General features: G+C 41.9%; 4 protein-coding genes across 6 annotated transcripts; 1 reads left to right on the forward strand and 3 right to left on the reverse strand.

Annotated features, from left to right (window-relative positions):
* Positions 1-7,703: 7,703 nt before the first annotated feature.
* On the forward strand, positions 7,704-19,589 carry EXOSC9 (exosome component 9). Its single transcript, XM_035113468.2, has 12 exons — positions 7,704-7,834; positions 9,060-9,154; positions 9,852-9,971; positions 10,095-10,197; positions 11,187-11,324; positions 11,994-12,076; positions 12,386-12,518; positions 14,557-14,645; positions 15,161-15,307; positions 16,165-16,355; positions 17,701-17,773; positions 19,111-19,589. Exons 1-12 carry the CDS (start codon positions 7,769-7,771, stop codon positions 19,181-19,183), a joined length of 1,311 nt encoding a protein of 436 aa, XP_034969359.2. The 5' UTR covers positions 7,704-7,768; the 3' UTR covers positions 19,184-19,589.
* Positions 19,570-27,932, reverse strand: CCNA2 (cyclin A2). The gene is made up of 8 exons (XM_035113470.2): positions 27,637-27,932; positions 26,621-26,876; positions 25,815-25,927; positions 24,652-24,875; positions 22,886-23,090; positions 22,226-22,339; positions 21,019-21,152; positions 19,570-20,727 (listed from the first exon to the last, which is right to left on the reverse strand). The coding sequence occupies exons 1-8, from the start codon at positions 27,799-27,801 to the stop codon at positions 20,676-20,678; spliced, it is 1,263 nt and encodes a 420-aa protein (XP_034969361.2). The 5' UTR covers positions 27,802-27,932; the 3' UTR covers positions 19,570-20,675.
* Positions 27,933-29,327: 1,395 nt separating this feature from the next.
* On the reverse strand, positions 29,328-55,261 carry BBS7 (Bardet-Biedl syndrome 7). Of its 3 annotated transcripts, XM_035113327.2 has the most exons (19): positions 55,101-55,261; positions 50,858-50,923; positions 49,615-49,677; positions 48,613-48,788; positions 45,637-45,823; positions 44,532-44,604; positions 44,045-44,161; positions 41,926-42,056; positions 40,180-40,264; positions 39,529-39,631; positions 38,502-38,694; positions 37,591-37,665; positions 36,830-36,895; positions 35,198-35,337; positions 34,183-34,347; positions 33,519-33,628; positions 33,323-33,426; positions 32,802-32,925; positions 29,329-32,042 (listed from the first exon to the last, which is right to left on the reverse strand). In XM_035113327.2, the coding sequence occupies exons 1-19, from the start codon at positions 55,134-55,136 to the stop codon at positions 31,906-31,908; spliced, it is 2,151 nt and encodes a 716-aa protein (XP_034969218.1). In that variant the 5' UTR covers positions 55,137-55,261; the 3' UTR covers positions 29,329-31,905. The 3 variants fall into 3 exon arrangements, with proteins under 3 accessions (XP_034969219.1, XP_060134557.1, XP_034969218.1); XM_035113328.2 differs by lacking the exons at positions 49,615-49,677; positions 50,858-50,923; positions 55,101-55,261 and adding an exon at positions 46,933-46,998 and having other exon boundaries at positions 29,328-32,042; positions 48,613-48,670; XM_060278574.1 differs by lacking the exons at positions 49,615-49,677; positions 50,858-50,923; positions 55,101-55,261 and having other exon boundaries at positions 29,328-32,042; positions 46,933-48,746.
* Positions 55,262-57,619: 2,358 nt separating this feature from the next.
* On the reverse strand, positions 57,620-119,674 carry TRPC3 (transient receptor potential cation channel subfamily C member 3). Its single transcript, XM_035113198.2, has 12 exons — positions 119,097-119,674; positions 100,825-101,596; positions 92,825-93,010; positions 82,230-82,394; positions 80,373-80,589; positions 77,911-78,144; positions 76,113-76,377; positions 74,886-75,081; positions 71,098-71,307; positions 69,166-69,249; positions 64,687-64,762; positions 57,620-59,421 (listed from the first exon to the last, which is right to left on the reverse strand). Exons 1-12 carry the CDS (start codon positions 119,351-119,353, stop codon positions 59,279-59,281), a joined length of 2,805 nt encoding a protein of 934 aa, XP_034969089.2. The 5' UTR covers positions 119,354-119,674; the 3' UTR covers positions 57,620-59,278.
* Between the last annotated feature and the right edge of the window lie 2,222 nt (positions 119,675-121,896).

Raw genomic sequence — 121,896 nt, forward strand, 5'->3', positions numbered from 1 at the left:
TCTGAGTTGATTGGCAGGATGATGGATTGGGATAAAACTAGAATGAGTTGGCTTTGCTTGTCATTGATTCTGGCTGTTCCTGCTGTTAGCTCCACCTACCACTGACATCCCTGCTTTCTGCCCCACCATTCCCAAGGGGCACCAAACACCACTGTCTACGGTAGAACTAAGGTACATATATATTGTACTCATATACGTTTAATGTTTCAGGTCATCAAAGTGCATCTGCAGACTTGGCTTCAGCTGTGTGTGCGTTTTCACCTGCGATATTCAGTTAACATGCAGAGGGCCTTCTTGGTAGTGGCGCCCGCCTTGTGGAACGCCCTCCCATCAGATGTTAAGGAAATAAACAACTACCTGACTTTAGAAAACAACTGAAGGCAGCCCTGTTTAGGGAAGCTTTTAAATGTTTGATGTATTTATCATGCTTTTAATATTCTATTGGGAGCCGCCCAGAGTGGTTGGGGAAACCCAGCCAGATGGGTGGGATATTATTATTACTATTATTATTATTATTATTATTATTATTATTATTATTATTATTACACTTCTTCAGGTGTGGCATTGTTTTTGCTCTCCCTGGAGCTAAACCTCTTGCTGGTGTTAATACTTGTTCCTTTTTAACTTAGTTTTTTTGGGGGGGGGAGGGGGAGTTTCTGAACAATTTTTATCACCTAGTAATTCTTAACAAATCTGCAGAGTCTGTGCTTAAGGAAGCTGTGCCTCTTAAGATCCTGCAGTGGAAGTAACACAGATAAGGCAAGGTGAGAAAGGGAATATGAAGCCTCTTGCATCCTACTTCCCTTCTTTTATATATTCCTTTATATATTCTCTGTTCCCCATGCTGACCAGCACAACCTACCATTCTCTCCTCCAAGTGGCACTCCAGCAAAACTAGCTCTTGCTGAGAGCTGTAAGTCAGGGAATGCACAAACACAATAGATGATACAAGTAAAAAATGGCTTCTTAACCAGAGCCCAAGGACAACAAAACATATCAGCTAAGCCTGCCTAAATGAAAACATGCTCAATTAATGAACAGTTTAATGGCTTGATCGTAAAACATGAACGGATAGTTTGATCAATAAAGACAACACAGTCTCAGCTGTGCCCCTTTTCCAAAAGGAAACACAGAACCTGGGTAAGCATGCCTGGGACCCCTGTAATCTTGCATCGCTCAGAGATTGGGCTGGCATGTAACAATATCAATTTCAAGGCAGGGTGCCATCCAGCCCCCTATTTTGAATACTGTACTGGGAACTTAAAACAGACCATGTAGGCCATCCCATTTCCCATTTGGAGACAGAATAGAATAGTGCTGAGGCAACTGTTATTAAGGAGTTTTCAAGAGACATTACCATTGAGCTAGGCAAGTTCTAAATCCTAACCTAATTTATTCAGCTTAAAAATCAATAGTGCAGTAGGTGCCAGTAACTCATTGGCTTTCCTGTGCAAACAGATCAGTCTTGCTGTATCAGGGTGATAAGCTGTATCTTAATTCAGTTCACTAAATAAATGGAAGCCATTTCACTTGTCTGATTATCTCTTTTTCCTTGAAAAAGCACCTGCTCATTCTGACTTTTAAATCAATATGTATGAAAGAGTTACAGTATATGAACACTTAGATTCAGCTTTAAACTGAAAGTTTTTCACAGTCATCAGCAACAGTTGGCAGTCATATGAACATTTTTCAATGACCACATTGAATATTTCTTCCCCCATTTCTGTTTTCCTGCAGGAGGCCATCCAGAAAAACTTACTGGTGTACAAGTTGTCTAGTGACAGGGCTGGTCTTCACAGATTAATGACACTACTTTTACTTAGTATTTTATTTGCATGTATCATGTTATGTCAGTCTGCATTGTGCATATATTTCCTGCAGCATGGAATGGTAAGTAACTAACCAGTATGGAAGATGTGATAATAAATAAGGAAACCAGAAGCAGAATAAAACAGATTTTTTTATTAGCTCAGAAAATCAAAGGTGCTGGAGCCAGGTGAAAATAGTATTTTCTTTAACTATTCCATTTACCCGATAAAACATTAATTTTGCCATGGATGTGCATCTGGTGGTTCATGAACAGTTATCATTTTCTTCTCAGTCATCTTGTGTAATACCTTGTTGTTTAGTCATTTAGTCATGTCCTACTCTTCGTGACCCCATGGACCAGAGCACACCAGGCACTCCTGTCTTCCACTGCCTCCCGCAGTTTGGTCAGACTCACGTTGGTAGCTTCAAGAACACTGTCCAACCATCTTGTCTTCTGTCGTCCCCTTCTCCTTGCCAGCAACTTAATTCCAACATCATTTGTCAGGTATTGTAACAAATCTCTTCATTGCATTTCTAGTTTCAAACATTTTCCTCCTGCATTCAAAACAATGAAGACAATAACAGCCATAAAATTGTTTGGTGGAAACTCCTGCTAGGTTCAATGAGATTTACTTTCAAATAAGTCACGAAGAGTCAGGCACGACTAAATGACTAAACAACAAGTATATTTAGGATTGCAGGCAATCCTTAATTTCTCGCTTAAAACTTGTTGGAACATTTAAGAGGATGCTATTTATACGCATCAAATCAAAAGGATACAGGTAGGATGGAAAAGTAGAAGCAGGAGATATAAATAGCAAGATTTATAGCACAATCCTATACATGTCTACTCAGAAGTAATTCCCAGTGTGTGAAATTGGGTAAGTGAAGATTGTAGCCTGAAAAATATAACACCTGCACTGTGAGCTAATGGATGAGGATTTACAACTAAGGCAGAATCCTATTCTGGTTTCCTTGGAAGAAAGTCCCATTATGGTACACAGGATTTCAATTTATAATGTCTCCAGGAGTGAAAATCAAATGGATAAGTTATCAGGCAGATAGTCCAACAGTGAGTCTTACTGAGAAAAGCCACATAGGATTGGACTACATACCGTGTTTCTCCGAAAATAAGACACCGTCTTATATTTATTTTTCTTCAAAAAAAACAAACCCCACACTATGGCTTATTTTCAGGGGATGTATTATTCCCCCCCCCCTCCTCCTGCCGCTGCTGGCATTGCTGCTGTGCCTATCACTATGTCTTATTTTCAGGATATGGCTTATATTCCTTGAATGCTTAAAAATCCTGCTACGGCTTATTTTATGACTACGTCTTAAAATAAGGGAAACAAGGTATATATCCTTTTGGTGGGGGTCTTGTCTTCTGAGCAGCCCAGAACCTACATACACACAGCCCAGGCCTGTGTCCTGGAGAGGTCACTTTGGTGCTGCTAATGCAGCAGTTTGACTTCAGCCCTGGAGGTGCACTCCACTGTCTCCCAAAACAGACAGGTGCCAACAAGCAGGGACAAGCATTATCTTTTAACTCTTTTGCCTTTCTTCTAATGCTTACACTTTCACATGCTACTTGTGTATATTTGGTTCAATAGGCATGGATCACCTCCTTTTGAATGTCCCAAGGAGCATTATCCAAGAAAGACATATGCTACATGCAAGAATTACATACACAGCTTCAAATGTCACATACAAGAGCAGATAGCCTCAAGCTCAACCATCTTTCTCTGCAAGGGCTAAATGAGCACCTGCATGCTACAGCAGGTGAGCACTATGCATATTTCAGTGCTCCTCACCAAATAACCCTAGGAATGTATTGGATCTTGTCATACTTTTGTACCACACTTCACTGCTACATGCATTTAGCAATCAGCTTCCCGTTGACACTTATAAAGGTAAGTGCTCCTGGAATTTCTGATCACAGCAGGCATTTCTTTGAAATGACTTGATAGATACTATCACACATCAAAAGGCGCAATCCCACATTCATTTCATAGAGGGATCCCTGGTGTGATTTTGTAGAAACACAGCAGCAAGAAATACAGCATTGAAATTGGCTCCTATCTAGGTAGTGTACACCCGCCAGCAATCAAAGACCTTTGTTAGCATCCATCACCTGTTCAGAAGGAACAGGCGGGCTGAATCCAGTGTTCCTGCCAGTGTTAACAGCCAAACATTAGCATAGTTTGCAATCCAGCGCCAGATACACACACACACCAGAATGTTGGAGATCCTGTGCATAGCACCCTTTTCTATATGCAGTTCCTTTCCTAATATTACATTTCAAATAGAGTATAACTATAGACCAGCCACCAATGCCACTTTCTTGGCCAAGGTGGTGCAAAGGGCAGTTGTAAAGCAACTGCAAGTGTTCCTGGATGAGACTAATTAACTAGATGCACTATAGTCTGGGTTCAGAGCTGAAGCAGCCTTGGTTGCCCTGGTAGATTACCTTTAGCATAAGAGACAGGGACAATGTGACCCTAGAGCAGGCATCCTCAAACTTCGACCCTCCAGATTTTTGGACTACAATTCCCATCTTCCCCGACCACTGGTCCTGTTAGCTAGGGATCATGGGAGATGTAGGCCAAAACATCTGGAGGGCCGAAGTTTGGGGATGCCTGGCCTAGAGGTTTTTTTATACAATTGACCATAGTATCCTCTTGAAGCAACTCAATGGGATAGTTTATTGGAGGCACTGTGTTCTCGTGGTTCTCTTCATGGTTCACAGAGTAGCACTGGGTGGGTGCAACTTGTGTTATGGACTTCCACAGGGAATTTCCCTCTTCCCAGTGCTATATGAAGCCATTGGGAGAAGTCATTAGTTCTTGAACAAGATATCACCAATAGGCTGATGATATACAGCTCTACTTCTCCATGACATCTAAAACAGGCTGTGAAAGCTGTTGATCCATGTATGAATGCAGTAGTGGACTGGATGAGAACCAATAAACTGTGCTTGAATCCTGGGAAGACAGAGGCTCTTTGGGTTTCCAAGCTTGGGAGATAGGCAAGTTATCTTTTCTTGCTGAAGGAACATGAGGGTCTGAAGGAACATGAGGGTTATTCCTAAATATGTATATCTTTGTCACTAGAGACCCAAGTGTCATGTCTGGCTAGGAGCGCCTTTTACCAGCTTGTCTAGTTCCCCAGCTACAGTCATTCCTGGACAAGGATAGCCTTACCACTGTAGTGCATCTGTTGGTGAACTATTATATTTTATGCAGGGATCTGCAGATACTCTTAACAGGCTACTGGAAGACTGTGAAAAGAAGCTGACATGTTTTTCCTTGGTATATCATATTCAGAGAGCAAAACAACCATTTGAAATGTTAAATTTGCTCATTACAAGGGTCATCACCCCAATATATTACAATGAATGTAGAATTACAGTAACTGTAATACTGACTGTCTTCTGCCAACCTATTCAAATTGTAAACCAATTTGGAATAAAGCATTGATATATACTACCCAAGTACTGCCTCCACATAAATAACCTTTAATTCAATGGAGTTTCTACAGGAACACCACTTATTGGACTGCTTCTTAGGTCTTACCTGCATTCTGTATAGCACTTAAACTATGAATTAGTTAAATGACTGTTAAACAATAAGCAATCCAGTAACTACAATATTTATTTATTTAGATTTACACCCTGCCTTTTAATCAAACTATTCTCAAGGATAGTTGATGGGCTTGACTCCATTAAAGCATATGCCATAGTAAATGTGTTGGTCTTTAAGGTGCCACAATACATCACTTGTTTTAATTGAGGCTACAATCTTATACACACTAACTTGAGTTAGTCCCATTGAACTCAGGCTTCTGAGTAGACCTGTATATGACTGCAATGATAAGCAACCCTGTAATACAAGCAAGCTGTTACAAAAATTAAGAACAGCAAGGGGGGTCTTTACTGTACAGTACAGTTTCTTTCCATTGCTAGAATTAGTTTCTACCTCTGAAAACCTATATTCTACCTACATTAAGAGACAATTGCTTCCAGATGTGGGCAATTAAGTTAGCATCCAATTATTGCTGCTCTGCCGCAAGATGAAAATACAATTAACTCTACTTTCAGACTTCTAAAACTCTGTAGCCAAGGGAGCAGTTCCCCTTTCCTCAGTTTCAGATGTGGAGAGTGTTTGTGTAGAGGCAGGGGAAGCATTAAATCAGGTGGGGAACTCCAATCTATGGGCCTAATTAGGTCCAGATCCTAATTTGACCTGAAAAGCATTCCCACCCCCCAAATCACACCCACTGAGGAACAGGGGGAGATGCACTTACCAATCACAAGAGCCCTGATGCACCACTGACCAGCTGATCACTGGTGGTTCAAAGCATTGTGCAGGGCTATTTGCAAGCCCTCCCTGTTGCTGTGAAGTCCTGACAATTCTTGGGACTTCAAAGTACAGTACCTACCAACAGCCATTATTCTGCTAACAAATTTGGCCTGCTGCCCAGATCCAATTCTCCACCACTGGCTTATATAATCTCTCCTCCCTCTGTGCCCACAGTACTAGTGATCAGAAATTACCCCAGGGATGGGGAAGAGAAAAACAGATATAAATGCAAGGGAAGGGTTAAAATGGTAGACTTGATTCCTAATTAGCAGAGATAGACCATAGCAAAGCAAATAGCTAGAGGTCATCACTCGCCAGACTGGCAGTAAAATAGGGAATTTAAAGTAGCGATTTCATTGAGTTTTCAGTAGGATTTTCTTAATTTTGAAGGGGAAAAACCTGAATAGGGAAAACATAAAAGATACTGTACTCACGACGTTGTTAAAATGCCCCATAAAAAGTGAGCACAGTGCTACCATAGTATCTAGGATGCCAACCATAGGCGTAGCCAAGGGAGGGTCAGCTGACCACACACACACACACACACACCGATCAAGAAAAAAAATATAAATACTTAAGTAACTGACCAATCACGTCAGTTCTGCCTCCCCCCTAACAAAAAACCTGGCAACGCCCTGATGCCAACAATGGCACTTCTCATATGCACCAAGTGCTTTTTCTCTGGGGGGATGCAGGGGTAGACATACCCCTAAACATTTTGTGAATCTTTGTACTTTTGTCCATGTACTGTATTTTTCCTGATTTGAACTATAAGATGGTGATTTTCTTGAGTCAAAATGAGAGTACCCCTAAACTTTTTTTCTAAAAAGCACTGCCTGCATCTCTGCCACACTCTTTAGAGTCCTTTCAGAGCCAGCTATTGAGATAACACAAACACCAGATGAATCTCAGTCAGGTCACTAGACGTTTAAGGGCTTTTGTTTAAGGAGATCGTGCTTTTTTTGTATCTTGACCGAATATTATCATTGCGGTTTGTTACTTTGTTTTCTTTTCCCCCTTGCTTTTTCTTTCCCTTCTTATATAAATAAATAAAACATCGGGCTCCAAAATATACCAATTTACGGGCTGGAACCTGCAGAGTAACTGGAAAGCTACAGCTCGAGCCATTTCTCTGCGTCCCTTTCTAGGCTGAATCCTAACCCTTAGTACCCCGACCCAGAAGCCAGTCCTATTGAGCTCAACGGGACTTACACCGAAGTGAGTATGTCTAGGATTACATTATAGCCCTGGCCCGAAGAACGAAGACTCTCAACGCGGCTCGCCGGCAGCAAACCCAGACAGCTCGCTTTAGGGCCGCTCGAGGTCGCCCTCACAAACAGAAACTCCTTCCCCCCCCCTCCCGTTCACGACACGCTCCTTCCATTTACGGCAAGGCTTGCCGACGTGCGTTGTGACGGCTCGCCGGCCTGCTGGGAGCTGTAGTCCCTAAGGCAAGGCCACGTTGCTAAGCAGCGGCTTGGCCGGCGACGCTTACGAAGCGGCGCGGTTTCTGCAGCCGTCGCATACCTGTGACGCCCGTTGTAAAGCGCGGCCGGAGATGCAAAGCGGCGCGCCCGGTTACGAAGGCCGCCGCTGCCATGAAAGAGACGCCGCTGTCCAACTGCGAGAAGCGGTTCCTGCTCCGGGCTATTGAGGAGCGGAAGGTGCGAGGTGGCGGGACGTGGGTGCTCCTACGCAGGACTGCGCGCGTTTATGTGCCGGGACTCGCGGGGGAAAGTGCGCCGCTGGCGGGGTGGGCGTGCCTTCCTTCCCGCGCGGTTCCCGGGAGCGTGTTGTTTAAAAGGTGGGAGGGAGAAGATGTTACTAGCTGTCATTAACTCGCGTGGTGAAAGAACGACTCTTGACCTCTGGCAGTGGATGAAGCTGTATTCCCCAGCCATTCTGGGTGGCTTACAGCTCATAAAAATGGTAACACATTAGACATAAAAAAATTCCTGATACAGGGCTGCCTTCAGAAGCCTTCTATAAGTCAGATACTGTAATTGTTTATTTCCTTGACATTTGATGGGAGGGCGTTCCACAGGGCAGGCGCCACTATTTAGAAGGCCCTCTGCCTGGTTCCCTGTAACTTCGCTTCTCGTAGTGAGGGAACCGCCAGAAGGCCCTTGGAGCTGGACCTCCATGTCTGGGCAGAAAGATGGGGGTGGAGACGCTCCTTCAGGTATACTGGGCCAAGGTCATTTAGGGCTTTAAAGATCAGCATCAACCCTTTGAATTGTGCTCGGAAACGCACTGGGAGCCAATATAGGTCTTTCAGGACCGGTGTTATATGGTCTCAGTGGTCACTCCCAGTCAGCAGTCTAGCTGCCGCAATCTGGATTAGTTGTACAGTACTTTCCGAGTCACCTTCAAAGGTAGCTCCATGTAGAGCGCATTGCAGTAGTCTAAGTGGGAGATAACTAGAGCAGTCTGCGGGCAGGTAGGGTCTCAGCCTGCATACCTGGTGGAGCTGATAAACAGCTGCCCTGGACACAGAATTGACCTGCACCTCCATGGACAACTGTGAGTCCAAAATGACTCCCAGGCTGCGCACCTGGTCCTTCAGGGGCACACTTACCCCATTCAGGATCAGGGAGTCCCCCACACCTGCCCACCTCCTGTCCCCCACAAACAGTACTTCTGTTGAATTGTACATTGCCTTGGCGTGTGGAGGGCCAAAGGGCAGTTTATAAATATTTTTAATATTTCTGGAAACCTTGCCCACCAAAAGGTGGCTACTCTAGTGTTAAAGACTGTTGGAATGTGTAAGGGAAATCTAAGCTGCATCCAGCAATTGTTGACTTTGTGCAACCACTTCTTTATTTCTGTGGCTTACCTTCCCAATCCCACACTTCACATCTGTAACACTGCTGTGCTCTTACTTTGCAGCGTCTGGATGGGCGACAATGCTATGACTACAGAAACCTCCGCATTTCCTTTGGCACTGACTATGGCTGCTGTATTGTGGAGCTCGGAAAAACCAGGTATTTCAAAATAAAGGAACACAAGTGAACCACCTCACTGCCACCATTTCTGTCATGGCAGTCTGTCCTCAGCTGGGAAGAATGCTGTGCCCCTTATTTGGGGACCTACTTACTATAGCAGGCAGGAGAAAGTTGTGAATAAAAAAAGCAGGAGAAATCCAGGTGGGAGAATCCACAGCTACTCTATTTCTTCCTTCATATTGAACTTTAGGAATAATGGGAAGGGCCATAGTTCAGTGGTAGAGCATCAGCTTTGTATACAAAAGGTCCCAAGTTCAATTTCCAATATCTCTTGCCTGCATAGCTGCCAAGTTATCCCTTTTTTAAAGGGATTTTCCATTATGCTGAATAGGCTTCCTCGCGAGAAAAGGGAAAACTTGGCAGCTATGCTTGCCTGGAACTCAAGATAGCTGCTGCAACTCAGTGTAGAAAATATTGAGCTAGATGGACCAATGGTTTGACTCAGTATAAGGCAATTTGCTGTGTTCCCAGTGTCAATTTGTGGGTTACAACTTAGCAACACATTTGTCTCAAGGCTTGCAGTTAACTTATCCAAGGTAAATTTCACCTTAAGTCCAGAGACTGGAATTTTAGAATGATTCATTGTTTGCTTTCCTGTCACATGTCAATAATTAGTAAGGTGTTAATTTTTTTCTTTCTAAAAGCTTGTCTTTGGGGGTGGCTTCTCTTTCTGCAGAGTTCTTGGGCAAGTGTCATGTGAACTTGTCGCCCCAAAGCCAAATCGTGCAACAGAGGGCATACTTTTCTTTAATCTTGAACTCTCTCCTATGGCATCACCTGCATTTGAGCCTGGAAGGTATGTGAGTGTTTTCCCTGCTCCCTGTAATGTCAACAAGCAAAGATAAAGTGGGGAGGGACCTGTTTTGAAATTGTTAGGAGCTAATGCTTTGTGTCTTTGTTGTTGTTGTTTTCATTCTAGACAATCTGAGCTGCTTTTAAAACTAAACCGACTGTTAGAAAGATGTCTAAGGAACTCCAAGTGTATAGATACTGAATCTCTCTGTGTTGTTGCGGGTGAAAAGGTGTGTGATTGAATGAATTCTGACATTTTAGTCAATTATTTTCCTTTTCTTTTTTGCATTATATTTTTTTGGATTGTGAACCCGTGGACACAGATTTTTGTTCTTTCTCTCTCTTGTTGCATGGTACCTAGTACCTATTAGGTGCTTTTATATGTATATATAATCTTAATTATTTGCCAGGAATGTCTTAATTTTTAGTAAACCAATGGTGGGCACTGAGTTAAATGAGACTTAAACCTACATAAGGTTATAACTCTGCTGATTATTTATAGAGATAATGTATGGTACATGGCAAAGGTATTTTAAATGTCTGCTGAACTGTAGAAGAGACCCCAGCATTTATCTGCTAAAGGTATTCAACAGCAAAATATTTATTTATTCTGTAAAAGTTTTTATATGCTATCCTGTCATAAAATATAAGGGTGGTATGCAGCGTTATAAACACCTTAAAAGTTCATTAAAAGCATTGCAAAAAGTATTGCTGGAGAATAGTTAATACTGGTTTGCTATTAATATTGGTTTGCTCTCTTTCTCCAGCAGTAATGGGGAACATGTGAACCTCTCATCATCCCTGGCCCTTGGCCACGCTGGCAGAGTTTGATGGGAGTTAGAATCCAACAACATCTTAGAGGGCCACAGGTTCCCGATTTCTGCTCTACAGTGACATACACCTATATTTTTAGATCCTTTGCAGTGTGTGTGATCACTGATGAGAATGTCATGTTCAATATTCCTGCAGATAATGCCTTCCCATGTTTTTAGTAGCCTCTTGGAAACCAGCAGAGCCTAGACGTGTGACCTTATATTCACATGAGTTTTGATTCTTTATTCAAATACGTTTTCTCTAGTTTTTAATGGGATTTCTAAGGAGGCACAAGGCAAATGTATGAACAAAATATGACAGCAAGACTTTTAGGGTTATATTTGCTGAACATTAAAAAACTGAGAAGCAAAGTGAAATGCATTGCTTGTTGTTTTTTTATTCTGAGGTCTGGCAAATTCGTGTGGACCTGCATTTGTTGAATCATAATGGAAACATTATTGATGCTGCAAGCATAGCAGCAATAGTGGCATTATGCCACTTCCGGAGGCCAGATGTGTCTGTGCAAGGAGAAGAAGTAACACTGGTAAGTTGCTTCAGTCTTTCATTCTTGACTTTCCCTTTAAGTAGAATCCTGATGGTCCATCAGTGTGAGTTACCTTTACAAAGGAAAGCAACATATTTGGAACTTCGTAAGCAAAAGGACATAGTACTCAAAATCAGTTAGCACAGAGTACAGCCTTGCACTGATAAGAACCTAAGAAATGCCTTGTTCAATCAGATCAGGGTCCAATGTTCTTTGCAATAATTCCTGCAGGCACTAGGTGGTCTACCAATAATTGGTTTGTGGGCTACTGTCTCACTTATATATTGTCTGACTTTGGATTTTGGATTGTGATAGCTGTATATTAAATTTGAAGTTGGGATAAGAGCAGGAAACATCTATTGATTTGCTTAGCGACAAAGAGTTGATCAGCTTCAGTTGAGACTCCTCACTAAGGCAAGTGGGGAGCCATGTATGTCACCCTAAGTTTTTTAGAGGATGGGCAAGATATTCAAATACAATAAAAGTATAAGTCATTTAACAGTATATCTATTAAGCTATGTTCTTCTCAACTCTGAGGGCTGGAAATGTCTCTTCTTACAGTATTGAAAGTCATGTAACCACTCAGTTTTATTCTGTAACTAGTCAGTAAGAATTCTCAGTTATGTATTTTTTGCTAAGTAAAATATTCCTTTGTATTGGATTATTTAGTATACCCCTGAGGAGCGGGATCCTGTCCCTCTGAGTATCCACCACATGCCTATCTGTGTAAGCTTTGCTTTCTTCCAGCAAGGGTAAGTTAATCTTGTTCCATGAGCTGAAAGCAACTTGCCAGCATTTCTAGAATTCAGGCGCATAACACCAAAGAGGTACCATGGGGTGGGTTCTTGAAAGTGAGATAGTATGCCGTCTTAATATGAGAAATAAGTTAGTTATTGCAGTGTAATATGACTGATTTTAACGAGTGTTTTATCAGCATAGGTTTTAATTCACAAACACATCTTAAACATATACCTAACATCCTGCACATTGTATTGTTTAAATTTTCATTGAACCTCTTTTTGGGATTAAACACTTACTGATAGTTTGTAAAATGATTGCAGGACCTACTTGTTAGTGGATCCCAATGAACAGGAGGAACGTGTAATGGATGGTCTTCTTGTGATTGCCATGAATAAGCACCGTGAGATTTGTACAATACAGTCCAGTGGTGGAATTATGCTGCTAAAAGATCAGGTAACACGGAAGTTTCTGAAATTTGAGTATTAAGCTGTGGATCACACTCCTTTATGCAGATAATTAATGTTTCACCATTCAGTAATCCATCTTCACATATGGTCTTGATTGCATTTTGAACTGGATAGGTACTTTTAATATTATTCTGCAGAGCATGTGTGAGACAGAGTGAGAAGGAAGAGCTTGCACATTTAGGTGCCTACATGGAGATAGAAAGCTTCAAGAGGCTGGGCTTGTTAATAGTCGATTGACTGTTTGAATGGAGAGACACTTCCCTGCACTGCAAATATTAGAAAGTATACAAATGAGACATTCGAACCAGGCTTGCAAAGCTTTTGCATAAAAAAACACTTTTAACCTAAGAATGGCTTGACCTCTTCAAGGACAAATAATTGCTTAGACCTAAACTTGCAATTCTATCAAAGTATCACCTAATTTGAATATTGCTAAAATCATACTTTTGCTAAAGTTTAATGGAAACTATCCCATGATGCAGTCTTCCAATAATTATTTGCTACATGACTTTGTACAGTACTATTAGCTCAAAATATTGGTTGTTTCTGCCGCCCTTTTTTTCTGAGTTGAAATAGAAGAGAGAAACCTGTAACTTCATAGAGTGAATGCTGCCGTTTATTCCTATACAGTATGTACTGTATTTTTCGCTCCATAAGACGCACCCTTTTCTCCTAAAAAGTAAGAGGAAATTCTGTGCGTCTTATGGAGCAAATGCATGGTCCCTGGAGCCGAATTGCCCAGGGGCGAAAAGCAGATCGTGCTTTTTTTTTTTTTTTAAGAAAGAGCTAAAGGCTAACAACAGGGAAAGAGAACCGCTCAGCAGCTGATTGCAAGAGATCTGGAGGGAGATAAGAGAAGCTAGCTCCCTTCCCTGCCAAGCTAGCTCCCTTCCCTGCCCCACCCCCTTGCCTAGGCCTCCATTGTTGTGTTTCCCCAGCGACATGTGACTGGCGGATTAGATTATCTGTCTGGAAACTGTAGAAATGGCTCCCTTTCCTTTCCTAAAGAAGCTGCAGAACTGTGAGTTGAACTCCATAAAAACAGATTTTTTTCCCCTTTGCAAGGTAAGCTGCACAACTTTGAGCTAATGTTCAAAAAAAAATGGAGCTTTCCCCCTTTGCAAAAGAAGCTGCACAATTGTGAGCTGATCCTCAAAAAAATGGAGCTTTCCTCCTTTGCAAAAAACCCCCTGCATAACTGAGCTGATCCCCCCCAAAATGGGGCTTTCCCCATTTGCAAAAGAAGCTGCACAACTTTGAGCTGATGCTCAAAAAAAATGGAGCTTTCCCCCTTAGCAAAAAAACCTGCACAACTCTGAGCTGCCCCCCCCAACAGGGTTTTCCCCATTTGCAAAAGAAGCTGCACAACTGTGAGCTGACCCCCCCCCCAAAAAAACCCAGGGCTTTCCCCCTTTCCTCCTCTAAAAAATTAGGTGCGTCTTTTGGTCAGGTGCGTCATGGCACGGCAAATACGGTAAACAGACAGCCTTTTAAATCCTTTAATTAAACTTCATTTAATCCATTTTAAAGGTTTCGTATTACTCAAAAACCCAGTAATTCCCAGAAGTCTTGGCAGGTGGGTAGATACCCCTGAACCATGGTTTAAGGCAGGGGTCAGCAAACTTTTTCAGCAGGGGGCCGGTCCACTGTCCCTCAGACCTTGTGGGGGGCCGGACTATATTTTGAAAAATAATAATGAATGAATTCCTATGCCCCACAAATAACCCAGAGATGCATTTTAAATAAGAAATACACATTCTACTCATGTGAAAACATGCTGATTCCTGGACCATCCGAGGGCCGGGTGATTGGGTACCCTGGTTTAAGGGCATGGTATCTTCAGTCTGCTCCCTTGCTATGAATTGACTATCCAGTTTCTGGCTTCTGAAGCATATTCATTATTTCATCTTTCCCTGCCCCAGATCTAAGAACTTGACCATCCCTCATATGGAGTGAACACATGCTCTGACAAAACCTGTTAGCTTATATTTGCTTATGTCATGATATTGATCTATTTACCACAGGTTCTGAGATGCAGCAAAATAACCGGTGTTAAAGTAGCAGAAATTACAGAACTAATTCAAAAGGCCTTGGAGAATGATCAAAAAGTTAGGTTAGTATGTCACAGGTACTCACCTGCATCACCAATTTGTTCCATTTTAAAATTAATCTACAAATTTTCTCAGTCAGACTTTGTATAAAATCTGCCTGATTGGTTTTCTGTATCAGAATAGTTGAATTGGACCATTAGTATTTACTCAGGCCATTAGAAATAGGGAAGGAAATATATTAGGGCTGTCAAGGATGCTTCATCTGGCCACCAGAATAAGGGTATGAGCCAGATGATAAGCATATATTACACCACTTATACATCAGTTACCCTGGCTACCAATTTGTTTCTGAACTCAACCTAAAATGTTACTGATCCCTGAGATTGGCAATGTTGTCCCAGCTGTTTTTAATTGTTCTGTAACTTTGTGAGTCACTTTGATGGAAAATATTTTTGAAAGCAGGATATAAATTGAAAGAGAATCTATATTGCTTATTTATATTTGTTTTGTAGAACATGTCAACATTCTAAATGTTTATGTCCATTTCATAAAGGAACTTTTCTGTCTGTTTTAACAGGAAAGAAGGAGGGAAATTTGGATTTGCAGAATCTATTCCCAGCCAGAAAATAACAGCCTTTAAGATAGATCAAGCCCCAATTGATACTAATGATGTACAAGAGCAAGCGGAAGAAATAATCTCCAAAGCATTTCCACCTTCCGAAGTGTATCCTTTTTCTTTTTATTCCCTCACATCAATGTGTTAGGTGATTGATGTTAAGCTAGGATCCCGTGCTTTAGAGCTGTTCTTTTACAATTGAAAACATTTTTACAATTCTAGTTTCAATGGCAATACCTACACAATTTTTTAATAAAAGGGTGTCCAAGAACAGCATGAAGATTCACGGCAGCAGGAAAGAGCATATAGCCACCAGGGTTGTGGTTATCCCACCAGGGGAAAAGTTAACTAGATGTTGAAAAAATTCACAAATGTCCTAAGAAGGAAGCTGTTGCTCATCTCTGCTGATGATGTTCATAATGATCACAATTGCCTATGGTATCCACAATAACGAAAGTGCTGATTAAACATTCTGTGACTAAGCAAACCCAGCAAAATGTTGAGGAAAGAAGGTATCTGACGCTTGTGCATCATATTGATAACAACACACTGTGTGCTAAAGGCTATTGTGCAGAAAGGTATCAGAGTAGGTATCACTTTGCTGTGTTCCTAAGTAGCCCTGTTTAGGGACGTTTTTAATGTTTAATGCTGTATTGTGTTTTTAATATTCGGTTGGGAGCTGCCCAGAGTGACAGGGGAAACCCAGCCAGATGGGCGGGGTATAAATAATACATTATTATTATTATTATTATTATTTACTATACATTTTTGTCAAAAAATTATAGACAATTTATACCATTGCTGAATTGCATGCAAGTGTTCAGCACAGACTGAAGCTTGTTCCTCCAAAATAAAAAGCAAAATGTGATACAAGGTGGGCTTTCTGACTCAGAAATGGACCTGACCAAGTCCCTCATACTGTAATGAAATCTGGATAATGTCTGCATTTTGCTTAATGAACCTAGCTCGTCCAATCCCATTTTATGGGCTTCTGGCACAGCCCAGATTGGAGAAGGACATGAGAGTTCATGGGGAGATTTTGAGGAATCTGAGAAGGAAGAGGAGGAAGATGAAGTCACCCCAGATGAACCAATAACTGTAGAAGACCAGAGTATGGAAACAGGAGACACTGGTGTTAGAACCAGAAATCAGAAAGGTTGGTACCTTTAGCAGCAGTGCTTCACGAAAGATCGTGGGTAATATCAAATGGGAAAACACAGCTTAAAAGTTGTAAATTAGTGTCTGTAGATGTTTCTGCTTTAGTGCATGCTAATTATAGGTAAGCAGGAATTCTTGGCTACAACAACAGACAGCTGAATATTCAGAGGAGACAGTTTGAATATTGTCTTGAATAAAGTCTGTTTATTGCCAACCAGGCTGGGCCAGATCCTGAGCTCATTGCCCAATGTGGGCCAGTTTCACAGCACCTGTCAGTCACATGATGTCAATGTGACATCTGATGACCCACCCCCCAGCTTCAAAATTTTAATCTTAAGTGCACCCACAGTATTTCCTTCTTTGCAGCCTGTCTTGAACTTGAGATGGGCTGCAAAAGGAAGATCCTTGCCAAAAGCACGGTTTGCAGGCAGATCAGCGGTGGTTGCAAGCCAGGATTAACTTGGGAGCTCAGGAGTCAAACTAATCCCAGCAAAGTTTGCATTTGGTCCCAAATTTAAAAGGTCCTGCATATAAGCCCTGCTTTCCAAATAATTATTGGGAGAACACGTTGAGGCTCATTCATGACGGTTCCTTTGCAGCTGTGTCTTTACCCACCCCACACCTAGTGACACACATATTGCTTGGCCTGTGGGCCCAAGGTTTCCCACTGCTGCTCTGCACCCTGTAATTAGGCTACCTGTTTTGTCAGTTTTCTGCACTATGTTGCTGTTGAATCAGAAAAGTTAGTTTTAGCAAACTGATATTTTCCAATTAGTGGGACGGGCCCTTCCCTTAACTCAGAATTCGTTAGAAACATGAGTCTTTGAAGTGGAGTTTTAGAGTTGGAACGAGAGTAGTAGTTTTTAAGACTGTAGTTAGGGATTATGTGGGCTGGTGGAAAAATAGTTGCAGGCTATAAGCATTGGCAAGCTGGAGAGAAAAGTGGCAGGCTGTTAATGCAGCAAGCTATGCAGAGGGACAGAGGGCCATAACTGACTTCTGCTGGCATCCAAGGCTGTGGCCATGGGAGAGGCAATAACCTTATGGAGTGTTGCTTTGAACCCCTCCATCGTATGCTCAGGTTGTATATATGTGTAAATAACCTATATCCTAAAGATGCCAAAGGGAACAGACCCTGGGTAAGTGTCTGGAACCCCTGGAATCTCATGCCAATGTGTGGCGTGTACACAATTCAAGATTAACTGTGGTGCCAACGCACACATTACAGTTGCCACCAGCCTGAAATGGCACACCCTTTCTGCACTTCTGCTACAGCATATCATTTATCATGTTGTTCCAGATGAAACCCATGTACCAATGAATAATTTTCTTACATTTTTAAGATGAGACAATCGTGTTGTCTGACAGTGAAGAGGAAGATGTTGTTATCCTGGAGCCAGAAATTGCACTCAGCAGGTAATCACAAGGGCATTTTCTGTTTCTGTAGCTGGCTGTGTTTGACTGAGACTTACTGCTAGTATGGAAGGGGATTCAGATCAGCTTGGCTGCTTTGAACCACATGGAGCATGGTCGGGAATGCACACATTTCTTGTGAGCAAGGCACCTAGCACTGCTCCCCACCCTGGCGGTCTTACTTCCACTAGTTTTATTGAACAGATGAGAAATTCCACTTGGAAGTCACTTCCAAGCAGTGTTCAAATTGCAGGACTAAATGCCCACCCTAGTCCATAGCATATCTGTAACTCAAGTGGGATAGAAAATAGGGATCAGTGAGGCATAAAAAACTAATACGGTAGATTAAAAAAACCCAAATAGCTCTATATTCAGAGATGTCCTTTAAGATGAACATTGTTACTAAACTGCTTCGAAGTTGTGCCTTTGGAGGAGGCCCAAAATCCAGAATGAATAAATGTGTTCTGTATCTAGCCCACATGATCTAAACAAAGTAAGTTCATTTTAACTGAAAGTTAGCTACAGATTCAAATAGAAGTTTTTGCATCTGACTCAGGAAGAGATTTTAGTATTCTAGATGTGTTTAAGCTTTTCCACCTTGTGAAATGTTTACTTAAAATTTTATGCTAAGGGGGAAGAAAAGGGTATATTTCTATATTTTTATGTATTTAGCTGGAACTTGAAATAAAAGAAATCTAAATATTGCATTATAATTGTTACCTTCCCACCCCCATGTAATGCAAGTTAAAGGTGAATTCTGAACCCAGGAAACAAGTTCCTACATCTCTTCTACAGTTCCAGACCCACTCTCTTCCACTACATAAATGTATTGGTCATAGCCAAAGTCCCATAGTCACTGAGTTGTCTATCAGCAGGTTTAAAACCTTAAGGCTGGGTAGTGCCTAATAGCAGTTTCTGAAACTGGGGGTGGTAAAGAGGATGCAGATAAGGGTTCAGTACTGTGAATTCTAAATATGTTAAGTGATTAGTGCAGCTTATTCCCATATAAGCATGCCTGTGGTAAGGAGCACAGCCTTCAAGACACAATGCTAATCTTGCAGAGACTTGGTCACATTCACAATTCCATTTCCTCAGTGCTTCCCCTCAGGAAAACCCAGTTCACACTGAATTGGAACAAATGGCAGTTGGATTTTTCATGGATTGCTGTTTGTTCCATCTGAGCACTAGAGTGTGGTTTTTCCAGGGGAAAGGCAAAACTACTATGTGGAAGTGTAAACGAGCTCATATTTTTGTATAACTGAAAATTAATATATAGTTTGATGAACAAATGGACGGGCTACTGGATTTTGCTGTAACGTGACTGCTTTTCTTCCCTACAGAACTGAGTCTTCCCCAAAGCAGGACATCAATAAAAAAACAGCTGGCAAAAAGAAGAAAAAAGCTGATTGTTGAAGTTTTATTGTTTACATTAAACTTGCTTGCTCTGTATACTGTAACTTAATGTGTATGTGCACATGCAAGGAATTGTCATGGTGTGTTCCCTTGCTTAAGTGCAGTATCTTTTTCAAATAAAGTTTAGGCAGAACTGGACTAGGGCTCTATTCTGTGTAGCTCTTTACTAAAGGAAAGGTGAGCATCTGACCAGTTACTTGATCTCTGCTTTCCGATCACAGGGCTATGGCAAAATAATCTTTCCTCCTCTTTGATATCCAAACCTCTAGGTCAGTGTTAAAAGTGACATTTTTAGAAATAGCCCTATAAAATGGTATTGAGAAGGTCCTATGGAGCACTTATATTGAAAATAGGTTACATTAACACAAAGGCAGACAAAGTCCTCTTTCAGGATTTTATTGACCAGCTTCAAGATGGTTTACACATAGGTCTTTACATGCAATTAATTTGCTGTGAGCACATGTGAAGCAGTATTCTATCTTACAGAAAATCCTACTTAAATATGAATATAAAATTAGCCACCCTTACAAATATAGAAAACCTTTCAAACCAGGGCTTAGTTTGTACAGCAGACCCACTACTTCCACCCTGTATTAATACGTAACAAATTTGAACAGCTACCCAAGCCGAGGACCTTGGCTAGCTGCAGTTGGGTTGCAGAGCAGTATGCTTGAGTTGAGATCACTGTTCAGCACTGTGCTACCTCTAGCATCAAATCCGTGGCCTTTACGTCTGTAGGTTATAGTTTGGCATGCTCAAATAGGCAACACATTAAGTAGTTCCAATTTGTGACCTCAGAGTACAAGCCAAGACAGTTTTCAGACAGCAATAGCTGTCTATATAGCCTTCCTGTGACAAGAATGCTATTTCTTGCCCTTGTTTTCATGACTCGGTTTCTGTGGGTTAGAGTGAAAATCTTTAATGCAGCGTTTCATAAGCTACTGTAGCAGCATGAACTTAAGTGGCACTACTGCCACCAGCAGGCACAAACATCTAATAACCAGTCAACATTCTTAATGGCTACGCAGAACTGTCAAAAGTAGCATCACTCTTAAATAATATTAAGCATTAGTTGACTTTCCCAAATATGCTGTTGCAACTTAATTGTATATAGGAGTTTGAATAGACTGAACATTCCTTCGTATTAGTATTTCAAGTATGTAGACAGACTCTATTGAATTTTCTTGATTTGACATTTAGAGTCAGAATCCCTACTTACATGCTCTTATTTTTTAAAAAAGGGTCAGCAGTACTTAAGTGGTTGACCTGCATGGTTTAAGTCTGTTTCAACAGAACTTTTAAAGGTGCGTCACCTAAGTATTTAGAACAAGATTGCATGTACAAAAGTTTACATTAAAACATTATAAAAGTAGAAAACTTCACACAATTTTCTATGGTAATATACCAGAGTGATTGAAGTCTAAATAAAAGTTTAAAACTGTACAGTTGCCATTACAGGTAATATACACCTTTGAGATGTCAAGTTTGATTGTTATGATAAGATTAGTGTCTCTGGCGGGTCAATGAGTGATACTGCATGATATCTGAAAAAGATAAGGTTAAGACAAACACTTAACTTCTGCTCTCCAGCACAGTATTTATATTCAGTCAACTGTATTTGTGTAGAAAATGACAATATATTCTAATGCAGCAGCAGTCAATAGGTGTCTTCCCTGCCAATACTAAACTACAGCTTCTATAATCCCCTACCATTGTCTGTGCTAGGTGGGGCTGTTCTGTGTTTAAGTGAGCAAGATTGGAGGGCATCATGTTTGCCACCCCTGTTCTAGTGTACCCCCAACTGTTTAGACAAAAAGCATAGGAAAGAGACTTACTTTACAGCCTTGTATTTCTCCCGTATAGACTGTTGTGTATGCTGTGCCGCTGCCTGGTAGGTCTTGTGGAGGTCCATTATACAAGGCTTAAGACTTTCAATTGTGTATCCCGTAACTTCAGCAAGAGAGTCAGTCTGCCAAGGAAATTGTCAGATGGTTATTCAACTCTGCCTTTCAGCATTATTGCTGGAACACTGCTCCTATTTTCTTAGGCTTTGTCCTGAATCTGAAATTTGGCATTATCAAAGGAAGAGTTGGGGTTGACATAGGATGAACTGTAGGGAAAGATTTTTAAAAAGCATAGTAGGGAAGACCGTTCTTTCTCTACCTTTGTAGATTTATCTCCATGGCACTTACTAGCAAATCTGATTACTAGAATAAATGGCAGAAGAGAGCAAAGCCTGTTGTGTTAAGAGAGCCTAAAGATTATAGTACAGTAGTCCCGTAGTTTATTGCCTAAAGAACCTAGGCATGTTATGCACTCAAGTCACCCAGAAGAGATTATCCTTTTCAGTACCCTTAAGACCAGAATTTGCCTGTATGGTTGTAGATGGAGGAACGTCATTTGAATTTAATGATGAAGGAATAGCATCAATGCTAATAATGGGTCAAATACATGAGTGTTTGGGGGGGAGAGTTAAAAATGGGGGCAAGGGACACAGGTAGGTTGTACAGAAAGTGTCATATCTAGAAGTACAGAGCAGTTGGATATTATGGCCTATGAACCCTTGTGTGGACATTTTGCAGCCTTTTATTGGAACCTTCCAAGTATCAACTGTTCAATAGGACCACTGAAAGTGCCCAGCAATCGTTACAGGCCACATATTAAATAGCGCTGATATTGTGTTCCTATGTGCCTCAAGGCAAAACACCTGCTCATCTTCTCCAATAATGTCAACTGAATGTCATACGTTGTCCCATAACAGTTAACTTTCAAGGCAGTTTGAAAGAGATAATACATCATAGCAAAACAGAAAAAAGCCTCTAAAGTTTCCAGGTACAAGGCTGGGAAAAATAAAGGTCTTTGCCTGGTGCTGGGAAGGACAATGTAGGTAACCAGGCAAGTCTTCACAGGGTGAGAATTTTCGACCTCAAGACAGCCAGAGGATACAGAAGAAGACATCTGATCCCAGTGTCCAGGCATGCTGAGGTGGAGGTAGACCCTTTGACACTCCAATATGTGTATTAAGGCAAGTATTATACATACCCAAGTTTTTCCAGAAATAGTATAGTTTGCTGTATGAAATGCTGCAGCAGCAATTACTGACGGCAAATATTTCAGGTATGTCTCAGCATCAATTAAACTCAGTTCTCCCAAGTACTGTAGAGAGAAAAAACTTGCTTAAACCTGGCCCATTGCATTTTTGTCATACAGAAGCTGCACTTTCAAAACAGGCAAACAAATTGTCTCTGTACATTAACAAACAAGCTGTGAGTGGGATTGACTAAACCAAGCCAACTCCTTCCTGTCCTACATCACACAAGTACAGGGAAATTGCGCCCTTCAAGTAGCACAGAAACTTCTAAGAAGCACCTAGAGAATATGCCATTCAGTTTGACTCATGCTATGCCCTCCTCTATCCACATTAGCTGGAGTTTTACCCCCCCCCCCTGCCAACGATAGTTAAGAGTTGGGATGGTTCCATCGTTACAGCATAAGTCTCTTAATCTCAGGGTCATGGGCTTGAGCCCCATGCTGGGGCAAGATTCTTGCCTTGCAGGGGGTTGGACTAGAGGACCCTTGTGGTCCCTTCTATGGTTCTAAGTAACACATGCCTCAGACAAAGCTCTTCCTTAAGAGAAGGCACCTGGTTCCCACAGGAACTGAAGGAAAAAACAAAACCTTATGTGCAAAACCAACACTTACCGTTGCCAGGTTTTCCACTTGGGAGCTAGCTGGCTGATGCAAGAAGTATTGAGAAAGGAACTGGTTTATAGTAGGCGCTGCCAGATCAAATGAAAGGACTTTCAGAACTAAGTGCTCCATCCTGAGGACTTGTTTCTTTGTGTAAGTGTCATCTGTGATATATACAAATTCTGCTACTTCAGGAGGGTAGATTTCTTCAAACTTTCTAGTGTAGAAAGGAAAGCACTGCTGTAAGCATCAAGCTGCATTTGTCTCCATCCCTTGTACCACTTTGTATACTCTATCTGCCTCCAAGCACTTTGCTGCAACCAGCTTGGGAACTCTCGGAAGTAGGGAAGGTCCCGGGCACGTTCTAGGTACCCTGGTTTATATGCTGTATGCATCAGGCAATGGTGTAAAACACCAACAAGTTGCAATAGCATCTTAAAAAGATTTGTAGACCTGAATGTTTATAGCTCAAGATTTATATTCAAAGAGAAATACACTGGATTCATGTTTTTAAGCACAGACTGCACTCCCTCCGAAAGAGTAGACATGCAGTTTGGAGTGCTCATTGACCAGGCATTGTCATTCAATGCTCAGGTGGCCTCAGTGGCTAGGAGCACCTTTTAACAGCTTCAGTTGGTAACACAGCTATGGCCATTCCCAGACTGAGACAGCTTGGCTGCTTGGCATGGTAACCTCAGGTCTGAAATACTGCAATTGACTTTGTAGGGTTTCCTTTGGGCTTTACTCGGAAACAGCAACCGGTACAGAATGCAGCAGCTAGGTTGTTGACTGAGGTACAATAAGCCCAGAACTTACCCAGGGGTTACATTCTGGGGATTACACCTAAAGCCAAAATTGTGGATAGTCAGAACACACTGGATTCAATGGCAGGTGAGATTGGCAAAGTCCTTTTTCTCAGAACCCCCTCCCTTTAATTTGCCATGCATATGAAGCTGAATGCACAGAAGTTAAATATGTGTATGTGGCAGGCTTACTGTATTCCACCAAAACCATATAACACCTCTCCTTAGCGAGCAGCGCAGGCTGCCAATATTCTACCAGAAACAGTTCAAGGTATTGCTTTTAGCATTTAAGTCCAAAGCAACTTGAGACCAGATAACCGAAGGGAACAACCCTCCCCATATCCCCATGCCTGGCAACTGTACCACTCAGATGGGTAGCAAGAATACTGTGTCACTCCAGCTGAAATTAGATACACACCCAGAATCATGTTTAGATGCCTATGGAAGACATTTAGGACAACTTTCCCCGAGGTGTGACCAAATGATTTATGGAACAGTCATTGTAGGAATAGCTTTTACAGTTTGTATTTTATTTTTTTCTTGTACACTATAATAATAAATAAATAAATAAATAAATAAATAATAATAATTTATTATTTATACCCACCCATCTGGCTGGGCTTCCCCTGCCACTCTGGGTGGCTTCCAACAAACATTAAAATACATAAAATATCACAGATTAAAAACCTCCCCAAACAGGGCTGCCTTTAGGGTTGTTGTTTTTTTTTGACCTCAGGCTGTGAAAGAATTTACATATTTGTAAAATAATAAGCACATTTCAGCAGTACTCTGTCCAGATGCATGGGTGTCAATATGGGTTTCCAATATGGGTGTCAGCACTGTACTTGGGAAGTGTTGAACGATTTTGCCTGTCTCTGGATTCTCAGAATTGGGAGATACTGGTTTTTATGAGACAAAACATAATATTCCAAAGTAAAACAAATATAGAATACAATGGATGTTAGGTTTACTTACGATGCCAACAGCATGGCAGCAGTTCCCAGAAGTTGAAGTTTCCCTCTTAGCACTGACATTGAAGACAGAAACCTGTCAATGTAGTTTACCGCCAAGTGCAAAGTTTCATTTTGGAGCTTGTACTCTTCGCCAACCTCCACTAGCCAGTCCACGAGAATAGCCCGCATATTGTTTGTGATGTCTGGCTGCTTCTTCATGTAACCTGCTTTGGGCTTGCATTTCACCTGTAAAGAGGTCATTGTTCATTACTTCCTGCCACTTTTTGAAGGGCTTTGGGCTGCTATGCAATTTGATTTTCTGCTGGGAGACTGCAAGCCAGCTTTACAACTCTGGGTTGGGGGAGTCATCAGGTCGCCACTGTTTTGGCCCAGTTTAAGATTTTGAAAAACAAGGAACCAATATTTTAAATTCACCTGCTCACAATTGATGGGGAGCCATCTGTGTGAGCAGACAACAAATTGAAAGAGGACAGTTATCCTGTTTGCATACATTGGTTCAGAGCTCCTTTTGATATTAAAAAAAGCAGTCAGACCTTTTTGCTATTAGATGCAAGTTTCCAAGAAATATGCTACCCAAGTAGCCTGGAGAATCAACACATTGTGTTGTAGATCAAACTGGAACAAATATGCCTCATATCTGAATTAGCACTTCTACTTGCCCTCACAACTGATCTAGTTCCTTACCAAGTTCATGCCAGCATGGTTTTATGACTGCAGGCCTCAATTTTTCCTTTCTACAATCAAGAGAGCTAACCAAAAGAGATAAATGTTAACTCTCACAATAGAAGCTATCCCTTCTCCACTTAACTGACCCCCACTACCCACCAGCTTTTTATACAGTATCTAAGTCAATTGTCTGCAATGCTATCACACCAGACAAGAGGCAAATTGCAAAGATAGCTGCATATTCACTTAGAATAGATTAAATGAGTGGTGACAGGACATACAAACCAGAATTGTATTACATAGGGGGACCTGACATTATTTGACCTACAGTAATATGTGTTTGTATGCATTTTACAAGGGAACAGAGCAGAAAAGCGACAGCCAAACCCTTCATATGAACACCCCAAGATAATCATGTTTGTGCACTTAGAAGGGACCCAAACTCAATTAGGTAGAATTCCTCCCTCCAAAAATAAAATGTCTAAGCTGTATTCTCACCTCCATTTCCCTAAGATACTTATAGATGTCTTCAATGTAGTCTGGTACGTGGTTAACATTAATTCTCTGTTCCGTTTCTTCGACTATTGACATATCCATAACACTTGGAGATCCTAAAATGCAAAATATAGGGCAATTTAAAACCATTTTCATTCTTATGAAGCCTCTTAAGGTCAACAGTGAATGCTATAAAGCAGGCATGTTCAACTCCCAAGAGACTGCGATCTACTCCCACCGTAAAAAACCTGGCAGCGATCTACCCATTGGATTGATCCTTTTGGGGAGAATTGATCTGTTGAGCTTTTTTCTTAGGTTTTGGGCAATCGATCAGGATCACCCTATCGACCAGTGACACCCTGTGATCGAACCAGTAGATCATGATAAGCCGGTTGGACATGCCTGCTATAAAGCAACTGGAGGTTTGGTTCTTCCAAGTCCAGAGTAGTCTTTGCTTGTGTACTGTAGTTTTATGATCTAATAAATTAACCTGCCAACAGTTCAGAGTAACTGTTTCCTTAAAAAAACAAAAAAAACCAGTGGGGATAGCTGGGTCAGCAAGGCATGAGACTTTTAATCTCAGGGTAGTGGGTTTGAGCCCCACATTAGGCAAAAAGATTGTAGGGGGTTGGACTAGATAACCCTTGTGGCCCCTTCCAAGTCTATGATTCTATAACCATGTCCACTACTCCTTTACTCCGGAAGACTAATCTGTGTTGGGACACCTGGAGTGCACCCCAATATGACTAAAAGCCACGATTTCTTTAAACTTTGGGCTGGGACCCTGAAGTATGCAAGCTTATTCTTACCCTCACTGAAGCTCAGATCCATTGGGTTATCTATAGGTGTCAGAGGTTTCCTGATTCCCATTGAAGCGACTGCCGTCTTCAAGCCTAGAGCCTCTTCACTTGAGATTCTTTTCGACATCATACGTTTTTTCTGCCTGGTGACATCAGGCTCATCCATATGGATGGTAAAAGCGGGCTGCTTATTCCCCATTTTTCCCAGGGGAACATCGAGGCAGTTTTCATCATTGGTACTCCATGGAATTTGGCTGAGGGAAGCCTGTAACATGAAGTTCACTGTTAGCAATCACGCACCCAATACCTGACAATGGCCTTTGAAAACTTTTCCACTGGCAGAACTCATTTTTCTTTTTCGTTTTTTAAAATAAAAGCCTGGGGAGTGTAGCAGTTTAAGTATGAGAGACTGAGACCCCCAGGTTCAACTGGAAGGCAGAAAACAGTGCAGTCATTATTTCCCAAACTCACAGGAGGAGAGAAGCGAAGGCTGAGTACCCTGACCTCCCTGGGGAAAGCGTGGAATCGTGAACTTAAGATGCCCTGCGGGTGTGTCCCCATGATCAGAGGCCACGCTACTGCTGCATGTCGCGGACTCCTCGGAACGAAGCGGGAGGCGATGCTCGCATACATCGTGGACCGAAACCACCGGCGAGGGCAGGGCGGCCAGAGACGCGCCGCCCAGGTTGGCGCCCTCCCTCCGGGCGCCCTTTTTGGGACGCCCGGACCCGCCCGCGGGGAGCGCCCCCTACAGCCTCGAGGGCCGGCCGGCCTCCTCTCCCGCCACTGAGCCCCGAATGGAAGCTGCTCTCGCTTCCAAGAGCAGCAGCAGTAGCAAGGTGAGCGCCCGGGGGTTGAGGTGGGGGGCATCTCGCCCCCCTCCCCCCCATGCAAGGAGCCTCTCCGCCGCCTCCTTCTCTTTTCCGCCCGGAGCTCTAAGATGGCGGATGCGGGGTCTGGGGCAGCTCCGACCGGCCCTAGGGCGCGGGAAACTGCCCCCCTTCCCCTCCGCTCCGGCCCTTTACCTGCGGCTGGGCGAGGGGCTCCCGGTTGGCCCGCAGCAGCCCCAGAGCGACCCGCGTCCCCAGCGCAGCGCCCGCCAGCCGAGGGTCGCCCTTCGCTCCCGGAGGCACGTTCTCCTGGTTCTCCCGAGCCAGGGAAGCGGCGGCGGCGGCGGCTCCCGTCAGCATGGCGATAAGAGTGGCGGCGGCGACTGCAAAACCGGGGAGCCTCGAGCCGAACTGCTTTGAACGGACCCTGCGGCTTCCCTCTCGTTCTCTTTCGGGCCCGCTCCGCTTTCGCCGTTCAAGTAGCCCGCGACGATTGAATCCACCAATGGGGAAGCGGCTGCCCTCGACGTCATGCCGCGGCACGGAAACTGGCGAGGGTCAAACAGCCGCGAGACGCGCTCGGGGGCGGGGCTTGGAGAGGAGCTCCGCCCGCCGCCCGCGGAGATGCTGCTGCTGCTGCTGTTTATCGGCGGGACGGGCGCTCAGGGGGCGAATAAGGACTCCTTCGAGCTTTAGATCCGAGGTTTAATTCGTACGCAGAGGATTCTGCGAAGGTTCACATCTCTCTCGACGCCCCTGATTTTAAATGTCCTCGCGTAAGATCCCTGCCTGGAAACTTGGGAGGGCGGGAACAGCACGAAACGCCTCGGTAGAAGACACACGGCCATATTTTTTATTCTCTATTCATTTAATCAGGAACTTGTGGTTGAGATCGCTTTTCCGCATTCGCCATACCTTTAGACTGAGAGCACAGACCGTCTCTGGAAATGAAGCCTGCCGCTAAATAAAATCCCATTAGCTTCAATGTAACTTTTTTGCCACGCACCAGTTTCATGCAGGCTTACTGTACTGATTTATGTCAATCACTCAGAGCCTTGCCGGCTAAAAGCTGGGGTATAAATGTGAATAAATAAAAGTAAGTATATTGAGTTCAGGAGGACTTAATCCCATCTACGTTGTTCGGTCCCTGTCAACCTAGCAGTTCGAAAGCATGTGAAAGTGCAAGTACATAAATAGGTATTGCTCCAGAGGTACGCAGAGCGCCGCAACCCCAGAGTCGTCCGCGACTGGACCTAACGGTCAGGGGTCCCTTTACCTCTAGAGAGCACAGAAACAAACTTTCGTACCACCTTTCCTTTAGACCTTTATTTGCAGTGCCATTTCCTGCAATTTAGCTTGTGCATGAGCTAACACTAGAAAAAGTGTTTTTTTTCGCGGGGGGGGGCGCGTTATTGGGTTGTTTTTATTTGGATATATATTGTGGTTTTTTATGTTGATCTTTACTGTGAACTGCCCTGAGACCTCCGGGTATAGGGTGGTATATAAATTCTAATAATAATAAAATAAGGGGAATGTTCTGCTATTCACTTTGCAGATTGGGAGAGGGTAGCCTAGATGCAGGTGGCATCCAAGACATGCTACCACCCATGCAAGTACAACAGGGGATTGACAATATTTCCTTCTGTCAGCAACAATTCATGGCATCCAGGTCTGGGCAGCCCTGAAGGGAACTTGGGAGGGTGGAGAGCTGTTAATACAAAGGTGACAAAAAAACTGCTATGACGTGTTATATGCAGGGAGCTATTGGGATTCCAGCCATTATATGTTGTATATGAGGGGATTGGGAATCAGACGCTTTACTTGCAACAGGTTTGGTCCCTAGTTCCTTATGCCAAAAATAGATGCTGGTCTTGGATCAGTGAAACCATCTGGGGAAGCTATGAAAATTACTGGGTGGACTCACAAAAGTCAATCTTATTACCAAACTGGTAAAATATATTCAAATATATTATCCTTGTATATATGTCCTTAAGTGCCTTGGAATAAATGGACAGAAGGCTGTTAACATACTGTATGCAGTGTGAATGCTTTGCTTTACCCTTTCTCTGTAGATACATATGCAGCTTTCCTCAGAAACAATTTTCCCCCTGGTATTTTGCTGGAATGAAAATCAGGCATTTTACCAAACGTGTGTGTTGCCTGCCCAGCCCTAAGGTACCTCAAAGTTACCATTTCCCATTCTACCCTCCCCCAATTACCACCCCTAAATACAGAATGTTTCTCAGAGGCACCTCCTTAATCCACTCCATGCATTGAATTTCCTCAAGTTCAAAATCACCATTTTCAAATTTTGTTCAGCAACCAAGCTATTGAGTAGACATTTTTGAAGCTATTACTTGATTTATCTTTCTTTGTAATTCTGCTACAACCTTATAAAAATTAGACCACTCCACATCTGTCTAAAGCCCTTTGTAGAGATTCAGTTTTTAGTACATGCAGTAAAAGTATGGCTGCTGCATCTTTGAAAAAGCACCTTTCCTCAAGGTTTCACTGCTGCTGCTGCTCAGATTGCACTTGCTCAGCACTGTACTTTCAATCTGGGAAAATACAACTCTTATCCCATGGAATTCATATCCTACAAGTGCAGCTGGCATATGGTTGCGTTCAGTTGTAACAAGCACCTATTGCTGTAATACAAATAGTGAGCAATACACCTCCACCCACAATGCAAACATAATGTGACTTTAAAACATTTTTAATGCTCATTGTATCACATTTGATATATTTCAGAGACTTGCACACACACATTTAGACATTCTATTTATCAAAGTGATTATGAATTAGACTAGAGCCATTAATATAGTTTTATTTAAAATAATTTAGCAATTTCCTTCTTATATACATAATTGCATATAACACACATGTACAGTTCTGTACACATACACAATGCCCAGCAATTTGTGTACTGTATGTAGGATGGGGTGAGGAGGGGAGAAGCTGCTCTTTTCATGTCGGTTTGACATGGGGGGCATTTTGAAATTCTGTACAGAAATATGAACTTTTCCTATGGTTTCTATCTTGACCCTGGAGCTAGTTCTTATTCTGAATGTAGCCTGGATGGCATTGGTAAATTCCTGATTTCTCTACACTTAATGTAAAGATCAGCACACTAATCTGGTTATAGCAGCAAACTTAATTTATCCCTCCTGCAGGGGCAATGCATAGACAATAGAGTTTATAGAAAATAAACTTAGAATTCAGGAATCAAAGATAGCCAGTTATTCATTTCTCCCTATGATCATGTCATTTCAACTAACAACTGAGAAAAGTAAACAAAATGGTGGGGGAGCGGAGACAAAAATGTGCAGGAAATAAACAATGCAACAAAGGAATAAAAGTATTATGACAAATCATTCATCCAAAAGACTACTTCCCCCCTCCATGTGAATACATGGTTTAAAAAGAATACTTTCCAGATTTTCAATGGATAGTTAACTCTCACAAGCTCTAACACAGATGCTCTTTACACTCCCAAGGACCAGCCTGATACTATACTTTGCTTGAGGACAGGTATGCCTTTCACCTTCCCCTTCTCACTTTTAGTGTGGGTCTGTTGCAAAATTGTCACGCTCCCTTCAGGCTTTTGGAGTAGTTAGGGATTATTTTACTCTTTAGATCATCAGGATGTGTATGTATGCTGCCTGCTTATATTGTATTTTTACTGCCTTAAGCAGCTTCTATATACCCTATCACTTTCATTTCAAGTAAGCAATGTTTTTTTATTCCTCTTGGATGCTAATTTCTTGGGGCATAAAGATAAGGGTAAACACATACTCATAATGGGCGCATGTTGTATCTCTAAAAAATATCCTTAACTTATTGTAGTGTGGAATACATGTGAGAGCTGGATATGCATGTGGGTTCAGACACAGACCTTGTAACCGCACTTCCATGGATGCTGAAGGTATACCGCTACTTTGCATATTTTCCTGCTCTCTCCTGTACTGGACAAGTATAAGCTACCAGGTACATCAATGTTGCAGTGGTATATATGACCTGCCAGGACAGCAGGATCATGGGTTTGCTCAACTATTTACAGAAAATACAGTGAACAATTTTACATGGCTATATTCAAAATTTTCAAGCTTCAAAGTTTGCTCATTTCATAGCTAAAATAAATTAAAATCCAATTGTATATTATTAAAAAGTAAGAATCTGGGAATGTTTTATACAAAACTAATTTGGACTGTATGTACCTGATCTCACTGCAAATTAGCTAACAATACCAACCATTGTTCAAGCAAAAAAAGGGGGGGGGTGATTTCATATAACGTATGTTCTTGACATCAGTCATTTTTTTAAATAACAGGTACAAGACACTGATATAAATCAATAAAATAAAGTATAGTAACATATATTTTAAAATGGAAGTAAATGAAGATCCAATATGCCTGCTCTATGTCCACTACTTTATCTTCAGATTGCTGGTCCAATTCTTCCCATTTAAGCAGCGCTGTCAAAAAAGGCAATTAATGCTTTTTGATCATAACTTCCCAAAATTTCCAGGAGAAGGGGAACTTTGGTTTTCACATTAGTGCCTTTGAATTTAAATTTATCTATGAACAGATCTGTAATCATACCTGGAAGAAAAAATGTAAACACTTATTATTTTGACAAATTGGTGTTTCCTTTTAAATCGAGAAAAGCTCTAATGTGCACATGATCTTAGTACAATCACCTTTACCTTTCATTTCTAAGGAGAAATCAGACCACCGATATGCATATATTTCATATACAGATCTTATCTTGAATGAAAATGATTACAAAAGCCCAGATAGCAAATTGTATCCTGACTCTCAATGACTGTGTCAATGAATTTATGTGCATAATTTTAATTCTATAGTATTATTGTGCCTCTGTAGTGCCAAAGGAGAAACACATATTTAAAGGAAATACACATAGATTATAGAGATGGATTTTACTAAAAATAAATCCAGCAAGGACTGCTGATGAACAGAGATGTACCAATAAATCTATGGGAATATTGGCTACAGAACACCTTGTCTTGAAGTCAACAAAAAAGTTGATTTCATTTGTTCTATATTACTCTTGATTTCACTCAGATTTCTGACACCCAGCCCCATTTCACTAGATATTTAACCACATGCTGCATGTGTTGCAAAGCATTCTAAAATAAATACTTGTTCTTAACACAGACTTTAAATATCCAAAGTCTTCTATCATAAATGTTACTTTTACATGGGAAGTCTCTTATGTTGTACAGAACTACCACCCTAGAAACAGACCTCTCTTTTTACAAGAGTAAACAGCAGGAATATTTAACAAGAATGGAAAAACAATACTACAGAAAATTAGAAAAATTGTGTTAATGAACCAACCATAAAGTCTTTCAAGAGATGTAGGTTGTTTTTTGTGTTCTTTGAGCAGCTCCTCTGCCTCCTCCAAAATGCTGCGGTACTCTGGAATCAGGAAGTCTGTATTTCCTTCATGAGCCTGCAATTCCTTAAATTGATGTTAATAAAATGTTAAGACAGTTACAACCCTCTAAACCTGACAGAAAAGATGAACATTGGGAGCTTTAAGATGCATGGCTACACAATGACATAGAAAAGAGATAGGCTAGATTTTCACCAGCCTTTAGCCCAGGTGATGTTCATAATCCTTTGCTAAGAGCCTCCATCTTTAGCCACAAAGAGGATTTTCTTCCATCCCGGATCTAGAAGTAGACTTGGTCTGCATGAGGGTGAGCAAATAGATTTCATGTCCCAATAGGACCAAAGTGCTACTGGTTGGAAGTCCAGCTGATCTAAGTGTGATTATTACATAGCAAACAAACATGAAAAACCACTACACAGTCCCTCCATAGTACTTGTAATTTTGAAAGTGACCAAAGACTTACTTTTAAAGCATCCAACAGTTCAACCTTTTTAGCCAACATTAGCTGGTATTCTAATTTTGGGTGGATTAGCTTTAAGGTGTGGTTCACAGATACTTCATTTATATCTAGAAGATCACCACAAGAAAGCAACTCATTAGTTTGTTAACTTTTATGCATTTCTAAGTATCCCAATAAGAAGAGAATTAAGAATTCTTACCACAGGATATATTGAGATTAATTTTCCTTTTAGTGGCTTCTTTAGAGAGCACATCCTTTAGAATGGATATTGTGGATATATTGTCAGATTTAAAGTAGCCCTCGCCTTTCCTATATAGAAGATGTTAGAAATTAACAACTGGTAAAAACTGTGCCTTTACTTGCTACAAGGTTCAGACTTGTCCAGTGATATTAAAAATACACAATCCCATCTTTCTAGTTTCTCCTCATACACTTCCACTATAAATACCCTGACTTATATTTGGAGGACTGAACAGAATTATACTAATTCTAAACAGTTTAAATAGTAAGCTGTTGAATGTATCTCTGGTAGTTTCTCAGTCTTATCTTAGAAACCCTAGACAACTCTCACTCACAAAGGTAAGGAACCTGTGGTCTTCTAGATGTTGTATACTCAAATGTTCTATAGAATTTAAAGGGGCTTATTACCAGGTGAGATTACAAATGCAGCCTAAAGATTTTTAGGGCTTAAGTTGTACATTAAAAAGGACATGTCAGAGATAACTTAAGTTAAAAGAAAAAGCTGTACATTTTTAAAAGCAATGTCCTGAACAAGCATGCTTTACTGGGATCTACTTTTCAGCATTTTATATATAGCCTTTCAAACAAAACCAGAATGTTTCAGGAACTGCGTTTCATTTTACCGGTAAGTACATTCAAGTTGTGTATCCAAAAAAGTATTCTGAAAGTAGAAGCTGACACTCTCCCCCACTGGTGTCTTGTCGGGAACTTCAGGCAAGCAAAACACCACCCAGGAGTGAACTTCAGCAAAGCTGAACTGGCCTTTGAGGGTTAGTGTATTCATGGGTCTGAATAAAATAAAAAAAGCATTTTGTTACAAAAGAGTATCTACCATCAGAAACAAAAGCTACTTTCTAATTGGCAACTTATTACCAAACTTAAAACCATGGAGAGACCTGGTCTGAATAAAGACATTGGATTCTTATCTCATTATACATGTTAAAGCTATCTTTAGCCATCTCACCCCTTGCTTTTTCCTGTAAGACCAATTGCAGTCGTTAACAGTCCTCAACAGGTTTACCACACCTATCAGTCAATCACCCATTCCCACCACCCTCCTGAGTAATACCCCTCCCCACCCTCTCACTATATATAAGGGTCTGGTGACTTCTGTTTCAGTGTATCTGAAGAAGTGTGCATGCACACGAAAGCTCATACCAATGACAAACTTAGTTGGTCTCTAAGGTGCTACTAGAAGGAATTTTTTAATTTTGTTTCAACTACATCAGACCAACACGGCTACCTACCTGTAACTACTACTTTCTAATGGTACAGCAAAGCAACAAGAGGTTTCTTTGGCTTGATCTGTGAGAGCCATAACCTTCAAGAACTAACTTGGAATGTCAATCTTTAGACTTTTTGCATTTTACTAAGCTTTAGCAGGAAGATGTTCTCCCTACAAAGATAACACCCGACATCTACACAAATTCCCATGAGCAGGATCCAGGAGATCCATCAAATCAACCACCTTACTCCAATGGAAGAAACTCCCTAGTTTGAGAAAACTCCTCTAAATCCAGCCCCTGCATTTTCACTGTAGATGCTGCAGGTGTGCTTCTGGGTTCTACTAAGCACTGCCTTGAACCACAATTAAATCCTCTATTCAAATTAAAACAAGCCAGTTGTTATCAAAAATACCTGTCACGATCAATACAATGCGTCCTCTGATGAAGTGAAAGTGGCTTAATCTGATACTGCCGAACTTGACAGGTTTTTGGTTGAACTCTTGGAGTTACATATGCTTGCAGAGTCCCATACCGACCTTCAATTGATAGAATCTGTCAAAGGAAGGGGGAAAATAAAGGTGAACTAACTTTCATTATAGATGACTTCATAATTACCATTTCTAGCAGATGGGTACTACCTTTGTCCAGCAAAACACAAAGACATTTTCAAAACATCTATTTAACCATCTGTAAAATACTAAAATTAAGCCCAAAAGCAGTCCCAATGAATTCAGTGAGTTTCTTCCAGGTAGACGGCAGCCTTAACAACCGTCACATCAAACTTTATTTCAGACTAACACTGAAAAATGCTATGTAGAAGAATTACGACTTATATGGTATGAGCATTTTAAAGTGTGCTTCATGTATTTCTGTTATCTGACTGGGAGATCTGAGTGCTATTCATCTTTCCTCTGCGAAAAAGAAAGCAGTCAGCAAACCTCAAACTTCACTCCCTCTCTTCAACTAGAGGAGGGTTGAGTGAACCACAACAGCTTAGAGGTGGAGTGCAGCCTGCAGATTGTCATTCATGTAAACTGTACTAAAAGGGGCTTTAAAATTTATACCTTAATGTCACCATAATCACATCTGCAATCTTCCTAAATGAAGATGTAAAACTGATTTTTTAAAGTAACACTGCTATATTCCAATAAACCATTCTATTGATTTTGTTAAAATTTATCTTGAAATCACTGTGTTCTCAACTCCATTTTCATCTGAAATGTGAATACTGAAAACTTATTCATAACACTTTTCATTCTAACACCACTGTATTACCCATACCTCCCTGAGAAATTAATTGACCTGGGTGTCTGGCAAAGAGCCATAAAGAATGATGCTACATCAGCAGCCTACACTTGGCTAATATATCTTATAAAGAACTAGTCATTTGAAAATTGCAATGTGGGAACTTTGTGACAATCCACCCACGCCATTATAAAATGGGACTATGGTACTTTCAGAGGTCATCTTGTATCTCTCACTGCACTGAAAGAGGATTAAACTTTTAATAATCTATTTTAAATACATGTTCAAATTATTTTATTCTTATTACAAATTGGTTGGGGACTTTCTGTTGTGCGAAGCAATTCATAAACTCAATAAACCTATCCAATGGGCTAAACCTTATTTCTAAAAATACAAATTTATTACAAACTATCCTATAGTGTAATTCAATGCATATCTACTCAGTCCTCTGGGCTTCATCTGGGTACAAGGGTACAGGATTGCATTCAAAGACTTCCATTTTATATCTCATTGTTTAGTAGCTTATGACAAGACATTATGGTAAACAACTTCTGTCCACACCACAACAGTATTTACTGTAATTGAAAATAGAAATACCAGTACTGTATAATTTATGAATCAAAACAATACAATAGAAAAACCATTAATCTCTGTTTTCACAGATGTTCCTACCCAGGATCTTTACCACCACTGCTGCTCTTTGGATAGGTTTTTAAAGTTCAGACACTCAACAATATGTACAACGAACATGTTTAATCATAATTTATATTAAGTATATACAAGCATTCCTATATTTTACCTTAAGCTCCAACCTTGTGGTATTTACTTGACAGCGATATGTGGCAAGGAGGAAGTTGCCATTTGGCTGTGGAATATGAAGATTGTGAAATAACATACTGAGAAATAGCAATAAAGGCTCAATTTTTAATTTTATTTACAACTAAAGCAGTTAAAGTCATTTTAGTAGTAGCTGTTTTCTACAAGAATCAGTAGAACGTTTTCTGTACGCTTACAATACAGGCATATGTATTGCTACTCAAAAATAAATCCCACTGAGTTCAATGGATTTATTCCCATTGAGTAAAGGCTTGCAGCCTAACTTACAAATCTTAAAAGGAAACTAGGAAAGTTGTTCTAAAATTTGTTTTAAAAAAACAAGGCACCCTGTGCTCTATGTGAGCAACAACAATTACCATCATCATCTTAATTCTCTGCAATATGAATTCAGCCCCATAGCAGAAAACCTATAACTGGATGCTCATCAAGTGAAAAAGTTACAAAAATGTTAAAATCATAATGGTTTGATATAATAAATTAGGTTGCAATCTTATGCAAATTTACATGGAACCAAGCATCATTTGACACAACTGGCCTTACTTCCAAATGAACATACATAGGATTGCATAAATCCTAGGCATGTTTAATATTTAGTAAGGGATTTTTATCCCCCTTTTCAGCTTCAACAATTAAACTTCACTAGAACACACTCCATGAAATTAAAAGCTGATATTCAGCATAAGCGTTTGGAACTATGTAGAAAAGAGCTGGCATTTTACATACCTCTGATTCGCAGTCAACAACACTAACCACAGCTGAATTTTTATCCACATCCTTTAGATCTATTGGAACATCACACTATGGGGAGAAACAGTAGCAGGTAATAGGAAAGGTCAACATGCGGATGTTTCAAATATACTTTCTCAAGTTATCTTCTCTGAGAAATTTTACAGTAAAAATAATATTATGGTAAAAATAAGTATTAGGTACCTATACATGCCATGGGACACTTCAGAACTCAAAAACGATGCACACAGTAATAAGGAAAAGGTGTATATGATGTAAAAGCACAAAAAGGAGCCGGTGTCAAAAAAGGAATTGACTGTCATCAAAATAAGTCCAAACCACACAGATTACTAGCAAATACTTAGTGCAGATATAGTTTGAAATCCTAATCGTATCGTTCCCTTGGAAGTAAATGGATGGGATAAAGCATTTATTAGTGATGCATGATTGTAGCCAAAGAGCACAATCCGAAGAAATTTAAGTGCATCCAGATCTCACTGAAAAAGATTTTAGACATCCTTATGGTGTACTCAACTTTCTGCACATTGCACCGATAACTTCAGCATGTGTCTTTAAAAAGTTAGTGCTTGTGTTGACTTCTACATAGCCTGAATGGGCCCATCTCACCCAGTTACAGTCATTCTGCACAAGTGCAAGTTTCAGAGAAAGTGCATACTATTAAATGGTATTCCACTTAAGTGAAATTATCTAATATAATATGAAAACAAGCTAACACATCTTTAATTTTAAAAATAAAATCAAAGTTTCCAAATACCCAAGTCTACAAACAGGTAGGTAGCCATGTTGGTCTGACGTAGTCGAAACAAAATAAATAATAAAATAAAATAAAATGCTGCTGGAAGGAATTTTTTTACCAAGTCTACAAAGTTATTCTAAATAATTCTCACCTGAAGCAAGACAGTATCAATTGCTGCCTGGACTTCTAAAACAAGGCTGTAGCTTGCATCATCTCTATTTAATGTAAACTTATCATTTATGCTGAAGGTTGGGACTGCTGACACAGCAGTGCTGGACTGAGAAGACTGCTGGTATTTTTCACGCTCATGAAGTACCTTGATCTGTAGCTGTTCCAATTCATTCCTATGCCAAACAACAGAATGGTAGGCTTAAAAAGCTGCTCTAGATAACAAGCTGATGCCAGGAAAACAGTTTTTATCTTGATATTTTCCATCTAGATTGCAAAAAAGTTTTCAGATATAATCCCACAAATACTGGATATAAATGTATTATCAAAGTTCTGGTCCTAATAAAAAATATTCAGATGAAAAGTGCATAATGGGGTTAAAGCAACAGAACTTCATTTTCTATATTTTTCCCCTAATACTTGTTTTCCTTTACTTACTTCCTTTAACACCATCTTTCAAAAATTATTCAAGTCAGTGGACAGAACAAATATGTTTTGGTAACATCTGTTCAGTTCTACAGCTTACTAAAATTTATCTGAGGTAACATTATTTTGATTTTTTTGCTTTATTTCAAAACAGGGTCTCTTCCTATGAAATGTCACAAAGGGATCAAGAAGCCCAGTCCCAGCAGAATGTCAGTTCACAGGTCTCCACTAACTTACCAAACTGGCACTGCAACTTATATAATATATATTTTAAGTCTGAAAAATGGAGAAAGCATCTCTTTCAGTACATCCACATAGTAGCAATTTTGCACTAGAAAGGTGGAAATTACAGGGATGCTTAAAGGAAACCAAACAATGTAATGAAGTGCACATAGCTGAAACTATGATACTATTAATGAATTGCTGTACTATCACAAAGATTATACTGGAAATTTTGTAAGTTAACTGACGTATAGTTATGATCCAGCAGGTAAGGTTAGATATGTGCTCCGGATATGCACCCGCATAAGGCAAAGATTGCTATAGTATTTTCTCTTTTGCATTGTAATAAAACAATTTATTACCTTAAGGACAAAACCTTGTTCTGCATTTCATGAGTCATCTTTAAGCCATCCCCTGATCCACATTCTCTGTGGGTAGGCTCCGTAGTCAGTCCTGACACCCACCCTAAAAGGAAGATATGAACAATTATTAAAATTATTACAGATGGGTTATGAAGGTACCACTGCCAGAGGCTCTAACCAGGATCCTTAGGGTCTGAAACTGAGAACCAGCACAGTGAACTACCATAGAAACCTGGAATAGCTCAGTTGGTAGAGTATGAGGCTCTTAATCACAGGGTTGTGGATTCAAGCCCCATGTTGGGCAAAAGATTCCTGCATTGCAAGGGGTTGGACTAGATGACCCTCGTAGTCCCTTTCAGTTCTGCAATTCTATAATTCTATGGACTGTTCATATGCAGGAAATAAAACCTCCATCAAGTTGAAAAGGACATACAACACCAGCAACTGGTATGCATATGAAGCCCCTTCAATGGCCCCGGGCCTGGTCAGCAGAGCACTATACTGATTGCTGTGCATCCAGGGCCCAGCTTCCCAAGTTAAGCTACTGACTTAAGGGAATATGAGCAGAGAACACATTCTATGACTCCATTAAAAAAAAATCCTGTTAAATGTATAAAAAATCCAGATATTTAGAAACATTTAAAAAAGAACCTGAATATGTTGATGCTATGATCTCATCATAGCCTTCTTTCCCAACACAGCCACCTTGAACAGATGTGACACTTTCTGACAAGGCCTAAAAATAAGACAGAAGAAGACTTGAGGAACAATACGTGTGTTAGATTCTATTTAATCTTTAAAAATGGTATCCGTTGGGGGGGGGGGAAATACTGCATTTCCCCATCTATAAGATGCCCCCATGTATAAGACCATGTATCTTTCTGGGGACTCCAAAATGAGAAAATGGGGGGGGGGAATTGCCCCCATGTATAAGACAACCCCAATTTTAAAGCTTAATTTTTCAAGAAAATAACCTAGTATTATACACGGGAAAAATACGGTAACTCCCCATTTTTTCAATATAGGGTTGTAGCCAATGTAACGCTAAGTAAGCATCCCATCAGTGCAAGGATTTCTGCTTGCACAACAGGACTTTCCCCTCTCTTGTCCCTCTTGCCGCTTCTAAATCTGCTCCAAAGGGTTGGGGGAACCCCTAGAACAGATTTAAGGGTCATCTGGGGGGAGGAGAGGGGGAAGGTCCCAGTGCACAAGCACTGAAGGGATCCTTGCACTGATGGGATGATTACTCAGCACCATGTTGGATACAGCCTAGTATTTTTTAAGTGTTAATATACAATGTGATATGCAACTAAAATAGACTCCGAGTAAACCCACTGAAATCAATAGTTTTACATTCACTTATTTCAATGGGCCTAATCTGAGTACGACTAACAGTGGATATCACCCAAAAGTAAGAAGAAAACTAATCCTTAATAATGCAACAGAATTATAAAGGAGAAAGGCAATGTTAAAGAAAACTGAAAACTGAGTTGTACTATTATCTCAAGGGACAATAAGAATAGTCTAACACTACTGCTACATGCGGAGATCTGTCCCACCTGCTTCTGATTGCATTCTTGTGAGATATAAATGCCTGGCGCACTTCCTAGAAATTTATTGTTTTAACTGTCCAAAGATAGGTTCTTAGGGCACACTATACAGCCACCTTGCTGAAGATATATAAGTGTGCCTGGTCAGTGCATGCGCAGAAGAGCTGGAAACCCAGGTGTCCTGCTTTAAGTTCCATGCTGGTAGAAATTGAAATGTACTAAATAAATGAAAAATACAGTACTTCCCAGCTCTTCTGTTAGCATAATAGGAAGCATCACAATAGGACTTTACATAATTCTCAACACCACATGTGGCTCTTCTCCTCTCCTGGGAATAATTTTATGACTCTGCATTGTTCAGCAGAAAGAGTGGAGGGGGAATAAGAGGAGGGTTTGAGGATCTCTTTCTAGGTATGCAAGCTTCAGCTCTGCTGCAGTGCTACATCACAGCCTGAATCTCTGGTATTTATATATTTCTATTAGTTTCTGAAAGATTACATTGGGCATCACCCTGTACCTGTGGGGTCCTGAACATGTGCAGTTCTGTCCCAGCCTCTCTGGAAAATCTGTTGCTCTTCAGATATTCTTGGACTCCAGCTCCCTTCAGTCCAAGCCAGCATGGCCAACAGATAGAAATTATAGTAGTTGTAGTCTAAAATAATCTGGAGGGCCACAGGTTCCCTATCCCTTCTCTATTCTAACATTGGCATCCAGCCTTTCCCATACTTGCTAGTAACACAGATGGCTCAGTATATGTGAAAGCAATAGCTGACAGAATTTAGTTTATTTAAAAGAAAGTATACTAAGAAAATTTCCTCCTACATAAAGTAGTCATTAATAAACTTACATATTCATATCTGAGGATGGGGCTCTTTGCATATTCAAAGTTATAGATTTCTAACATTCCATCATCGCGACCGATGATCAATTCTTTAACTCCATCTCCCAAAATGTCAAAGCTATCCATACATAAGATGCCTGAAAAACAGGACAGGAAGCATGTACTGTATCTACATCCAACTGACTAATCATATCATCTTGTAAATCTCACATGCAATTTAGGAACCTAGGAAACTTTCTTAATTATATACAGAGTCTGGTCATTTATCCATCTAACTCAGTACTGACTACCGGTAGTAGCAGGTCTTCAGGGTTTCAGACAGGAGGCACTCCCAGGCCAACCAGGAGATGGCAGGGAATGAACTAGAAACCTTTTTCAAACCAAGCAGATGCTCTACCACCGAGCTATTGTCCTTCCCCTTTAACAAAATAAATAGAACTGTGTTAAGAACTATCACCCAATACAGAAATCAACTGAATGTCCTCACTGGAATTACTGCATTATTAAAAGTAAAGGGACCCATGACCATTATGTCCAGTTGGATTGCGGCGCTCATCTCACTTTACTGGCCAAGGGAGCCAATGTTTGTCCGCAGACAGTTTTTCCAGGTCATGTGGCCAGCAATGACTAAGCCACTTCTGGCAAAACTAGATTCTTAAAAGCAGAATGTTAAAATTTATCTATGATAAACTATTACATGCTAGGTGGGATTATTGTCTGATGGATGGGTATTTCACTCCAGTAATAATAAAGTACAGAATTTATAGAAACAGCCCCAAACTGAATACCGTACTAACATAAGGCATTGTTGGTTGGTTATTTTCTTCACGGATATACCACACCTGCCATTTGTATACTTGCGCATATAGCAGGATATGTCTGCCACAAAAATGGTAAAACTGGTAAACTGGTCACACACACTATTATTAGTTTGAAATCTGATGTCATATTAGAATGTTTAATGTCTGCAAAACATGGCATTGAGGTGTGTAAAAATAAACACGCAGACCTCCAAAATAAGTCCTATCTAGACTTCAAACCAAAAGTTTCAGAAGAGGGCTGAAGAACCATTTCCCAACGGTCCAAAACTGACCAGTGGGATGATCAAGAAAGCACACACCAGCTCCTTCTCATCCTCCCACTACTAACCCATGTAATTACACAATTAAGAAATACTTGAAGAACATATTTCATGTCAATGCAGTGTTTGTTGGCCATTGTTTCCATGCTGAAGTTACACAAATCTAGAGCATCAATTTATTAATCAGAATCACATTTGCATGCAGTTGTGTTAATCTGCAGCAGCATTACCATCCCCTAGGTCGCCTGAGTGTTGTTTCTGCTTTTAAGTGTTCTTCTGCATTCCTGTCCTTTCTTCCTTTCTTGTTTACTTCTCTGGTGGGAGCCCACAATCAAGAACAAGACTGATTGCATGTTAAGAACTGTAATCAGACTTGCTTCATTTGTATTTTTAATTTTCTCACCAAATTCTAAGCAAGAAATAAGTGGGGAAGCTGGCTGTAAACTTTTCCATTTGAACCAGGTGCAAGTGGACTAGGTCAACAGGCCTGGCAGATCTCATTGTTTGTAACCATGTACTTTTTGCAGTTTGAAAAACTTATTTTCCGAACTCATTAGCATAGGTACATACTCTGTCACATACGCACTCATACAAAGTCCCCACTCAGCAAGTGATGAAGTGGGGAGAGCCTCTTTTCTCCCTTCAGGCAGGCATAATGTCCTCTCTCTCTGAACCAGATGCCAGCTACACTGGCACAGCCATGTCCACATTCCCCAATAAAAACATGACCAAAATAATATATGCTATGAATGACATGCAGGAAAAGAGGACAGATGGTGGGATTGTTTTTGTCACACCCTGATACGAATGAGTAAAATGGAGGGGACAACATACACAGTCCAGGTAGAAAACATAAACATTGAAGTCCATGTTTGAATTGATGGTAACAGTAATTGTTTTTGAGAGTTGACAGTGGATGTGATATTTCTTGTAAGTTATTTTATACAAAATGCAATATGCAAACCACAGTACTTAAGGGAGCTATTTCTTACTGTGCCTGATGTGAATAACTATGATCTAGTGGGAAATTATTAAGACACCTACCACCTCTTTTTTTCTCATTTTCAATTTTCCACTTTTCTACTGGAGAAACACCAGAGATCTCTACTAGGCCAATTTTACCATCAGATGTCCCAAACAGAACTTCTTCACCAGAGTCACCTAAGAAAATAAATTAAAAGTAGTATTAGTTCTTAATAGGCTTCCATTTAACATTAGATTCGGTCCACAAAGATTCTCTGTATCACACTAGTTCAAACTGAGGTAGAGAGGGCAGGAAAGAAGACTTCTTTGGTATGTTCCAGCTCCATCACTATGAATAGAGGCCCCCTTTGGCAATCTTCCAGTTTTGAGTGCTTGTTATTGATGCTTGGGATATAATGGTGATTCTGTTGGTGTACTGCCTACCCTACTAGGCAGTACACCAACTACTAGGACTGGGTATCAAGTCCTAGGCAATATTACAGATCCTTAATTAAAATCCATGTCATGCTTTTTATTGAAATAAAATGCACCAAGAAATTCTGCTTACCACCATTTCCATTGTTCAAAGTCAGAACTGTGGGTGGACCTGGAACTTCCATTTCATACAGCAAATCTGACCCCTCAAGAAAATGAAGTAGAAACACTGTTAGTTTCAACCGTTGACTTTTTCTTTCGTTTTAATTTAGAGAGATGGGAAGGTGGTGTAAAAGCAAAGCTTTTAAACAAGCAGTATTATTTTTCTGACTTTAGGCTAGGATAAAACCGAGAACCTAACCTATCCTATCTAAACCAAAGCCTCATTGTCAAGCCTATTAACACCACTGAAAAAAAAGATATTGTTAAGGGAAGGTTGTGTGCAAGGAGTAACAAGCGAATAGAAAGTGATGCTGAAACAAAACCCCACAAATATACTACGTAGAAGAAGAGAAGCTTTACCACCCTACCCCACGCACCATCCCTACCCCACCCTCTTTCCTTCCCAACCTTATACTGCATGCAACACTAATGTCTCACAACAAATGAAACTGATCTGTAGAAAACACAACCTGGAAAAAGAGACAATGCAATACTTTTTTAAACTGAGAAATCTTTAATAAAAATTATTTTAATTTTTTTAAAAAAACAAAATCAAGGGCATGAAAATGTATCAATCTGGAACAGAAACAGAAAATACTGGACAAACAGTCAGATATTATATAAAGTCACTTATTAAGATTCCAAACAAAGCATCAAGAATAATGCAGAAGTCCAGAGCTTCAGAAAACTAGGCTTCTGCTAAGGACAAGGGGAAAAGCTGTTGGAAGGATGTAATTCCAGGGGTCATAGAATTTCTAAAAGGCATAGTCCACTGACAACACTGAATATAGGAAGAAGAAATTAACTGTCCCAATTCAGTCATGAAAGGAAAGAAGGCCTTCCAGGCAGCCCCACAAGTGACAGTTTTGAGGCTCAAGTATGCAACTTGGAGTTTACCAGTTATCAGATGACCTGCACCAATAGGATTTTTAAATGGGAAAAATCTTTGGAATAAATATTTCAAAGTACAATTAAAATAATAATATATTTCTGTTTTCTCAAACAGGTGTTGACAAGGTATCTACTGGCTATTTAACAACTGCTATCTGTAATGGCAACAATTAAATAAAGTATACCTGCAAAACTCTAACGACTCTATCTTGACATGCCAATACTGGTGTAATGCAAGACAGCTTCTCTACTGGAAGGCAGAGAACATCATTGATTTTGTCTCCTGATAGGTAGTAATGCTGATCCTTACAGTCACAGTAATGATTATAGACATAGCTTGCACCAAGAAAGAGATCTGATCCAGATATATGCCTAAAATGATAATAGTAATAATCAATACTATATTCCAATCACTGCCACCAAAAGTTAAAATAGTTCAACTACCATTCCTATGTACAAGCTATTATATTTTGTTAAGACTGGACAGGCACTTAGGATCAAATTAAACAAATGTTTTTAAACAGTAGCCTATTGGCCATTTTAGAATAAGTAAAGCCACTTCCATTGGGATCAGGAGCAAAGACGCCATCTTTCCCTACTCAGCATCTTCAAGGCAAAACACCCCACCCTCAGGTCTTTAATGTGTGTCTGGAAGGGGAGTAGATTAGAAATGTGGAAATGGCAAAAGGGTTAAATGTTCTCATTTTCCAATCACCCCCAACAGAAATATTTGTTTTCCTATTTGAGCTACCATTATACATGGTTTCCAGGTGACACATAGCTTAGCCCCCTAGGTGGCTAGTTCATAAGAACAAATTTGGTCTGCAATTTAACAGTAAACTAGCAGAATTAAATGACTCTTATTTGCTTGACATCAGAATAATTTTTACTTGTTTCTGTGTAATGTTGGATCTCCTGTTGGAGAAGCATTGGTTTTTTATCATATTCTTATTTGCTACCACATTCTAAGTGGTAGTTATCTTTCAGACATTATTTTAAAGTATTCAATAAATGCAATATTGTTTTATAAATTATATCATTAGCACATCTATACAGAGCATACATATGTTTGATTGTAATTACAGGCACATGCTTACAAAAGAGTCTTACTGCACTATATATAGAACCTTCTTGACCAAATTTTATTTTAAAATTCTTAGGGATATTCCATCACTTTGAGAGCTATTGTCTAAATTCTAAGTAGCTTTGATAAGCAGCAGCAATTCAACTGAGATATTACAAAAGGCGGATTAAGAACAGAAAAAAATAGTATTCCACTGATTATGCACAGTATTGAGGCAAGGTTAATAACAGCTAGAGAGAGTCTGAAGTCTATAAAAGGCTGACGTAGAAAAGAAAATAGAATCAAATCATGTTTGCCACTATATCAGTAAAAAACAGTAACCAGAGAGGAGCATCAAATTTGGATATGGAAAACCCAGAATCAAACATCTGGTCGCTTATGAAGCTCATTGTGTTACCTTTGGCAAGTCATTTTCTCCCAGCCTATTCCCATGGTCATTTGGGGGATAAAATACTGCTTTCAACTATTCAGAGGAAGGATGTAAGAATTAATAAAGCTTCTAAATATTTCTAGTTTAGCTTTGAATGTAAACTGGTACAAGAAAGAAGCATATTTATTCAATTATTTTATTGTAGAATACCATGATTCCAGCCTATTTTTGGAGACAGATAATAGTTTTCCAGGAACTGAAAGATGCATAAAAGAAGTATCATTGTCCATGATGCGTACACCAATTCAACTGTTGGGAAACAAGTTCTGTAGCGATCCATAAACATGCAGATCTTGTTTGACTGAATTGACATGTTTGGCCAGACAACATGTTTTAAAATGTTTTATCTTCTTGCATTTCATCATAGAATTGTAGAGTTGGAAGGGACTCTATGCAGGAATATGCAGCTGTCCCATATGGGGATCGAACCTGTAACCTTGGTGTTATCAGCACCAAGCTCTAACCTACTGAACTCTGCGTCACTTTGTATTCCGCCTTTCTTCCATCATGGAACTCAAGGTGGAATTCAATGTGGCATACATGTGGCTCCTGGGAGGTGTCCCATTCAGGTACTGACCAACTCCAGAACAACTTAACTATAGTAAGTTGGTTGTTTCATGTGCCTTCAGACCATAACTGGGAAACGGAAGGACTAATAGTTCATCTAGTTTAGCACTGCTGACACTGACTAGCAGCAGCTCTGCAGCTCTCCTGAGTTAGGGGCAGGGGTCTCTCCCGGCCCTACCTGGAGATGTCAGGGATTGACCTTTGGAACTTTTGCATGAAAGGTATGCACTCTATCAGTGATCTGCAACTTTCCCCAAATGGGATAGCTCAGTTGGAAGAGCACGTGACTCTTAATCTCAAGGATGTAGGTTCAAGCCCCACACTGGGCAAAATATTCCTGCATTGCAAGGGGTTGGACTAGATGACTCTTGTGGTCACTTCAAACTCTACAATTCTATGATTCTATGAACAAACAAGGGTAACAATGCTCCTATCATTCTTTCAACTTGTTTAAAAACTATTGACTCCAACTATATAACAAAATGTATCACTTAAATTTCAATCATACACACCAAACTTTTGTTAAAAAATAAAGCAACAGATTGTTCAGCACATCAGCATTTAATTAAATTATCAATACTGTATTATGTCAAACCAGCTTATGGTTTTCATCAATTACAGGAGATTAAAGTAATACACACAACAGGTTCAGATATTACTCTGGAAAACGCAGTAAGAAGATTTGATTTGTGATTTAATTTAATTGTGAATCAGCTAAAGTGTTGCACTGTTTCAACCTTATCTTTCAATTAAACTGATTAGCTTTTAATGACTCAGCTAATTTCTGTTTTTTATTTTAATGACTTTCATTAAAGTCAGTGCTTGTGTATGCACACTGCTGAGGGCAAAATTACTGTTGCAAAAGTGCAGGATGGTAACCAGACCTTTATACAGAACCATACACAAATAAAATTTATGCTAAGATTCAAGGCAAATAAGGAATGTTAGCATACATAAAGTGATTGTTAAACAGGACACTAAAATGTAACAAATATCTATTTCATTCATTAGGATAACAATTTAGCACCTAAATGACAGTAACACATCTAAGGCTACTAATGTATTTTTCAGTATACATACATAGCTTTGATGTTCTCAGTGAGGTTGGTGTTAAATGCAAGGAACTGCTTCCCTTTCTTTGTGAAACCTCTAACTTCAGACCCTGCAGCCACAAAAATTTTCTCCTGGGGTGTATTAAGAGCACCTCCCAGTTCTAGCCTTGCAATCTTTTCCCCTGGCAAGGTCTTGAATACTGGCTAAAAAAAGAAGACAGACAATGTTCAGTGCCAATGTTCACGACAAATCATAATATATATTAGATACAAAATATATATGCTCTCCATTTTGTATGCTTTTAATTATTTTATACTATATTGTATATATATTTCAAGAAGTTAGCTATTTGTGTGATTCTACCATGAAAAGCACAAAGTTCATATACACAATTGCAAATGTCCCAAAATCCGTCTAATAAATGGTCACAAATAAACCCAAACAAGAGCTCATACCGAAAGGTCAGCCAAATAAGAACAGTTTGCATGTTTTCTTCAACAGACACCACAAGGTTTCATCACAAGTATTCTTCTAAGACCAAGGTCAGAGCTAAGAATGCCCTACACTAGCATTGCATAGATCAAACCTTGCTTTATGAAGTGACCCAAAGTCTGACCTCAGTGTCTTAGATTAATGGAAGAGGGAAAATTTAGAGAGAAATCAAGATAGCAGAGCCACAGATTATGATGGTAGTTGTTTTCCAGTAACAAGCTCTGTTATAATCAACATAACTGCTATTCAAAAAGAGGTTTGAGGATTCTGTGGGGAGAAGCTTCTTGAAGAGAATTTAATCAAATTACTACAGTGAATATGTGAGCATTACATGCATGCCTAGGGTGGTTGTATCCTTTTATTTTGAAAATGTCTAAAATAGAGCACAAACATTGGGGGGGCATGTTTTCCCCAAGCCAGTACATACCATAAAGAGCCTTAATAAGTCAATATGTTATCTGTAAATTAAGCTTCATTATCAATAAATTAATTTAAAATTTATGCTACAAGAACTACGTAAAGAGAGAAGTTACCTACCACAGCTTCTCCTTTTTTCATACCAAAACAGGTAACAACACCATCATGATCTCCAATAACAACCTTAAAAGGAAAGTAATAGGAAGTTATGTCTACATTACTCATTTAAGAGTGCAAAGGAAATACATTTATACGTATTTCAGAAATCTATAGAAATATAGAACTATATCTCTGTAATCCATACTTTTCCTAACTCAACTCCAAATGTGTATCTAATATTTCAACTTGGTTGTTTCCTTATGGTCTAAAACTCAGTATGCCTAAGATAAATCCTTTTCTTCTCCAAATTGCCTTCCTTTCAGCAACTCTTCACATCCATTAATATCACCATCCTGCTTGTTGTACAAACACAAAGCTTTGGCTTCACCTTTGAATTCTGCATCTCTTTGATTTCCCATATTCAATCTGTCACCAAATTATGTTGCTTTCCCAATACAGTGGTACCTCGGTTTATGAACACAATTGGTTCCGGAAGTCTGTTCATAAACTGAAGCGTTCATAAACTGAAGCGAACTTTCCCATTGAAAGTAATGGAAAGTGGATTAATCCGTTCCAGACGGGTCCGCGGAGTACTTAAACTGAAATGTTCATAAACTGAAGCATGGGTGTAATTGGTTCCGGAAGTCTGTTCATAAACTGAAGCGAACTTTCCCATTGAAAGTAATGGAAAATGAATTAATCCGTTCCAGATGGGTCCGCGGCGTTCATAAACCGAAAATTCATAAACCGAGGTGTTCATAAACCGAGGTTCCACTGTACAACAAATATCCTTTCCTTTTGGGGCAATTCTCTCTATTACCACTCTGGTTCATTTTCAAGCTATGGCATACTTTGACAACACAAGTGTCTACTCTGCAGCCTTCCCACATAACAACTCTATCTATGCACCTCTATCCAAAGCTATGCTGCCAAATTTTCTACTTCTTTTGTCATTCAGAACACGCAATACCCTCCTCAAATTCCTACAGTGATTTCTGGGTTCTCATACAAATTACTTGCCTTTAATGTCTTCATTCCCAACTCAAAAAGTATAAAAACGTTTTGCATTCATTCTTTCCCATCTTTTTTATGTTGTGTTCTTATGTTGTCTGCTCCACCATCAACACTTACATTACAAGCTTTTGAGGAGAATGGCTCTGTGACTTAGATAAAATGATATTTTATATGATTTTGTCATCAGAGTACAATTTGTGGATGTAATCCTTCCCAGACAGAAATATTTCAAAACAACAAATTTCCATACCTTCTGTGTGGCCTTGCGTCCTGATGCAGGGAGCAACTTCATGGTCTTCTGAGATGTCACTCCCACCTAATTGGGGGAGAAAAACATTTCATTATTAATGCTTCAACTCTTGTGGTATAAAGTGGATTGTCATGTACCACAATACAAACAATACAAAGTAGTTATTTCAGGGACTTCCGGTTGGTCGTGACGCCATCGCGGTTGGGGGTCCGTTCAGCGGAGCGGACCTCGGCACTTTGGAGAAAGGGAATACCGCTCCAGTGAAGCGGATTCCCGTTAAAACCCCCAAGTCGAGCGTCTTGGGGCCAGGTTCGTCTGGCGGGCGTCAAAAGCGGGCTCCCCCCCCCGGAAAGGCTCTGTTTTGAGCCCCCGTGAGCGGTGGGATCGGAGCTGCGACGCGACAGACATTAGATCACTAACTCCAATCTGCGAAGCTGCGGAACTGCGAGGCTACAGCGACCAATTATCCCAATATTTGGAACAAAATCGTAAATTTGGACTTTAATTTGGATTTTGATCTGGACAATTGGCTAAAGGGAAGAGACCTAAAAAACGGGAGTCAGTCTCTACCCACTGAGGAACTGGGGGCAGTGTTTTAGCCCGAAGCAAGGAAGAAAAAGGATATAGAGAATTTAAAAAACCCAAAGGAATGTACAATTCCCCCTCCTAAAGCAGGTTAAAGGAGGGGAAGATCGGAATAATGCAGACCCTGCAAAAATAAGTGAGATATGCGTAAGAAACACCTTCTCAACCCTGGACTCGGCACCCCAGGAGAGGCAGCGAGGTTCCTATGTGAGGGAAGGTTGACAGCTATCAACAATGAACGCCAAATAATTTGTGATGAAAAGAAAAGAGATATAGTGATTGTTTTACAAGAACTTTGGAAATTGCTTTTCAGCCATGTTGGACTTTTCGGTATGGGAACTCTGATCCTCCATTGCTCTTTGTTCTCTTATCTCTCTCCTGCCCTTGTGTGAGAATGTCAACATCCGGGACATCTGTTTTCCAGAGGAAAGTGCTAAAACTCCTGGGAGACATTGTAACTGGGCAGCAACAGCTCAATGCACAGTTAAGAGATATTAGGGAACAATGCCAGGAACTGAATAAAGCTACCCATAATGGGCTTGATAGTGAGAAATCAACATTTGAAGACAAATTGCAAGAACATACAGAAGAGGAAGAAGAAAATGCCCAGCAAGAAGGAGAAAAAACTGACCAGGATCTAGGTGATGGCCCTGATCCTCTTGAGCTGGAACAACAAGAAGTGGAATCGATTTCATGGGAAATGTGGGAAAATGTGAATAGGCAAGGGAAAGAATGTGGGATGATGGAGGGGCAGAAGGAGGGGAGGACAAATGCATGGTGGTAAAATGGGATAGATTGGGAGTGGGATGAAGATGTTTTGAAGTAAAAGTAGGCTAGAAAAGAAAAAAATGGTTATGGAATTTGGACTGGGTTTATGGAATTTGATTTTGGAATTTGGATTTATTATGGAACTGCTGTATCAAATGGGGGAAGGAGTCCAGGAGTGACGAGGAAGTAATGAACAACTAAGGTTAAAAGAAATATATGGAAATAAGGAAAGGACTATTTTTATGAAAAATCCTTTTGGGGAGAAGAGCAGGCTAGGGAATTAAAAATATGATATCTGTTAGAAAAATGTTTTTATAAATTTTGACAATGGTATGATCTATGTTTAATGACGATGAGTAGGAATTTGCTTTCTCTTTTTTTACAATGAAACTGTATTGAATGATTATGAGAAGCTATGAAAATCAAGGGGGAGAGTCGGGGGGAAGTCACATTTTTTGTTTTGTTTTTCTTTTTGTTTTTCCTCTTGGTTAAAAGACATGTATGGACAGATAGTTGGGCGGTTGTCCTCCTCTGTCTTCCCTCATTGCCCCGGGGCTCACCGGTGGCAGGTGGCAGGGGTGGGCTTCGGGGGGGAAGGGGGGAGGAGATAGGCCCGGCTATAAAATGAAACGCCTTCGACCGTCCAGCCTTCATGGGACTCTCTCGTGGCAGGAGGGGGCTTGTGGGGGCGGGATGGAAGAGGGCGAGAGAATATGAAATGTATGTCTTGTTTTATTTTATAAAATTAATAAAAATTATTATAAAAAAACAAAGTAGTTATTTCAACATGATTAATTTGAAAAGTTATATTAAGATTTTGTCATAAGTGTAGTGTTTCTAACAGCAAAATCAATACAAAAAAGGATCCTGTGGTAATTATGGTTATGGACATGAATATGGTTGTCATAAATTGTTATAGATTATCATAAAAGCACTTACAGTAGGCTGACCAAACACAGTGGAATTTAAATTCAAGAAAGCATGGATAGGGCTGTGCCGATATTGTAGCAAAAGCTTTCATGGACTGTCTTCACTTGCCACACAAACACATACACAGGTATAGAAAAACCTGTCAATAGTGCCCAAGGATAATGAAATGCAAGATATACTGACTGTGACAATTCTATGTGAAGCTAAAATACAAGTGAATACAGTGAAAAACGGTGGTTGTGTTATTACCAATTATTGCCCTTGTGTACAATAGCTGTGCCTATCATATATCATTTGAGCTCTATATAGTGATGCATGAAAAAGCAGCTCTAATAGTGGGGTAGGAGCACTGAAAATAAATTCACATCTGGCAACCAATGCACCCCCTTTGGTTTCAGATAGTACATGGGTAGCTGAGTCTAAAAAGCCCAGGACACAGATTTTCTCGGCCCTCTAGCAGCTATGGTGGCTCATTTCCCACCATGTAAATGTATTTTGCATTAACTCAATTCTGACCAAACTAGGGCTTCTGATGTATATTTTGCTCTAGGGGGGATTAGTTTGGTCAGAATTGAGTATCCACTTCCAAACATATGTAATGTCTTCAGAGAAATCATGTAAGGTTAACTGCCTTGTAAGGGTTAACCATGAATCAGGGACAGGAAGTGAATTAATACACCTTTTACCACCTTCTCCTGTTGTATTTTATGCCTGTTGTGAACAGGTTTGGGAATGGCAAAATAAATCTGATTGTTTATTTATTTATATACATTGCTGATGTGTTACTCCATCCTAGTTCTACAGAAGATATACTGATGCATCTGTTTGGAATCACTCCACCAATAATAAATACAATTCAGGTTTTTTTATATTTAACAGGACTTTTAAAAGCATGTCTGCAGACAAAAACTGTTTTCTACATTCTATTATTATTCCATGACGGCTCCATGTTTTAGTAATGTTAAAACACAATTTTTGTCAAGCAAAACGCAACAAAACCACAGTAAACAAACAGCTGAATATCCATTTATTTCAATAAAGGGATTGTGAAGAAAGCTAACAAATGCCTGACCCACACTCTCATCCTGACAAAAAACAAGCAAACCTGTGTGACACTTAAAAGCCTGCACACTTTAATCTCAAATTAACCTCTTCTGTGACATCACTTTTCTCAACGCACCATGTTGAGAGCTGTCTATGGCAGCATCCTCAATGACAGGACTATGGTGGTGGTTTTTTAACTCCTACATCTAAAAGCCAAGGGGTTGACAGGAGGGGTGAATCCGGATGGCTATTTGCTCTTAAATCAGAGGTGTGACACTCCAGATGTTGTTGGACTGTATATGACAGGCATGGGCAAACTCGGCCCTCCAGATGTTTTGAGACTACAGTTCCCATCATCCCTGACCACTGGTCCTGTTAGCTAGGGACGATGGGAGTTGTAGTCCCAAAACATCTGGAGGGCCGAGTTTGATTATGCCTGATATAGGTAGGAACACGTGTCAAACGATTAGTCCATCATCTAGCTTCATACTGTACTGTTGACCCTGACTGGCAGGGGCACTCCAAGGTCCCAGTATTTTCCAAGCCCTACCTGGAGATACGGACCATGCTGGCCCTTCTCCAACCCCTCATCTAGCCTGACCCCTGGGCCTGCTGGCTGGAGCTGTGAGGCTGCAGAAGAGGCACCCGAGGGCCACAGGTGAACCCGCGGCGCTCCTGCATTTTGGGAGGGCGGCTCCTCTGCCTTTGCCGCAAGGCCATTTAATTATTCGAAACGTGAAGAAGCTCTCCGCATCTCTATCACCGGTTAATTTCTGCCTGTGAAAGGAACATGCGTCCGCAACGGCGTCAGGGGGGAGGGGGAGGCGAAGAACGTCGCTCTCGTTCTCGCGCGAGGCGAAGCAGTGGGGTTCGCTGACTGACGCGCGATCTCCCCCCCGCCCGCCCCCACACCTACCTGCAGATAATCCACCCGGCTCAGGCCCAGGTCCATGGCGGCGAGCCTCCCGCGCTCTAAGAAAAGCAAACCGTTATCCCTCTTCCCTCGTCCCGGGCGCTGTTTTCACCACACAAACATCACAGCGAGGCCTAAAAGCTCCCGCTAGGCCCCCGCGTCCCCATGGTAACGTGGCCGGACTACGCGATTGGACACAGCCTGAAGGGAGGAGGCGGGCTCCGCTTTGAACGCGCGCCCTGTGATTGAGCAAGGAACGTGCCCATCTAGTTACATATTCATCCGCTTGTGGGATTGGTGTTAAGGCGAGGAGGAGTCGAAAGTCATCTAGGAAAGCAAGCGGGGACCCATGGCTACGCGGTGCTGCTCACCTCGCGGGAAAAGGCGAACACATCTTGCATAAAAACAAGGGAGGTCTTGCACACAAAAAGTGCGGGGCTCTCTGGGCCGGGCAGCAGAGCTGTCCCTGGGCAGGAATGTCCCTGCTCGCCCAGATAATGTTATTTATATCGCCGACTGAACCAACCATTCCGGGTCTCTGTCCTGCCGCCGCCCCGCGCTCTGGGCTGCTGGTGCCCTAGGCAGGTGAATCTGACCAGGGAGAGACGCAGCTGCTGGGCACCTGGAGGGGTGGGGCCGGTGGTTGGTCGGGCTGCTGGAGGGGGAGATCGCGATGTCACAGGCATCTGCCACCCCAAGCAGGCGGGATTTTTAGAAGAGGAACGGATGTGGCGGTGAGGAACACCGAGGGGAAAATTAAGAGAGGTCAAAGACGAACAGGTCAAGGAGGTAATGATCAAGTGGGCTTTAGATACTGTATTGGAAAAACCATTAACTTAACATGGGAAGAATTATGGCGAAAGAACTGAAAATTTACAGCCTGTGAAGTATTGAGGGAAAACCTAATCAAGACGTTTTATAGATAGTACTTAACACCTACCAAAATAGCTAAAATGTATAAGACAAAAACAAATCTGTGCTGGAGGTATGGTAAAACAGAGGGGACACTTATACATGTTTGGTGGACCTGTGAAAAAATCAAAAGCTTCTGGAACACAGTGTATGACGAGCTTAAAAAAATGTTTAAGTATAACTTTATGAAAAATACAGAAGCTTTTCTACTAGGGATAACGGGACACAGGTATAGCAAGAGAAGATCAGAAAATATTCCTCTATGCCACAGGAGCGGCAAGGATCCTAATTGCTAAAAAACTGGGAAAAAATAACTTGTATATAAAAATATATATTTTAAGAAACTTAGACTGTCAGCCCAGCCTACACATGAAAAACTTAAATACTGTCCACTCCAAACAATCAGAAAAATATTGTTTCTATTCTATTCACTGAACTTCTTGAAACTTAGCACTGAAGGGGTTGATTCTGTATTCATAGGTTTGTAGAACAATAGGATTAAGGTCTTTTTCTCAACTCTGTTCATGTTATAACATTTTTGATGGAAAGAAGAGGCATGTGATCTCTGTTGAGTCAAATTCAGTTTTGAGAACTGCAAAAGTAAACCAAGCACCTGTGATAATATCTTGTAGGCAGAGAAACTGCCCAATAATCTTACAAAAACCTCTGGAAGAGCATGACATTGTGAATGGATTAATGGAATTTATTTACCCCCAAAATTAAACATATACAACCTTATTCTACATAATTAAAAAACTAATCTTTATTTCATGATGGAATAACCTTTGGGTGGTAATATATTTTCCTCAAAAAGCATTTTATTTTAAAAAATCCAATTTAAATCAAAAAAATCGATTTAAATAAAAAAAATCCGATTTTTTTATTTTTATTTTTAAAAAAATCATTGATTTTTATCCACCCTGGAAAAATCTTATTTATTCATAAAGGAAACAGTTTATAAGAAGTAAATAAGGAGGCCAGATACAGGATAAAGGAAGTCTTTTATTTGGTTGTTTATATTGTTGTATGTTATGCTCACTGTATGTTATGTTCACATTTAATTAGTGTGTATTTGTGTATTGGGGTGGGTGGTTTGTGTTAAGTTGTAAATAAAATTCCAATAAAAATTAAAAACAAATTAAAAACAAAGGCAATTGTCACAACCACAGCCCAATACCATACATTTTTCAGCTTTGCAGGAAATAACGAACAGTTTTCCACAGGACAATATCAGTGCACAAATGAGCAGGTATGCAGCAGACATTGCATCTCTGGCTGGGGAGTTTAAACAGTGTTTTCAGGATTTAGCTGCTATTGAAAAGGAGATCAGCCTTTTCTCCTCTCCATTCTTTGTTGACCCAAATGATGCTCCAGATCAGCTGCAGCTCGAGGTCATTGAGGTACATCAGCTGTAGCTCGAGACACATTGTGACACTGAGTTACATAGTCGTCACCAACAGCTCTCTCTTGTGAACTTTTAGCACCAACTGGATAAGAGCCGGTTTTAAGAGATTCGAACATTGGCTAAGAAAATGCTGAGCTTGTTTGGCTCAACATATTTGTAGGAGAAGACATTCTCCGCTATGAACTTTAACAATTTGCATTTAATTTTAATGGCTCAAAGAATGTCAGGCAAAATGGTTGGCCCTCACGTTATGTTCACTTCATCAAATCTGGCTCTTTGAAAAAAGTTTGGACACCCCTGTACTAGAGGACCGCAGATCCATATTGGACTGATTTTCTTTTGTTCCCATGCCCTGCATTAAATCAATTCCTCAGCCCTGTAGTTCCAGGTCGTTTGCACCAATCCTCCATCCATCCATGCCCTTCCCCTCAATGTGCTTGAGCGTTCCTACTCACTACTGACATAGTATTAAAAATAAAAGAGTCAATAAAGTATGAATATTTTATTTAACAAGTACGCATCAGAGGCATTATTTAGAACAAATGTAACAAAATATCAGCCCTGCATAGTATCTTAAAATTTAAAAAATCATCTTTACCACATGAAAATGTATATTTTGACAGTTCACATTAGTTAGAAGTAAAAAAAAAATACTTCCTATTCTGAAAGCAAATATGCAAACTTATATAGGTATAGGTAATTTTAACGGCACTATTACTATTATAGCCGCATTTTTATTTCCACTATTAAACATTCAGTTGTCCATGCCATGGCTTGTTTCTTAAGAAATCTGATAAATCAAGGGGTGTGATCCAGTGAAAGTTAAGCACTTAAAAAGGTTAGTCCAAGTATCCATACTAGGAAGCAGCAGTGCAATCCTACATGTGTCCACTCCAAAATAAGCTCCAGTGAGTTCAATGGAAGCCATAGCTGCCAAGTCTCCCGCTGAAAAATGCGGGATCAGCAGCGGCACGGCACCGGAAGTCGCTTCTACGCATGTCTGGACATGCGTAGAAGCAACTTCCGGTGCCGGCGCTGCCCAATTTCCGGTGCCCAGACATGGGCAGAGCGGCACCCAAAATGGAGCCTCCCTGGCAGGTAGGAAATCTGGGGGATTTCCGGGATTTTTTTCTATTCAGGATAACAGCAGGAAATGCATTAAAATCCGGGGGGTTTCCCGCGAAAAACGGGAGACTTGGCAGCTATGAAGGAAGCATGAATAAGATTGCAATCTAAGGCCCACTAAACTTTGGGGACTTGCTTCCAAGGAAACATGCACAGGATTGTGCTGTGTGTGTGTGTGTGTGTGTGTGTGTGTGTGTGTGTGTGTGTGTGTTAACATCAGTGTGAGAAGCACATGCCGCTGAAATCAATGGGAGTTCAACGTGCTTTGATTTTAACTGGATCATATGCAAAGTACTTTCAAGTAATCTTTCACTGAGCTGGCTGTATTTTGGTTACTACATCTCCCATCAGCATGGTGGAGGACATATGCCTTACAATCCTAAACATGTTTACCTCCCTAGTAAGCCGGTTTAGGATTGCAGCCCTAGTCTTCAGTGTTGTTTTTTCTTTGTTCAGTGCAAATGATATACATTTTATTGATAAAACTATTTGCAATGCAAGATTGTTTAGATACAGTTGCACCTTATTAAATAAATGCAAAGTATCCTTTATAATACACATTAAATAAACTGATTTTTTTTTGCATGTAAATTCATAAAATCTTCTAAGACGGTATTTCAAATAAAGCTGTACATAAAGTTATTTAGTGCTAAAAATCTACAATACATTTTCAAGTATAAGTCACTCATAAATATTATTGCCAATACTTGTGCTGTGGTCAAAATCCAGGGATTTGAGATCATTCACATCTTGTTAAATTTGGATTGAGTTTCTCACTGAGTTTATGGATGAGAATTGCCAACTCCTCTGTTGCTTGAGACTTGTCTTCGAGGAGTTCATAGCGAAGACTGGAAATATCTTGCTTAATTTCCTTCAGTTCACCTGTGTAATTAGTAAAAAGAAAGTTGTTGACACAGCTTACAAATACCAAGCATTTGACTTAGCTCCTGCTTGCAGGCTTCCAATGGGCATTTAGTTGGCAACTGACAACAGGATGCTGGAAAAGATAGCCCACTGCCCTGATCCATCAGACTCTTCTTATATTCTTAGGTTGTAAACCAATGCTGATGAATTATATAAGGAGCTGCTTTACACAAATTCTATTATGACTGCAAGCTTTACTCAACTATTCAGTAAGATTACTCAAAGCTTTTACTGTAGTCTTCTTTGAACAGGTGGGGCTGATAACAAGCAATGATGTGTCCTCTACCTGTTTGATTATTTAACTGCATTTTGAACACAGAACATGATCCAGCCACTTTTACATTCCTATTAATTTCAGTGGTTGAAATTAATGCTTTACATTCCCTCCTGAAATGCTTGATGCTCCCATTTTGATCTAATGGATCTTATTGGTGCTTAGCTTTGGTGAGATTCACATGAAAAATGCATTATCAAATGGAGTACCTCTGCTAAAATAATTTATTATTCAAATTTATGACTGTTTAAATACACTGGGTTGGATCCAGCTTTTGTCATGCTTAGCATACACCACCTGCTGAAATTAACGGGACTTAAATCTGTTCAAAGCATGACTGGACTTAGATCCAAACAGTCTCTCCATATGGGCTATCTCAGGTAACAAATAAATGGTATTATTATTTATTTAAGAATGTGGCATTCACCCAAAGAAATAAACAACTACCAGACATTTAGAAGACATCTGAAGGCAGCCCTGTTTAGGGAAGTTTTTAATGACTATCGTTTTAATGTACTTTAACTCTTTTGTTGGAAGCCACCCAGAGTGTCTGGGGAAACCCAGCCAGATGGGCAGGGAATAAATAAATAAGGAATTGGATGGATAAGGAATTGGATGTTTGTAGATTACATGGGCAAGAAAGGCAGCATTCAAGCCAGTCAAACCTGAACTTTGCCTTTCCCTCAAATAATTTTTAAAACTCCAAGGTCATTCAATTCCATCAGCAAGCCCAATAATCCTATGTGTGTATAATTCTACTCATGCATGTACTAAATCCCATGGTGTTCAAAGGGTTTGCTATCAAATGCAATGCACAGCATTGCACCCTAAAAAGTGCTAATGGGAACTCTTTGTTCTAGTATGCTGGGTTGATTTCAACCATGACATTAAAAGTTTTAGTATCTTCAGCGCTGAGACACCTTTGCAGAAGCCCTGATTAAATCCAACATCAGCACTGAGAAGTATGACATTTGAGAAAAAGATGAGGAATCTCAAGGATGCACAAAGGGAAGAATTAATAGCAAAATTCAAAAGTGTCCATTCCAATCAGTCCTCAATTTATATAGCACTAGACTAACAAGACATTAGAAACTGGATTGAAATAAATGTAACTGGGTCATTTTAAAGGACTGCAATTCACTTTTCTGTGTGTGTGGTCTTCATGTGATGTGTGAAAGAAATAAACTTCAACAAAAATCTAAGTATGCTTTTATTGTCTTGACGGTCTAAGATACAACTCTCATGCTTCTAAGCCAAAAATAACAAATAGCATTAATTGTATTTCCCATACTCTTACAAACACTTCATATCTTATAGCAGCAAAGCAACATCCTTGAGGTATTTAGGTCATGTATATTTTCTTTTTCTTATTAGCTAATTTTAGAAGAGAATTCAACTCATGTGGGTATGTTTTTAAAGGTCACTAGCACTGGCATTTGGGGGTTTTAAGTATTTTTAGCTGCTTTGTCTTAAACTACTTTATTTTGTCAAATTCAAAAATAAAGCAGTTCAGAGTTTACAGCTCTACAGAATTAGTTTATAGCATTCGCATGCAACTATTCACCTTCACATTTGTTGACAGAAGTTTAATTTAGCTCAAGAGATTTTACAGGGAAAACATGTGCAGCTTGTCTCCTACAATAAGCTGACCAATAAAAAGAACCCCTGGGATCGCTTCCTCCATACAGATTTTCATGAGTTTGGACTGAGGCAGGTTCATGATTTTAAATATTTACCCCGGGAGCCAAAGAGGCAAGGATCTTTCTCACACATTCTCCAGATCTCTGGAGCGTGAGTTGGCTGCTGTAGGGTTTTTCTGCAGATCGAAACCTTCACTCAAAGTATTAATCCCCCCCATCACATTATCTTTCATAACTAAAGACTCTAACCTATTCCAGTTTGGAATAGGAGATGGCTATCGGCAAAGCCTTCTTAAGCTTCAGACAGATTACTTCACCTGTGCCATTTAAATAGCTTCTGAGCCTCTCTCCTATTATGAGTACACATTTATGAAAGGCAGAAAGGCAATTTTAAGTATGCCTGCATTAAGTTTTTTAATCGGCCAATGGCCACATATGTACAAAAGTGGATTTACAATCTTATTTCAGGTTTCCTGAGGGTTTTTTTAAATGTCATCTGTGAATCAATGCATTCTATTTCAAGTGCATTTTTTACTCTCCAACCTGCCTTTTCCCCATAGTACACATTTGGGAATTACTTTTTTAAAAGGATATTAACATCCTCCCTGTAAGAAAATGTGAGAGGAAAGTATTTTGCTACCAAGTGGAATTTGCTACCAAGGAGTGTGGGGGAGTCTCCTTCTTTGGAGGTCTTTAAGCAAAGGTTTACAGACATATGTCAAGAATGCTTTGATGGTGTTTCCTGCTCGGCAGGGGGTTGGACTGGATGGCCCTTGTGGTCTCTTCCAACTCTATGATTCTATGATTTTATTTTTAGTTCCACCAGTGCAGGTTTCCTTCACAGTCCCCCCCCTCTGCTAGCTATTTACTTATTTACTTATTTACTTATTTACTTATTTATTTATTTAGACCTTCAAGGCACCAATTACCATACATCAGATAAAGAAACTGTGGCACTCTAGGTGCTGTGGGACTTCAGTTCCCATCAGCCGCAGCCAGCCTAGCCAGTGGTCAGGGTTAACAGGAATTGGAATCCAACAACATCGAAAGGGACACAGGTTCCCCATCCATAAATTTTTTCATGTGTTTTCTGTGTTGAGTCTGAAGAAGCTCACTTATTTGTCCAAATGTCATAAGGCTCATTATAATAACATTGCGGGGGGGGGGGGGGGAGAAGCATTGTCCTGTAAATAATCCTGACATCATACATGAATTCAGTGCAACAGATGGCTAACATGACACATATTTTGAAACGCCTGTTTTTATCTTGACAATTTTAATGTTTCACTTTAAATTTTTGCAAACCACTTAGAGCTTTGTTTACCATCCAGCGGTATATAAAATTTGCTGAATCAATGTTTAAAAAGCGAATAAATGGTGCCTGCTTCAGCAAAGAGTTTATTTTAGTTTCTGGTGAACCAAGAATAAAAATTTAAAAAAAAGGAAATATGTTTCTACAGTTGCTGTGTGACTTGCTCCCAATTTCTGCTAAAACATCTGGTAGTAACTATAGTTGAAGTTGTGGGGTAAAGGTAAAGGGACCCCTGACCATTAGGTCCAGTCGTGACCGACTCTGGGGTTGCGGCGCTCATCTCACGTTATTGGTCGAGGGAGCCAGTGTACAGCTTCCAGGTCATGTGGCCAGCATGACAAAGCCGCTTCTGGCGAACCAGAGCAGCACACAGAAACGCCGTTTACCTTCCCGCTGTAGCGGTACCTATTTATCTACTTGCACTTTGACGTGCTTTCGAACTGCTAGGTTGGCAGGAGCTGGGACCGAGCATCGGGAGCTCACCCCCATCGCAGGGATTCGAACCGCTGACCTTCTGATCGGCAAGCCCTAGGCTCTGTGGTTTAACCCACAGCGCCACCCACATCTAAGGTAACCACCTGTATAGGTAGTGCTTCTTGTGTGTGTAATGGCAAAGGTGCCCAGTACTCATCCTATATAATAATGTCCATGTTGTCCCTGCGTCCAGATGTCCCGTGTGTCCCTGGGTCACTGCGCATGTGCCCCAGGGATACAGGGATTGGACAGCAGAGACTGCGCGCGCGCACTCTCCCCCCACTCTGCCTCCTCCAACCGCCGCTCCCGCCGGGGTGGAGGCCGGCGAAGGCCTCCTCACAACCCTCCCTGGCCGTGAGGAGCGGCGGTTGGAGGAGGCGGGGGGGGGGGGAGAGTGCGCGCGTCCTTCCTGTCGGCGGCTGGGGGAGAGGAAGGAAGGAGGAGAAAGCGCCGCTTTCTCCTCCTCCGTTCCTGTCCCCCTGCCGCCGACAGCAAGGACGGGTCCCAGGGTTCGGAGAAGCGCTGCGCAAGCGCTTCTCCGAACCCTGGGATGTCTGCTTCCTGTCGGCGGCTGCGGGAGAGGAACGGAGAAGGAGAAAGCAGCGCTTTCTCCTCCTCCGTTCCTGTCCCCCTGCCGCCGACAGCAAGGACGGGTCCCAGGGTTCGGAGAAGCGCTGCGCAAGCGCTTCTCCGAACCATGGGATGTCTGCTTCCTGTCGGCGGCTGCGGGAGAGGAACGGAGGAGGAGAAAGCAGCGCTTTCTCCTCCTTCGTTCCTGTCCCCCTGCCGCCGATAGCAAGGACAGGTCCCAGGGTTCAGAGAAGCGCTGTGCAAGCGCTTCTCCGAACTCTGGGATGTCTGCTTCCTGTCGGTGGCTGCAGGAGAGGAACGGAGGAGGAGAAAGCAGCGCTTTCTCCTCCTTCGTTCCTGTCCCCCTGCCGCTGACAGCAAGGACAGGTCCCAGGGTTCGAAGAAGCGCTGCGCAAGCGCTTCTCCGAACCCTGGGAGTTCTGCTTCCTGTCGGCGGCTGCGGGAGAGGAACGGAGGAGGAGAAAGCAGCGCTTTCTCCTCCTCCGTTCCTGTCCCCCTGCCGCCGACAACAATGACAGGTCCCAGGGTTCGGAGAAGCGCTGTGCAAGCGCTTCTCCGAACCCTGGGAGGTGTCCTTGCTGTCGGCGGCTGCGGGAGAGGAACGGAGGAGGAGAAAGCAGCGCTTTCTCCTCCTCCGTTCCTGTCCCCTTGCCGCCGACAGCAATGACAGGTCCCAGGGTTCGGAGAAGCGCTGCGCAAGCGCTTCTCCGAACCCCAGGATGTTCTAGAGCCCGTTATTGAACGGGCTGAAATACACTAGTATCTTGATAAAAGTGCTGTGGGCAGCAAATTAAGAGGTGATGGTAGTCCATAAAAGGCACTAAGTGTACAAGTTACTGCAATATGATCGTACTCAGTAGTTACATTTTGGGGGCAGCATTCAGAGTCTTCCTACTGTACAAGTAAATTTAGAAGTCTGCAGTAGCTCTTACCCTCATTGACTTCGTCATTTTCCTTGTCTACTTGTGCTTTCAGAACATAACGTTTTATAAGTCTCTTCATGATTTGCTATTGGAGAAAAACAACAACACCACAACTTTTTATCATTTCATGATGCTACTAGGCTTTGAATGTCATAAAGGTAACAGTACAATCAATTCTTTCTCACATACACAACTCACAGAGCCACATAGACTGGAAGGGATCCCGACCCTGCAAGACGCCACACAGAGCCATTTAATTCCCCTCCTCTGCACCAACTAGACATGGATAAAAAGGTAAAGGAAAAGAACCCCTGACAGTTAAGTCCAGTCGCAAACACCACTGGGGTTGTAGCGCTCATCTCGCTTTATAGGCCGAGGGAGCCGGCGTTTGTCCACAGACAGTTTTTCCGGGTCATGTGGCCAGCATGACTAATAACACAACACCACATGCCTGGCTGTTTCAGTAAATAGAAGGACCTTGAATATCTCTCGTACACTTATTTCTCCCTGAAAATATGTAATAACCAACCTTGCAACCCTTGGGTTCCCTCTGAGGGCTGCAACCCCTATTCACCACAAGGTGTCAGCAAAGGTTGCTCATTGAATCCCACCTTTTTAATCGTGAGGTGGGGCATTTTGTGCGGGAATGACTTCTTCAAGTCAAACCGCTCCCTCAAACACAGTGCCCCCCCCCCCCATGCCAAGAGCCAAAGCGCCTGGACTGAGAAACAAGAGGAAGGTTATTACCATGAACAAGCATAGAGAAGGGGACAGTATACACTGACTGTGACAAAACACTTCCTGTTCAATTATGTTTTGGCACCGTGTCTGGGGCTTTGCAAGACAAGGGTTATGTACAGTAACTGCAATTTGATTACTCTGGAAAAGCCAGGCAAATAGGTTTTGTAGCAGCACTGGGTTTTTAAATTATTATTATCTACAACATCAATTAGAGTTAATGGTTTGTAGTAAAAGGATAAGGCGTCAAGAACTAGGATGGATGCAAGGCTCCTACTGATGAGTTTGTTTTCAGCTTGTCAATTGGTTATGTTTTAGGCTGTATTTTTTGTTGTTTATATAATTATTTATTACATATATAGGTCACCTTTCCCTCAAGGTTCTCAAGGTGGTTGGGCATAATTCTCCTCCTCCATTTTATCCTTACAAGTCACCCAGTGAGCTTCATGGCTGTGTGGAGATTGAAAATCTGGTCTCCCAGGTCTTAGTGCCACACTCTTAACTACTATACCACACTGGCTCTCTATTTTTATCTTATTTAGTACTGTATTTATTGTATGTGAGCCTTCTGAGTGGCTGGGGAAACCCAGCCAGATGGGCGGGGTATAAATAATAAATTATTATTATTATTATTATTATTATTATTATTATTATTATTATTATTATTATGCACTTTGGTAGAAAGTCAGCCTATGAATTCATTAAGACAAACGTTTTCAACCTTTTTGAGTCCATGGCTCCCCTGACCAACTACATATTATACTTTATACTAATGTCATATATCTGATGTTAGCCGCCCTGAGCCCAACTTCAGCCGGGGAGGGTGGGATATAAATAAAAGTTTATTATTATTTATTATTATTTCTGAGGCACCCCTGTGGGGCTCAGGAGCCCAGTTATGTCACCCTTCAGAGCTGGCAGCCCCTCACACCTTTTCGAACACCCTCCCTTGTGAAGTGTTCCCTCAGAGTCCTCTCCTTTCCCCTCTCCTTGGGAGTCCTCTGGTCAGCCGCTGCCGCCCCCCCTGATCTCAGAGCTGTGCCCCCTGCCCCAAAGAGAGGTACCTCCTTACACTGCCCCACAGGGGGCTGGGACTTGTCTGTCTATTCCCAACAGCAAGGGCTGGTGGACTGGCTGACAGGCTGGGCTCCCTCACCTGCTTGCATGCTTCAAGGCCACTTCATCCCCTGGCCAGCCCCAGAGGCACCATTCACCCAGGGGGTTTGTAGCCAGCACCGCTGCAACAAACAGCTTTGCAAGCCTTTGGGAGGCAGAGACGCAAGAGGGCATCAGAGGAGAGAGGGAAGAAAAGAGGGACGGAGACAAGTGTTGCCCGCAGCACGCCTGACCATCATTCAAGGCACCCCAAGGTGCCAGGGCACACTGGTTGAAAACCACTGCATTAAGAAATCATAAGTGCGAAAAGAAGTTCCAAAAAAGTACATGCATACACCTCGAAAGGAGTTTAATCTCCCCCAAACAGCCCAACAAATGCTGAGCATGAGCCATAGAACACTGAGTCTTACTTATAAAATACTGAAAGGGAAAATGAATGGGCAGAATGAACCACTCGAGTCCCTTACAGTTTGCAGAACTGAATTTTGGAGGAAGGCAATCCTGCCTACATGGTTGGAACATTGGAAGCTGGAAGTAGAGCACTGGTGTTATGGGGATGAAGATAAACTGCCACGTTTTTATTTCAGGTCTTACTTGTAGTGATGGCAAAGGGACAACTGTCACAAAGGTTTCGGCAGAGGCAACATTATGGCAGCTCCACAGAGTTATCTGCTCTCATTGGCAGATACAACACAGAGCCAGGAGCCAGGGAAGTTGCCTCCTCAACGAATTAAATAATAAATAAGTCCCATTATAGGGAATAATGCAGCTAGGTCAGTACAGAGATCTTCATGGTGGTGGTGTTTCCACCTGTTTCTGGCTTCATTTGTAACCCTTTTGTCCGCTGGACAAAAAAAACAAGCAAACAAAAATGTGTTCACATCACATGCCATTTCTGTGAGTGGGGAGAAATTATTTTTTTTTTCCAGGACTGTTGTCAGGAATTGTCAAGCTGGGCCAGTATTCATACTCCCCTCCCTTGTATGCAATCATAGCAGTCGCTGAAGAGCTGGTCTGCATTTCCAATTCAGAAAATAAAAATCCCACGTATTCTATGGCTCAAGGTCAGACTTATGTCAACAGGAGAGAGAAAGGGAGAGGGAGAGAGAGAAGGGCATGGGAAAAATATTTCATATCACTGTATCTGAATAACATGCTTGTGTTTGTTTATGCAGATTGGTATTTAAATTATTCATGTTCCATCACTCTCCTGGATCCTTTCAATATGGTCTATCTTGCATTCTGACCTTTTGTTAGAACAGTGTTCCGTAAGCTTAGCATTCAACACAACTGGTGCTTTAAAAAATGATGTTGATGAATCTGTTCTTTCAGCACTATAACTCATTTTTCTATGAACCCTCTTTGAGAAAGGCAGTCAAAAGCACATCCTATGCCTTACATTTTCAGTCTTCTGTGCCAGCTTTTGACCAGCCGAATCTAAGGTTTTACAACTGAAATTGTTCCATCCTCCATTTAATAATACAAATTGGGCTTGCAACACAATGTTGCAGCATACATAGTGTTTCTGTAGAATTCCAGTCAGATAGCATGCCCCTTTTCCAGAACACACCATTTTATTCCTCACCCCGATTTTCCAGGGTCCACCACCACCGATAGTCAATCAGAGTTTGGCAGCCTCTGAGCATTATCTGGTCTCACTAAGTTAAAAAAAATAAATGTTTTCCTGCTACCCATAAGGCTCCCCCCCCTTTAAAAGCTGTTAGGTAAAGGTAAAGGGGCCCCTGACCATCAGGTACAGTCGTGTCTGACTCTGGGGTTGCGGTGCTCATCTCGCTCTATAGGCCGAGGGAGCCAGCGTTTGTCCGCAGACAGCTTCCGGGTCATGTGGCCAGCATGACAAAGCTGCTTCTGGCGAACCAGAGCAGCGCACGGAAATGCCGTTTACCTTCCCGCTGTAGTGGTCCCTATTTATCTACTTGCACTTTGATGTGCTTTCAAACTGCTAGGTGGGCAGGAGCTGGGACCGAGCAACAGCAGCTCACACCATTGCAGGGATTCGAACCGCCGACCTTCTGATCAGCAAGCCCTAGGCTCTGTGGTTTAACCCACAGTGCCACCTGGGTATGCTTATGTTCTCCTGAGCCTCCTAATACTTCCCTTTTGTATCTGCGTGGTTGATGTGTTGGCCACACACTTGGAGAATCGGTTTTGCTTTTAGTATCTGAAATTTTGATGGTTCTAAAGGTTTTTTCATAATGCAGATATACAAAATGTACTTACTTGTGAATTAGGTCAGTTAATTAAAATGAACCAATCAATTAATTAACTGAATATTCCTAACTGAAAGCACTGTGGGCTACAGTTCAGGGGTGTGCAGCTTATCAGCAATGAATTTTCTGGCACATTTCTCAGCATTTTCTCCCGGCAGTTTCTGCCACACAACCTCAAAACTCACCCAAGTTTTAATAAGTCATTTGGGGGTTTGGCATCAGAGCAGCGAAAATAGCAGCAAGCAGGAAAATTATTCCTTCCGGCAAGCTCTGTGCCAAGCGATTAACAGATCTGTCACAAAATATTTATTTGTGAATTGGCAGTCCAACTTCAGAGCTGCATGGAAACTTGTAGTTTATTTAGATAATCATGGCTGCATGTACTGCCCAACTAACCACTCACCTGATAGCGTGTCGGCTGATTGAGAATGCTATTAAAGCTGTGTGATTCAAAAACCCTCGAGTTGGATTGAGAAAAGAGATTGAGCTAGGAAAGAATAAATCTAAAATCAGAATATTTTCCATGGAATTTGCAAATGTAATCTGGCATTGCTTTATTGCTACTGATTACAGAAATGTATATTTTTCAGCAAAAACATTCTGAAGGAAACAAGCTGAGCTCTGATTCCACAAACTACTTGTGCATGTATTTATTCTTAACTTCAAGGATGTGCTCAAATAAGAATATATATTTTACCTATTCTCTGAACTGGAATCAAGTATGGAAGACAAATTCAACATTCCACACACTTAAAGACTAGCTTGCACTGGCTACAGGGGCATAATAAGGGGGGGGCCGCCCCGGGTTCCACTCTGGGAGGGGTAACAAGATGGCCCCTGCCTCCCCCGCAGCTGTAGAGCGGCCAAGGGCATGTGAAGTCCGTATGGGTGCCTCTCGCGCACAGTCCGTACGGGCTGCTGCACATGCACACTCCATACGGGCTGCCACTCACGTGGCAGGCCATACAGCCACTGCGTGCGAGCGGCAGCCCGTACAGAGTGCGCACGCACAGGATGCCACACATGCGCAGTCCATACGGGCTGCGCCCGCCCGGGTGCCAGAGAGGGTTCCTCTGCCACTGACTGGCTAGTAGTTCCCCAAGTGCTGAGCTTGTGGCCAAGCTAAAGAAAATTTGAGAAGTAAAATAATATAATGTACTAATTTAAGATTAACAACATATTAAAATAAACAACAGTACAAGGAATACTGACAAAACTGAAACTAGGATAAGGAGCTTGTTATTCTCACTGTTAATCTCTCCTATGCTTCAGCTACTTAATTGTTTAAAGTGATATATATATGCAGGGCCGTCTCAAGCGTATCTGGCACCCTGGTGCCATGGTGCGAAGATCCCTCCAGCGCCCCCCCCCCGCCCCGTTTCGCAGCGCGGCTGTCTGCTGGGTGTAGCACGGCTGCCGCAGGCAAAGCTGCGCGATGCCCCCCTGCCGGCCCAGCGCCCTGGTGCATTGCACCACCCAGCCTTGCCTTAGAGCCGGCCCTGTATATATGTCTGCACGCAACACACACACACACACACACAGGCCAGCCCATTTCACAGCCTGAGGCGAAACTGGAAGTTTCTGCCACTGCCCCTCTGCCAAAGCCTCACAGCAGGGACAGTGCACTAGCAGGGGGGCCACCCTGCAGAATTTCACTGCCCAAGGTGTGCCAACTCTGATATACATGCATCCCCATAAACTATTCCAGAGACTGGAAATCTGGTTTTGCCAGAAATTAACCCTGGAAAGAAAAGGTATTTTGGAACTGAATGAGAGAGGATGTTTTCAATAGCCCCCCACACACTCGCAATAGCAAGGTCTGATTCTGCTAACTCACCCAATAATGCCAGAGGGATTGCATGACAAAAGGGGTTTGCTGAAACGGGTAAAGGGAAAAGGCCTTATTTGTTTGCAGTGCCCCATATACATCTGTTTTCTAGTGGGGCACAGTCAGTTTCCCATGATATAGCTTACAATTCAGCTCTCACCAGCCATCTCCCTCACATGGGGAATTTATGTCTCTATGTGAGACTGGATGCAGACATACTTTGGTTATTTTTGTTATTCCATATTTTGGTTCTTCCCCTACTATGTGGCCCTCTGGATGTTACTATACTACTCCAATGCTTATCAGCCCCAGTCAGCATGGCTAATTATCAAGGATGATGGGAGCTGTAGACCAGCAACATCTGGAGGGCCATCCATGGAAAAGACCCTAGAATGTGATCATCAATGCATACTTCATCGGTGCAAACCATTACTTAGAGTTCAAGAAATAGCAAAAGCTTAAAAAAATAATGTTCCATGAAACAGAGCGAGTCTGATTTGCACTTACCCTGGATTTTGAGTTGTCTATTCCCAGTTCCATATCCTTCTGCAGTCTTTTCCGCCTGCACTTAAATAACTTAATGATCCTTATAAAGAAATAAACAAAAGACTTGGGACTTGGGACAAGGCTGAATGGAGGCGGCAGGGTTTTCCCATCATCGAAGTATGATAACCAGAGCTTGGAGCGAGCAAATTTCCACTCCACGTCACTGTCATCCTACATTGGGAATAAAGACATGTTCATTTATTTATTTATGAACAGTCCTACTCCACTGCAAGTTATTTTTACCCCAATTTTCTGTGCAGGGACACACAAAGTGCCTTACTGGATTAAAAACATGAACAACAAGCAAGCAGTTTCAATTATAAAAAAAGATGAGAAGAGGCAAGAAACACAAACATCTAGTAGGAAGAACAAAGGGCTACACTTTCTCCTCTGTCTCCTGGGTAAAACAAGGTTTACTGAGAAGCAGGGGTGTGATCACACCACACCACACCACACTCTGATCTTCAGGATTACAGAGTCCTCCCCTTTCTTTACCAAAGTCCCTCAAGCCATACTTGTTCTCCAGTGACTTATAGGAAGTATCTTGCAAGGAAGTGGCAGGGTTTAGGCATTCCAGTGGTGCTCACACTTCAGGTGTTCTCTGGTCATGTTCAGTGAGGGTGGGAGGAAGTTCCGCAGGAATGAGCACTGTAACTCCACATACACACCATCCTTGTTCTGAACACCCTCCACAAGTTGGAGGGCAATCTTCTGAAGTATAGGGTCTCCTGGTTATGTGCTGCTACTGCTGGCATTAAATATTCACTTTTCTTTGGTCAAAAGTTCACCTTTTCACAATTCTCTCAGTCTCATCATAAACATCTTTACCCAGATGTACTGAATAAAATGAGACTTACTTCCTAATAAGTATACTTAGGATTGCAACCTGTTTCCTTCCCCCCCCCCCCACTATATTCTATTACTCCCAAGTCCTTGAATCTCGTCTTCTTCTTTTCAGTACTCTTGGGACAAAACAAGAGTATGGCTGATATCCAAAGAGTGACTTACGTACTTCCACGAATTTAGCCATGCCTAGTAGGATTTTTTTAAAAAAACAAACAAACCACAAGCCCCATGCCAGAACACAAATTTCTTGGGGAGATTCTTTCAGTCTGAAACTCTATTGCTCTGAATAGAAACCCACAGTCATTCAAGAGCTGCTGGATAATGCAATACAGAGAGTTATAATTCTAAGCAATAAAAATAAACGTATTAACAATGCAGAGTTATTTGGATGTGTTCCCCACAGCTAAACTGAAGTAATGATCAGAGGTTCACACTGTAAAACACCTTGCAACATATGAAGAGTCAGAGACCAGTTGTATCAATAAGAGCGTTGGATTAGGACAGTGGGGACTGGGGTTCAAATCCCCATGAAGCCACGAAGCTCACTGGATCAGCATGAGCCAATCACTCTCTCTCAGCCTAACCTGCTTCACAGAATTGTGAGGATAAAATGCAGAGGAGGCAAAACATGCATGGAGCAATAAGTACCTTAGAAGAAGAGTGGGATAAAAATCTAATCAATAAAATTAGAAAGCAGTCAATTACTCTGAAAACATACTGAACTTTCTTTGAATTCCCCAGGATGCATAACATTCTTAATTATTCAGAATACGAAAAAATAACACTACAGATCTGGAAGTTTCTCTTGAGAACCAACATTAGTGGAGTTATTTGCCAAGCATGTCTACATCTTATTTACATGTAAAATATACTATTATCTATTTCAACTGCACTGTTTAGAACATAAACATCCAGGATGATATGATTAAATTTTTTAATGATGTGTTTTGCAGTCCTGCTGAATAAGGCGCTTTCTAGAATAAAAAAATGTGGCTATCAGTAATTGATTAAGTAACGTACATTAGCCCTCTTTGAAAATCTGACACCCTGCAGATGTTAAGTACAGCCTTGGCTGTTTTAGGATAAACACCTACGTATTTCTAATATGCACCTAGGATTAGAACCAAGCTTTAAATATGGTAAGCAGAAAAAGATGCTTAGGTTACACACTGAATAATTAATATTTGGAAATGCAGTTTAGTCATCATAACATACTCTCAGAATGCATTTTCGCCAACTCTCACCAGATATTAACCTTTTTAAATAGGGGAGGAGGGGAACTGGCAAAAATTGCCCCACACCCCTTTTTGTTAGCAAGACTCTCTGCTTATTAGAGATCCTTCTGTTCACAGAAATGCATGTTTTGATCCAACCTAGTATACATGGATATATCTTCAAACTGAAATTGACACTACCTGGATCTTAACAAGTGAGCTACTACAAAAACTTATGTTACAATAAATCGTGTTTTAAAGACCCTTTAGTATTTGTTTTCATATTAATGTAATCAGCAGCACCACAGAGTCCTGTTGACATGGCAAAGATGACTGTGTTGATAGAATGTGACATAATTATTTATCAGAATCACAAAATTAATTATGTGAGGTGGAGGGGGGGTGTCTATGTTGCTACAGTAAATCTCCTATTTCCCGGGACTCAGGTCATAATAATTATGCAAATCAGGCACATTTGTATTTATTCAATTTTGGAAAACATGTTATGATTACAGAGAATTTGAAAATCTAACCTTTGATGTCACCCATCACAGCTTCTCCTATGTTCTTATTAACAGAGAGATGATGTATAATTATATTTTATGGTTTTAATTTTCACTTGTAAACCTCCCAAAGGATTTTTTTGTGGTGGGGCAGTATCTAAACGCTGGAAATAAATATGTACAGAAATGGAGTGTGAAGTTATGTCAGTATTAATTTTTATATGAGGGGCCTGCAGTCACAAGAGCAGCTGATCATGACACTGGCCTGTCTAGTCCAGCATCTTGTTCTCACAGTGACCAATTTGATGCCTACGGGAAGCCTGCAAGCAAGACCCAAACACAAGACGACTCTCCCCCATTGAAGTATCCAACAACTGGTATTCATAAGCAGGTAAAAAAAAGGTAAAGAACCCCTGGATGGTTACGTCCAGTCAAAGGCGACTATGAGGTTGCGGTGCTCATCTTGCCTTCAGGCCGAGGGAGCCGGCATTTGTCCACAGGCAGCTTTCCGGGTCATGTGGCCAGCATGACAATGGAACACCATGATGGAAAGCAGAGCGCACAGAAACGCCGTTTACCTTCCCGTCACAGTGGTACCTATTTATCTACTTGCCCTGGCGTGCTTTCGAACTGCTAGGTTGGCAGGAGCTGGGACAGAGCAACGGGAGCTCACTCTGTCGCGGGGATTTGAACAACCGACCTTCTGATCAGCAAGCCCAAGAGGCTCAGTGGCTTAGACCACTGAGTATGTATGTATGTATGTATGTATGTATGTATGTATGTATGTATGTGTTAATAAGCATATATTTTCTGACTATCATGCCTAGTAGCCATTTATAGATTTAGCCTTATTTTTACACTTTATAGGTGGGGAATGACAGTAGCTGAAGGGAGGAAGAGGAAATGGGAAACCTTTCCTTCCATGAACTTTCTTAAGTTAACATACCTTAGAGTCTAAGCCAGGCATCCCCAAACTGCGGCCCTCCAGATGTTTTGGCCTACAACTCCCATGATCCCTAGCTAGCAGGATCAGTGGTTAGGGATTATGGGAATTGTAGTCCAAAACATCTGGAGGGCCAAAGGTTGCCTATGCCTGGTCTAAGCAGTTATGGTAAGCTGAGAAACAGTATATACAGAACAAATATTTGCAGGGTGGGTGAGCAAAATAAAGCAGAAAACTACCCACCTCAATTTCTTGATAGGAGCTGTTAATCATGGCAATCAGCATGTTGAGTAAAACCACAACCATTGTTACGTTGTATATTCCATACAACACGTAGCCAATATTCTCAATGAATTTGTGGTCATATTTGAGAACAACTGATGTGACCTCCGATAAGCCAAAAATTGACCAAAATAAGGTCTTAAAGCTTTCTTCAACTCTGTATGGGGAAAAATGGTACATTAATGAATTCAAATATAAATACTTGTAAATTATTTTGTTGAAAAGTAAATGATTCAAAGATCCTAGTGCAGACATTTAATCAAAACAAGATGCTCGCAACATAAAATGTTTTCAGATTTGATTCCCCTGTGACTTTTCTGCATATTGCCAATTATGTTTGCGGGTGAGCTGTATTCACAGAATTAAGTTTGACAGGGGGAAGTGGTGGTGTAATGCCATTTTTTATATCCCTGTACACCAGGATGCTGCCTTACAACTTTGATTAGATACTTGTTTAATAAAGTAAATGGCATCATCTCTAGAACTCCTTGCAAACTGCAAAAATTAAATGAAATATAGTGCAGAGGCATAGCTCAACTTATCACAACAGTCTTGCACTTTTTATATATAAAAGCACCAAATGTACATGTGTGTGCATGCACAGCTATTTCAACATAGCACAGAGTGATTCTTATAACAGTTGCTTGCTTTTATGAAAAACTCATGATTATTATATGTCTCTGCATATTATAGCATGCACAGTGGACACACATGTGCAATATTGCATGCCCCAACTATGAATGCATTAGTCCATGAATGGTGTAGATTTGGCCTTTTTTTGCAGCAAAAAATCCAATTATTATATGAGTGACTATGGTATACCATTCTCAATTTGCTGTGCATTCATACAAATCTTCAGTATCACATGCCCGGTAAGCTTCATTTAAAAACAAAACAAAACATAAGAATATTAAATAGTTTGTCTAACTACGTAAAGCACCTGGTTATGCTTATATAATAACTGCAACTCAAATACATTCAGTAACATTTACTCTCGGGATAGGCAATTATGGGTAGGAAGGGACAGAGGAGAAGCTAGAATCAGCTGAATCCATCCAAATGAACTGAGTGACAAGTTATTGTGATGGAGGTGCATGTGTAAACTAACTTGTACTGTAAACCTCCAGCAGCCTCGACCACAAAGAGGATGCAAAACATTTGTCCTTTTTTTTCATAAGCATTACTTACGTCGTAAATGCTGCGTTTACTTTGGCTCCAAGGTAATAGGAGTACAATATGAACATCCCAATCATAAAGGCAAGGAATACCATAATAAAAAGAACCATAAACTTGAAAATGTCTTTTACGGTCCTTCCAAGTGAAATCTGCAATGGGCCAAAACTCTCATTTGCAGGCAGAATATAAGCTATTCGAGAGAAGCTAAGCACAACAGCTATTGCATAAAGACCTTCTGATATGATCTGTGGATCAGATGGAAGCCATTTATCTCGAGCTGAAAGAGAGAGACATAAATGAGAAACTGTTGCTTTCCGTATTTTTCTTTTATTGCGTGTTAAAAAATATGTATCTGACAGTTCTATATTCATACATCTTGATAAAGATACATATTTATAGCGCTGAATAGATATTTTTGAGTAATTCGAATTTACCATGACCTTGTAAGAGAAGTTGATCTGGAGGAAATAATTCATGACTTTGCGATGAAATAGGCCAGAAAGCTTTAAAGTGATTTGATTTACTTATCAAATGTTTGTAGCCATGTCAAATTTTCAACAGAATAATATCTTTATTTGGGTTTTTTAAAAAATAAAAAGTTGTAAAACAGACACCAAGCTTTGTAAGACTTTTCTTCAAGCTGGATGTTTTGTTAAAACAAAAATAGGAAAAAATGAGAGAGTTGTTTGAGGGCATGATAGAAGAGATCCAACAGGGGAGATCTATGTATTAAATGTAATTGCAGAATGAAATAAAATGTGTTAAATGTAATTGCAGAAGAAAAATCAAAACTTTTCTTTCATGATTCGTAAGGTCATATGCAAGCAGTAGCGTTTTTAGGAGGAGGCTTGTTTTATAAGTTTTTACTGGGCTCAAAAACGTAAAGGTAAGGTAAAGGACTCCTGAACCGTTAAGTCCAGTCAAAGGGAGTCAGGCTTTGTCCACAGACAGCTTTCCGGGTCATGTGGCCAGCATAACTAAACAGCTTCTGGCATAACGAACACCATGACATTTGGGTGGTTATATGGGATTACAGGTGCAACTCACCCAGTGGGGGAGAGCTGCAACAAGAGCATCCTGGCAGCGGCATTGCTATTACTGTACGTTTCTGTGTATTGGACGAGGTTTTTTGACTCAAAAATCACATCAAAAAACTGGGGTCGTCCAATACATGGATAGTGGCATGGGGGGGGGGAGCGAGGAGCTGCCAGCCATCCGCGGGAGTGTGGCTTCCCCCGATGCTGCAGCAAGCAGGGAGCGATCTGTGGGGGGTGTTTCCTGCCCACAGCTGCATGGGGGGGGGAGCTGCGCACCGCCACCCAGCCGCTGCATACAGGGGAGCTCCCTGGATCGTTTCCCATGCGCGACGGCGTCGGGGGAGGTTGCGCTCCCATACACCAGATGGCTGCCGGGAGCGCAAATTCCCCCAATGCTGCTGCACGCAGGAAATGATCTAGAGAGTGTTTCCTGCCCGCAGCAACTTGGGGGGAGAGGCTCAACAACTTTGGGCCATCTCCCCTCATTTACTGAAAATTCAGTCCCCAAAAATAGGGGGGGGGTCCTTATACATGGGAGCGTTCTATAGATGGAGAAATATGGTACTTATCAAGAGGGGGCTGTGGGGCTGCGCTGGTAGAGCCAATCTACTCTGTCCCTCCCAGTAAGTAATAGCAATGCTGTTGCCAGGATGATCATGTTGCAGCTCTGCCCCACTGAGTTAGCATGTCCTGTGATAATCCTCATGCTATTTCTTTAAAAGGATGCTAGCCATTTTAATATATAAAAGACACGAAAACATGTTTTGACTTGCCGTAAGTAAAATATTCTATGTTTGGTGGAAGTGTGACTTCAGAGAGGTCAGGCTCTTGAATGAAGTTGTCCACATACTGCTGTGCTTTTGTAGCCTGTAGAAAAGCCAGTAGCCTTGCTGTGAAAGCGGCAATGAAAATAGACAACATCCCAAAATCCAGAACGTTCCACAGCTGCAAAATATATTCCCGGGGTCCTTCTGTCCAAAGCTCCTTGCACTCGGACCACATCATGCCTAAAAACCAGAAAAGCGATAAAAACACAGTGAAGACTGCAGACCGCTACACACTTACTTGGGAGCAAGCCGCTGAACTCTGCGAGACTGACTTCTGAAGAGACATACCGGTACAAAGAATTGCACAAGTGAAAATGGTTTAGGTCTTTCTTAGTTGCTTTACACAAGGCATGTCATACTTGGAAGCCACTTCCATGCAGATAACTGCAAGTGCAAGGATCTCACCTGTCACACCAGATTTATGTATCCTAGGCCCATTCTGCAATATTACTGGTGTAACAGATCTCGTGAAATGTTAGCACGAAGTGGAATACAGTACAAGCAAAACATATAAATCTGCATATCTAACCCAAACTCACACTCAGATTATCTGAGCTCTTATATTGATCACCAGATTTAGGCTAGTCCTGCAAGAAAGTGAGGTAGGTAATCTTCAGCAGCTGCTTGGTTGAAGTATTCCAGCCTCCCTCCTGAGCACTACCTGTAAAAGTAACAGTTACAGGTAGGTAGCCGTGTTGGTCTGAGTTGAAGCAAAATAAAAAAATTCCTTCAGTAGCACCTTAAAGACCAACTAAGTTTATATTTTGGTATGAGCTTTCGTGTGCATGCACGAAACTTAGTTGGTCTTTAAGGTGCTACTGAAGGAATTTTTTTATTTTGTAAAAGTAACACTTCACTATTCTCATCTGCAGAAGAGAAACTGCTGCTCAACGTTGATGGATTTATTCCATTCATTCATCTAACCTGGGAGCAGCCGAGTCACCTTAAGGTGACAGGGAGAAAAGGAAAAAGAAAGTATATGTGGTGTGGTGGGTGTGGGTGTGGGTATTTATGCACACTCATATGTCTAATGGAAAATTCATCTGCTCTTCCTTCTTTAATGCTGGTTTCCTCTGCACATCAGCATGAAATTTTCTGGCATTCTATTGTGCTACGGGAACAGACCTCCGCAAGTTTAGATAGGATGCTCATTTTATATGAACTTGAAGAGGATGTTAATGAATTTGAAAAGGCAAACAGGTAGTATTTGAATAAGACATATGCAGAATAAGACTACTGGAGCAGCACACAAATAGACTCGTTGAAATCAATAGATTTGTCTAGCTCCGGTTTATTTTAATGGCTGTACTCTGAATTTGACTTGGTTACAGCCCACAACTTTTAAATTATTTTTAGTCCTCTGCAATAAGGTCTCAGACAGAGCAAAATAAAAATGCCAGAGTTATTTTAAAGCTCTAAGGATCAGTGATCAAGGCTATTGACACTCCCAGGCTATGGGGAAATACTGTGCAATCTCCAGAGTTTATTTAACTAAACTCTGAGATTTTCAGTTCAGTCTAAATTAAGAAACAGAGCCATTATAGATTTGGCTAGCTCCGGGGTGAGCAAACTTTTTCAGCAGGGGGCCAGTCCACTGTGCCTCAGACCTTGTGGAGGGCCGGACTATAATTTTTTGGGGGGGGGGCGGGGAATTCCTATGTCCCACAAATAACCCAGAGATGTGTTTTAAATAAAAGCACACATTCTACTCATGTAAAAACACGCTGATTCCCGGACCGTCCGTGGGCTGGATCCGGCCCCCGGGCCTTAGTTTGCCTACCCATGGACTAGCTGATCTATCTGCCCATCATGTTGCTTCTCTCATCTCTTTAAATTGCAGTGAGATTTATTTATTTACTGGAGCAAGAAAGACTTCTTCCCAGATCCCTTGGGTATTCAGCACATATGCTGTAATTTGCATTGAACATCTAAGCTCACTGGGAAGAAGTCTGATGCGATTTTTGCAACAAAACCTTACACCAGCTCTTTGTTTTAAAAAATATACGTTTTACAACTAGCACTCTCTAAACCAGAGCTTTCCAAACTGTGTATCACGACGACACATTAGTGTGTCGGCTGCAGTGTGTAGGTGTGTCATGCGAACGCTCCCTGCACTCCTCTCAGGGTTGGAAAGGGGTTTGTTTAACCTCCAGTTTGCTAGTAAAACTGAATTACTGTGTCGCGAAATGCTGCATGTCTAAAAAGTGTGTCACCACCATGAAAAGTCTGGAAAGCCCTACTCTAAACTATTAATGATGCTTGGTTTTAATTAGTTCTGTTTGTGAGATCTCTGCCTAGAAATCTACTACTGGAGCAGCATACAACAGCGATGACAGAAAGCAGTTTTATCGAAGAATGCAACAGAAACTAATCAGGTTGACACTGAGATAGAGAGCCTATATACATACCAAGGACCCATACCATGATCAGCATCTCTGTCCAACTGAACTGAGTGGTCTTAACCCTAAAAATCTGTTTAGGGTAATCAGTAACTGTCACGTTGGGTAAAACTGTGACCCCTTCAAATCTGTCTGAAGCGTTGAACACCAGCAGACCCAAGAAAATAATGAAGGAGGCTGCATGCGCCACAAACTTCATAAATGGACTTCTGAGAATTTTTCCAAGCTGAGAAAGCAAAGGAGAATATATTTGTTTTTAAGCGACGTATGCTTTCACTCTCAACAAACATGGCACATGCCAAAAATGCATATTTAATGCTAAATTTCAATTTAGGGATACTTCTTTGCAGTTTAGCTATTGTAAAGCCATACTTAAGAATCCTTCGCCTAAATGACTGTTGTATGTTTTCATGCTTTCATAAACCATTTTGGAATCACAGTTTGATGAAACGTAGCAACAAATTGTTGGCAATCCTATGCAAAAAGTTGAAAAGGTTTTGGAAAGGTTTTGATTCATACATTTTTATTGCTCTGAAGCTACCCCACACACTGTTGCAATCTCTGAGGGCCTTCTGGGGGTTCCCTCCCAGGGAACCCAGGCAGAGGGCCTTCTTGGTAGTGGCGCCCACCCTATGGAACACCCTCCCACCAGATGTCAAGGAAATAAACAAGTATCTTACTTTTAGAAGACATCTAAAGGCAGTCCTGTTTAGGGAAGTTTTTAATGTTTGCTGTTTTATTGTGTTTTTAATATTCTGTTGGGAGCCGCCCAGAGTGGCTGGGGAAACCCAGCCAGATGGGCGGGGTATAAATATTAAGGTAAAGGTAAAGGGACCCCTGACCATTAGGTCCAGTCGTGACCGACTCTGGGGTTGCGCGCTCATCTCGCATTATTGGCCGAGGGAGCCAGCGTACAGCTTCCAGGTCATGTGGCCAGCATCACAAAGCCGTTTCTGGTGAACCAGAGCAGCACATGGAAACGCCGTTTACCTTCCCGCTGTAGCGGTCCCTATTTATCTACTTGCACTTTGACGTGCTTTTGAACTGCTAGGTTGGCAGGAGCTGGGACTGAGCAACGGGAGCTCACCCCATCGCAGGGATTCGAACTGCTGACCTTCTGATCAGCAAACCCTAGGCTCTGTGGTTTAACCCACAGTGCCACCTGCGACCCTAAATATTATTATTATTATTATTTATTATTATTATTATTATTATTATTATTATTATTATTATTATTATTATGTCAAGTAAGCAGCATTAACAGGAGGTCTATGAGGCCTATGTTGGGTAACACATACTGATCCTGATAGTGTGTGTGTGTTTTCTTTTCATAAACTTATATCCTACATTTCTTCCATCATTGAGCCCGAGGGGGTATTCATGCAGTTCTCAGGTTCTAGGATTGACCAGACTTTGTTAGCTTCAGCAAGATGATGTCCTCGTGTGCCTACAGATCATACTTGATATGAGAGAAGAGAAGAAGATACAAGACCTCTTCCCTAGGTCATCCAAGCACAGCAGCCACAACCTATTTTATTTAGTTTAGAAATATATTATAAATTACTAATCTTCAGCATTATTTTATTTCCATAGAGAGTGTTACTTCCTTTCAGTAACAAAAGTATTCATGCTCCAAATTCACCCGCCCAACAGAAGTACAGGATAAGAAACTGTAAAACATTCTGGTGTAACGGAAACGAATAATCACAATTACGTTAACAATAGCAATCGTTTTGTTTCAGCAAGGTATCAAGAGAAACAGGAATATGGCCTTCAGCACACAACTGGGTCTCTCACTTCAACAGAGGGCTTTCTGAAATGAAATTCATATACACACCAAAAAAAGCGAAAAACAAAACCTTGTACCCTGCTACATGGTGCAATCCAGTACCCAACGGCAAGAAATGGGAGGCCCAGTGCTACCACCAGCACAACTAGACACTTGATCGCTATGGCCTGTTCCCGTAATCCTGAAAGGTTTTCATACCAGATGGTCAACAGCTGTTGCTGACAGTTTGGATGGGCCACAAACTGTGGGGAAAACAGAAGAAAAAGCAAGTTACACAGATACTGAAGCACATGTAATTAATGCACTGCAGGGTTGGTGCATCTATTGCAACAGCTCACATTTTCCATTTCTTAAGAATACAGATACAGTAATGCAAATATTAATAGAAGCGATTTCAGTTTAGAGTTGAGAGAACCTTTTAGTTTACGTCAAATCTTTATATAATGATGAATAATTGTGTGTCACACAACTATTGGGACACTGGATCATGTTACAAGCATATTCCTACTTAGACAGAGGAGCCACATGCTGGAAATCATGCTTCTCCCTCTCTTACTATGCTTGGGATAAAGCCTTTATTCTTTTTAGTGTGAATTCACAATCCTCTCCTGTGTACCATTTCCATGCATAAATGCTCTTTAACAAAACAAAAAAAAAGGCCACTTTAAAATGGAATAAAAGGAACAATGGTGAAAGAGGTTGTAATAATTTGCCTCTCCATTAGGGACACAATTTTCACATGGCATGAGATTCTTTTGAACAAGCAATCACACATTTATGGTCACCCAATACAATAACTTCATGTTTGAAACTGAATTACGGTATACCCCAATATAGCAACTGTAGAGGTGTTAGGAAAAGAACAGGAACAGAATAATAGGTAAAGTTAAAAGGTAAAGGACCCCTGGATGGTTAAGTCCAGTCAAAGGCGATAATGGGGTTGTGGCGCTCATCTCGCTTTCAGGCTGAGGGAGATGGCGTTTGTCCACAGACAGCTTTTGGGTCATGTGGCCTGTATGACTAAACCGCTTCTGGCACAACAGAACACTATGACAGAAGCCAGAGCGCATGGAAATGTCATTTACCTTCCTGCCACAGTTGTACCTATTTATCTACTTGCCCAGGTGTGCTTTTGAACTGCTAGGTTGGCCAGAGCTGGGACAGAGCAACAGCTCACCCCGTTGCAGGGATTTGAACCGCCAACCTTCTGATCGGCAAGCCCTGGGCTCTGTGGTTTAGACCACAACACCACCCACATCCCCTTGAACAGAATAATACAGTGAGTAGAAATGGCTCTTCGGATCCAGTGGTAGCTGGTGAGATGTGTTACTAGGTCATATCACCAGTGACCACAACATGGTGACAGAGATTTTAGACACATTCCTGTCCTTGCTGTTTGTTGTGTATTAAGGTAATAGCACAGCCAAGTATGTATTGTAATATAATATATAGAGTTTATTGTATTGTATTGCAGAGTTTATTTGAATGCATAAGTTCCAGTGGGAACGTATATCATTTGCTGGTTCAGAGTGCAGGATTTGGATCCGCTGCTGGATTGGTTTACGCTGGAGGGAATCCTTGCCATTGGTTCCTGCCAAAATGTATCTTTTCCCTGCTAGTTCTCTGTTACTATATAAGTCCCAGTTTTCCCCACTCCCTGTGTTCTGGCTTGTTCTTTGAAGTAAAGAGATGTTGTACCAGATCCTCGCCTCCTGTTCTTATTTGCACTGAGCTGAAATCACTGAAGACCCACTACACAACACTGTTCAGTGATTGAAACTGGCTGTGGCAGGTGCCACAACCCAGTGCTTCGCAACCGCACAGTGGCTGAGTGGATGGTTACCACAACATGAGCACCACCTACTGAGATCTTCAAGTTAATCATGCATCCCAAAAGGTGCCTCATTGCCACTTTAATGGGAGGAGAGGAAGTGGCAAGGTAGCAGGGAGGCCAGGCAGTGTGGGCGCATGGGCAGGTGCACTGGATTGGCTCTGCCTGTGAGCCAACTTCCCCACCACTCATTCCTCCTTCTTCTGGCAAGTGGTAGCAACACAGCTGCTGGGAAGCAAGCATTGCAGATCGGCCCCTCCAGGTGAACGACTTCTGTCATGCGTTTACATAGTGCTATCTCTACTATGTACCACCTCCACTGTCAACTCATGTCAAACGTGTATGTGGGGAATTTCCCCTCCCCCTTGTAGCAACCACAGTTGGATCCAAACTACAGGGTTAGATTCAAGGAACCCTGGCAGAAGGAAAATGGCCAATACTGCTGTTCTGCAGATACTAGGCATGGTTGGACTCATTTGAGAGATTCAGTATGTCATGGATATAGTGGTGATGATAAATTAACCGCAGTAACTGGAGACTGCTTATTATGTGCTGTGTGTGTGTGTGTGTGTGAGAGAGAGAGAGAGAGAGAGAGAGAGAGAATCGGGTCCTCCCTAACAAGAGGGCACGTGTTGCGGTGTGACCTGGCAACCAGACCCTGTGTTGTGGGTGGAAGCGATTAGATGGCCACAACACCCTATTGGAGGTCCCTCAATGCTGGGTGCAATCAGTGGTCTGGCCATCCCTATGCAATGGGTATTCCGTTAAAGGAATCCAGGGACTCTATGGTTTGGTCAACCCTGAGAGGGGTTGTGCCCATGCCTGAGTCCAGGGGGACATCTGGCTAGTGGACTGGCTTGACCCCACTATCCACTTTGCCGGGTGTTCACCCAAGGCTGACCTACGGTGTGCCCTGGGTTAGCGCTGCCTGCAAGGGTGCAGGGAGCTAGTCGAACCAGAGCCTATGCAACCACTCACTTGATTGGAATCAATAAAGTTGTGGCCTAGATTCCGCCAAAAACCAAACAAAAAATTTGAGTCTTGTCTGAATTTATTTGGGGAAGGTTAAAGGGCCTACACACACAAACACTGTGTTCTCTCTCCAGGACGAACAGCATTTTGGTTTAGCTATGTACAAACTGCTATCATAGACACATATGGAATTAGCACAGTGCCGTAACAACGTATGACAGAAATTCTCATGCGTCTGCTTTAGACACTGGCCTGTTGCGTAAGAGAACGAAATCTTTGTGTTTACCTCCACTTTTCCCAAACAAAGCTCTAGTGATGGATATAGAACAGCCCTTCTATGAGTTGAAGAGCAGCTTTGAAAGGCCATTGTGCAGTGCTGCAACACATGTTTACATACAGAAAGCCCCAGATTCAGTCCATGGCATCTCCAGGTATGGCTGAGAAACGCCCTGGCTGAAACCCCGGAGAGCCTGTTGCTAGTTGGTGTAGATCGGAGTAGGGAACCTTCTCTCTCCCTGCCCAAGAATCACATTCCTTTGGGGTAATCTGTTGGGGCCACATGCCAGCAGCAGGTAGAGTTAACCAGTACAACAGTGATGCCACTCATCTCTCACTATTTCTGTCACTCCTGTTCACTCTCCCAGCAGCTTCTCCCTCCCTCTCTCTCTCTCTCTCTCTCTCTCTCTCTCTCTCTTTCTCGCCACCAAGAGAGCTGCTTAGGGATGGACAGGCTGCTCTCATCAAGAGGGTTCCCCTGCACTCCATCCTGCTACTCCATCCATTTTGGCTTCCCCATCCCTCCTGGCAAGTTCCCCTTCTTCCAGCCTCCCACCACTGATGTGAATTTAGATCAAAAGTGGCATACTAAATGGTTCAAAGCAGCTTTCTCTGTTCCTATGAATCCAACCCAATTTATATGACAAGAAACAAGCAGCTACAATCCCACACAGGAAACTTAGGTTTATCGATTCTACTGAAATCAATAGGCTTAAGCACGCCTTACTCTGTACTTCATTTCCCAGTGGTAATTTGACTGGGCTGTGTTATAGCCAAAACAACTATAGTCTCCGATGGCACCTTAAAGACCAATAAATGCTAGTTGTTTGTAGACTAGAACATTATCAGATTCATTATCAATGTTTGATCATGGTCAATGTATCAAAGCAAAGTCCACCTGGAGCAATACTACCCACCAATACAATGAGGGCAAGCAAGGCAGATAGTAACGTACCAATTTTGATTTTCCTGATTAATTACATGTGAACTGGAGGAATCTATATATTATGAAAATTAGAAAGACTTCAGGCTCTCAGTATGTATCAAGCACCTGTATATACACTATAAATCACACAGGAATTCTCATTGGATAATATTTATGATTGCGAAAAAGACTCCTTCTAATTATGATGTTGCCGATATAACTCCATTAATTGTTTTTTTAAGCTTCATTATCAGCTACTAAAATTATAATAGCAACCTATTTGCATGTTGACACTGCTCTTGAATCTGAGGCATATTTCTTAAAAATAATATTAAATTACAAGCTTCCCCAAATAAGCTATTTCAAGCTTATAAAGAAAGGCTCCTGAATGTACAGATAGTTATCACCATACAATTTTATGTTATTATTAGGTTTGTTTATTTGGCATGTTGCAGAGTTGCTAACATCACAGTAACACCTCCACAGGCTCAAATGAGATTGGAAACAAGTTTTTTCAGAAACTAAAAATATTAACAGTTGTTCTTTCTTGGTGCAAGTGGGAATTTCATTTTAAATGTCCTTCATATACCGGTATGTGATTAATATTTTTCTGCTTAAAATGCAGTAGTTGTACATAAAGGAACAGAACAAAACAGGCAGCCCTTTGTACCACAAAGGCAGGAGGCCAATAGTTTCCTGATATGTGGGCCTGCAACAAAATGTTGTTGTTTGAACTGCTCCTATTCAGAATGCCAGCCAACTAGCCATGTTCTCAATTGCCAGTCAGCATTCCACAGCCACCGAGCATGATCATAGGGAACACTTTTAAGCAATATGGTAAGCTAGGAAAACATTGTGTTTTTTTGCATGAAAATGAGCAATAAGTGCCCAGAATTCTGAATATGAAAATGCCAGCAAAATTTGCTTTAAAGGGGGTTGTTTTTTAACTTAGGTTCAGCGTAGGTGAGGCTATTATTAGCCATTTACACAATATAATCATAGAATCATAAAGTTGGAAGAGACCACAAGGGCCATCCAGTCCAACCCCCTGCCAAGCAGGAAACACCACCAAAGCATTCTTGACATATGCCTGTCAAACCTCTGCTTAAAGACCTCCAAAGAAGGAGACTCCACCACACTCCTTGGTAGCAAATTCCACTGCCGAACAGCTCTTACTGTCAGGAAGTTCTTCCTAATGTTTAGGTGGAATCTTCTTTCTTTGTAGTTTGAATCCATTGCTCCGTGTCCGCTTCTCTGGAGCAGCAGAAAACAACCTTTCTCCCTCCTCTATATGGCATCCTTTTATATATTTGAACATGGCTATCATATCACCCTTTAACCTTCTCTTCTCCAGGCTAAACATACCCAGCTCCCTAAGCCGTTCCTCATAAGGCATCGTTTCCAGGCCTTTGATCATTTTGGTTGCCCTCTTCTGGACACGTTCCAGCTCGTCAGTATCCTTCTTGAACTGTGGTGCCCAGAACTGGACACAGTACTCCAGGTGAGGTCTGACCAGAGCAGAATACAGTGGTACTATTACTTCCCTTGATCTAGATGCTATACTCCTATTGATGAAGCCCAGAATTGCATTGGCTTTTTTAGCTGCTACATCACACTGTTGACTCATGTCATGTTTGAATCTTCAAGACATTTGGAAGGCATAAAGATTAGTTTTAAACTAATGATTAAGGGCTCATCCACACTTACCTGCACTTTAAAGCTCTGAGTGCCACCCCCCTTTTTCTTTGCTCTGGAGCTTTGCCCATGAAAATCCACTCTTTAAAGCTGATTCGTAGCAAACAGCAATTCGGGTTTTCCACAGATTGCCAGTTGCTCTGATTCAGCTTTAAAGAGCAGGTTTTAATGGGTAAGCCCCAGGAGCAAAAAAAAAAGTGTTTTTGTGTGCTCAGCCATTGTGCTTTAAAGTGCAGACCATGCCTGGAAAGTGAGAAGGAAAGGCAAGCATGGATAAGCCTTAAAGTAGCATTCAGGTGCAAGTTAACTTCTGTTATATATACTGCTGAATTAGCTAGCATTGGCAGTTAAATTAGTAAGCATTCACAAAGTAATTAAAGAGCACCTGCACCAAAGAGAAGGAAATTATGTTAAAAGTCTGAATTTACTAAATGTGCACGTTTTGTTATATAAAGCCAAAATCAGAGATGTGGCTGAGTTACACACTTGAGCACATGCCTCAATCTTTCAGCATGCGTAAATTCTTCAGCAAGTCTAAAATGACTTTAGATATCAACTTTGGAGTTTTAAACTATCTATTCTTTGCAGCTGTGATGGTGTCAGGGTAGACATCACTGGGTACCTGCCAAGATACACACCCTAGCATTCCCCATTTCCACTCCCTTGAGTCCCCTGACCCCTTTCTTACTGTGACACAGCACATAGTTAAACTGTGGGATTTTCTCCCTCTAGATCTACCGGTAGTGATAGCCACCAACTTGAATGACTTTGAAAGGAGGATTAGGGTCCACCTGGCCTAGTATCCTTTTTTGAATACTGCCTAGCCACACACATGTCTTGGGATGCTCTGCCAGAGACACTCTTCTTCTAATTGTGAAGGTTATGGGGCAACCCAGCCAGATGGGTGGGATAAAAATTATTATTACTTTATTATTATTATTTATTATTATTATTATTATTATTATTATTATTATTATTATTATTTGCTAATTAACCTCCATTAATTTGTCTAAGAGCAACATGTTCATATCTGGATGTTCATATTTTAGCTTAATACGCCAAGATATGGATGAGCCATTCATGGCCACTTCACTCCATCCTTTGCTAACAGACCAAGATGTTTTCCAGTTAGCTATACTTTCCCATTTCATGAACCATATCATGAAACCATGGTTAAAAACGAGCTCGACTTATTTTACCCCTTTTATCAAAATTTATACCCTTACAATATTATTTGGAATTCTCCTCTGAAATCTTACGAAAATTCCTACTGGAAGATTCCTCAAGCCCAGTATCATATGATGTGGCCAAATTCTGCACTTTAGCTATTAAGAAACGTAAATCTCTTCTATTGAATAATATATTGCAAATTCCTTTTGTGTAACTGTTCTGCTTCTGGTGATGTTATTGCTGATTTTTTGTTTGGAATTATGGTACTTTGTATTGCTGGCTTTTGCTGTAATAAAACTGAACTGAACTGAAACCATGATTAACTGCTTTGGAACATGCAAGGAGACAAAGCCATGGTTTGAAAATGACTTCATATTCACGCTTATTCTGAAGCCATTACTTGGTTCTGTTGAAGCAAGAAACTATACATAACGTGAATGTTTCCTGGTTGGTTGGTTGGTTGGTTGGTTTGCTGGCTTGCCTGAATGCAAGGTCAAGGCGGCTGCATGTGAGGGCACAAGGCTCAAGGTTCATTCCTATCTCAGCTTATTAAACAAATATATGATCATTGGAATGCAGCTATTAATTCTAATTTTAACACAGCATCTCTTAGGAGAGCTGGAAGAGCGCAGAATACTTGCTTCACAAATATGAAGAAAAATACTGGCAACATGTTTCCAGTCATCCATATATATTTTTTTCAGCTGGGCATTTGTACAAAAATAATAAGTAATAAGTTATAAATAAATAAATTCAGACAAGGGAACTCAGTGGAAGATTTTAGCAAAGAAGGCAAGAGGGATTTGTCAATGGGTATTTCTCCTTGAAGACATTAGAACCGATTCTAACCATTTTCCTTTCACTTCCTTATACCCCAAATCAGTACTTTTAAAATTATGCTATCTCTAAAGTAGCACCATTTGCATCAATTGCTGCACTGCTTTTTTTCTTCCTAAATTCTCCTTCTCCCTAAACTTTTCAAAAGACTATTAACAAATAGTCTTCAAGTCACTACTTATTCTAATACTTAACATCTTCAGAATTTCTGTTGCATTGCCTCTCACAAAAGATGCCCTCAACTAGTATATTCCTTATCAGTCTCTGCTAATCTTGGCACTATTCTTAAACCAGCTTCCATTTAATTCAGCATGCGAACAAGGAGCAGATCCATTGAATAAGAACAAACTGTGTTTTACACAGCCACTTCCACAATAGAGGAGACTTCCAACATTTTACAACCTGATAACAACCAGCTGAATTTCCCATCCAACGAAGTCATTTTTTCCTTTAGTTCCGTAACCCGAAGACTTGAGTAAAACCGTGTTTCCATTTTATTTTCCTTTATGGCTAAATCCTGTCAAAACCTAACAGGAACTCTCCCAGCAGGCTGCATGAATATTTTGGGAAGAATATAAGCCTAATACCTGAGCATTATCTGTATTTTCCATTTAAAACTTACAAAGAAATCAAGTTCAGAAGCCCTTATCCTTGCAAACCTGAGTTCTCCAAGTAAAAATCACTAGAAAGGCAGCTCGCTTAGCACGTTTCTGTAAATCCTCTGCAACTGCAAAGCGAAGCTTGCAGTACATTTCTTCCAGACTTCCAATGTACGTAAAATATATAAAGCATATGTAAAATACTAAATTGTTAAGCCTAATATTAAAAAAACCATAGCTGCCAAGTTATCCCTTTTTTAAGGGATTTTCCCTTATGCTGAATAGGCTTCCTCACGAGAAAAGGGAAAACTTGGCAGCTATGAAAAAACTACAAAATGCAGAAAGTAGGATAGATCAACATGATACAGTAAATAGGTGGTGTCAAATGACATCACAAGATTGACATACAGATGGAGTTTATTAGGAATGACTAATGGGTCAATTGGAGGAGCTTGGAGGACTGAATTAGGTCCACAGCCTGGAGGTTCTCCAACATGGTCCTAAGTTTATAAAACCAGCAGATCCTTAAAGATCCAATGTTTTTAAAAGCCCAAGAGAACCTAATCAGTTTATTTGTGTTCAAAGGGCACATGCCTTGGAAAAAGAGATTTGTTTTGTTGTGGTGCAGAATAAAAATCACACTTGTGACTTTCCAAGTTATCCAGGGAAGTTCTGCACATCAGTCTCCGAAGAAATGCCACAGAAGCATTCAGAAGCCAGCCATGCACTCTGCAAAGCCTGCACTGTTCCCATAAATTTATGGCCCCCACTGGCGCCGTGAACAGGTGAAGCATGAGCTCAAGATGAAGTTTCTGTAGTGTGCAGGAATCACAACAACACACCTGGTCTCAAAATAGAAAGCTCTTGTAAACACAGAGATTTACTATATAAGAATTGGATAGTGTCAGTTTCTTTAAACCCATCGCTAATTAATAAATCCTAGATTATTTTTATAGTTTGTGATCTATATGTAACTGAAAATATTCAAGTATCTATTAATCAGGGATGAGTTTAAAGAAACTAACGCTATCCAATTTATGCACTGCAGTCTTACTTACGGTAGTAGGTTGGCTTTACCTGGTGGCTCACTATAACACAATGTGATTTATAACAGAAGCTGTGAAAAAGCTTGCTGTTACTGGCAGCATGGCCGCCAAGGCAGACCTATTCAGATGTAAATAAATGTAGGTGTCACTTCCTTTCCGTAGTCCTCTAGCATTTGTGTTTTATTACTTCTCAGAGGTGATGACCCAAGATGATTGTCCGTAAACGTTAACACCCAGAAAGCACTGGCTTGAAAGTTTTATAATATAAATTTTCTGTTTTCTATATAAATAAACTGCCCTTGGAACAGAGTTTGCTTCTGTGGCTATTTTAAAGACTTTTGTCAGTGGAACCCCCAAGAATATACTATACTGTACATCTATCATATCTCACATCATAGCAGATTCCTATGTAGAGAGACTCTAACTAAACATTATCGTTCCAAGCTTAAAATATGCTTCTTGGAGGCGGAGCTAGCTGCTCTGGCATCCGGAGCGGCGCACATGCTGTGCCTGTGGGGGCGGGGCTAGGTGCTAGCATCCCAGGGGCTAGCACCCGCAGCGATGTCACCCCCCTCAGGGATGACACCTGGGTTGAGCCGCACCCCCCTTTCTCTGCCAGTTATGCTTCTAGAAGGAACTAACAAGGCCTGTTTCTGTGCGCATCTGATACATCACTTCTGATCTGCAAGCAACTGCCTGTTGTGGCTATTAGTTGTAAGAGCAGTAACAGCTTTCAAAAGGTGAGTGCCATTTTTAATGTACTCTGGTGCATCTACCTCCCATCCATATTACACGGACACTACACACAATCCAGACAAAGTGAGTACTTTTAAGTGCTGTTAATTTAAATGGAAGACACAAAATCAATGGGACACAGAAGAGCTTAACTTTGGATGGATCATGGTCAGCGGGGGAAAGGGTTGAGTGGAATGGCAGTACAGTTCAGAACAACATAATGATATAACATCATTTCTATTTACAGAATGATTTCTCCAGTCTTTTTATTTATGCTGAAGACGGATCAACAAGTGGCTGTTTGTCTCTGGATGTTTTAATGGATAACATGCACATGCGTAAGAACACTGCATCACAATAATTGACTCGTGTATGACAGTCCCTATTATTTTCATTGCAAAATGCCAATCTCTCTGCTGCCTTATTGTGAAATCAGTTTGACATTAGTGAATTATTTCTGTCCAGAGGACAGGACCCGTAAAGTGTTTACAATACAGCCCTGTTATAGTGCTTAAGGTTCTTGATGCAGGCAGTTTATGATGCAATGCATCCAGTATCATACTGTCTAAAAGAGACAGTCACTTACCTTTTTGACTTCATACTTAATTGCCAGTTTGACACGACTCAATGAAGCTCTGTGCCTTTGTGTTTCAACTGGCTCAGCCTCCAAATCTCCATTTAGAATGGATTCTACCTCTTCAGAGTCTCGGCAGAGATCAAGGACGCCAACCACAAAATCCTTGCATTGCATAGACAGCTTGCGATAGTCATTCTAAAAAGCAGACAACAGTTATTGAGTCACATCCATTCATGTGGAACTGATTTAGTAATGTGCATTTATTTACCGTAGCATATGTACATTCTGCAGATGACTGTCTAGGCTGGATTGCACATTTCTGCCCTCTTTTTCGTACATGGTATTCAAACGATACTTTAATATCCATAGAAACACAGATACCAATGTGCATACTGAGACAAGGAAGAAAGACAAATGACTATGCAGGTCCTCAAATTAGTGTATTATTAATTGTTATGATTTATTCCATTTACTGTGGCTTTCCACAAAAGCTGCATCAAAATGGCTTACAGATCCATTAAATACTCAAGGCTTGAAAACATTTAAAAAACAAATACATAAAAGAACGGTTTATCTAAAAAGTGCTCATCTAAAAATGAACCTAACACCACCCAACTGAAAGATGAGCAGGTCAAAAAAACCACTGTGTTATAATCCAAATTAATCCACCAAAAGCCTAGGTAAAAGCCTGGCATCTGAAAGCTGACAGTGATGGTGCCAGGCATGTTCTTCTGGGCAGAGCATTCTATCAATGGGGACCAACCACTGAACAAGCCAGTTCTTACCACCCTCCACACATTTCTCAGAAGGGGCACACGGAGAGGTAGGTTCACAGGAGGAGTGTACAGTAAGGGCTGCTCTCATATTTGGTTTTGGTCCAAGAGGACCAAAGTAATCAAGAGCAGCAGTTCATGGGGCAGGATGCTAGAGCATTCCATATGGTGGGTACAAGTCAGTCACTTTATTATCTCACCTTTCCCTTCTGTTACTCCAGTTGTCAGTCATTTGTCTCTTACATTCCACGGCTCTCTGTAAATCTGTTATTACTGTCTGTCACCTCTGAAAAATGGTCCTTGTGTTCAGAAACTCCTTAGCACGCCATTCTCATGGTATTCTTTTCAGCACCGTGAATTTTAGTATTTAAGTCTTGAGCCTGGTTGCTTTCACTACAGACGTGTTGAATAGCATTGATAATGTACCTCTCTCTTCCCTGCCCCATTTTAGAACTTTGCTTTGAATATGTTCCAACTTCCTCCTTATTCTCCCTTATTCTCCCTTATTTCAGAAAAGCAGTTAGGGTTGCTATCCTATGCCACTTACATGGGAGTAAGTTCTGTTGAAATCAATGGAGCTTACTTAGGTAGTAATATCACTATGGCTACACCTATGACTTCAGAAATCATCATCTCCCTGTCCTAACATTACAGAAAGCTGAGGACTCTAAAATTAAGGAGCTGATTTCATTTGTTTCCTGCCTTATTAGTTGTGACTTCTTAGTCCCTTGAAAGCCTTGAACTATAACCTGCAAGCGGTGGATTCTTCCTGCAAAAAGATTAGATCAGGAAAGCGGCCTGAAGCCGCTCAGCAGGTGACAGGCGCAGTGGAGGCGGCCCCAGGCAGCACCAGGGGCGGCGACGGGTGGCAGGTAGGCTGGTCAGCAGCGCCCCCTCCATTTTGGCGCTCTAGGCAGCTGCCTAGTTCGCCTAAATGGACACACCGGCCCTGCTTGTGAGGGAGTGGCCTGAGGGGTCCATTGAAAGAGGAGATGAAGCTAATAAGCACCTGAGCACTTAAGCAGCCCTTTTGTGTCAGGACTTGGGGCAACAAGCTTGCAACCCGCCCACCCACCCACCTGTCAAAGGAGGGAAGCCATCCTTCGAAGCCTCCCTGTCGGGGAGCCAGCGGAGAAAGCTGGCTGGCTGCAGCTGCACCTGGGAGAGTCTCCCCACCTTCCTCTACGGAAAGGCAGCGGCAGAATCTGCCTGCCTCCTCCAAATCAGCGGCCCTACAGCTGGGAAAGAGGCAGTGGGCAGACCACTTGGAGTAGCGCGGAGCCTGCACACACCCAAGCCACCGTATCTCTCCCAGGAGAGATGTGTGGCTCGGGCACACTGCAGGGCCCGCGGTGAGTACCACCTAGCATTTTGTCACCCCCTTCAGTGGTGACACCCAGGGCGGGCCGCTCCTACCACAAACCCCTTCCTCCAACCCTGCTTTCAACACACACAAAATCGCACACACGTTTAATACAGGAAGAATCATAGCAGCATTTTACTATATTTCTTTTTCTTACTACCACATATGTTGAATCTAATTCTGAGAGAGAGAGTGAGTGCTTGTGTGTTAAAGGTGTACTTTTGAGTCTAGTGCCACCCACTGCTGGACTATACCTCGCCCCCAGGCAACTTTCCACCAAGTTGTTCTCGAGCAGAAAATGGTTTTCTACCCCATGAGCTAAAGCAGGCATCCCCAAACTTTGTCCCTCCAGATGTTTTGGACTACAATTACCATCTTCCCTGACCACTGGTCCTGTTAGCTAGGGATCATGGGAGTTGTAGGCCAAAAACATCTGGAGGGCCGCAGTTTGGGGGTGCCTGAGCTAAAGAGAAATTAGGACTGAGAGAGAGAATTCCATAGAGAAGCAGCTATGTCCCCCCCCCCCAGGGGGGTGGGAAGCACTTCAGTTTCTTTTTCGACATGGCTGCTGGTCTCACTTTCGTATGCTCAATTTATTATAAAGCTTAGTACCAAGTCTCAACTAAGCAATTACACAAACCTCGGAGTGCAAATGGTATTATCTGTAAAGCGTCTAACACATTTTAAACTTGCTCTGCAAATAAGAACACAATTATGACAACTAGCTGTGATCTCCCTAGAGAACCGTCCTAAAGAGTGGTTGAAATTAGGGCAGCTTGCTCACTTGTTAGTGACACCGATCTTCTTGTCGGATTTTTACCGTTGTTTGCATTCTTCCATAGGAGTTACACCTGGAAACCCAGGCCAGCCACTTCTCTTCTCCTTGGCCTGGGAAGCTGTTTGAAAGCACCCCTTGCTTTTTTTAAAAAAAAACTTTTGCTACCGAGTTAGAGCTGCTCTAACTCATATGTATAAGAATAGACATTACAGTATTGGGTAAAGCATGGGTCAATAATCACAGCAAAAGCAGCATGGCATGAGGAAGGACCATAGCTCAGTAGCAGAGTGTCTGCTTTGACCAGGGCCGTCTCAAGCAGGTCGGGCGCCCTGGCGCAGAGATCGCTCCGGCGCCCCCGCCCTGGTGGGCGGGCGCAGCACCCTCCTGCCAGCCCGGCGCCACAGAGACTACACCTAGAGCCGGGCCTGGCTTTGAATCTCTAAATAGGGCCGGAAATGAAATCCCAGGGAGCTTCTACCAGTCAGTGCAGACAATACTGAGCTAGATAGACCAAGAATAAAAGGCATAAAATAAAATAAAATAAAAGAATAAAAGGCAGCTTCCTATGTGCCTTACATAGACATTTTAGCAAAAGGGAAGAGAATTTAGTGTTCGATCTATCCAGATATGTTTGTTTCTGATTTTTCTAGAAAAAGGCTTCAGTTCTAGCTGGTAGAATTATTATTATTTTAAAGTCATTGTTTTAATGCGTGTGTTTGTGTGCGCGCACATTACTATCTTTGACAAGGATACAGTAGTCAAAGTGGATTTTAAATATCAGGAGTGATACAAGTCATGAAAAAAAATCTCAGCGTGTTGGTATTGCTCCTTAATCACTCAAGATTTTTTCAGCATTATTCAAGTCCAACCAATCATGCCAAAGCATTTATAAAAGAATGCTTAAAAATCTTGACAAGAGATAATCTAATGAGCAAGAACTGCTGTTCTTTTAACAAATTAGAAGTTTTAAATTTTTGCAAAGTTGCAATATCCTTAATAGAATCAGCATTTCCTCACAGTTGCCAACAGTCCTAAGTTAAGAGCCCTGGAATTCATCTATGCCAGGCATGTGGGGATATGCAGCATGAGAAGGCAAAAACCTATTGCATTTGCTCTGCCTCAAGTGGTAAGTGATAAGCCTGATCCATTATAGAATGGAAAATCCTTCTCTGTCCCATTTTAGCCAAAGACTCTGTTGAAGAAAGCAACATCCTGGACAATCAGATAGACCAAGACAACCAATTAAAACCCGTGATTCTATGCTTTCTTGCTGTCTCTCGCTTTGCTTTCAGTAGGTATGCTCTGTTCAAAGCTTTTGGCATTCCGATAGCATTGAACAGGCATTTCTATCTCAAGTCCTGTAGGCAAGGTATTATCTCATATTTGATTCTCCTCTCAGCACAGGACAGGGTAAGCAGCAGACAATTTCATTCTCACTTCCATTCAGTTTCCCCTACTGAAGCCAAAATTAGTTCTATATTAGACCAATTGCATTGCTTCAGGCAACAGCATTTCGGAGCCATAGTTCTTCCTAATGTCATGGTTTCAGATTTATCCCTCATACTGGTCCACGCCACTTATCTCCAGCTGCCACCACCAGACTTTACATTGCAAAGCCTTTCCCCACTAGTTATGAGGCAACGAATGACTGTGCGCCTCAAGCAGCCACAACACAGTAGTCCCTTCTCTATCTTAACATTTGCAAATAATGCATATCCCAGATACATTGCACGAGAAAGTTTTGAGACCTTCTGATAAAAGCCGTCCAAAATCCTTAAGGATACATATTGCATGGCCAGGCTGACATTGTTTGTTGCAAATAAATGTATGTTTGTTGCAAATAAACATAAGAGGTGTTTGAAAACTTCCCAAAAAGTTATAAAGAAGACTGAGGTTTTGCGAATGGGCCCTTTAAATGAGATAGTGGTTGATGACTCATCCTTGTTGCTAATTAGATAGCTTTGTCAAGTTTGGATGCTGATAGGTATTGGTGTCCCATTCAAAAGACAAGGATTAAGTTCTGCTTTTTTTAAAAAAATCTTTATTTACTTACTAATTTTTTTATCCAGCCCTTCCTCCAAGGAGTTCAGGATTTCCCCGGCCTGCAACACAGTTCGTCAAGGCACACTAGTTAAATGGGTTGACAACAGGCAACCAATATTAGTGGTGGAACTGGGTTTTATAAATAAAGCAGTAAGATGCCTTGAGGGGCTGGGTTCTCGTAGTATAATGCAATCCATCAGTGTAATGGAGCAACAAAGACAAACAAACCCCACAAAAACCTACAAAGTAACATTAACACCAAAGCCTGAAAAGAAAGACCAATTTGCCCCATACGTATATACATTAGTGGCTTACAAAGTAGGCCTAGCATTAGGGGATGCAAATGATCCCATTCTAATGCTCCCATTCTCCATCCTTGAACAAGCACAACAAGCTCTTGAATCTGTGCCTTGAATCTGTTAAAGACAGATCTATTTCTTTCTTCTGGAATAGATGGGAGATTCCATCGCCAGCTTTACTTAGCCTTTAATTGATAGTAGAACTTCCAAAGGATTCCTATGCCTTCAAATGATATGCACTGGAGGGTGTGTGTGTGTGTGTGTGTGTGTGTGTGTGTGTGTGTGTGTGTGTGTGCATGTCAGGATTTTACTTTTTCTAACCTATCCCGTTGCTCGGTCCCAGCTCCTGCCCACCTAGCAGTTCGAAAGCACATCAAAGTGCAAGTAGATAAATAGGGACCGCTCCGGGGGGAAGGTAAACGGCGTTTCCATGCACTGCTCTGGTTCGCCAGAAGCAGCTTTGTCATGCTGGCCACATGACCTGGAAGCTGTCTGCGGACAAACGCTGGCTCCCTCAACCTATAGAGCCAGATGAGCGCCACAACCCCAGAGTCGGACATGACTCTACCTGATGGTCAGGGGCCCCTTTACCTTTAACCTATCTTGAAGACTCTTCCCAAACAAATTTACGTTAAAGAATACAGTCGTACCTTGGTTTTTGAACAGCTTAGTTCTTGAACATTTTGGCTCCCGAACGCCGCAAACTGGGAAGGGACTGTTCCAGTTTGTGAACTATTTTTGGAAGCTGACTGTCCGACGGGGCTTCCGCGGCTTCCAATTGGCTGCAAGAGCTTCCTGCAGCCAATCAGAAGCTGCGCTTTGGTTTCCAAACATTTCGGAAGTCGAATGGACTTCCGGAATGTATTCCGTTCGACTTCCAAGGTACGACTGTATGTCATTTAAAGACTATAACATGCAGTTACGGTCTTAAATTGCTACTGTATGGGCTGGAATCATTTGCTCTGTTGGTACATAGTAAAAGAACGGTATAAGAACAAACACAGGTCTGATGATATACCATTTCAAACAGGGTTAAAAGGCCTAATTCAATATAGTCAACCACTTTTTCAGTAAATGCTGCAATTTATGAGTGCAAGTCAAAGCTGACACATCAGTATTTGGGTGCTGCCACTGTTTGCTGGGGCCTATATCTCTCCCAAACAGTCTTTGCCAGAAACTTTTGTTCTATTAATAATATGATCTATGATCAGTTACAGTCAGTAAACTACAACTTTGATTAACTGCATGCTTCATGAGAAGCTGGGATAGTAGAGCCAAGCCTTGAAAGAGTTTATTATGGCCTGTAATAGCTGCACGTTCAACTTCCAGGATTATAGTCTTCCTTCAAACAATATTTTTGTAACTTCAATAAGTCAATTTTATCTGGATGCAGAAGATCTGGATACAGAAAATAAACAGTAAGGAAGAAATGTCTTTCTGCACTACACAACAAGGAATAATCTTAGTGTTTCAGTACAATGTATAAAATAAAGATTCACAAATCTGCAATTTTGTAAATTGCTGTGTTACAGGATGCATCGCAACAAGATGAGGTGATTTCCTTGGTATGAGGTTCTAATACAAAACTGTGTACAGTAAATGAACAGAACGATGAAGTAATTATGTATTTAACTATTCAAATCCGTATCTAATGCCATGCTTACAAAATATGCAACTTGCAAAAAAAGGCTAAATCTAATTTTTCACCGCACTTCCATCTACAATGGAAGAGCCAGTGAAGGAGCTGAAATGTGCTGTAGCAGATATTAAGTTGTACGTTATATTTGGCACTGCAGTGTTAAATACCCACATAACCATATACCATCACCGCCAGCCCATGCTGCCCACCCACATTGATCTCTTTAAAACTCTCTCTACTCGGAACAGGCTTGTAGATTAATGCGCCTTTCGCCTCCTCGCAATAATTTAGGGAAACGTTAATTAGAGAAGCGGAATCCAACAATGACCCAGAAGGACCCCATTAAAATGTTTGCTGCAGCTGGATAAAATTGCCATTTGTAGAACCAATTTTGTTTACAATCTGCATCCACTGTCTCAGTTTCTTTTTTCAGAAAGACCTACTTCAGGATCGGGCTATCCTCTGTAACTGTATCAGGCATTTTAAGAACATGGGCATCATAGAGGGGCAGAGCAGAGTAATGCTTATCAGAGTCCAATTAATGAAAAATCTGGAAAAAGAGACTAGTCAGCATGCTATGACACTATTATGTGTGTAGATGATAATCAGATAGAAAGGAGGGACATCTGGATAGATTTTAACAGCTGGCTCTTGGCACGCTAATACATTTCTGGCAGATGAATGAGCGGTGTCCTTCTGAGAGGGAAATGACAAATGTGCATAGCTTTTATAACTTGTAAACAACATTCTAGAGGTGTGAATAGAAACAGGAATACTCATTTAGGACCTAGCACTTGATTTTTCCCCTGGTAGCTCAGATGACATTATTTCAACGGAGTGCACATTAATAAAAACAATTATGTTCTGTTACAGTGAACAAACCTGTTTTCATCTATTCCAAGGGGAGTATTGCGTTTTTTTTTCAGATTACACCCGGCACTTATGAAGTATTTTCATTTAAAGCAAAATGGTGTTTTTAAAAAACATCCAGACATCGCAGCAGCTATATTAACAGGAACAGATAAAGTGAGGGGGAAATAAATGTGAAGTGTTTTAATCCACCGAAGCCAATGCAGCGCGCAGAGAAGGCCCAGGAAAAAAGAAGAAGCCTTACCTTGAATTCTTTTTCAATATTAGCCAGTTTAGCAAGCTCATTACTGAGTTCTAGAGCAGTGAGAACCGGGTCTTCGCTAGACAGAGATAGGTAAGCAGGACTTGCCAATCCCTTGTATGCATTTATCCTTGACCTGGAATGGCTGAAAGAATCATGCTTTTGTTTCTCAGTACAATCGTTGCACTTGCAGAAATAATCATGAGGTCTCTCTATCCTTGCCCCTTTCATTAACAGCATGTGCACCACCTCATACTTCTGACAATGGGCTGCTAAAATGATGGGTGTGATGTCTGGGGAGAATCGGGTGCCATCTTCATCGTAAGAATAAAAGTCATCGTCCTGGAGTTCCTGCTCACAGGGGCTCAGCGTCAGCCGCTTGCTGGCTGCAAACCCAGGATGATTCAAGATTGCTTCCACAATCCGGACATACCCTTTGCTAATTGCAAGCAGCAGGGCATCTCCTATCCGTGCCAGATTCTCCTTCTTCAGCAGAAGTTCTGTCACTTCCAAATGTTCATTCCCCACAGCGAGCTGCAAGGCATTTTGCCCCATATAGTCGACACAGTTGACATTCAAAGTTTTTGACTCTTCCAGCATTTTGCGTACCACAGGGATGTTCCCATACTCTGCCGCGTCCAGAAAGCGCTCTTCCTCTGCCGTAAGACTTGTGCCCCTCTCATTGAACATAAAAGCTGGACCTCTGATTGCTTGCCGCCTTCCCTTTTCCCTCATCACAGTCATGCGTCTCAAAGAAGGGCTTCCATCAATGGTCCTAATGAGCACAAACAACACATTTGGAATATTTTTATAGCTGTCATTGTTTTGGAAGAACCTCTCGAGAAATCTACACTCTTGGGCTAGAGTGGCCCAAGTTAAATATGCATACAATAGGTGAACACAGGTCAATCACAAAAAAGAATCCACACTGCACACCTGGATTAAATGATAATGACCGCTCCCCACTTCAAACAGGGGGCACTTTTTGCGTGGCCGCGCACAGCCCCCTGATCCCACACGATTCCCGGCAATTCGGCCTGTTTCACCTCCCCAAGGTGGATATCTGGAGGTTCCCACCCAGCCTCAGACAGTAAACCAATCCCAGCTGGGAAGATGTTGCCAGGGGAGTCGACCAGCTAGGGTTGGGACTGTCCTGCACACACAATAGAACAGGCTTCCTCAACCTCGGCCGTCCAGATGTTTTTGGCCTACAACTCCCATGATCCCTAGCTAGCAGGACCAGTGGTCAGGAATGATGGGAATTGTAGTCTCAATAGAGGGCAATAGAGGGTGGAACTTACCTGGGAGTTGGTCTCCCCACATCTGAAAGTTTAATAAAGTTGTGGCCAATTTTAATCCCATAGCATGTTGTCATGAGTCATTATTCCACTCGGGGGTCGCCAGGGGTCAGGGGATCTCTGCCTGGCCAGGCAATAAGAATTTAACAACCACCTACAGAGCAACACCGTTGCAGCTCACTTAGAACAGCAGGCAGTCATAGCAATATCCCTTGCAGTCTTGAAGAGGCATAGCTTCTTATAGACCACCTTCCGCGTTTTCCATTTTCACAGACCCAAGCACAAGTTTCTGGACCACTGACCACTATCATCCCTGACAGGTAGTCATGTTGGCTGGAGCCAATGGAGGTTGAGTCCAACTGCATCTGAAAAGCTACAACTCCCTCATACTTACAAGGCCGTGCAGAAAACTTCGAAACCACAGGCTTTCATTTCCTCCTTCCCTTGCATCCTAGTACCCACCTCACACGGGATGGAGAAGAAGAATAAATTCAGCAAATGAAACTCAGTTTTATAGGGCGAGAACATTCTTCTAAATGTACAGTGTTTTGTCAGCAGAGATAAATAGCCCAATAAATATATTGTGACAATGTCATATATTTGATGTGCCCGAATATGTCTTCCCAAAATAAATTACTATTAGAAAGTAGCTTGTATTTCATTGACAAGACTCTTGCCTGGCATTTGAAAAAGCATTCCCCCCCCTGTGGTCCTGCATATCCAGAGTTTGGGAACATATATAATCAAATAAAATAAGGAACCAAGATGCACCATAATTCCTGCACAACCAAATTGGCTATTGAAGTTTGAGAATTTAATGCCGATGTTGTTTTAAAATCTACTTACTGTGTAATGGCGGTTGCTTGTGATAAATTTCCTGGCAGGAGATTGCATGGGGGATAAATTTCCTGGCAGGAGATTGCATGGGGGTGATAAATGTTAGTTATTATTGAAGTATGTTTGAAATATATGCTTACTAGGAAAGTAATCCTGAGACCTTCAGGAATAATGCAATGTTTAAATAAAATAGCAATGATAATAATAATCAATGTTAATGAAAATATTGTTGCTGTAACAGTTCAAGAATTAGACACCAAAACTCACTGTGCCAGAGTTAAGCACTTTTCAGTCCAATCAATTTCAAAGGGAGAACACTTGACAGTCCTCCCAAAATCAATGAAACAAAAATGTTATTAATTGTAGCAGACAGTAGGTTAATTATTCTATCCTGTTTGTCCTTATCAACTGAGAGCATGGAAAACTAGCACCTAACAACATGTGCAACAAACTCAAACTGTCATACATTCGTTAACTCAAAACCAACAGGTAAGGTAGAAAGCAGAGGTGCAACCACAGCCAGCGTGGCCAATGGTCAGGGATGATGGGAGTTGTAGTCCAAAGTATCTGGAGGACACCAGGCTGAGGAGAATGCTGGAGTGCAAACACTGGGTAGCAGGCAAACTCAGTTATTTTGCTCTGAAAATGACAGCCAGCATGTTTTACAATAATGGTATTTCAATCAATCTAAATTTTAAACATAATGGAAATCACAAAAGATGCAAGAGTGTTTGATTCACACAAAAATGTGATTAAAAAATTATCCTAGCATGTTTTGAGTATCATAAGGTCTTCAACGGGGGGGGGGAATCTAAAGTGCTCATTAACATTACAATATTACAAAACACTTTCTAAAAACACCTGCCACTAACAGGCTGAGTAGCACACTCTTTGAGACAAAATTTTTTAAAAAAATTCCTTCCAGTAGCACCTTAGAGGCCAACTAAGTTTGTCATTGGTATGAGCTTTCATGTGCATCTGAAGAAGTGTGCATGCACACAAAAGCTCATACCTATGACAAACTTAGTTGGCCTCTAAGGTGCTACTGGAAGGAATTTTTTAAATTTTTTTTGTTTCGACTACATCAGACCAACATGGCTACCTACCTGCAACAAACACTCTTTGAGAGTTTGTGAATGGCTGCAGTCCTCTTTTTCCACCCACCTCTAACCTGACCCAGTTCTAAACTAACTGCAGTAATAAAAAAAAGTTAAAAACCAAATTTCCTCCTAATGATTTCCTGTCAGATGTTAATATCTATTATTAAAAACATTTGCTAGAAGGGCAATTATTTAAAAAAAAAACTTGTAAAAATGGGGGTTTCTACAGAAGTGGTTCATGTTAGCATGAAAGGATGGAGTCCTGGCATGTTAGTGTGAGACCATGATGGGAATTTTTTCATCACTGGGTAGGTTCATATTCTTTTTCAGTACAGTGGTACCTCTGGTTATGAACAATCTGTTCTGGAGGTCTGTTCTTAACCTGGAACCATTCTTAACCTGATGTACTACTTTAGCTAATGGGGCCTCCCGCTGCTGCCACACCACCAGCGTGTGATTTCTGTTCTCATCCTGAGGTAAAGTTCTTAACCCGAGGTACTATTTCCGTCTGTAACCCGAAGTGCTTGTAACCTGAGGTGTTTGTAACCCAAGGTACCAATGTATTCCCATTCATGTGTTTCACAAAGAGACACACAAACAATTTATACAGTGGAACCTCGGGTTGCGGACATAATCCATGACGGAGGAACATCCTCAACCCACAGCGTTTGCATCCTGAAGCGCCACGTCTGTGCAAGTGCTGGCGCGATTTGGCGCTTCTACGCAATTTAGTGCTTCTGCGCATGCGCGAGCAGCAAGAACCCGGAAGTAACCCGTTCCGGAACTTCCGGGTTTCCCCACAGTCTGCAACCCGAAAACACATAACCTGAAGCGGCCGTAACATGAGGTATGCCTGTACTTCCCATTTATCGAGCCCAGTCTTTCTTCCCCTCCCCCCCCCAAACAAATACTGAACTGCTGGAAAAGTTGGAGGAAATTTTTTTTAATCTTAGAATATGTTTATAATTTGAAACATTTTGTAAAGAACATCCACTATGACGCATTGCAGCAAACTGAGACAAAGTATACAATACTAGCAGCGCCAGCCCTGACATTAGACAGTGGACAAATGACACCTAAGGCAGCAGGTGCTAGGCAGTGGGGAGTAGCAACAAGTTGTTGGGATGAGAGAGCAGTGTAGGGGCTTCCGGTTGACCACGCCATCTTGCTCAGACGGGGGTCCGCACAGCGGAGCGGACCTCGGCGCTTCAGAGGTGGAGGGAATCGTTCCAGCGAAGCGAAACCTCCTTAAAAGCCCCAAATCGAGCTTTTTGGGGACAGATTTTGCCTGGCGGCGCCAAAAGCGGGCTCTCTCCTCCCCGGATCGGCTTTGTTTAAGCCCCCGAGAGCTAGGAGGTGAACCGCGGCGGACAGGCTGACATTGCTGCTCTGAGAGTGCGAAGCTGCGAGTCTGGGAAGTGGAGGTGGCCAATTCTTCAAAGAACATTCAGCAAATGAATAGACTGTGAGTAATTTGGATTCTTTGGAATGTAAATTAAGGCAACAATTTGGACCTGGGAGAGAGGGGAAAAGAGGAAGCCACCCCCCCCCTACGGTAACATAAGAGACAGTAAACAGAAACCCGAAGCCGTAAACAGAAGATTTCAACTTAAAAGGATTCCTCAAAGGCATCAAAGAGAATCTCCCCTAAATGCAGGGTAAAAGGGGAGAGAGACTGTGGTTGTGATTGCCCTGCAGAAAGAAGTTAAGACTAAGAAAGACCTTTCTGTTCCTCGGGAGCCGGCAGCCCAGACAATCCAGTGAGTTGATCAGGATTTATAGTTAAATTCTATTTCTATCTTTATCTCTGGACTTTTTGGAAATTCTTTTTTGGTTTATATACTTTTGAAATGTGAGTTCGAACTTTATTTTTAAGAATGCAGCCAGCTTGTTAAAATGGAGTCGAGAAAATAGACTGCGATTATATTCCACCCCATGTGACAAGTTTTGACCTTGACAGGACTGAACTATGTCAACAAAAAGGTACCCGCCTGAGTTTCAGCGGACTGTTTTGACCTTAATGTGGGAAGCAAGAATAGAACTATGTCAAGAGGAGACACAACGGCAAGTGTTACAGCAACAATTCCAGATGACGATGGCAGAATATGATTTCTTAGAAGATGAAGCTTTTGAAACTGAAGAAGACGAATGTGAGAATGACAATGATGAGGACTGTGATGACTTAACACAAAATGAAGCCCATCACGAAAAAAATGATGATTTTACTCTACAAAAAGTTGGATGGAGTGCCTCCCCTTCGAGGGGGGCACGATTGGACTTACTGGAACTCCAGAATGACCACAGGGAAGAAGGAAAAATTAAGCAGAGAAGAGAAGAAGCTCAGGGGTCTGATATGGAGGCCTGGATGGCAAAAGACTGTAAACAGGGGGTGGGGTGAAGGGAAAGTGAAGTTGTGATTGTAAGGATGGGTTAATAGGACTATAACTGGACTGCTGACTATGGAACTTGCTGGATTGGTGGGGTGGAGCCAGTACTCGGGGGGGTGTAAGGTTAGTTTGGGAATAATTATAGGTTTAAAAAGTGAATTGATTCTGGAAAAAGGTGAAAATATGGAGGCCTATAGAGGGGTAAAAATTAGGCACGGGAAGAAAAAATGGGAGTTTGATTTCTCAGTGATTGGACAATAGGCGAAAATGATAATAGTTAGTTTAAAAGTGGTACAAGATATAAAGGTGTATGTTATAAAATATGAACTATGAAACTGTTGAAGATGATAAATAAGGGAGGAAAACCGGGGAAGGGGGGAGGGTGGGGAAGCCCACAAAATATGGTTTAACAATTATGAATTTAACAATTATGATGAATTTTTTTTTTTGTCTTTTTTCCTTTTTGTCTTTTTTTTTCTTTTCTTTTTTCTCTTTTTCTCTTTTTGTATTTTCTTTTTTTTTGGTATGACAATAGATGGTTGGATGGATGAACTCCTGCGTACTGCCCTGGTTCACTGGAGCTCCCTGGTGGCAGGGGGGGGGCTTCGGAGGCAGGGGAGGGGGAGGAGGACAGAAACCCAATCATAAAATGGACCACTTCTGACTGTTCACCTGCGTGGGATACTTCTGTGGCAGGGGAGGACCCATGGAGGGGGGTGGGAAGAAGGTGGAAAAGGTGTATATGTATGTACCATCTTTTGTAATTTGTAAAATCAATAAAAATTATGTTTAAAAAAAATAAAAAAAAAGAGAGAGCAGTGTAGGCCAAGAAGCCTGTCCTGAGCCCTCTAAAACAGCCTTAAAGGTAAAGGGACCCCTGACCATTAGGTCCAGTCGTGACCGACTCTGGGGTTGCGCGCTCATCTCGCATTATTGGCCGAGGGAGCCGGCGTATAGCTTCCAGGTCATGTGGCCAGCATGACAAAGCCGCTTCTGGCAAACCAGAGCAGTGCACGAAAACACCGCTTACCTTCCCACCAGAGCGGTACCTATTTATCCACTTGCACTTTGAGGTGCTTTCGAACTGCTAGGTTGGCAGGAGCTGGGACCAAGCAATGGGAGCTCACCCCATCACAGGGATTCGAACCGCCGACCTTCTGATCAGCAAGCCCTAGGCTCAGTGGTTTAACCCACCGCACCACCTGGGTCCCTATAAAACAGCCTTAAGAGGGTGCTGTTCCATCATCAGTGCTGAAACAAGGTATGAATGGCCTGCCTTGCAAACTTCTGCAAATGGGACTGGGGAGATGTGGCGCCACCTTATCCTTCACTCAAGGCAACAACATGACTCAGGTTGACCCTGAAGACTCGTATGAATAAGCAGCAATATTGCCTGAATGTAAAAATGCATACCATTAGCAGCCTTTTTTTTTTAACCTAAATATTCGGTTTTAAATTTAAAGGCTATAGGGTGCTGTTTAAAAACAACCCCCCCCCTCAAACTTTAATGGAAGTTTGGCGAGTTTGAAAGCATTTGCTACTTACAAAGCTAAACCCAGCAAAACATACCAGAATATATAGCATGTATAATGGCAGCTGTAGTAGTTCTTGAATGTGCAAACTGAAAAGCTCTTAAGTTCTCTTCTGCCACCATCCAAATTCAGAATTGTGTCTTGAATTAATAGCCTTTGGCAAATGCATGCAACAGATGCTGAATTTGTTTGATAGTCCAAAGAGGGACCTAGCAAATCAGGAGTTGATTATTCACCTTTTAGTTGCAGCTAGTGCGACAATAGCAAAACTCTGGAATGGTTTTAAGTGCACTAATGTAGATGGTTGGTATTGTTAAGATTTGGCAAAGAGCCCTGTCGGAAAAGCTTTCACATAAATGGCAAGTTATTAGGGGGCAAATAGAGAGAGATCAATTTGCAACCATATGGTTCCTTTTTATTGAATACACTTACATACAGGAGCACAGTAGAGCTGTTCCAGCACTACATAAGTCAGTAGGGCTATTATGGGGAGCTCTAGGTAATGGAAACAGACTTTGTCTTGGGTCCACTGGGGTCTCCAATTTCTGTTCAACGAAACAAAAGGAATGTACTTTCTTTCTCTTTGATTACCTGTGCACGTTGTTAAGATCTTGATAATACTATATCCACTTAAACTGAGGGTGATTTTTGGTTTTCCTCCAACCTGGTCTTCATTTTTCTCTGTGAGGTGGGTGAATAGTGCTGCTTGTTTGGGGTTGTACTGAGGGGGGCAGGAGTTCCTTCCTCTGTCTATTCACATTTTAGAAGGAAAAAAACTTTCAATAAAGAACTATATTATTAAAAAGTTCATGCATACAACTGAGATGGGAACCGAAACGTAGAACCATTTGCCACACTTGCTGGCACCTGGCCCTTTAATTAGGCCCAGATACAAGCATGTAGGCACTAAGCAGGCAATGAGGAGACGACATCTGGACATTGCCTGGAGCAGGCATCCCCAAACTGCGGCCCTCCAGATGTTTTGGCCTACAACTCCCATGATCCCTAGCTAACAGGACCAGTGGGAATTGTAGTCCAAAACATCTGGAGGGCCGGAGTTTGGGGGTGCCTGGCCTGGAGATTCTACCCATGGGAGAAAGGTGGGAGTGCTCTCCATCAGCAGGTTGATGGCAGTGAAGGAGCTCATCTTCTGTGCCTTAGGCAGAAGGGAGGGGAGGCAGGAATGATATAAAAAGACAGAGAGAAGGTAGAAAAGCCCAATAGAAACACAGGGAGCAGGTTGGTCAAGTTGGAAGCCTGAATAAGGTGCACGGAGACTGGGGGGGGTAGTTCTTGCTTCCCTGTTGGAAGGTCTTCTTCAGGCTGTTCCACTAAGCTCTATTGGGGATAACCTAAGAACAGAGTATGCTTTCTCTTGGGGAGGCATAATAACAGCCTGGATTTAACCCTCCTAAGGGCACTGAGGCACAAGGCCCTTGTTTTGGGGAAGAAACTTTCCTGAAACTCGGAAGCATCTCTGGAAGGAACTGACTGTCCCTGTTGTGTGGGACAAAGCATAACCTGAATGAAGTCCGATATAGAGCTGACCTGATGAGACTTGGTGCCATTGTTTTGACATTTTTGGAACATGCCCCCCTCCTTTTGACTGCTCCTTCCTCAGGGGTAGGGCACCCAAGGGAATACAGGAAAGAGCCCCTGTTCCTTTAAGGGCATTTACTGTTCTCTAAACTTGCTCTGGTGTCATATTCACACCCTAGTGATATAAACAAATGTACAGTGAAATCCTGTACATATCGCTTCAGATGTAAGTGCCATGGAGTTTAATCGGGTTTACTCTCAGGTAAGTGGGCAGAGTGTGGAAGCTGTAATTCTGGAAATGAGTTGATACAACTGTCATAATAAATCCACTTAGGGGGAAACTACGTTCCCAGTGCAGATGAAAGTGGCAGGGAAACCTTTTAAATAAATTAATAATATCCACATAATGTTGGCAATGGGAGCCTTACTGGGATTTGTGCCAGCTGAAAGCCTTCCTGCACTGAGAGATGTTTTCAGGAAACTTTCTGCAGCAATACTAGGGAAAAACTCCCAGAATAGCAATGCTCACTTACAGCCTCAGAATTTTTTTTCCTTTTAGGTATTTGCATGGATATCTGTACACATCAGAATCAGGAGGGCTTTTGTTGCAAGTTAATTAGTACTGGATTTCGTATTACCTTTAGCCACACTTGCTTTATTAGCACATGCTTCACACTGCGGAGCATATGAGCTTCAAATTACAATGCAATTCAAAAGGAAAGTACCTACTTTCTAACAAAAACGGGGCTGCTGGCTTCTGTGTACCCCACTGCAAAGTAGCTGTGAAATACCACATGACGGAAGTCTGCTTGTATATAGCTTACACTTGGGAAGAGTCAAGCAAGTTTCTTCTACAATAATTTATAGAGGGGCAGAATAAGAGCAAGGAACACTCCAAACCAGGAATGTGCACACGCCCACAAGTCCCTTGGTTTCTGGTGTCCTGTTGCTTAAGCACGTCCTGTTAGGTTGATTAATTGGGCTCTAGGAACAGCATAGAGCAGAGTTACATCTGCTGCTATGGCAGCTGGGTGGGACAGACTGCAGAAAAAGCATTCCAGTCAGCAACCTCCAACATGCAGAGGCCGAGGGTGGAATGAAAATGATGCTAGTGTTATTCATTCCATAGGGCTTTTAATGGCAGTCCTCCTCTACTCAAACCATCTTAGAGAATTGCATTATTGTCCATCTAGATAATTACGATTACTATTATATCATCAGTCCACAGCCTCAGTAAAAAAAAAAACCCCAGGATGACATTGTAGCATGTTCTGTGAACCACCCTGATTATTCTGTGAACCACCCCGAGGCTACCGGGTATAGGGCAGTATATAAATTAAATAACATAAAACATAACATAACCAGGGGTGGGAAACCTTTGGTCCTATGCATGTTGTTGGACTCCAACTTCCATCAGCACAGCAAATAATGAAGGATGATAGGAGCTGGAATCCAGCATCACTTGGAGGGGCACAGGTTCTTCATATCAGACATGTATCATGCTCTAGGATGTTCAAAGCACTACACACACACACTCTCTCTCTCTATCTATCTATCTCAGTAAGCTTTGCAGCAACTTTTCTAAAACTTGCCAGAATTGCTACCCTCAGTGTTATCATCATAACATTACAGATGGAGGACTAAAGTTGAGACAAGAGTGGCTTGGTGTGGTTTTAGACAAGTCTTACAGCCGAGTGATAATTTAATCTGGGCCATCCAAGTGACAGCCATCATTTTAGCCACTATGCTGCCCCAGATTGCCGAAGGTAAATGCTTAACTCTTGAACTGGGTTTTGCATGTTCCCTTCCTACTGCATAAGGACAGAAGAAATAGGTTGCAACTTGCAAGTCTTAGTATCTCTAAGAGAGGAAGCAATGTACAGCACAATGACCTAGCACCAACATCGCCCTGCAGGCACGCAGATCCCAGGAGAGAGCAACTGAACTAGTTGGCCTGATTCTATTTGGATCTGGTGGCTGGGAGCCTGAGCGCAGTGTAGATCCCACAGGGCTGTACTGTATAGGCATGAAGCCAGTGCATGGCAAGGAGATACACAACTGCACTGAACAATTGCAATGTGCCAAAGGGTCTCTTCTGCCAAGCATTGCCACAGTTGCTGTTCCCAGAGACAGAGGAACTATGTTAGAAGATGCCTGACCCACCTACTGCGTAAGAGTATTTAACTGGGAATTGCAAAAATTAAACAGGCAGCCTCTTACACATTAAACTGTGTGTCCTACCACAGAGCACTGGGCCTTCCTCTTCACTACCTTCCTACTTATTTCTAGCCCAGTTTCTTTCCTCCCCCCCCCCATATGTAATGTGAAAGCCACTCTCATTCATACAAACATACACACTGATACACATTTAGGGCGGGATACAAATTCAATTAATAAAAACAATTCCTATGCACACATTTTCCTTTCCTGCTAACTGGTTTTCCCTTCCTCCACAGAACCCATGCTGCTCATGCTGAGCCGGTCTGAACTCTAGGTTCCGTAGCGGTGCCACTGTCCAAGGTATTTGTGGCTTCAGTTGTTGTTGTTACAGAGAACCAGCCATAACCATATGAAGCCAAATACAGAGAAGATGGACCACAGCTCTGTTGTATAGCACATGTACTACACACAGAAGGTCCCAGGCTCAACCCTTCACATTCCCAGCTAACATGATCAGGTGTTTGTGACCCAAAGAGCCACTGCCAGAGTGGACAACACTGGGCTGGATGAACAAACGATGCTAAGTGGTATAAGGCACCTTCTTATGCTGTACCAATGTGGTACAAAGACCAATGCGAAGAGCTGCCATACCAGGTTTCAGAGACCAATTTAAAGATCTGTGCATGTATGAATGAGGCTAGGCTTTTATTTAAATAGTAATTTTAATTTTCTATTACCCAAACTCACTGGGAGCTGCATGAACTACATGCAGGGGATTTACTTCCAAACAAACAAACAAAATGCTTAAGATTGGGCTCCATATTTCGTGTGGATTCCACTGCACAGCAATTATGACGGAGCGTGGGGTGGAATCAGAACTGCTTGTATGAATCAATTTTAAGTTATAATTGGGGAGATTCAAACAGCTTTCCTCCTTGACTTAAGGAGGTGCACAGTGAAGTCCACCCTAAAAAAAACAAACCCAAAAAACCCCACCTAATTTTATATTCTGGGTTTGTCGCCAGCCTCAGTTTAATTAATTGCCTCTTTAGAAACACTGTATTTTATAACTCAAAACAAAGATCTCGTAACAGAAGCTTTTCATAAAGTGTACACTGAAACAGAGTTATCCCCGAAGACTAAAATACTGAAAAGTGAAAGCTGGCTATGTCCCACCATAAACAGAGAAGATAATGTATGTATGGCAAAAATGTATTCTAACTCAAGGCATTTTATTTCTTTTTAAAAAACCATTGGGAAGAAATGTATTATTGCTCCACAAACAGGAAATGAAAATGAATTGCTGGCATACATTTAATCATAATCTTTATCTCCCCTGGGTATGAGATGGCAGGGCACAGGAAGTGGTTGGAGTGGGTGTTTGAGAGAATAAGCCATTATGGGAACGGAACAAGAGCAAACAACAGTTGGAATCAGGGAGGGGGATATAAATGGGAATGTGGTTAGTAGGAAACCTTGCACTGCTCCTCTTATGCTGATAGATGAGGAGTAAAAAATTAATACGCTTCTTTCTTTACTTCCATTTCCCCTCTTTTGCAATCTCATGTCTTATTTCACTTATGGTATCTCCATACATTAATTGTTGGAGAACTAGAAATGCTATGGTAGGCCGTCCAAACTTTCTCCCTGTAATGCTACGGGGATAGTCTGGAAAATCTATCATAACATAATACACTTACATCTGCAATAAAATAAAATAGTACAAGGGCAAAAACAACAACCCGAACACCAAGTACATTTCATGGCTTACTGCTGTGCGCATTCTAACAGCGCTAGCAGACATTAGTGTTGCTCTAAACAGTGTTAGAAAATCATTTTCTGTGACTGGCACGCATCCAGTTGCCACCACGTGGAGATTTCTGGGTGCCAGGTTGGCAACTAACATCTCCATCTGGCTGGCCCCACCAGCTTTCTTAAGCAGGTAAGCAAAATGGCTTATTTATTGCATTTATGTCCACTTTTTCATAAAGGGTACATGGTTCACCCCTCTCCTCAGTTAATCCCTACAACAACCCTGTGAGGTAGGTTAGGAGGCTGTGACTGGCCCAAGGTTACCAGTGAGCTTCATGTCTGAGTGGGGTTTAAACCACAACCCTGAGGTGAAGAGTCTCATGCTCTACCAACTGAGCTATCCCAGATCATGGACATTGGTCTGACTTCCCAAGTTCTATGATACCACAAACATAGTGCTTCACAGAAGCACTGCTAGAATGTTCTGGCAAAGGACTCCCCCTAAACAGAACATAGAAAGGCCTTTATATTGTGAGTCCCTTGGGGATACTTTGTACAAGATAGGCCAGAAGTCTAAATACAATGAATATTGAAAGCCATCCTTCCCTGTTTGTACATTTAGTAAAGACCATACATAGACTACCACTTAAAAATAAGCTCCAGACAATAGCAAAAACTTCCAAATTAGAATCTTCTTTTAAGTGTCCCCCATCTCTTTTTCTTTTCCCATTGTGACATTCTTCACTTTGACAAATTTGTTTGGCCATGTGAAAATACAAAAAAAAGGTTGGAGGAAAGGTAATTTATTTTTTTTACTGGCAGCAGAACAGAACCGCTGCAAGACCTGAGCTGACACAGGAAGTGGAGCTTCTCAGCAGCTATTCTAGTGGTCTGAGAAAAACACCCCTGACTCATCTGGGTCTATTAAACAAATGCTTTCAATGTCAATTAAATGTATGCAGCAGGATATTAAAGCATGCTAGACTGAGCCGCTGTCTCACATTTCCATAAACTCTTCTCGCTTGGACATTTAAAATGTTCCTTTTTATTAGGATTTTATAGCTATTTAATGCAAATATTAATAAAAGCTTTCTTGAGAATGCATGAAATCAGAGAAAGAAAGAAATGTTTTAGGTTTTGTAAAAAAGGTCAGTGATTGTTAAGCTTCTGTACCCAACAGAAACTGCCCAGAATGTTCCCAATTCTATGACCGACTTCTGGAAAAAACAGTGTGTGTTTTTTAAAGGCAGGAAAGTAGCTCAGCAGCAACTTTGCAGGGATTGCTATGGCTTTGTGAGACTACAAAGGACATACACCAGGGGGTGCTGAAGAAAATTTCTTCCAATAGGAACATAGGAACCAACTTGTTGGTCCATATAGCTTTGTATTGGCTGCTGTGACTTGCACCAGCTTTTCAGGGATTCAAGGAGGAGGTTTCTCCCAGCCCTATTTGGAGATGCTGGCGAATGAGACACATACTTTCTGCATGCCAAGCAGCTGTTCTACCACTGAGCTATGTCCTTCCCCAAGTTCCATGGGGGTTGGTGGGCTATGGGGTTTAAGAATTTATGCATAGCCATTTCTAAATTCTGCCTTTTGTCTTCTGGTCAGAATATCAAGACAAACTGAAAAAGGAAAAGGGCTACCATAAACATACTGCAGTGCACATTTAGGAAGTCAATGGATTTACTTCTGGGTAGGCATGAATAGGACTTCAATTGTAACAATTTCCAGCAGGGTTATCAACAACTGTTTTGTTAATTTCCTCTGTTGCAGCAAGACAGCAGAGAGTCTTGTAGCACCTAAAAACTAACAAAGTTACAGTTAGCTTCATCAGGTGTATGCAACGTTATCCTGATATATATGAGGGTCAGGGGGACAGAAAGCAATTAGGTCTGTGAGGTCAGAAGGAAATGACTTGCAGAAAATACAGGCGTTAATAATTATACTATCGGCCTATGTTAAGTTTATTTCCATATGTACTGTCTGCATTTCACTCTTCCTCTGAACACACTGTTTACAATCCTGCCTCTTCCATATATATCTAGAAATCAGGATAACACTTCATACATCAAGCTTAACATGAGTCAACAGTGAAGTACAGCAGCAAAAAAAGGCTAACGCTATTCTAGGCTGCATCAACAGAAGTATAGTGTCCAGATCAAGGGAAGTAATAGTCCAGCTCTCTTCCGTCTTGGTCAGACCACACCTGGAATACTGTGTCAAGTTCTGGGTGCCACAATTTAAGAAGGATACTAACAAGCTGGAACGTGTGCAGAGGAGGGCGACCAAAATCAAGGTCTGGAGGTCAAGCCTCATGAGGAATGGTTGATGGAGTTGGGTATGTTTAGCTTGGATAAAAGGAAACAGAGATGATAGCCGTATTCAAATATCTAATGGGATATCACATGGAAGATGGAGCAAGCTTGTTTTCTCCTAATGGATTCAAGTTACAAGAAAGGAGATTCCAACTAAACATCAGGAAGAACCTTCTGAGAGTAAGAGCTGGTCTCTCCTTCTTTGGAGGTTTTTAAGCAAAAGTTGGACTGCTTCCAAAAGCCCCCCAGGGAGGGCTCTGCAGATGATGCCTTAAGGGCCAGAGACTGGTGGTGGGACACTGAGAAGCAGTCATCAGTCAACTTGTCATGGATGCTTTAGCTGAGATTCCTCCATTTCAGGGGGTTGGACTAGATGATCCTCTGGGGCCTTCCAACTCTACAATTCTATGATAAAGTGGACTGTAGCCAACTAAAGCTTATGCCACAATGAATTAGTTAGTTGTTGGTTGTTAAGATGCCACAAGACTCTTGGTAGTCTGTGAGTCGGAAAGGAAACATGCTTCTATCAGTGGCTAGTTCCAGAAGCTCACCTGCCTAGAATCCACTTTCTCTGGTTTGAAATAAAATCCAAGGCCTGTGGGAACCAGTTGTGGTTGCACGGTAGTGTGGGGAAAGGCACTGTGTCCTTTTTCAATTATTGAGGAACTCTCAATTGTTATTTCACATCTTCCAGGCTTCAGTGAGCCCTGGCTCAAATTAAGCTTGGCACCTGTGCTTACTGCATGCCAACCATCTCTGACCTCAATATTTTTCCAGCTTCACATTAGCTCTGGTGAAACAGAAATCCATTTTTCATTCCACCAAGAGACATTTTCTAACCTCACATGTCAACTCTCAAGCACTAACAGAAATGATCCCATTTAGAATTATTCCAGCATCTTTTCTGCCTGAGCCATTTTCTCAGCTGTATCCTTCACTTTCCAGTCCCTGACATCTATATTCCATGGGTGTGCATCCAGACCTGCAATTTTTCACTATGCGACATTAAGAGACAGGAAATCACACAAGAAGGTGAACTAGTCTGTACTAACCACTGCACTCCGTAAATCTTGGCTCCTGTTTAGAGCTCCATTTCTCAGTTGTCCTACTCATTGTTCATCACAGAGTTCGTTGTTCGTTCCTTTGGCTGGTCCAGCAATATTTGCAGATACATTTGTACATTATGTGAGTTCTCAAGCAGGGCATAAGAAACAGAGGCCGGCGTAAGCCATTTTGCTGCCTGGGACAAAGGTCAAGATGGTGCCCTTGTCCATTATTTAAAAATATTTATATGTTGCTTTCCAGGCAAAGTGTGCCTAAAGCAGCTTAAAACAATAACAACTATAAATATAAATATCAATATTGTTAAAATAAAAACTAATGTAAGATAAAGCATTCCTTGTTCAGAAGCCAACTGGACTGGCAATTACATCTTATATTAACACAGGCAATGGGACAGCATCTTCCACCACACCCAACGGCAGCAGGCTAGTGGCAGGTGCAGGCCAAACTGCACGGCACACACAGCTTCATCCTCCCCACAGCCCTAAGCATCTGCCAGCTGAGGCAGCCGTCTCACTCTGCCTAATGGTACAGAGTTCCTGAAGACCACCTGCCCAGAATCCTGTTAGATACCCTCAGTACATACAGGGAGTGTGCTCCCCCCATGTGAATGCCTGGGGAATCCAGAATGACTAGCAAAAACCATGGGCAAGGGGCAATGACCATGGTCCTAAATTAGTCACCATAGTTACAACCACCCTTGCAAACCAAGCACCCACTTCATTTCACTATTATTTTTTTACAACTTTATAACCCACCCTTTTAGAAAGTTCTTTGACTGGTTGGGGACAGCTTATCTGAAAGTGCCCCAGATCTTGAGAATCTTCCTTCTTCTTGGCAATTGTCCCTCCCTTTCTCCTTCAAAAAGGGCACCTCCCCATTGCTGTACGGTGAATTTGAACCCATGCAAGGAGCAGCTTTTGCTCATTTCACCTTCTAAATTCTTTCAGAAGAAACTAGGCACAGAGACTTCCATGGTCTCTCTCAAGTTTCTCCTCCCACACACGTGTTCCAACTTCCCCCTTAGCAAATTGCAGCAAATGGGGGGGGGTAGGAATAAGATGAATTAGCATAAAGAATGGTCCTACTAGACCAACCAGATGTTCATGGGAGACCTGCAAGCAGGACCTGAGAACTGCACTCTCTCCTCCTGTGGTTTCCAGCTACTGCTATTCAGAAGCATACTATCTCTGAACAAGGAGGCAGCTGTATAGCCACCACTGCAAGTTGTGAAGGACAGAATTATCCTCCACGAATTTCTCTTTCAAAGCCATCCGTGTTGGTGGCTGCCTCTGCCTCTCGTATGAGCGAATTCTTGACCAAGTTAGTTTTTGCTCTGGGTGATACCTTTAAAATGGAGTCAGCAATTCTGTAAAGAAAAAAAGTGCATATTGACAGAAAATGCAGAAAGATTCATTTTCGGGGACAAAAGTGGGCTGGAACCAGAGTGCTGCAGGTACAGACACACTCAGTCCAACTCCCAATGCAAACTGCAAGAGCAATCAGCGGAGTGGGTGAGGAGGACTACACTCCAGAATGCACAGAACACAGAATCCCAAACAATAGTAGTAACTAACAACTATGGCAGGCAGGAATTCCTGCACCCACCCACACCTAATGTCTATCCTTTCTTGTTGAATAAAACAGTTCACTTTCCAACTCAGACAGGTATTTATTGTGGCATTGCATTTTGCAGCATGTGTATGCAAATAATTGGTGCCAAAATGCCAGCCCATATCCTCACCCCCATTTAATGTGGATTTACCCTTTCTAGAGAAATTCAATTATTATTACTATTTTTTTTTAAAAAAAAAACACCTGTCGTCAAATTCAATGACTTCATTGCGATAACCCATTTACAACATGGAGCCCTCATGTGAAAACACCCTGTCCAGTCTTATGACGAGACAACTCTTGGTAGCGTTATTTTCTCTCTCCGCTGCTAGCCTTTTAAGCTTTTCGACCTGGAGCCCAACCAAGTGCGATCCCCTTTAACCAGATCCTCCCTGGACGACAGGCAACAGTTCCTGGTCCTGTTGCCTTGCCACCGTCTCCTCGGGAGTAGGAGGAAGAGCCCCCCTCTCTCATAAACCCAGGAAAGCTGATCCGGGTCGCTTTGTCGCCCAGGATCCAGAGGAAGAGAAATCCCAATACTTTGATCCCCAACCCTCCCACGGGGATGAACCGCGGATCCCTTCCTGCCCAAAGCTGGGGGCGCTCCCCGCCCCCCAATCCCTCGTTGACCTAACCCACGGGGAGGTTGTCTCGGGGTGGGGGGCGCCGGACTTACATGCTGCCCAGCATTGGCGAGGGCGGGTAGCAGCCGTAGGTTTCCCGGTGGGTTTTCACCGCCTTCTGCAGCTGCTGCTGCTGTTGGAGGGGCTCCAGCCCCCCATTGACTCCCCTCCAGCCCCGGCTGGAGGGCTGCTGCTCTGCTTCGGGCGCCCCCTCGTCCTCCCAGTCGTCGCCTCCTTGCTGCTGCTGCTGCTGAAGGGGGAAGGTCACTCGGCTGCCCTGCTCCTTGGTCCTCTTGCCCTTGCTGGACATGCTGGCGTGGACCCGCGGCCGCCGCGATGCTGCTCTGCAGGCGGCGCCCGCCCTTTCGGGAGCTACTGGCTGGTGCCGGGCAAAGGAAGAGGGCGGGCGGCAGGCAAGCGCTGGCCAGCCAGGGAACACCCGGGCAGCTCGAAGGGGCGGCGGAGCTCTTCGCCAATCAAGGCGAGAGGCTCCCTCCCGCCTTCCCTCGCCAAGCGGCTGCCCTGAATGATGCTGCTGCTGCTGCTGCTAGTCCGAGAGGCAAGCGCAACGCGAGCATCTGAGCGTGGACCGAGGGAAGGGAAGGCACTCCAAGCGGCGGAAGCCGGCCGGCGCTCTGCCTCCTCTCTCCTTTTCATTATCTCGTGCTAGGACAGGCTCATTACTCAGGCAGGCAGGGAGGGACGGAGAGAGGGAGGGAGCCAAGTCAGCAAGCATCTGAGAGCATCAGTCCTTTAGCAAGCAGAGGGAGGAGGGAAGGGGGGGGAGGAGAAGAAGTGTAGCCACTTTGTTGACAGGCCAAAAAAAGGGGGGGGGAGCACATCTCTCGCCTCCGCGCACAAGCCCCCAGTTGATGCTGGGGCGTTTGAGATCCACAGGGCGCTGCTCTAAGAGATGCAACTGCAGGTGCATCTTGGCTGCTCTGTGCTCTGGGTTAAGTGCTCTCCTCCAAGTGGAGCAAAACTCACTCCGAGGCTTTAATGAATGCTAATGGGAACAGATCACCCGCCTGCTTATCGAGGATGCCAACTTCCAAATACGCCGTCATCTGCCAACGACAAGGTCCTTCTGCACTCTGCTCCAGACAAAACAGGGCAGCCCCTCCCTACGCAGAAGAGTAAGTGGGCAGAAATCGGACCTCAGAAATGGCAGTATTATTATTATTATTAATAATAATAGTGGGAGGTCATTTTAATCTCCCCAAAGCAGTGCGCTACTACTGATCGTATATGGCCATACTTAACAAAGGAACTTCAAAGGGAAACGCCAGCATGAAACTGATGAATTAACATTTATGAAGAAGTTCCAGTGCTTTTTTTTTCCTTCTAAAAAATATTTCTGGGTACTCTCATTTTGACTCAAGAAAATCACCATTTTATAGTTCAAATCTGGAAAAATAAATACAGTAAATGGACAAAAGTACAAAGATTCACAAAATGTTTAGGGGTATGTGTACCTCTGCGTCCCCCCAGAAATAAAGCACTGAGAAGTTCATTTCCATCATTTTTGGCCAGAATAGCAATAATGGTTTATTATTATTATTCCATAGCATGTGTGAATTAGCTTAACAATGCTGGGGTGTCAGTATACCTTAGTGAATATCCATTGTAATTATTTTACATATATTTTAGCTTTAATGTTATAGTAGTCACAGTGTGCACTTTTTGCATTTCATTTCCCTTCTAAATTATTGCTTACAGTTCCTACCTTCCAAAGCTCTCATAGATACGGATATATCTATCTCAAACCTTTATTGGCATACATACAAGATTCCAGTAGGGTTCGGTACAATACAACCACTCATCAAAAACGTGCATCTAACACTTCAGTTAATGTTGTATAACATTCATGAATCCTCATTGCGTGTTGCAGAAACCTGGCTGCTTTCTCCATCTTATCCCCATGACCAATTTAGGATAACATTTAATACATCTGAGTAAAGTGTACTCTAATCTACAAATGTTTATGCCATAATCTGTGTTAGTCTTTAAGGGGCCATATCCCTGTTGTTTTTACTGTTTACACAGTGTGAAGAAGGCAATAATAATAATGGCTTTTGTGCGTAATGGCTAGTTTAAGCATGGTCCACAAGAAAGAACGTTGATTTTCTCTCAGGCTTATCGTTAAAAGGATCTCCAAGGTTGTATTTTAAGCGGGTGCTCATGAGCACGTTAAAAACGTAAGATAGAAAGTGGGAAAATGCAGTTCTAACCAGAGAGAAAGAGACCATGAGTGTGCCAGTGTTGTGCAATGGTTTGAGGATCAGACAAGGACCTGGGAGACTAAGGGTCAGCTCTCCTCTTGTCCATGAAGCTCATTGGGTGACTTTGGGCCAGTCACTGCCTCCCAGCCCAGGCTTCCTTAACCTTGGCCCTCGAGATGTTTTGAGACTACAATTCCCATCATCTCTGACCACTGGCCCTGCTAGCTAGGGATCATGGGAGTTGTAGGCCAAAACATCTGGAGGGCCAAGGTTGAGGAAGCCTGTCCCAGCCCAACCTACCTCACAGGGTGGTTGTGGGGATTGAATGGGGGTGGGGAGCAGCATGCATACCACCTTGAGTTCCTTGGAGAAAAAAGTGGGTATATAGGGGTGTATATGTATAATTATGGATATGACAAAGGGACCCAGGTGGCGCTGTGGGTTAAACCACAGAGTCTAGGGCTTGCTGATCAGAAGGTTGGCGAATCCCTGCAACGGGGTGAGCTCCTGTTGTTCGGTCCCAGCTCCTGCCCACCTAGCAGTTCGAAAGCACATCAAAGTGCAAGTAGATAAATAAGGACTGCTCCGGCGGGAAGGTAAACGGCGTTTCTGTGCGCTGCTCTGGTTCGCC

This window comes from Zootoca vivipara, chromosome 9 (assembly GCF_963506605.1).
Source record: "Zootoca vivipara chromosome 9, rZooViv1.1, whole genome shotgun sequence".
Lineage (NCBI taxonomy): Eukaryota > Metazoa > Chordata > Lepidosauria > Squamata > Lacertidae > Zootoca > Zootoca vivipara.

Bases quoted from the DNA above. Each gene is read 5' to 3' on its own strand.
- TRPC3 (XM_035113198.2), bottom strand. From the start codon at position 119,353: ATGTCCAGCAAGGGCAAGAGGACCAAGGAGCAGGGCAGCCGAGTGACC. The intron at 71,308-74,885 runs GTGGGTAGTTTT...TTCCCAATGTAG, and splicing joins GCTCCTATCAAGAAATTGAG to GATGACAGTGACGTGGAGTG. The intron at 64,763-69,165 runs GTGAGTGGTTAG...TTTCTCCAATAG, and splicing joins ATCAGCCGACACGCTATCAG to CAAATCATGAAGAGACTTAT.
- EXOSC9 (XM_035113468.2), top strand. From the start codon at position 7,769: ATGAAAGAGACGCCGCTGTCCAACTGCGAGAAGCGGTTCCTGCTCCGG. The intron at 10,198-11,186 runs GTGTGTGATTGA...TTTTATTCTGAG, and splicing joins GTGTTGTTGCGGGTGAAAAG to GTCTGGCAAATTCGTGTGGA. The intron at 12,077-12,385 runs GTAAGTTAATCT...AAATGATTGCAG, and splicing joins TTTGCTTTCTTCCAGCAAGG to GACCTACTTGTTAGTGGATC.
- CCNA2 (XM_035113470.2), bottom strand. From the start codon at position 27,801: ATGCTGACGGGAGCCGCCGCCGCCGCCGCTTCCCTGGCTCGGGAGAAC. The intron at 24,876-25,814 runs GTGAGAATACAG...ACCTCTTTACAG, and splicing joins AGTATCTTAGGGAAATGGAG to GTGAAATGCAAGCCCAAAGC. The intron at 22,340-22,885 runs GTAAGTGTTGGT...TTCTCTCTACAG, and splicing joins AAGTGGAAAACCTGGCAACG to TACTTGGGAGAACTGAGTTT.
- BBS7 (XM_035113327.2), bottom strand. From the start codon at position 55,136: ATGGACCTGGGCCTGAGCCGGGTGGATTATCTGCAG. The intron at 48,789-49,614 runs GTAGGTAACTTC...TTCTTTTTTTAG, and splicing joins TGAAAAAAGGAGAAGCTGTG to CCAGTATTCAAGACCTTGCC. The intron at 32,926-33,322 runs GTAAGTCTTTGG...CATCAATTTAAG, and splicing joins AACTGTTGGATGCTTTAAAA to GAATTGCAGGCTCATGAAGG.